Raw genomic sequence first — 143,221 nt, 5'->3', positions numbered from 1 at the left:
TGCAGGATGAGCACTGTGCTGGAGGCTTTCAATATTTCTTTTTGGTTCTGAGTTGCAGCCACCAGAAGATGCTGCATTTGGGGCTGCTGGCTGAGGTTGCAGCATGACAGTGGTGGGGACAGTGGGCTCTGAGACCTTGGCTGTGCTGCTCACTCCTGGGGACACCACACTGGCCCAACCTCTTGTCCAGGAGCATGGAACATAGACTTACAAACTCCAGCCAGCTCAAGGAGGGGATCAAGGCAGGGAATAGAAGCACTTTTCTGCATTTATTTGGTATTTGAAATTCTCCCTGGCAGCTCACACTTGGCAGGTTAAATCCCTTTCCCTCTGTCTCTTGGCACTAAGCCCACTGGAGGCCGAGCTGCAGCCCCAGCCCTGTCCCAGCCATGGTCTCAGAGGACACGCACATGGATTTTTCCGAGTCCTTCCCTCCAGCAAAGGCAAATGATGGGTGAAGCTCAGGCTGGGGACAGGCACGGGGTCTGCACTGTGTGTTCCTGCCTCCAGGGATAACCTGAACAGCTTCCAAGCCCCAGGGCAGGATCGTGGCTCCATCTGCCCCTGCTCCCACCTTATTGCCCTCCTTGGACCCTGCCACTCTCTGCAGGGCAAGGGGCTGTTGCCCATCACGCTGCTGCTGCTGCTCTTGAGCCTCCTCGACTGCAGCTTTGCTGTAGAAATGCTGGATTTTTTTTCCCTAGAAAAAAGATTTGTATTTTCTTAGATCTGCAAGGCTAATTGAGCAGAGGAATCGATTACCATTGCCATGGAAAATGTCTTATCTCTTTAAGTCTATAAAGCACTCACGCTGATGTAGTTATGAAATACCTGTGAAGCCCCTGAGGTGTGTTCTGCCAGAGAGCAGAGCTGCTGGTGGGGTCCCTTCCCTTGAGAAACACAGAATCCAGGGAGCTCTGCCCATTGCCTGCTGCCTCTCCAGCAGGGAGCTGTGGTTGCTGTCTCAAGGGGCTCCATGTTACTCCAGTCAGCAGGACTTGTCCTTGTCCTTAGTGGTGGAGAACACAGAGGCAGCTTTGAAATTGCTGGGATGATGCTCAGCTGTGGATGATGTTGCTGGTGTGTCTCAGCTCAGCAGTGCTGGTTATCCTTGCTTCACCTCTACTCCTTGGCTTGAAAATGTGGGATTGGCCAATCCTAAACATGCTGGAAGCACTGAGACACTCAGATTCACAGAATCACAGAATGGTTTGGGGTGGGAGGGATCTCTTAAAGCTCATCCCATCCCACCCCTGCCACAGCAGGGACACCTTCCACTATCCCAGGGTGCTCCAAGCCCTGTCCAACCTGGCCTTGGGCACTGCCAGGGATCCAGGGACAGCCACAGCTGCTCTGGGCACCCTGTGCCAGGGCCTCACCACCCTCAGAATGAAGAATTTTTTCCTAATATCCCACCTGGACCTGCCCTCCTTGAGCTTAAAGCCACTGCCCATCGTCCTGTCCCTCCATCCCTTGTCCCCAGTCCCTCTCCAGCTCTCCTGGAGCCCCTTTAGGCCCTGCAAGGGGCTCTGAAGCCACTCTGGAACCTTCTCCAGGCTGAACAGCCCCAGCTCTTCCAGCCTGTGGTCACCTTCATGGGCTCCTCGTGGTTTCTGAGCTCCAGGAGGAAATTCAGTGAGAGGCACCAACCCCTGGTGTATTCAGGGAGTTCTGATGTTTTAACCCTGCCTTCTGCTGGGAACCTCAGCATCCCTTTCTGACACACACACCTGTGCAGAGCCACGTGGAGAATTACAGGCACCAAGTATTACAAAGCCAGACTTTGGGATATTCTGTGTGTTCAGGATGAATCCTGGGCCATTAGCAATATCTCCTTTTATTTTTTTTCTTTTTCTTTTTTTTTACACCAGGATAGTATCAGCAGCCTAAGCGGATGCTTTCTATTTAGTTTTTTTGTTTGTTTGTTTGTTTGTTTGTTTTGTGTTTTTTTTGTGGGTTTTTTTGTGTTGTTTTTTTTTTTTTTTTTTTTGTGTGTGTGTGTGTATTCTTTGTGGTAAGAACCACGTAGCAATCTGTGTGCTCCAAACGTGATAATGCAGAGATCCAGCAGACCCCCTGCTTGGCTGGAGATTGCTGGATAATATATGGCATTCTGGTGAGATAATAACTCCAAATGGAGTGAGGTTTTCTCCCTGCAGCATTTACATCAAATACTTAGGGTAGCCAGCCTTTTGTGGACAGAGGAGTCAGAGGTGGCATCATCTGACTGGAGAACAGAAAAGACTTGAAATAGGGGGATAAAAAGAGCCAGTCATTGAAATTATTTCATTTTTTTTGTGCTTGCAAGGCTTGGGAGGCCGTGGGATGAAAGGGGATGGAGGGAATAATTGGAGTTATGAAGTGTGGGCAGCCAGCTTGCTGCTGGGGAAGTTAATGAGCTCTATGAAAATCAAATCCCCAGCACGAGAACTCACTATGAGGATGCTCCCCCTTGGTGTTTTTTTTTTCCCCTGCTGGCTGCCAGCAGGTACTGGAAAATGGGATTTTGCCATAGATGATGCCAGCAGCCAACCTGCTGTCGCCAGATTGGTTTCTTGGAAAGGGAGCAGAGTTTCTAGGCAAGGCAAATGCAGAGTCTGGAGTGTGCCTGCCTTCCCCAAAGCACTGCCCTGTGCTGGCAGGAGGGTGCAGAGTCTGAGGGTCAGTGCTGCTATTGACTGTGAAAGGTTAGGGCTGCTGTAAAACAGGGCAAATGCCATATTGCAAAGGGTGAGCTCAAGAATCTGGGAGAAAATCTGCTAAACTGAGGGCTGGTGAGTGGAAATCAAAAGGAGAACAAAGAGCATTCCCTATGTGCCATTGATATGGGATGCTGCTGGGAGAAAAGGAAAATGGGACCCTAAAGTGTAGAAAAGCAAAATAAAGATGAGGAAATATTTAGGAGAACAAAGACCCTGGTGCATTCCCTATGTGCCATTGATATGGGGTGCTGCTGGGAGAAAAGGGACTCTAAAGTGTAGAAAAGCAAAATAAAGATGAGGAAATATTTAGGAGAACAAAGACCCTGGTGCATTCCATATGTGCCATTGATACGGGGTGCTGCTGGGAGAAAAGGAAAATGGGACCCTAAAGTGTAGAAAAGCAAAATAAAGATGAGGAAATATTTAAGAGAACAAAGACCTTGGTGCATTCTCTATGTGCCATTGATACGGGGTGCTGCTGGGAGAAAAGGAAAATGGGACCCTAAAATGTAAAAAAGCAAAATAAAGATGAGGAAATAGTTAAGGACTCTGCTAAATGCTGGGGAAGCCTCTTTGGGAATGTGCCACAGGGTTCTGGTGGTTACCCTCAAAAAGGGTGAGCTGAAATCACAACAGGTGCAGCAGGGCAGGGGAAAAGGGCCTATTTTAGGCAAGGAGCTGAAAAATATCATCTGTGTTTGTCCAAAGATGTTGGGAGAGGACACCATAGGGGCTGCCTATAAATACAGAGGGAATGTAAACACCAGGGAGGGAAGCAAACTGATTTAACTGGAAGGGCTGTGTCAGCAGAAAGCCAAATGGCTCTGAAGCAGGCAGGAATGAATCTGAGAGGGGATCAGAACACAGCTCTGGGATCCTGGGGTGCCTGGGGCTAATGGGATTGCTGAGGGTGAGAGACCTCAGAACCAATTTTGAGGCAGAGCTTGTTAAACTGATGAAAGATCTGACAGGGCAGCAGAGTGGGGGCTGAGCTGGGAAATCCCTTTGGGGGTGAATTACTCTGACTTGCATCCACAGCACCCCAGTGAGCCCATGGTAACAGGAGTAGGGACTATTCATAGCACTACAGGGTTCTTTGTTTGTATTTTCCATGCCTATCTCATGCTATTTGTAAGGAAAAAAACACCAGGAATATTTGAAATTAACACAGGAATATCTGAAAATGCCTCCCTGCCCCAGGCTGGATGGATGTCAGGATTAGCACAGGGGCTTCCAGGAAGGTCCCTGCTGTTGGTACAAAGGAGCTTGTGAGGGCCCTGTGCTGCTGAGCAGAAGATGCTGGTGCTGGGGGATGCTCAGCCCTGCCTGAGACAAGGATGTGTGGGCACAAACCCACTCTGAGCTGCTGCACATTGCTCCTCTCATGGGAGCCACAATATTGCATTAGCACCTTATGGCAGCAGACCACAAGTGGGCAAAAATTTACTTTTTTCTCAGGTAATCTGAACGTTCCCTGCAACCTGAGAATCTCCAGACAGATGGATCATAAAGCTCTTGGTGATTTTTGGGATAGGCCGTCACAGGGAGGTTTGTGGGCTGAGATTTTGGAAAGGGTGGTGTGAGGGGGGTGGGAGAGGCTCCCCTGGGGCAGGAGGGTGTTTGTTCTGCAGCAGGAACAGACCCAGGAATGATTTCCCTGTTTTTTGCCCCAGGCATTTCAGTTTTGTTAATCAGAGGAGCTGTTAATTCCTTGGGCTGGAATGAACCTCGTGAGGAGGGTGTTTGGATAAAGCCTTTGGGAGGCTGTGCTGTTTGGGCACAAAAAGGGTTTGCTGAGGCTTATGTGGGGTCACAGTGGCCTAATTAGGATTTAGGGGAAATTGTGCTTTTTATGTAAATGGGTTTTTAGGTAAAGGAAGGAGGTGGCTGGAATGTGCTGTTAGATGTGGAGTGTAGCATTAAATGAGCATGTAAATGAGATGACTCTCATTAGAAAAGGGCAAGTTTGATGAACAGTTCCTGAGAGCTTTCCCTGGAATGATGCCTTTGACTTCTGCCTCCTGCCTTATTATGGCAGGACAAGGAGGCTGGGAGGGTGGGAGGGATAATGAACTGCTGGGAACACTGGGAGAGCACGGCTTTGATGCTGGTAATAAGGAGCAGCCATTTCACCTCTGAGCCTCATCCCAAAATTAACCTGCTTGGGAATATGGCAAAAGCACCATCAGGCCCAGGGGGCTGAGCTTTGGACGAGAGTTATGGTCAGAGTTGGTTTTTGGCAGGGGCTGCATGGGCTGGTGAATCTCTTCTGAGTGTGCTTATGTTCAAATCCAGGTTTGCATGGGAAGTTCTTCCCAGCATCTCCCAAAATTCTCCCCAGGAGCATCTCAGCACCCAAGCCATGGGGGAGAACAAGGCCAGAGTTTCCTCCTGCACTTGGGATGAAGCAGGGCTGGGTTTTTTCCTGCCTAAAATAATCCTGACTATTAAGCCTCGAGCCCTGGACCTTCCCAGCCTGACAAGAGCACTACAAGATGATTCCCCTTGAGCTCTCTCCTTGCTGAAACAACCTGTGTGTGTGCTGGCTGTGTGCTCCAGCCCAGCTGAGTGCAAAGGCTCCAGGGATGAAAGCAAAATCCCATTTGTCTTTGCTGGCTGCAAACAGTTGGAGGATCAGAGATCTCCATCCCATTTAGAAGCAGGCTGGGGCAATTTTTAGGCAATTTAGGCAATTTTTAGGCAAGGGATGTATTTTGCTGAATGAGGTGGTTTTTTGTTACCTCTCCTTCAACAGAAGATTAAAATCTTGCTTCATATCAGCTGCCTTCCTGAATTTAGTGATCACCTTCTTTGGTTTCATGGAAATAGGCTGACAGACATGGGGAGAGCCTCGGGGATTAATGGAGTGGAGCTGTCCTTATGGAATCTCTGCTGGATCCCCCAAGTGAGGCTGAAAAGGATTTTCTGAGCTCCTCAGCACTCCTGGAGGAGGTTTTAAGCTCTGAGACACATGTCCAGTCAGATATCCCCAGGTGATGGAGATGTTAGTGGTTCTCCTGGATAACTTCCCTTTGAGACAAGGAGACTGATGCACTGAGACCATCAGATCCAAAGTATTTTCCTTCTGGGCCTGTATTTTTCTGGGTTGCAATGAAATCTGTCTCATTCTCCCTCCAGGCTGCTTTTCCTCATCCCTCCTGCATCTTTCCCCTCTAACTGAGGGTTTGTCAGGGCCAGGATTAACCCCACAGCCAGTGCAGGTTTAGGCAGTGAGGTCCTGGTGTTGGTTACACCCCTCAGCAGGAATTGACATTTCCTAGTGCTGGAAACTACAGGAACCAACCCTCAAATTGCAGCAGCTCCCACGCTGCTCCCCTGACTCCGACTGCAGCCACTGGCAGCCCTGTAATTGTCACTGTAATTGCAGGGGACTTGGAAACCCTGAGCCCTGCCAGAAACACAACCTAATCTTTCCTGAGCTGTTGCTTTTGAGGGCTGAGCGCGGGGATTTGCTCTTCTCGTGGTGCCAGGGGATCAGTCCTGATCCCAGGGCTGGCAGGGAGGCTCTGGGCGCTGCTGCTCCCTCCCAGGGCAGGACAAGGAGCCCAGGTAAGCTCGTTACAGGGGCTTATTCAGCAGATGGACGAGCTGTTGCCAGGTAGATCTCGTTGCTCATTAATATGCCATTGGCCTCATTTGTGTGCCCTGCTCACCCCTGGCTGTGTCCTTGTGTGGTGCAGGGATTGTGTTTCCAGCCCAGCCTGTCCCTGGCATCCTGTTCCCATTGTTCCTCGGCTTCCCAGATGGCAATAACTGGTGAGGAACCTGGATATGGCCATCCCCAATCCTGGGGCTTGAGAAATGTCCTGAATGTGGCACTGGGTCACAGTCACAAGGCTATGGAGGAATGATGCCCCATCCCTGGATGAGGGATGGAGTGACAGGACGATGGGCAGTGGCTTTAAGCTCAAGAAGGGCAGGTCTAGGTGGGATATTGAGAAAAAATTCTTCATTCTGAGGGTGGGGAGGCCCTGGCACAGGGTGCCCAGAGCAGCTGTGGCTGTCCCTGGATCCCTGGCAGTGCCCAAGGCCAGGTTGGACAGGGCTTGGAGCACCCTGGGATAGTGGAAGGTGTCTCTGCCATGGCAGGGATTGGAATGAGATGGGATTTAAGGTCCCTTCCAACCCAAACCATTCTGTGAACCTATGACTGACTGCAAGAGATACCAAAGGCTTCTGTATCTTTTCCAGCTGTGTCTCCCAGTGTTACAGAAACCCCTGGGGAGGGTGTTTGTGAGCATGCTGACATGGGGACAGGTGGGTGACACAAAACACCTCGGCCTGCAGCACAACAAGGAGCAATTTGGGGCTGCTGCATTCACCTGTAACATCTATCAAAACTCCCCCCAAAAAACCAAAGCCTGGCAAAATCCCTCCTCCTGTGCCATTCTTTCTTATATGTTTGCCCTCAGTACATTTGGTTCTCCATTTTCCCTGGCACTGAAGTGAGAGATTTCATCATGATTCACACTGTGTTCTGCTGAGCAGCTTCAAGCAGCAACTGGGGAGTCTGTTAAACAGGCATCCAGCCCGGAATATTTTGTACACTATCTAAATGCAGAGCTGTAATTAAAAGACATACTTGAAATAAATGACAGAGGGCTTGGGGTTTGTGGTTTTTTTCCCTCCTTTATTTTTTTCCCCTTCCCCAAGGGAGATAGGAAGGCGGGTGGAAGTTGCACTGAAGTACCAAAAGGCACAACAAGCACAATTGAACAAATAATATCCAACAACACAGGTCGACAGAATTGCTTTCAAATGCTGCATGTTCAGTTATCACCCAGGGAACTTTCTGTCTGATTAAAAATAATTATTGCTGGCATTAAATCTGTTCAGAATTACTCAGCGCAATTCGTCTCCCGCCGCACGCCGCTACCATATGCCTGGTCTGTTGAGTGAAAAATGTCTCTTTTATTCAGAGAAATAATGCTTTGTAAATATTTAGAGATGAATGTTCTGGATCAGTGAGCGGCTATTTTTTTTCCTGATGACAAATATGTGCAAATGAGCTTGGTTTTGGCTGCGGCTCCATTTGAGGCAGGCGCTGTATGGGGCCACATTAATCCCTCAGTGAACTGCAGGGGATGTGCCAGGATGATTTACCACGGGGACAGCAGAGGGGTCACAGAGTCATGGAAGAGTTTGGGTTAAAGGCCATGTCCTTCCAAAATTAATGCAATCAGCAGAGATACCTTCCCCTAGAGCAGGCTGCTCCAAGCCCTGTCCAACCTGGCCTGGAACACTTCCAGGGATGGGGGAGCCACAGCTTCTCTGGGCTGTGGGCCTGAGAAGGGCCTGCTCACTCTCACAGCCAGGAATTCCCAGTTCCCAATCTCCCACCCATCCCTGCCCTCTGGCACTGGCAGCCATTCCCTGGCTCCTGTCCCTCCATCCCTTGTCCCCAGTCCCTCTGCAGCTCTCCTGGAGCCCCTTCAGGCCCTGCCAGGGGCTCTGAGCTCTCTCTGGAGCCTTCTCCTCTCCAGGGGCGCACCCCCAGCTCTCCCAGCCTGCCTCCAGCCCTTGGAGCACCTCTGGGGCCTCCTCTGGACTGGCTCCAGCAGGTCCATGTCCTTCTGCTCGGGGTCCCAGACCCGGATGCAGCACTGCAGGTGGGGTCTCATGAGAATGAAGCAGAGGGGAAGGATCCCCTCCCTCACCTGCTGCCTGAGCTGCTTTGCATGCAGCCCGGGACACGTTTTGCTTTCTGGGCTGCCAGTGCACATTGCAGAGTGATGTCCAGATTTTCCTCCACCAGGACCCCAAATCTTTCTTGGCAGAGCTGCTTTCAATCCTTTCAACCCCCAGCTTGTAACACCAAGGGTTGCCCCAATCCCGGTGCAGAACCTTGCACTTGGTCCTTGCACTTCTGCTGCTGAGCAAAGATTTTTTTTAATCTTTTTTTAAAGATTTTGAAATGAGATCTATTGAGATACCTGCAATGCCTTCCAGCCAACCATAGTTGCAGGCACCTGGATATTGGGCAAATGCCATGGATTTCCCTCGTTCCTGCTGCTAAAGTCCCAGGAGGATCCATGGGATGTGGGCAAAGGTACAAGAGCTGGATCCCACATTGTGTCTGGATCTGACCCTGCTCCCCAGTATGCCTGGAAGGAGGGTTTGTTTAAAAAATGGGACACATGAAACTCTTGGCATGGCCACACTCCTGCCTGATGCTGACAGAGGCTCGTGGGACAGGATGGGATTGTGGGTTAAAGCTCCTGGAGCTGTGTGATGGCAGCGGAGCTGACACTTTGCATCTTTCCCCTTTTACACTTCCAAAGTGCTGCAGGGAAAATGCTCATCTCAGTGCCAAAAAATGTATTTGCTGAGCACATATAACCTCCAGGACAGCTGCTCTGGCTGGGTCCTGGTGATTCATGGAAAGGGAACATGGCTGCTGGAGGGTGCACGGAATATTTAAAGCACTGCAGTTTTCATGTTTTGTCCAGAGGCGTTAATTGAGATGAGATCTCTCCCACAGGTGAGATAACAGCCCTGCGAGGGGTGAGACTTAGCCAGACACATCCCTCCACTCCCAAAATGCCTCCCAGGGAGTGGAGGTGTTGGAGAGCACATCCAAAAGCTGAATTTCTGTCCCTCAGGATACACACAGGAAGAGGGATGCAAATCCCAGGCCTCCAGGTCTGCCACCTCTTCACCTCCATCACCTCCTTCTCCCAGGCAAATTCCAAGTGGCTGGAGATCCTGGCTGGTGCTGCCGGCCTCAATAAACACCCTCTGGATGTATTTGCTCTGTATTCCATTAAAACATGGAGGCAAACAAGGGGCATTAATGAATTCCTTCGTTTATGATGACAATACGTTTCCGAGTCCTCCTATTGATTTGCCGAGCAAGCTGATAAAAAGAGCAAACCTTGCAGTATTTACCGCCCCGAGCCTAAGTGTGATGTCTGAACCAACACAGCCTGTTTGCTTTTCAAAATTCAAATGAGGACAGAAATAATCTCCTTTTCAGGAGGCCAGCAGGCCCCTGCAGGAGGGGTTTTTTGCCAAACTCACTCAAAGAGGTGTCGCAGCCTGGTTGGTGTATTTGGGATTTCCCCAAGATTTGGGGTCTGTCCTGATGCTCACAGGGGCAGACGCTGGGTCAGGCTGTGAAAGCTGGAAACCAGAGCAAAAAAGCTTTTGACAGTCAGCTGAGTCATCAACTCCACGTGGTTAATTAGGCATAGTTCCTAATGAAAGTCATTATTTACCTTGGAAAGCAGGAGACTGGGCTGCTCCAGCATTCACTAAGTGCAGGGCTGGGCTTTGATGTGTTTTCTAGGGAGGACAGTGGGAAACAGAGGCACATGGCTCCTTTGGGTGCATGGAGACAGGAAAAAACCCATGAAATTAAGAAATTGGAGTGACTGGGAGGGTCAGTGTTGCATCTGGTGCTCTGGGTTTCCTCCAAACTGTCCCATGTTCAGTGGGAGCTGCAGGGTAGAGAGGGATGAGCAGTGTGAGCCCAGCTGGCCAGAGGCTGGTTTAAAACCACCCTGCTTAGATTAACTACCAAAGAAAAACAAACCAAAAATCCAAGCAGGATTAAAGAATTTCCTTTCTCTCTCTGGAATATTAGAGACCACAGGCCATGCTTCTGCCTCTGTGCTCACCCTGAGAGCAGATGGAGCAAACCCTTCCTCTGCTTTGCACTCCAAAATGCAGCAGCATGCTCAAGCCTTGACCAAAGGGGCCATTACAAAGGCAAGTCAAAGCCTTGATTTAAACCAGCTTGTTCAAATATTTTCATGCTCCTTGTGGTTGGATTCCAGACTTTTACTCTCTGATTACTTTAGCCTGGAAAAAAAAGGGAGAAAAGAAAGGCCCGATTCAGTGATGAGGGGATGGCACTGCTGAGCACAGGGTGCTACAGTTTCCCCAGGAATTCTTTCGGGTCTCAGAAAGGCCCAATTCAGTGATGAGGGGATGGCACTGCTGAGCACAGGGTGCTACAGTTTCCCCAGGAATTCTTTCGGGTCTCAGAATGCCCTGCAGTAAATAAAAACAACCAAAGATTGCTAAAGATTGAGGGAGATAGTTTTGCCCATCTTAACAAGGTATAGGATGCCTTCTGGGAGAGTGAGGTTTGGGAGATGGTCCATGGAATCTATTAACAGTTGTGGTTATTAATTAATATCCTGGGCTTTTGGCACCATCAAATTGTTTTTGTTCAGGATCCTGAAGAGAGTTTGGGTTTCCTGACACCCCCATGGAGAGTGGGGCTATGAGGACTCTTCCATGTTTTTTGTTTCTCTGGGAGGGCAGGGGAGGCTCTGGGGCTGTGCTGGCTCCATCACTGACTCCAGCTTCTCTCACAAATTATTTATGGTCATTACTGGCTTCTCATTCTTGGTGTCATGGAGATTCTCCATGAGCAAAACCTTCCAGTGAGCTCATCTTAATGTCCAGATTCATACATTTATTTCTTTTTTCCTGCAGCCAGGAATGTGCTTGCAGGATCCCCTTCAGAATCCACGAGCTTTGTCATCCAGGGGGAACACTGGAAGGTTTCCCCATACCCTACATGTGACAGGCACTTGTGTCCTTGTTCCCTTTGTTGGAGATTTTACCCCTGGAAATCCCCTCATGGCCACAATCACCTCTCCAAGGCCACAGAGCAGGCACGGCATCACTGGTTTTTTTTTTTTTTTTGCAGAAGATGATTTTTAGGAGGAAGGAAGCAGCTGATGGTGATGTGTGTGTGCTCCTCCCAAACAAAGATAAAGAAGGGTGCTCCAAATAACTCTGTTCTTGCTGGCAATGGGTATTTTAAACCAGCAACACGACACAAAAATAACGCAGACGGCTGGAAAGAAAAAAGGAACGGCTGCTTTGCTGGGAGAGCAGTTTGCTCTGTTTCATGGGGAAGGCAAGAAATATTTATTGTGCAGCCCTGTCCCAGCTCCCCATCAGCCCTGCCATTCCCAGGAGGTGTTACCCATGGTGTTTGCATGGACATGGGGGTGATTTTAAATGGCTGCTATAAAGTAATAAAGGTTGAAAGGTCAGGCTTGGGTACAAACAGCCCCCAGGAGTCTGTTTTTACACCCTGGCCATGCCCTGAACCAAAGAAAGAATTGGTTGACTTTATTGGCTCCTTTCTCCAGAGACACTTGGGACATCTGAGTGTTCTGGTGAATGCTGTCACAAGGCAGAAAATACAGCTCTGACTCAGTGCCAAACCAAGGAATGACCTTTTTCCACCCCTCCTGCCTGCAGCTTTCCTTCCCCACTGCTGGACCGTGCTGGGAGCGGGGCTGAGCCTGCCCCTGGCAGGGAGAGAGCTCGGGCACAGCCCTTGGGGTGTCTGGGCTCTGATCAGAGCCTCCATGGCTCTGGGGCAATTTCTGTACATGCCTGACAGCTGGTTTTTCCCTTAGTAAAGAGCAGGAAATGAGCTGGGGTAAGCATGGGATGTGCAGCGTGTGGGGGAAGTTTTGGAAAGAGGCTCAGACCCCAGGGCTACACGAGGCATGTGGAGACTGTCAACATGCCTGTTGATATTCAGGGGAAAAGTGGGAATATCCCCTTGCAGGTACATGCCTGTGGAGTTTTTGTTGGTTTTTTTTTGGTTTTTTGTTTTTGGTTGTTTTTTGGTCAAGGTTGGGATTAAATGTGTGAGACAGTATTTTTTGTTTATGTTACTTAGGTGTTTTGTTATATGACTTAAATGTTTGTTAGTTTTTATCTATATTATATGACTTAGATGTTTATTAGTTTTTATCTATATTATGTGACTTAGATGTTTATTAGTTTTTATCTATATTACAGTTTCACAAATTGTGAGTTCTACAGTACTTTATTTTAACAAATCAAAAATGGAGCTGTATTTTTTTTTCTATAATGTTTTTAAAGGATAAGCTGTCTAATTAAGAAATTATACTTACATTATTTTAATTTTAACTTGATAACTAACTACTTGTGGTCTGCAATGTCGACTTTTAAATTTAATTACACAATATTACTTAAACTCATGTAGAAGAAGGTGAAGAAGGACTAGTCTGCTCTAAAACTTTAATCTTTATATATATATATATATTTATATATGTTTCTATATTCTAAAACTTTAAGGTTTTTACTATGTGATATTATACACTTCTATTTAAACTACATACTTACAATTTTAGTTCTACCATTCACTTTTGGAAGCCTTCTTTATGGCCTCAGGTTAAATGTAGTGTTTTCTTTGGGGTTAGCGTCTGTCAGCGCAGAAAGTTTAAAAATTCTCAGTAACCAGGGCTCTAACACACGCCCACACACGCAGAGGGGAAATGAAGGTTCTCTGGTGCTTGTCAGAGCATCCTTTGGGGAGAGCAGTCAGGAAAAGGAGCAGCCGTGGAGGAAAATCCCTGTTTGTGCTCATGGAGCAGCCGCAGGGCTCCGGTGCCTCCAGCCCCTCCCTCTGTGGTGCCTTGATGTGAGTCAGGTCCTTCCCTTTGGGATGAGTAATGGAGCTGGGATCACCTCTAATGTGTCCTGGGGACTCTCCCAGCTCCTTATTTGAAGTGTTTTATTAACAGGGATCGGGATGGAGTTAAAGTGTGGGGTGTGAAATGTGGAGGTTCCAAGGGAACCTCCTCCCCAGAAAATGCACCCAGTTCCTACAGCAGCACCCGCATTCCGTGGGGAGGGAGCCCCATAACTCAGCTTTCCTCAAGCTGCAGCAACCCCCAGTAAATCTTATTTGTGTTTTAAGGTTTAAAAGCTCCAGTGACTCTTTGCTGCAGCGTTGCAGCACCTGGAGGGAGCCTCAGCCCAGCTGATCCTTGTGGTGCTGGGGCTGTGCCTGGAAAATGGGGTGGCTGCCTCCAGCCTGGCCCTGGAGCAACCCAAAGGCAGCAGGAATTCAGTCAGAGTGAGGACCAAAAGGCACCTTTCTGGCTCAAAACTGGCCCCTCACTTTTCTCAGTGCTTCACAGAGCAGGCTGATGGCACAGAACCACAGAATCATTTAGATTGGAAAAGACCCTTAAGGTCATCCAGCCAATTGTTCACCCAGCAGTGCCACCCCACCACTCAGCCACGATCCCAAGTGCCACGATTCTGGCTCCATTTGTTTGTACAATGGCTTGAAGAGGTGAGTCTTGGCCTGTGAGTGGGGCATTTTTACCTTCTGGGGTGCAAATAATGACCTCAAGCATGATGGGCTGAGTCTGGTGGGTGCTGAAATCTCCATAAATAAGTCCTTTACTGTGGGAGAGGCACTCATACCAAGCCCTCTCCCTTTCAGGATTACAAATAAATTGCATGGTGTGATTTTTAGGGTTGTCCTGTGCCAGGAGCTGGACTTGATGATCCTTGTGGGTCCCTTAGAACTGAGGATATTCTGGGATTCTGTGATAAAGAATCTCCTCCCCATAACCAGAGCGCCAGAATTGCACTCGGGTCGGTGAATCAGAGGCAAGCAATTTATGTCAAGATTTCCCCTCTCTTGCAAATTATAATGTACTCTATTATCATTATAGGATTATGATTATGTCTAATAAGCAGGAATTTTGGGTGCTGGCAGCTCTTTAAACTCCCCTGTTGGGATTTCTTTGCCTGTCCCGAGGCAAAGGCAGGCGGCAAAGTCACGCGGACAGAGAGGGCTCTGTGGTGGCCCAAAATGAGGTGGAATTTGGAGGTCAGGATGAAAGGGACCATTGTGGGGGCTTGTCTGCTGCTCAGCACGTGAAGGGCATGGTGTTCTGCAGGGCTCATCATGTGTCAGCTCTGAGCACAACTGCTGACCTTTGATTTTGGGGCCAAGGGGTTTGTTTGATGCTCAGCCCATCAAACAGCCCAGGGAGGCTTCAGGGTTTGGAGATGTGGGGTTTGGCAGAAGTTTGTGATCACTCAAGGCAGCACAAGGCTGGGTCAGGGGAGGGTTAGGTTGGAAATTAGGAAGAGATTCTTCATCCAGAGCGTGGTTAGGAACTGGAACAGGCTCCCCAGGACAGAGGTTGTGGCATGAAGCCTGCCAGAGCTCTGCAAGTGTTTGGCCAGTTCTCTCAGACACATGGTGTGACTTTTGGGGTCATCCTGTGCAGGGCCAGGAGTTGGACTTGGTGATCCTTGTGGGTCCTTTCCAACTCAGGATGTTCCATGATTCTGTGATTCTGTATGTTGGAGAAGCCTTTTGGGCTAATTAAATTCCTCCACTACCTGCAAAAGAGTCCTCCATGGGGTATTTAATTGTATTATTAATTTCTCATAGGTACTGAGCAGTTTCAAAAGATGAAATCTCAAAACACCAATGTCAAATAAAAAAAAAAACCAAAAACCAACCAAAGGTGAATGCTTTCTGTGATTTGCTGATCTTTCCAGTGTCGGTCTTTAAGATTTTGGGGGCCTTGGTGTAGACTTTAATAATTGCAGTTGGTAAGACTGGATTTAAAGGGCTATTATTGGTATATTAAATGCCTGGCATTTAGTTATGTGTCATTTGTATGAAAATTGAAGCCACCTTCTCCCTCAGATCTCCTGCTAATAGTGTTGTTTTAATTTAGGCTTGTTAATGGGCCGTGTAATTTAAGGACAAACCCCTGTGTTTGAAGCATTCCCAATCACTTCAAGTCCCTCATCAGCACTCAGGACTTCCCTGCCTTTGCAGAAGGAGGCAGATGGAAAACACAGGGAGGCAAACTGCAGGTGGATTTCTCCACTCCAAGAAAGGATAATGTACATGTGCCTGTGAGTGCCCAGGATATCAGGGATCTGTTCTTGCCCCATCCCTGGAAGTATCCAAGGTTGGATGGGCTTGAAGCACCCTGGGATAGTGGAAGGGGGTTGGAATGAGACGAGCTTTAAATTCCCTTCCACACCAAACCATTCTGTGATTCTGTGAAGACATGGAATGTCTTTGGGAAGGTCTGTCTCCTTGTTGGAACAGCCCTCAATCCCCTCATTTCTGGGATAAATTGTTGGGACAGGGGATCCAGGCAGTCATGCCCAGCTCAGCAGCTGATGCTCCAGCTAGGAATTCTTCTCCAAGATTTCATCCCCTGGGCTTTTCCTTCCACTGCCTCCCTGCTGGTCTGCTGGGCTCCTTCAGCGCCAGGAGGAGGAGGTGGAGGAAGGCTGTCACACAGCACTTGCTCTTCTGAGGATTTTACAGCACCCATATCTGCTCCTGAGCTTCTCACCACATCCTTCTCCCCTGCAGAAGGGTCTCATGTTCTGTGCTGCTCTCTGGTCCCATTTCCCCACCACAGCTCCCTCTTGGAAGGGAGGTTCTGCTTCTCCTGTGGCTTTAATTCATGCACCTCTCACCGTGTGAGACACCAGAGCACCATTAAGCACATGAACACATCTCTGGTAATTTATGGTCCAGCTTGGGAACTCCGTGGCTTCTGGATGCTGCTAAGTGGTTCTGCAAATGAAATAAATATCACCCCTTCAGGATTCCAGCTGATAGCTTTATTATAGGTGTTTTTCCCGAGGGGAAAGCGTAGAATCTACACTTTAATTCTTCCCTGGTACCTGTTCCTCCTGAAAAATGTTGCTGAACTGAGTCAGGAGGCTAAGGAAAGCATCTAGGTGCAGAGTCAGTTGCCAGCACCTGGGATTTATGCCATGGAAAACACCATTCCATCAGGACGTGGCTGCCCTGGGCACCTCATCAGCATGATGGGAAGTGGCATTATTTTTCCTGTTGTGTGGATGCAGGATGGGCACCTCCACGATAAATCCAGTGCCAGTGCCTCACTGGAGGATTTTGTGCCTGTGGTGGTGGGAGGAATCTCATTAACAGAAACTTCAGAGGGATCCAGCCCTGCCAGCCACAAGACAAATGCAGCAGCACTATCATCATCTATCAAATGGAGAATGACCTTTGCTATCCATCAGGATGAAATGAAAAGCTTTGGGCTTTAACTTGGTTAAAATGCACATGGCTGTCTTTTTAGATCCTGGAGCTGGCACATTGCTGAGATTAATCAAATTGTGCATTTTGCAAGTGCTTAAGCAGTATTGTTATGTAACTCCATCTCTGCGTGGCTTCAAGAGAGAAAGCAGAATAATTACACTGAGCCTGCCTGTGGAATCATCCTGCTGTGGTCAACAGCTGAGGAGGCAGGAGGGGTTTGGATCCAAGTGCCAACTCCATGTTCTTAAATCTTGAATTCAGTTTTCTTCTGGTCAGAATTAAATATGTGAGTCTCTAAGGCTGTGTGTGTGTGCCCAGCAGGGCTCAGCTGAAGGACATGGGTGCATCTCATTGTGGCCTGTCCTACATCTCCCCATAGAAAGGGGTGTAGGAGTGGGTTTTTCTGGTATTTCACTTTGAAAAATGCTGATATGGCAAGGAAACCTAGCCATGCTGGAAAGAGGGAGAGGAGAGCATTGCTGTGCTGGCATTGGCCATCAGAGAGGGGCCCACAGAGGGAAGCAGGGCCTGGTGGGGGTCTGGGGAATGGGCTGGATGGCAGTGGAGAACATGCCTGGAAAACTCTCTTTCCACCAGCTATTTAAGCAAGAGAGCTCATGGGTCCCTCCTCCTTGATCACACCTTGCCTCTGAGACGAGCACAAATTCAGCCCTTCCCTAAGAGAAGGAATTACCCAGATCATCATGTCCAAAGTGTTGTAGTCAGTGCCTCAGTAGACATAATCCAGTGCTGTCTTTCAAGGGATGGTGTTGGGACTGGTTGGAGCTGGATGATCTTTAAAGGTCTCTCCCAGCCCAGCCAACTCCATGGTTGTAAATCCTCACAATCCTCCTGAGCTCCTTGGCCTCCATCGTGTGTATCCTGCACCCAACAGCTCCTTGTGTGTGTCTTCCCCTCCCTTTCTCCTCTCAAGCTCTTCCCTGCTTTTCTCCTGGTCATAATGGAGCCCCTCTCCATCCTGGTGCTCCGTGGGATGATAATTTGGAACCATCTGTGGCATGAGCAACGCTTGGTGCTCCCATACCAAAGATGAATCTATTTTTTTCTGCATAACCTCTCTAGTATTTCTATTTTCTTGGCAATTCTTGGCATAAGGTGCAGACAATTCTGCCAAGCCATGCAGGCAAGGCAGTCAGATGGTGCCTGATGCCTTCTTGTCTTCACCTGAGGGCTGCACCCAGCTCTGCATCCCTGGATTTTCAACCATTGCTGCTCCATGGGAAGTTGGATCCTGCTGCACAGCCAAGTCCCATTCCCAGCTGACTTCAGCAAAACCAGGAAACACTTGGAGCAAACAAAACAAACCCTAAAAGTCTGTGCAGCTGTGTGAATTAGGTTGGATGGAATCAGTCTGGGGTCTCACCTTACAGTCCCTGGTTAGAAAAACTGCTGTGTTTATAGGTTGTAACCCCACCTGCATTTATTTCAGTGTCACTCTAAGCAGATGCTTTACTTAAGCCTATAAATACCTTTTTTTCCCCCCCTGCTTAAAGTATCTGCTTATTTACAAACAGAAATTAAATCCACTTTAGAGGATATGATGTAACAGGGTCTTATACTGAAATAACGACAAGCTTTGGGTTCCAGCTGGTGTAGCTCAGCTGGCAGATAAGACCATAATACTACTGCACATAGACAAGCCTTGAAGCACACATATATTCTTGTAGCTTCAGTGCAAAAGGCAAGAAAAAGTGATGAGAAGAGTTTGAGCCTTGTAAATCAACAGAGCACCATTGGCTGATCTGACAGGAGCTGAACAAAGAGGAGCTGATACCTCAGTGGAAATCAATCCCTTAATGGACAGTTCCCCTTGTCAGTTCCTGGAGTTGATGCAAGTCTCTGGGAGGATCTGAAATGATGAGCTGGAAATACATCCTTGTTTGAGCAGGGTCTTTGGGAAGTGCCTCTTTAGCTCAAGTTGTGTGAACTTGCAGTCTGATGGTGACATCAGATAAATCACCTCTAAAGTGGGCTCGATCCTGGATTGCTGTTATACCTAATCTGGAGGAATTTTGGGTTGTTAAGCATTGGAATGGAGTGCCCGGGGAGGTGGTGGAGTCCCCATCCCTGGAGTTGCCCAAAGAACCACTGGATGTGGCATTCAGTGCTCTGGTCTGGGTGACAAGGCGGTGACAGTCTCAGGTTGGACTGGATGACTTCAGAGATCTTTTCCAATCTAAATGATTCTGTGATATAGGATGTGCTATTTATGTGTGAGCGCTGGTAGTAAACAAGTTTGCATCACTCAGTTATGAATCCATATGTAAAAGCCATTTCCAGTGTGGTCCTGGAGGAGCTGCGTGGCACCGGATCCACGTCCTGCTCGGACCCTGCTCACCCTGGGAATGCCTCTGCTCTGAGAAGCTGAGCCTTGAATGGGAACCAGTGACTAAATATTAACTCAGAAAAAACAAAGACCCTATTTAGATGTAAATGGAACTGGGGGGGGGGGGGGGGGAGATGGGGAAGTGGGGGGAGAAGAAGGAAGGAAACAGAAACACATAAAATAGGAGACTACAAGCAGAATTATTTCTTTGCAGATTCCGTTTTCCAGACTTCCCTCGGTGAGTTATCAGCAACACTCCACATATTTGTGCAGCCCAATAGCTGCAAGGCACAAGCACATTCTCCAGGAATGGGGGGTGCAACTGGATGATCTTTAAGGTCCTTTCCAACCCAAACCATTCCATAATCCTGTGATTTCAGATCGGAGCATGGACATCAGCACTGGGCTGCTCCGGAGTTAGAGAGATGCCTTGTGAAGGATGACCTGGAACAGAGACTGGAGAGAGTTAAAGAATAAAGGAGGGATTTATCAAAAGGCCTCAATGGAAATACCTTGGGCAGCACAAGAGCCCAGCCAGGGCTATACCCAAGATGAATCAAAATGGTCACAAAATGGACAGCCAGTCACGGAGTCTCATATTTTTATCAGTTCTGCTCCATTTGCACCTTGCAGTTCATTGTCCCATTCCAGCTTTAGCCCTGCAGTCCCACCCTGCTTGTTTTCCTCTCTCCAGCCCATGGTGTTTGTGCTCTTGGGCTGAGATTTGGGTCATTTGTCCTTGGTGCCCAGCTGGAGCAGGAATTGTTTTGTCTCCCTGCTCTGTGCACAGAGCTCACCATGCCCTGATATGAATCCCAGACCCACACACTAAAGCAGCACAGAATCTGAAAAACATAAAAGGTAAAACCTGAGGCATCAAGAGCAACAGGAAGATGCAGCAGGAAAACCCTGCAAACTTAACAGAGCAGTTTCCTCTTTGCCAGTAACACAAGATGCACCTTGCTGGGAAGTGTCAACACTTCAGCATTTGCAGAGCAGGGTCTGTCAGACCTCTCTGCAAGAACTAATTGCTTTTAGTGGTGAGGCTGCTCAGCTCAGTGGACAGACCCAGGTGCCTCTGGACCTGTCTCAGCTCCTCTGTGATCAGCCTGTCCTTGAAAAGCAGGTTGTCCATGGGTGCCCACCTTTGGGTGGGGAACTGTCACCCCTGGGCCTGAGAGTCTGCAGCTCCAGGAAAGGCTGCAGCGAGCTGGAGATTAGATCTGAAAAGGCAGAGCTCATTTGTCTCCCTGATCAGCAGAATGAGTGCTCAGGATGTGCAAAATGAGGTTAAAACAATGTCATATATATCGTTCCAGCTTTTTTCCCCCCTTTTCTCTTGGTGTCACTGGCAGAAACTGACCAAGACAGAGAGGAGATCTGGGAGAGAAGGAAAACTGTGTGCTCAAGGTCAGTGTCTTCACTAAGCTCCAGTGGGAAAATAGAAAGCAAAAAATCAAACCTCTGCCCCAAAACCCCAAGGCCACGTGGCAAATTAACACCTCTAAAAGGGGTTTCTCCGCTGCTGCTCACATCAGTCCAAGTGTTGGCATCACACCTGTGCTTGCCCAGCTGGCTTGGCTGCAGGTGTGAGGAGTTACCTGTGTCCTACCCTTCACAAGCAGAAACGCCCTCTTTTTCTATCCTATTTTTTCCACTTGCTGGGAAAATGGGGGCAATTCCAATGGGGGCAAATCCAGGTGCCTGGGATTCAGCAGCTGCTCCACACTGGAGGCACCAACACAAGCAGAACGTGCTCAGGAGCTCTGCCAAGAGACCCTGCTCTGTCAGGGCTCCCAGCAAACCTTGTTTATTCCCACCTTGAATCTTTCCTGTGGACGAAGAGCATGTTATCCTTGGAGACACAACCCAGAGCTGTGCTTGCAAATTGAAATCCTGGGCCTTGCATGTTTCCTGGGAAGCATCAGATCAGTGGTGAACACCCACAGCACGCTGCCCTTCACAGGGGCACGTCTGCAGGGGCTTTGCTGCTTGCAAGGGTCTCCTGCTCTACAGCAGGGGAAAATGTGGTTTTCCTCTGATGGTTTGTTTTTGGTTTGTTTTTTTTTTTTGGTTTTTTTTTTTTTTTTTTTTGTGAAAGGCTTTACAGGCTGGGATTTGGAAGCATTCCCAGTTTTTGCAAATAAAACTGTGAGTCTGTCTGAGAGCGTTGGAAGAGGAATCTCAGGAACGTGGGAGCGTTCTCCCCGGAGCCGCTCTTGAGTTTCTCCTCTTGTTGCTTCAAAATATTCCTAAGGCGGTGGTTGTTCTGCACATCTCCAGGTGCTGGAAACAAAGGAGGCATGAGGCCTTACAGCAAGTTTGTTTGGCAAAAAATACAGGCCAAAATTAAAAGCAGGATTTGCCCCTGCAGTTACAGAACCAGAAGAAGGAAATATCAAACTGTGATTCTGCACGACGAGTGAGGACAATGATGGAACAAATTCCCCTGGGAAATCGTGAATTTTCCAACCCTGGAAGTGCTCCAGGCCAGGCTGGATGGGGCTTGGAGCCACCTGGGCTAGTGGAAGGTGTCCCTGCCCATGGCATGGGGTGGAATGAGTTGATCTTTAATGTCCTTTCCAGCCCAAACCATTCTGTGACTCTGTGACAAAATATGAGCAGTGGTCCCTGTGTCGGTGACTGCAGTTTGTGAGAGACCCTCAGCACATCATTTTGCCCCACTTTTCATGTCCCCATACCATGCCAGGACAGCTTAACAGCTTCCAGACTCAGATGGGACTTGGGGAAGCCAGGGGACATCCAAGGAGCTGAGATAACAGGCTGCAGTTGTCTCCCAGGCTGTCTGCATTAAAATGAGAGACGTTCCTTGCTTGTTGCTCCCCATCCACGTGAAGGATATGATGAGTTCCATAAAATTTAATGGAACAAAAGCTCATGGGCATTTTATTCGCTTTTTTTGTGACTTAGGAGTCACAGACAGTTCAGGAATGTGATGAACCCTGAGAAGAAGTTTTATCTTCTTAACCAAGGACTGGAGCCGCGCAGTACCACCGGCAGGATAATCTATTTCCTCCAGGCTGCTGCCTTAAAAATGTCAAAAAGTTAAAGGGATTTGAGTAAAAATAGAAAACGACATCCTGGATGATGGGGGAAGGCTTTGTGTCCGGTGGGAAGCCAGGGAAGGCAGGAAGTCACCAGGCAAAGCCCAGCGCTAACAGTGAACCCAGCGTGCATGGGGACCTGTGGGCTGGGATGGGAGGAGGGAAAATCAAAAATCAAAAATCCCACCTGGACATTATTCTGGGGGGGAACTGGGGTGGTTTCTGCTTGTTCTTGCTACTCTGCCATGTGCATGGGGCCAAAATGAGATGGGTGCCAGGGTTGGGTTGGCTCTTGTGGGGGCAAAACACTTTCTGCTTCCCATGGCAGCATCGGCATGATCAGAAACCCCTGGGATTTATTGCTCCAAGGCCATCCCAGCAAGCAGGAGCTCCTGGAATTTCCATTAGAGCAGCAGTGGATGGGCAATGCCAGTGATCCTGGGATGGAGATGTGGAGCCACGCAGAGCTGAGGGGTGGCCTGATTCCAGGGCTTGGTGCTGAAATGTTGTCTTGGTATAATTGAGTGAAGAAGACTCAGCCTGTCCTCTAGCAGCAAATTAAACACAACTTTGTGGGTTTGGTGGTTTGCTGCCAAGTGCCAATACAGCTCCATATTAATGGCTTATGACAGGATTATTCTCCCTGTTTTTGGCAGGAAGCAGGTCTTTGGCCTCAATCCTGCTTGTGGCTGAGGGAAGAAACCCAGCACATCCCATGTATTTACCAATGGTGGAACTCCCAAATACTGCCTAAATCCCAAATTTTCAGAGAGGAGCTGAGCAGAATGACTCTGCATCAATCCAAAAATGCTGCCAGGAGGCAGAAAGGGGTGAGGACCCTTCATGCACATCCCAGGGTGAAGCTCAGTCTACCCCAAGAACAGGAATTCCCTTGTGTAACTGTGGGCATCCATCCTCTCAGTATAATATATAAACATCACAATAAAAATAAAAATCTATGATATTTTATTTAGATACAAAAATATGATAAGGAAAAATATATGTGTGAAGTTGTTAAATCAACAACTACTAAAAATTTTTTATACCAGTAGAGAGCTCAATATTTAACTGCCTAAAAGGGGTAAATCCTCCAAACAATGGGGTTGGAAATGGGAAGGCAAAAGGGATTTGAAGCGGTGGGTTTAGGAGAGCAAAGTACTCAGCACACAACCAGGTCAAAACCTCTTTGGGGGGCATCTGGATGAAGGCTCTCACAGCATTAATCCTTTTTAAAATTCACAGATTCCAGCCAGGGACCTCAGTGGTCACAGAGAATCAATTTAAGTGAAAATCTCCAAATTACACACGCAGCATCCCACCCTTCCCTGTGCTTGCAGTGATGAGAGACCGGCCAGAGAGGCTTCAAGGGTTTGATTTTGGGAAAAGCTGAGCTGCCAGCATTGGCAGCAGAGCTTCACTGAACTGAACTGGCAGCATCACTGGAAATAAAAGCTGGGTTGGTTTTTTTTTTTTTTTTATTTCTCCCTGATTGTTGAAGTTTTGGCTGTGTCTGTGAGGATTTGCTGGTGTGGGCAGCAGGGCTGGGCTGCACTGGAGGCCGTGGGACTGGTCAGTGCTGGGGGTGGGGGGAGGACAAAGATACGTGTGTGCAAACCACCAAAAACCTCCAGGAAAAACGAGGACAGGCCTGAATTTTTATAAGGAGGTCAGCACAGCCATGGCTTTGTGCTTCCCACGACCTGCGGACAATGTCCCTTCTCACTGTTACACATTTGCGAAGGGGAGGAGGGGAAAGAATAAAAGTCAAACTTTGTCTCCTTCGCCTTGCCGTGCCAGCCGTGCCCTGTGGGCACAGAGGAGGTGACAGGGTGGCTGGGGTGGAGGTGGCAACCTGCAGCACCAAGCTGCCATCGCTGCATCCATCACTGCATCCATCAGCAAGGCACAGAGACGATGCAAATTTTGGGAGGTAGAAATGTTTATCTTGACTTCACGGAGTAACCAGGAGTCAAAGCATGAATAGCTAACTACAGGGAGAGAAGAAAAGAAAAAAAAAAATAAAAAAGATCCCCAAAGCCCTCAGGACGCTTCAGTCTGCTTTAAAGTTCTCGTGTGGCACGAAACAGAGACATCTGCACTTTTTCTGTGTTTCCTTATCTTCCCAAAAACAGAGGAGCATTTGCCCACATGAACACAACATTTGTGAGAGGATCCAGGCACAGACACGCTGAAATATTTAAATGTAGCACCATGCTCAGTCAATGACCTTTGCATAATTAGCAGCTCTTTCTCTTTCTGATCATGGAGATGGCCTGTGGCTTCTGCCTTTGTGCTGCCTGCTATAGTCTCCATATGCTCCATTTGCATCCTGGAATTATCGATTGCCCTGTGTCTCAAATGTAAAGATTTATAAGCAGCCCTGGCAGGGTTGGGGATCCCAGGTGGGGAGGTTGAGGTCACCGAGGCCTTGGCTGCTGCAGATGGGACGAGCAGAGGGTTTGGCTGTGCAGGGCCTCACTAATGAGCTGCAGGTTGGGTCAGCTCTCGGATCAGGAGGCTTCCTATGGCTCTGCTCCCATCTCTTCCCCAAAATCAGGCGAACAAAACATGAAATAAATAAGATAATACATGAAATGAATCTTGTGAAATGAGAACTTTCGTGGCAAGGCCAGGTTGTATGGGGCTTGGAGCAACCTGGTCTAGTGGAAGGTGTCCCTGCTGTGGTAGAAGGTTGGAACAAGATGGGCTCTAAGGTCCCTTCCAACTCAAGCCATTCCACAATGTGATTTTCCACCACCAGATTTGGATTTATAAGGTTGTTTTTTTGCTTTCCCCAGGTTGGAAGGGGCTTGGAGCAACCTGGTATAGTGGAAGGTGTCCCTGCCCATGGCAGAGGGTTGGAACAAGGTGGGCTTTAAGGTCCCTTCCAACTCAAGGCATTCCACAATGTGATTTTCCACAATGTGATTTTCCACCAGCAGACTGGGATTCATAAGGTTGCTTTTGCTTTCCTGGATGCTTGGATTTGACTAAAACATCTGACCCAGGGACTCCTTCACTCCAGAAGGCAGATGGTGATTTTTATTAGCGAGTGGTTTCCTGTTCTTTTGATTCCTTCAATAATGTATTTTCTGTTGCTGGGGTTGGATGTACTCTCTGTATATGATTGCTAACCCTCAGCAATGAATTCATGTTGATTTTCTTTCAGCTCAAAGGCTTCCCTCATTCATCTTCTCCCTCTTAATGGCAACAGCAGGTATGTCTGTACCAAAAAAAAAAAATGTATCACACACTTTTCACAGATTCTTCTGGCGTTTCCATACAAAATCTTCCCCTCTATCAGAGCTGGTAAATCTCAGCCACGAGAGGAAAGGCAGGAGCTCCCAGCCTCTTCCACGATAACTCGGCTCCTTTGTTAAGGAAAGGCATTATCTGATGAGGTACAAGGCATCTCCATCTCCCAACCATTCCAGGAGCAATCAGGGCTCACCAGGATCGTGTTTCTCAGCCATTACCCGATTGCTGTGAAGCACCGTTCCAGCCCGTCCATCTCCTAAAGAGCCCATAACAGAGACAACCCGACCGGAATCCCGACAATAGCGAGCCTTTCCGCTTGTAAAGATAATGACTGACTAATTACCCGCACGGAGGATGAGTGACCATCCATAACCACCCCTGCGAGCTCCCGCGGCCGGCAGGAAGGCAGCGCTCCGCATTTTGGGAGCTGCACGTTGATGTCACAGGATGCTGCAGGATGTCGCTCCCTCCGCCACATCCTCCCGACATCTGCGCGCCCATGGTGGTCGCTGCCTTTTGGTGGTGTGTTTGTTGTGGGTTTTTTATTCTTCCGATTTTTTTCCCCCTCTTGCTCGGATTTCAAGGGGTTTGGGGGCTGTAGCAGCCTTTTTTCCCTTCTCTTTTCCTCTGAGATTATGCACTGGCTGGCTGAAGGCAGCCTGGAAGCCTGCCAGGGGCACCTGGCAATGCACTCAGTAAATTACAGCAGGGAAAAGAATGTCAGATGCTGGGAGGGAGTTATAAGGCTTTACTGGTGTATACATTTTGGAGGCCAAATGCTGCTTTTATTACATATTCGGGTATGACCTGGCATCTCTTTACCCTAACAAGATGTAGAGGAGGAAATGATGAATTGCCAGGTCTTGCTGCCCATGAAGACAGAACTCCCAAGTTGTTGGGAACCACAGAATGGGCTCACGGAGTAGTTTGGGCTGGGAGGGACCCTTTAAGGTCATCTTGTCACCTTCAGCTAGAGCAGGTTGTTCAGAGCCCTGTCCAACCCCTGCCTTGAATGTTTTCAGTGCTGGTCACCCACCAGCACTTTGCTCTTTGATCAACCTGCTCAGTGCTCCACCACCCCCACACAAAACTTCCTCAAAGAACACGAGGTCCCACAAAATCCCACAGCCCTTTCTGTCCCACTCCACCAAGTCTCAGAGTGTTTTCCTTTTCCAAAATCAGCGCTGCAAAGATTGCCAAAGGCAGCAATGAGGAATTTGGGGAGACAAAGGGATGGGCTCCCATGGACTCAGTGCTTTTGCTGTGGAGCTGAATCCTGCTGGGGAACAGCCCGGGCTGGATCCTACTGGAGATGAGGAGGAGGTTTCTCTAGCCTGCTGATTATCTGCTGGCTGAATGGGAGCTGGGGGAATGTCTCTTGTTTCTAGTATTCAATGCAATAATTTCTAAAATGCATTTCATTCTCTCTAGCAGAAATATGTGGAAGTGATGTTTGATTTAAAAGTGTCTTTGTGGGTGTTCATACTTTGCTGGTGGGTGAAATATTTTGGCATCTGCAGACTGGGGAAGTTTTGGGTCTGAGATTCATAGTGCTGGTACTGATGGCTCCCATCATCCTGAGACTCCTTGAGCATCTTCTAAAAAGGGGATTTCTTGGCTGATAAAAATTAGTTGGGTGATACCAGCAGCTAGAGAAGGTTTTCAGGGATTGCAATTGGATGACAAACCCTCACCAAGGGAGCCTTTCACACCAGAGCCAGGCTGAGACCACAGATCTGTGCTGTGCCAGAGCTCCAGTGCTTGGAAAGCAGAGCTCCCCTCCTACCCCATATCCTGCAATGATTGGGGTGCTCTCATTATGTCTGACTGGGGGAAGTCTGGCTGATTTATGGGATGGCTGAATTCCTCTTTGTGCATGGGGAGCCAGCCATCTGCTCTGGAAGCTGCTCTCCTGGGGGATGGGGACCATCAGTGCCAGGGATGGCTCCTGCAGGAGGATGATGGGATCCAGGGATCCACATCCACCAGCTTTGTCTGCAGGGATAAAGGTCAGAGCAGCAGAATTTCCCCTAAATTAGGTACAAGTAAATTATAGGGAAACTCTGTCCATCTTTTGCATCCCACCACTGTATTTGTGTTAACTTTGCAATGGAGGCAAAATTAAAAAAGGGGGTGAAATCTTGAAGAGCAAAAGTCCGTTCCCAAACCAGCAGCTGGGATAGGATAGAGGGATGTGGTGACCTGAGAGGGGACTTGGCTCTGGGCTGCAAGGTCCTCAGCAGCAGCTGCAGCTGTGGCTGGACCTGAATCCTCCTGGGAAAAGTGCAATAAAGGCAACACCGAGATTTGGGATGCCAGTGTTCTGGTTTTGGCAGGCACACACAAAATGAGTTTATTTTCACTGCCCCTTAGCTAACACAGGTCCTTCAGGAACTGGCTGCAAAGTGAGTGCACAGTGCTGGTGTTCCAGGAAAGGGGGGAGCTGTGGGGCACAGGAAAAGGCACTCAGAACATCCCTCTGGAATAACCCAGGTTGCTGTAAAGGACCTACAGAACCATCTGGGCACATTTTGTGTTTTAGATCATTCTGTTTCAAGAGAAGGACCCGTGGTGCCTGTCACACCTGGGGATGCCTTTCTGGAATGACAATGGCTCAATTAGAGCCAGCCATTAGATGGATATGGCTAGGGTCATTTTCTCTCTACTTGGACATTTTCTTGCTGGGTCCTTCTAGAACTCCTTGCAGTCAGCTTAAATGTTTTTTGGCTTGTCAGCAAACTTTCCCATTAGGAGTCAGGAATCTCCTCAGGAAAGGGGGAAGCTGTGGGCCACAAGAAAAGGCACTCAGAACATCCCTCTGGAATAACCCAGGTTGCTGTAAAAGACCTACAGAACCATCTGGGCATGTTTTATGTTTTAAACTTAGATCATTCTCTTTCAAGAGAAGGACCTGTAGTCCTGGGGATGCCTTTCTGGAATGACAATGGCTCAATTAGAGCCAGCCATTAGAAGATGACCTTAGCCATATCTGTCCATCCACTGTACTTGGACATTTTCTTGCTGGGTCCTTCTAGAACTCCTTGCAGTCAGCTTAAAATTTTTTTGGCTTGTCAGCAAACTTTCCCATTAGAAGTCAGCAGCCTGGCCAGGGCCCCACAATACCAAAAAAATCCCAGCAATAACCTCTCCTCGCTGTGAAAATGAAAACTGATTTCCAGTCTTTGGTTTCTCTTGTCTCAGCTGCTAATCAATGCATCCCTTTCTTTATCTCATGTAACTTTTATCTCTTTGACAGCTCTTGTGGTGCCAAAGCTTTGCTGAACCCCAGGTATGTGATACACATGCAATCACTTCCTCCAACATATTCATTGACTGCTTTAAGGGGTGTGAATGCCTTATAAACTTTGATTTCTTTCTGCAAAAACTGCCTATTGCCCTTTCCCTGGTGTATGAGATCTTCCCAGTGCATCCCAGGTATCCATATTTACCTGGACTCCATTGGATTTTCATTTGTGTAATGAAAAATGATGTGGTCTCTGACTCTTTTAGGTTTTTTATTGCTTCTTCAGTAAAGTTTAGTTTTTTAAGCTTGCTTCTTCAGTAGCAAGTTTGTTATTTCTCATCCTGCAGACAGAATTCTACAAATGCAAATATATAAAATAATTTATTAAATGTTTTATGGAATTATACAATTATTCATATTGTATTTGAATCTCTTTCTAATTATTGGGCCAGTGATGTCTCACTCTGCAAATTTGCTCCTCTGCCAATTTACCTTTATATTCCAAAACTTTTTTGGTGATACTTACATTTGAGAAGCTCATCAGAGGAGCTGCAGAAAAGGAGTTTTTCTGTGGGAGTCTCAAGCCCAGACACATGGGGAGCTCATTTACTCAGTCCACCAGTGTTTTATTTCACCCCAATCTTCTCACTTTCCCTGCTTGCTGCTCCCAGTGAGTGCCTGGTTGAATTTCTGCCTCTGCTTTTTTTATGAGCCTTTTTATGCCTCTGGTAAACTGCTTTGAAATATCTTCTCCTCTTGCCTTGCTGTGCTTTTAGGTTTGCCAGTGTTTGTGCTATATTTCGTTTCCCTCATTTTTGACAGCTGTCTTTTTTGTTCCTAATAGCCTTCCCCACTCTGCTACTTAACTTCTTTGCTTTTAAAAATTCCTTTAGGCTCTTTATTAAGGAGTGTTACATATTAAGCTGGAGCCTGTACTATATCTTTAAGCTGCTGCCAGGGTATTTGAAAGCATTTTATCCTTTTAGCTTTTTCACTTATTTTTTAATGCAATTCTCCCCTGTAAATTTTAGGTGGTACTATGAGTCAAGACCATTACATGCTGTGGTAGAAAATTAAGACAACAGAAGAGGTTCTCAAATGGAGTAAGGAAAAGGAAATCTGTTTTAGCCTGACCTAAGCTGGGCACGGAACCCCTGAGACATGGACTGAGAGGCTCCCCTAAACATGCTAATCCTGGTGTTGCATCAATATGAGCAATCACATCTTATTTTTCCTGTAATTTATTTGTCAAATCTACTTTTAAAACACCCGCTGCTCTTTCTTCTGCTTTTTCCAGTGGCTGCTTGAGAGCCTCACTGGAGACTTCCCAGCCAGAAAGGTATCACCCACCAGGTGATATCTGCTTGATCCTAACCTTAGAGCTGAGAGAGTTTTTCTCCTTTCCTGGGGTTTATTCCCCTCTCTGGAGCACCAAATCCAGGCTTTTGCCATCCCAAAGTTTAATTTTCCCAGCCCCAAACCATCCCCACTGGTGGCTGAACATAAACCTGATCCCAGACCTGGAAACCTCTCTATGAACCAGGAATGGGAACCTTTATCCCTATTGATGCTCTGATCCCATGAGCCACGAGTTCCACGTGCAGTGAGAGCTGCAGGTGTCATTCAGGGGCTGTTTAGAGGATCTCAGGATGGTTTGGGTTGGAAGGGACCTGAAATCCCATCCCATCCCACCCCTGCCATGGCAGGGACACCTTCCACCATCCCAGGATGCTCCAACCTGGCCTTGGGCACTTCCAGGCACCCAGGGGCAGCCACAGCTTCTCTGTGCCAGGGCCTCACCACCCTCACAGTCCAGAATTTCATCCCAACATCCCATCTAAATCTCCCCTCTTGTACTTTAAAAACCTCTTTCAGTACTTTTGAAGCCCATTCCCTAAGCCCTGATTCATAAAAGCACCGAAGTACACTCAGAGTCCAGCACATCTGGAAGTACTTTGCTAAATTAGAGACTTATTAATCGTCCTGCATTTAAAATAACTTTTTATTAGATTTTAAAAATAAATGGGTATGTACTATTTCTTCATGTTTGGGATTTTTATTTTTTTTTTCCTCCAAACATTGATTTTTTTAATGCTTGGCTGGATATTCCTCCACCCAGCCAAGCAGCTGCTCGTGCTAAACCTGGGAGCAAAATCCTTTTTTCAGTGTTGATGCAGCCTAGAAGGAGCTCCAAATTATCTGTGACTCCCACTTTCAGGTTTTGTTTGGTTGGAAAACAACCAAACCTCCCTTCACTGCCCTGAAAAGCCACCCTGAGACACCCCAAATCCAAAAAGGAAGGATGTTGTGAGCTGAAAAGTAGCAGAGTGCAGCTGTGGGCTTATTTCCCAATTATTTCAATGGGTTTGGGGAAAAATGCCAGCCAAGTGTTGCTTGTATCAGTTGCAAAAAGAATTTTTTGGAGCTGGTGGAAATAGAGGGGCTGGGATTTGGGGTTGGGATCTGTGTGACACAGGGGGCTGTGTAATGTGAGGCAGAGCTGCTGCATGCTCCTGGCTTTTCTTCATTAGCCAAAACGTAAAAATTTTAAGTATTAAACATTTCTAAGCAGGTTTCCAGTGCTGGCAGCTATTGGTCTTTGGGAATTGAAATGAGAAAACCTAAAATTTGGCAAGAAAAGACTCAACAGCCCTCAGAACACTTTGTGGGGCTGGGGCTGATTTTCCCTCAGCCTAAAACACCCTGTGGGCAGAATGAAGAGATTGGACATGGACAGATGAAGCAAAATTCCAAGGGAAAAAATAATGGATGAGCCCAAGCCCAGGGTTTATGTCACAGTGTCCCACAACAGGTCCATGGCAGGTGAGTGCTCCTCACCCCAGCACAGCTCATCCACCACAGATGTAAATATTCCTAATATTCCTCTGTGAATCCCACTGGGATCTTTTTTCCCCCTGCACATTCATTTTTCAGCCATGTCAAGAAAAGCATTTTCTGTATTTAATAATTTTTTTCAGCAGTGCAAACCAGTGCATTTTCTGTAGTCATGGAGTGGGAGTCACTTCTGTGTTTAATGACAGAAAATGCACTGGTTTGTGTGCTAGGAAAGAAAAACCTGCAGGTTCAGGAAAAAGGTGCAAAGCTGCCCAACTTCCCCTCTGTTTTCCAAAAGAACAATGTTAAAAAATGTGGAAGTGGAAAAGAGGGGCAAAATCAGATTTACAAGCTCCTTCTTCATCCCTCCATCCCCAGGTGGGAGCAGTAGGAGATGCTCCAAGTGCAGACCCATCACTTACTTGTGGAAGGAGCATTTTTTTGAAGATTATTGGAGTTTGTTAATGCCATGTGAAAGCCAGGCTGCTGGGAAGGTCTTGCTTTCAGGGGAGAAATGCAGAAATTGAAGAGGATGCAGCCAAGAGCTTTGTTTTCCACGCTGTTTTTGGGAATTTATTTGTTGCCTTTGACAGTGACTTACGGCCCGGCTTTCTTTTCTATTTTGTTAGAGCAATAAAGAAGATAAATCTATAATAATTCAGCTCCCTGTCTTCAATAAAATCTTGTCTTCTTCACAGAGCCCCTGGGAAGATCTCCATTTTGCCAGCCCTTTGAGATTGGTTGTGTTTTTCCATTTCACCTCTTCACCGGAACGACAGAAAAATAATATTACCAGTAAAATTAATAGCTAAATACAATTTCTGGCAGAGGGAAAGCTTTCAGCAGGAGCAGCTGGGACTGTGGTGGCCCCAAGGATGCTCTTCAGCAAAGGTGGATGCTCCCATTGTTTTTGTATTTCATAATGGGTTGGAAACCTCAAATGTCAGCTAATGAGAGTTTCTATCTTTAGCAAGGATTAATGTCAAGCCAATCTTTGCTGGTTTTGGGTTTTAGTCAGGTGCAGAGGACAAAGGGGGAGAGAAGGATGGTGGGGCAGACACCGAGGCAGAAAAATATCCTTGGAAGTCATGGAATGGGTTGTGTTGGGAAGGACCTGAAAGACCCGTAAGGAACAAAGGGGGTGAGGGCAATTCTGTCCCCTCAGACAGAAATTTCTGTCCCCTCAGGAGGAGGCAGAAGAAGCTGGAATTGGACTCCAGGGATGGGGGACAGGGGAGCCCGGTAGGGGCAGGGTGTGACAGTGGGAGCCCAGGGAAGGGGAAGGGGCTGGGCAATGGCGGCGCCGCTCCCTCAGGGGCAGGAGCGGCCCCGGGAGCTCCCTCAGAACCCCAACCCAGACAGGCGGCGACGCGGCCCCGCAGTGACCCAAAGCTGCGGTGTAGAGACACGCTGTGGATCCCGGGGGCAGGAGGGCATCCAGAGCCCCCGACGTGCTGTGGAACCCGGGCTGCGGTGACCCAGAGCCACCGCTCGGGACCCCTCGGTGACCCCGAGCCGCGGCCGCCGGTGCGCGGCCCCTTTAAGAGCGGCCGGGTCCCCTTTACTCTATGTTTACATAACACGGCCGGGCCGTACCACTGCCGCCTGTGCGGGGGGAGCGCGCCGCGCGGGAGGGGGCGGTGCGCACCCGCGCCCAGCCCCGCCCCGTCCGCCGGCCGTTAATGGGCGCGGGGAGGGCGGGGCCACTCGCAGCCTCGCGGGGGGGGGGGGGGGGACGGCGCCGGTTCGCTCCCGCCCCCCCGCGGCGGCGGGTTGGTCCGTCCCCCCGGAGGCCCCGCCCCCCGCGCCCCCCGCGGTGTAGTGGCCGTTGTCGCTGGCCGGCGGTGCAGAGCGGAGCGGAGCCCGCTCGGGACGCGCGCCCGCACCGGCGGCCGGGACGGGGCGGCCCGGTGCTCCTACAGCGGCGGCCCCATGTTTTCCTCCAGCCAGGAGGAGCTGTGCGCGCTGAACAAGGAGTCCGTCAAGTATGGGGAGCTGGTGGTGCTGGGGTGAGTGCTGGGCAGGGGGGAGAAGCGCCTTGGTCCCGGAGCGGCGGGAGCGGCGGGAGCTGCCCCCTGCCAGCCTCCGGCTCAGCGCCGGCCGCGTCTCGGCGCTGCGAGGGAGCACTCGGAGCTGGAGGGGGGCGCGAGGGGGCGCGTGGCGCTTCCCGCCTTCTCCCCGGCCGAGTGCGCGGCGCGGCCGCTGGAGGCGGGGGGGTGATCCCGGTGCCCGAGGGGAGCGGGGAGGGATGGATGGACGGGGGGGGGTCCCGTTGCCTGAGCGGAGTAGGGAGGGAGGGATGGATGAGGGGACGTCGCGGTGCCGGAGAGGAGCGGGGAGGGACGGGGGAGTGAGACGGGGGAGGTCCCGGTGCGTGACGGGGCGCGCGGTGCGGCCGTTGCGGGCTGCCGGTGCCAGAGGGAGGGTTGGGACGGGGACCCGGTGCCGGAGGGGAGCGCGGAGGGTTGGAACGGGGTGCCGGGGCCGGAGGGCAGCGGGGAGGGATGGAGCAGGGATGGATGGGGGTGGTCCCGGTGCCAGAGGGGCCCGCACGGTGTGGCCCTTGCGGGGTCCCGGTGCCGGACGAGGTCCGGCTGCTCTCGGGCACCGAGGTCACGGCGGGGCTGGGGGAAGAAACTTCTTGCGGGGCCTGGGGGTGCGGGGTTATGGCCACAACCCCCCCGCTCCCCGCTGCGGGCCCCGTCCCTCCCTCGGCCGGTGCCGCCGTGCCTCGGCCGCTGGCTGCGGGAGAACGGCGTCTTCCGTGCAGATGGCAGGGAGATGACTTTGGAGCGAGCAGGGTGAAGCGCTTATATTCGGATCCGTCGTGGAAATGTTTATTTTCTCGGCTTGATATGGATCTTAAAGTAATCCGCTTGGCATTACGCTGTTGCCCTGCTGTTAAAGCTCGCAGCCGCTCTGCTGAGCGCAGCGGCGGCGGCGGAGGAGGGAGAAGCGTCTAAAGCCGCGCTTGCTGAGAGCCCTCGCCAGCCTCAGGAGAGACGCTGAATTTTGGGAGTTCAATACGCGGTAACGTGTGGGTAATAGAGCAGTTTTTCAGCGCTAAACACAGCGGAAAGGTTCGGAGCCAGCCGCGAAGCAGCGCGGTCACAGCCTCGCTGCGTTACTCAGCCTCCCCCAGAACCTGGTCCAGATTTGCTGCAAGGTCGTAAAAAAACCCTGTTCTGGTTTCTTGGGGGTTTTTGTTCTGTTTCGGTGCTTTCCTAAAGAGCCGCGTTCACCATTGCAGAAGAAGCGTTTGAAAAAGAGCAGCACGCAGGCTGGGTACTCTATCCTATCCAGCAGTGCACCTTTTTTCCTTAAGGGATGCTGAATGTTTCCTGTCACGAGACTGGGTCAAGATGCTGTGTGGAATAAGGCACAGCTGCTGTCATGAACGTGGCGTAGCTGGCGCTTGAAATCCTTGAATTTGAGTGCCTTGGTTTGTGAGGAATACCCATATCACGCTGAATTTAATAAAGAAACGTTCTTACTGTTTCACTTGTGGCGATGGAGGGTGAGCTCAGCTGCGCAACACTGTCTTTGACAATAAAGTCATAGTACAATGCAGAATCTTTAATTAAATTAGAGTGCATAAATTGATGTTGTGCTGCAGAGGCTCTTTGTGCACAGCTGGAAGCATTTTCCTTTCTGTTGCTTTCCTATTTTTAGCAGCAGTTGAAAGTGCAGAAGTATGAAATGTTTTGGCTCTGATCTTAACCTGGCAAAGTCTGGTGAGCTTTGCCTTTAATATGGGGACTCATTGATCTCGCCTTATCGGTTCTGCTGGGCTCTTGATCTTCACTGTGTGCGTTGAAACACGCCAATAAAATCAAAATAAAACGTAAAGAGCTGAGTTTGGGTCCTGTTTGAGTTTCAGCCGTTCTCTGAAACCACTGAGGCTGCATCTTGTAGGTGTAAGGTGTACTGAAAATGCAAACAGATGCTGTTGTCCTTGCAGTGCAGCCAGGGACAAGAAGTCTGTGCAGGGGAGCTGAGTGTCCCTGTGGCTGCACTCAAACAATGGGGCTGTCACTGCTCACACAATGGGATGCAGGGCTAGGTAAACGTGATGGAAGCAATCCAGGAAATCTCGTGACTTCAGTAAATGTATTTTTAATCTTTAGACGGAAGATTGTTGTTTTAAGAGCCCTCTGCCACTTCAGGAGTTCATTACTGCGTGTCCTATCAGAGGTGTCTTAAATGTTTGTAGTGCCATAAATAATGCAAACACCCCTCTCTTTGGTGACTCAACATTTGTGACTAGGAACTCTTGGAACAGCTTAAGCTGTTCAGTATGCTAAAAAAACCACTTAATACCTGTTTTGTATTAAAATCTTGTAATCTGGAGTTTCATTTAAATAAGACAATGTAAATCTGCTCTCCTCCCTGCAGTGAAACTGAGACCTGGGGACCAGCAGAAGCCTTTCTGTTGCAGCTCCTGTTACAACTGCCTGATTAAAATTGATAGAGCAGCCTCGCAGCTAGGTTAAAAAAAAAAAAAAAAAAAAAAGCTGTTTTGAGACACTGTGTGGGTTGTTTTTTTTAAAAAAACCTTGATTGTGATGTTGATGAATAACTTGTGTCTTGAACTGTGAGACTTTTAAATTAGGTGGTGAAAAGGATGATGAACAAAGGAATTGGCATACCTGGCAAACTGCTGAGCTCCTGCTTTTGAGATGACAAAACTTTCCCTTTATCTTTTGCTCTCACTCTGCCTTAGCAGTATTAAAGTGGGGTTGCTGTACCTTGACCTTTAAATGGAGGGAAAGGTGTTTTTTTGGCACGTTCTTATTGTTTCAGTAGTTGGGATTGCTCAGTGTGCACCCCAGCGGGAGCCCCAGCAAAGCCCGAGGCGTTTGGTGTGTGCAGCAAACACATTTCTGATATCTCCCAGCTCTGGGCTGGCAGTGATGTGGCAGCGTGTGTTTGGTGAAGGTTTTGCCGAGGTTTACATAATCAATGTTGTAGTGAATAGAAACAGTTTATGTAAATCGAGCCAGACAGGTCAAGATGGCTGGTAAAGAAGAGATCATCTGCTTTATTGTGAATCTGCTTGTGTGCATCTGCTCGTAGCATCATCTGCTCACAAAAGGCTCTGGATTTCTTGGTGAAGCAGAAACATTCATATTCTAATTCTTTTTGAAGAAAAAAAAGAAAGCAGCTTTGTTTGAAGTCCTGTCAAAGTAATGGCTCATTATATATTTCTTGGAACGTGGGGCTGGAGGGAGTTCAGGAGATGCTGAATGCAGTTCCAAGTACCTGAATAGTGTCAGGGTGTTTGTTTCTGCCTTTGTCAGGAGCTTTTGTGTGACTTCTCTGGTGCCTTAATGTTGTGAGGTGCATGTCCTGGCCCCTTTGTCCCCTAACTCTGAATTGTGCCCTGAAGCTTTTATTCCAGCAGTGTCACTTGTGCTAAACGTGTGAGGAGCCTGTCCCTGGCTGCAGGGGGTGGCTGTCACTAAGGCAGGTGTCAGTGGCCTGGTGCCCTTAAATCCTTTGGGGCTGCACGCTGGGGATGGGCAGCTGTGACCTCTCAGCAAAGTCACTTGATTAAAATGATGTAAATTGAAGGGGGAACAGCAAACAGACATGAACTACAGACATGTAGTCAGTGGCTGAGTTCTGTGGCAGTGAAAGACTTGTACCTGACATTGAATGCTTTTTTTGGATGGGGTTTCTGGTAGCTGTGTGCATGTAAATGGAATATTTCTTATTAACCAAAGGCTTTCTTGGTGTTTGCTACTCCTTAGCAAGGAGGTACAGCCTGGTGCATCGTCGACTTTGTTGTACAGATTTACTGGATTTTGCAATATCCAATGCATTTTTAAAATTTAACCAGACAAAACTCTAAGGTCTGTCCCTCAGTGTTGTTACAGTAGTAATTTTGAAATTGCTGCCAACTTTTTGCATGTAAATTTTCCATTGACTGCCATTAAAATAAATGAATTGGTTAATTGGGAGGCTTCAGTGCTGAAAGAAGCCACTGTGAGTTATTATATGAGCATTGTTTAGTGTGGATTCTTGGACATCCTTGAATAAACAGGTTGTAGTTCTGCTTAAATTTAACCTTTTGAGAAAGCAGAATTAAAGGATAGGTCCTGGAGAGCCTGGTCTGGTGGAAGATGTCCCTGCCCATAGCAGGGGGTTGGAACTGAATGGTCTTTAAGGTCTCTTCCAACCCAGCCATTCTGGGATTCTACAAAAATTCTCACTTGTGTTCACAGTCATACATTTTGTGGTAATTTTTGGGCAGCGCTTCTCATTGATGGACCACTTTATACTTGAAGCAACTTTAGATCTGAAACAGTCTTTTTGTGTTAATCTGAAGGTACATGCATTTTTAAATTTCCTGTTTTTCATATTGGCTTTTTCTGACTGTTCAGAGTTCCCACTACCACTAACCACTTGCAGGGTAAATAAAGTTTCTGAAGTGTCTTCTGCTTATAAACATATTTCTATATTTTTAGCTTACCTGTCTGGCTTTTCACATCACTCTTGCTGTGCAGTTCAGGAAGAAGCCAGGGCAGGTTTCCAGTGGTGTTGACGAATGCAGAAGCAGAGTGGGATCTGTGCTTGTCCTTGAGTGCTGTTTGCTGCTGTGCATGGACTGAAGGAGGAGGGAGAGCCATCCTGGTGTGGAATTAAACTGGGACTTGCTTTGCACAGAGATGGATTTGCTGCTGCCAGACTGGGGCTTGGTTTAATGACTTGGTGATTTCCTGCACTATATTCTATAGATATATTGGGAAACTGCTTAGGTGACTCGAGTTCTGCTTTTAAGCCTTATTTGAAAATGTACTTTAGGTTTCATTTAAAGGAATGAGTGTAGCACATAATGGGAACTACCAGTTAAATGTGTTCAAGGTCATGATTCTCTGAGAATCATTGGCTTCAGCAGTCATTGCTGGAAGGTTGCTGTTCTGGAGAAATAGATTTGGGGTTTTTTTGGTGTTTTTTTTTTTTTTCTTTGATATTGACAGTGGCTTCTTGGTGACCTTTATGTCTTGTGCTGCGTTTATGGTGTATTTTATATGTGCATATTGCAAATGTGTGATCAGGGTCAGTTCAGAACTCACAAGGAGATTAATCAAACACCAGAAGAATTGTGTCTGAATAGAACATTAACTGCAGAGTAGGAAAACAGTGGAAAGGATTATATCTGAGGAAAGGTCTGTGGATTTTTTGGAAAGCTTGTGTATGGCTGGATAGAGCAAACGTTTTGCTTCATTTAAGCTAAGAAAGAAAACATACTTGAGTTGTTTTTTTACAGCTATCCTATTCCTTGGAGTACTGTTGACTTTCTCAGAGTGCAGATTTGTATCCAGCTGTAGGCTTTATTCACAACATCTCCGTACCCATGTAAAATCAGAGAGCACAAACATCAGACTCTAAATTCTATGTTTATTGAAGCAAATCACAGCATCAAACGTCTGCATCTTTAATGTTTGTTATAAAAAGGAAACTGAGTGCATTCTGGAAGTTAAATTAATCCCCTTGGTGTGTACAGGCAGGAGGTCACACATGTGGAAGTGAAAGACTCAGGGTTTTTCCCTTAAAATATGGAAAACAGTTTACTCTGAATAAACAAGTCTGGGAAATGTAGGATTTGCCTTTAATGCACTTCTTGTGTAGAACCAAGTAGCTGTTCCTCTTCAGCCCTGGCAGAATCAGGGATTAATAGTTTTCCATTTTCAGCTGAAATTTGTACATGGGTAAATACTCTAACAGTCCACTTGGTTACTTTAAAATATGCATATAAACCAAGAAATTACTTTCTAGGCTGTTAAGGTTTGTTTTTTGTTGCTGAAAGCAGTATCTTACTTAAGCTATTTCATGTTCCTTCTTAACAGCAGGCTGTTCTTTGACTGTGATTATTACAAGGTTGCTTGAGAACAGATTTTTCCTAAGAAGTCAGGAACTTATTATCCAGTTCAAACTGAAATTATGGCTGGTTTATACTTACAGAACTAATGCTGCTCTTAACTTGCTCAGTAGTGACAGAAGGTATAAACTTGATACTTTAAGATAACAAACTCCTCCTTCTGTACCCTAATGAGAAGGTGTGTGAGTGTAGTGCTGAGCCTGTGCCTTGCTCTAGGTGGGGTTTGTTAGTTCAGGGTGCCGGCAGGGGAGTTTTACAACTGTTTACAAAGTCCTACAGAGGTGTCTTGTTTCCTGTTGGTTGTCAGCACATTCCCAGTTTGTCCTGAGCATGTGTGGCTGTGAAACCTTGCAAAGATGACTCTGGTGGGTTAGCTGCAGTCTTGTTTAGTGCTTCTTGTGGTGTCACCTCAGTCTGGTTATTCTGCACTGTCATACTCGTGGCTTATTGTCCTGTGGTCAGCAAGGCAAGTGAAGTAGAGGAGGATTTGGTCTAAGCTCCCCGCTGGAAGCAGATCTCGAGCTGGTTTCCAGTGTACTTTGTGTTATCAAATCCTTTTTTGCTTCTGCTGTTTGATACCCTAAATCTCATTTGTGTTGGAGATGCTTTTTCTTTTATCAACAGAAATCCTTATGTTTATTGTTGCTCCGTCCCAAGGTCACCACTGGAAGCTTGCATGTGACTTGTCACGAGTTCAGACCTTGAGGGACAGCAGTGAGGATGCTGGCATAGGGACTGTGCCTGCTTCCAGAGACTTCTGAGGCAAAGCTGCTCATTCTCTCTGTTTTATAAAGACATCACTGAATGGTGCACTTGCATTTTTCACTACATCTGCATAGTAGACCAATATGTTGAGGGGCTCCTGCCTTTCCTTCAGAGGGCTTGTTTCCCTCTTGATAAGATGTAGTTTAGAATTTTATGCCTCTCTTATTTTTGCATCATATTTGTTTTTATCCTGGTGTAGCTTTATACAGGTTAGTCCTGAGTCTTGAGTTCATAGTGATATCCCCATACTTCGGGGGACCAATTTGTGCCTTGTCTGACAAACTGTAAGTAACATCTGGGATTAGACTGCTTTAATCCTATTACTTGCTAGGCTGGAATAGTCCTGGTGCTCATGTTAAGCAAAGAGTACAGCTGGGAGCAGTGGGGGTTCCACAGCAGAGATTAGTGAGCTCTGGGGCAGAGCAGGAGCAGGAGCAGTGCTGTCCCACCAGCTGTGCCCCCTCTGTGCTGACTCCTCTGTTTGACCTTGTAATGTCACCTCCTGTGCAAACACTCTCCCTGGGTCTCTGCAGTGTCCATGGCTGAATAATGATTTAAAACCAAAGAGCAAGGGGGGACAGTGGGCAGCAAACTGTTCGTAGGGTTTTCTTAAAGTCTGAGTAGGCATTGTGGTGCTGGGAGTTCAGCACTAAGAGCAACCTGTCTTTGGGTTTGCCTAGGAATAAACATCTCTCCTGCCCTCCCCACAAACAGCACTTGTTGGCTCGAGTTAAAAGATCCTAGGATTCAGGAAGACAGTCCTTGTAGGAAATCCCTCTATGGTGAAACTTCAGCAGTTTTAAATATTTGGTATTTGAAGATTTGTCACTGAGGGGCTGTGTGGTGGGAGGATGCAGCATTTTAGTGTGATGGGGTTATGAGTGATGTGTGAACAAGGTGACACTGGACTTGCATTGTCTTCAGCTAGACAATGCTTCTACTCCTGATTAGTGCAACCTCTGTTCCTAAAAATAGCAACTATCAGCTGTTTTGCAATGAAATTTCACTGAGTTCTTCATATTCCAGCCTGGAAGTGCTCGTGTGAGGTCACTGGGAAGCATGCCCACAGCTGGGTAGTACAGCAGTTATTGGCTCATGGAGGAGAGAGAGTAATTCAGCTAAAAGCTTTCCTCTGTTTCACAACAGAAATGTCATCTGGAGGGAGCACATTATAAACAGCAGTTGTGAAAATGGATACAGACAACGTCTGCAAAGCTGAAGTTTGTTGTGTTAAAAGCAAAGTGGTTTGGAGATGAGCTCTGTTTGATGAGGAATGATGTGAAGGTGCTGATAGCTGAAGGACCTGTTTAGGCATCCTGCTTTCAATAGCAGCTTGTTTATGCTGGAGAGAGGGAAAGCAAGCAGGCTCTGGTTTGTGTTTCTGGAAGTGATTTATCTTCAGGCCATTTAACAGTATAATTTTCAGTATTTCATGCTGACCTCACTGTAGATACAACTGTGTTTCAAGGAGGATGGAGTAGATGTGGGCTGCACCGAATCTGGGCAGCACAAGGCTTCCTGTTCTCAGGAATTGGTACAAAGGCCACACTGAATGTATGTCAATAAAGACCTGATGTTCTTCTGTCATATTTACTGCTTGTATTAACTGTGATGCAGCTACATTGCTGTGGAGCAACTGATTGTGTTTACCAGAGGTGCCAGCAGGCAGCAGTGAGTCAAATACTGTGTAAAATGTGTTGTACTGCCTCCCCAAAGGAGTGGGGACAGGCAAGGAAAGTTATGAGGCAGCTGGCACATAGTAGGTTAAAAGGAGAAGGCCAAGAAGCATTGTGGTCACCTCCTTGAGCACTGTAATGTTAACTGAGCCCTGTTGCAAAATTTTTTTTTTCTCTTTACATTCAAGGAATTGAGAATGAAAAGTTCTCAGTGTTTCTTTCTGAGGAACACTTTTTAACTTCTTGAGGCACTTACTGAACTGTACTGATGTGTTTAGTGGGCTTTCAAATTACTCTTCACTCAGAAATGTGTGTGCTGTCTTTAATTTAGAATTCAGTTCATAAGCTGTCATGAAAGATTTTTATTCTTCAAACTGGCTGGCTTTAACAATGCCTCAACAAACAGGTAGGCTTCAAACTTCTGAGGTGTATCCTCTTAAGGCATGGAAATGTCCTGGATGAGGACAGGGTGGGACTGACAGTGAAGACAATTAGTCCCTGTATGAAAGTAAACAAATTGAAGTGAATAAAAGCTTAAATCTCTCCTGCCTGTTACAAATAAACTGGAGCCCAAAGGTGCAAACCCTGGAGCATGTGCCCCTAGGAAAAGTGAAAGAACTGTTTAGTCTGGACACAAAAGTTAATGGGCTGAAACTTTGATATAAGCACAGCTGTATTTCTTCATGTGCAACAGCATGAATTCATTTTGATTGTTGGTGTCTGGTTTAGTGCTGGTGGAGGCAGAGCCTTTGAAACAGGAGCAGAGTTTGTGTGTATCCTCCTTTCAGAGGAGATGCTGTGCTGGTGAAAGATAGCGAGGGCTGTGAGGTTCCTGCTTCCCAGCACATGCTGTGCCAGGGTTCAGCACCTCTCAGGCTGACTGTGTTTTTTATGGAGCATTGTCTAATACACCAAAATGTTGCTGTACTTTCAAGCTGCCTTCCTCCTAGAGTATGTTTGACCTCTGAGAGCAAATAGCTGTGCAGCTCAATGCTTGGATTCAAAATAATTTTGGTGTTAAAGATGAACCTTTCAGACTTGATAGGATTCGTTACCTTGTGCTTGCCCTAACCTTCCTGCTAACATACATGCAATAGTTACTTTGGATTGCATTCTGAATCTTAAAATTTGCCGGACTAGTTTCTCAGTGCATCAGGGAGTGAGTTTTGATTTGTGAGTTTGGTGTGTGGCTTTCTGTGCTGGGCAGTGGGCACAAGTCCCATTCCAGTGTGATGGGAGAGGTGGCAGTGCCCTGCTGCAGGTCTGGAGAATTCAGAGGAATTCTTCCTAAGTGTTCACTCATCTGACTGCCAGAAGATTTAATTAAATGGGCTGTCAGTGCCTTGGTGGCTTTTCCAAAAAAATACTGGCAAGTTAAGCAAATTGAATGATTTTGTGTTGGGGCAGATCTGTGAGGAGGCAGGTGTTGGTTCATGTGAACAGCTGAGTAACTTCTTCCATCAGAGCAAAAACTGGAGAAGGAAGTTTGGCAACAGCCAAACGGACAAAGCCTTGCATGGTTTTTTTACTCCACTTTTGTTTTAGGCTGGCTTTGCTGGAAGAACGAAAATGAAAGCTGAGAGATGCCTCAGAGCAGCCCTGGTGGTGCAGCTGCCCTTGGATGGTGCTGGCAGTCTGGGAATTGCAGGATCTGCCTCCATGGGAGCTGCAGTGCTTTGGTCTCACTGGCTGTGCTGGGATTTGTTCCCTAGCTGGGATGCCTTGCTCAGGGTGCCAGGGTAGAGACTGCAAGCTGCTTGTTTGCTTTTAGGGATGTGCACTGCAAGTTTTTCCTGTAATTTCCATAAATATTTTCTTAATACCCAAATGGTTTTTTCTACCCTTTTTGGTAATGAGTCCCTGTGCCCGTTTAAAAGACTTTGATGGAGATTTCCCAAAATCTCTGGGTATGTTCCTGCTTTTGCCTATGAAAGATAACTAAGCTGGGTTTTTTCCAGTAGTTTCAGTCTGCTTGCTGTCAGAGCAGAAGAGCTTTAACTTTTGACTTGGGTTTGGTTCCTTTTTCCATGTTTGAGCACAAATGCTGGAGGTCCATTGCTCACTTAGCTGTGCCTTATCTCTGGTTGTGCAATTCCACTTCCAGCTGCAGAACTGAGTGCCATATATCCAGCTTTATGGCAAGTTCAGAGTTTCCAGCATGCAGAGACTGGTGTTATCCAGCAAATAAATAGCTCTCCATGTAAGGATGCAGGGACACTACAGAAAGTACATTTCCCTCTGTAAGCAAAGCCTGGGTTTAAGTGATTAACAGGGTTTAAGTCAAGCTCTGTGTACCCTCCTAGTTTATTATGTGCAGTGTGACTTCAAATTCAACTCTGATCACGTATTGCTGGTTTGCACCTTGAGCTCTTTGGAGGAGACTGGTTTATGTTTTGGCTTTACCTACTGGCAATCTCTTGGTGTAAAGAGACAGTGGTAAAATGACACTTTGTGAAAGGGCAAGCAGAGTGAGGAAAAAGTGATTTGCTCTTTCACCTCTGGGCATTCTGTGGCCAGTGCAGACGGGAGGGAAGGAACTGGATTTGGGGCTGGCTGGGGTCCAGTTGCAGACCATATTCAGACCCAAGCCAGAAGGAGTATGGGCTTATTTTTAAGTTTTGGGTAGAGATGACAGTTGAAAAAAACCAGCTGTCTCACTTTTGTGAGCTGAGGAAATTAGTTCTGAATATGTCAGGTGGTAAAATTGGGATCCTTTGTGCTGTGCAGAGACTGAGAAATGCATTAAAGATCAGTTTGTCATGCCTAAGTCAGGAGACCAAAACATTTTGCCGAGTTAAACTAAGATAAGAATGTATGATGCTCTTTAATATCCAGAAAATAAGTGTATTCATTTGCAAAAACAACTCATTTATTGTAGCCATGAGTCCAAAGGAATGTTCTCCCACCTCCTGCACCATTCTTACTTGTGCCTGAACTGAGTGGAGCTTGTGTGAGTGATTGTGAGCAGCCTTTGTTTATTTAGTCATTATTAAATCTAAAGGCTGCTCTGGTTAGGGATAACACACATTTCATTTTTCTTCCTAGACTTTAGTCTGTATTTGGAGAAATACTGAGTTTATTTGATATACAGACCTATGCAGTGTGACAGCTATTGTCAAAAATGTGAAAAAAATGTGGTATAGCAAGCAGAATTTGACAGGACCTTTTAGTTTCCTGTTATTTGTTGTTTGTTTTGGAAGAACAAAAATCCACATAATGACTGTTCAAATGGACAGTTTGTCTTGGCATAAATGAATCCTGGTTAAAATCTGGAGAAGTTCTCAACCGGTGCTTGTTTCCCTGATGGTCATAACTGCTTGAGTGATGCCTCAGGTTTTAGCTTTTATGTTTTTCAGATTCTGTGCTGCTTTAGTGTGTGGGTCTGGGCTTCTTGTTTGGGTATGGTGAGCTCTGCACAGAGCAGGGAGACAAAATAATTCCTTCTCTAGCTGGGGACCATGGACAGTCCATCCAAATCTCAGGCCCAAGAACATAAACAATGTGGACTGAAGAGAGAAAAACAAGAAGGATGGGACTGCATGGGCTAAAGCTGCAGTTAGACAATGAACTCCAATGTGCAAATGGAGCAGAACTGATCAAAGTGAGAGCCCCTGTGACCAGTGACATTTTGTGACCATTTTGGGTTCACCTGGGGTGTAGCCCTGGCTGGGCTCTTGTGCTGCCCAAGGTGGATCCATTGAGGTCTCCTAATAAATCCTTCCTTTATTCTTTAATGTCCAGCCTCTGTTCTAGGTCAGCCTTCCCAAGGCGTCAGTAGCCTCTGGAACTGCAGCTGTTTGTGCTGTGGGATAAGCTGTGAAGGATCTGCTGTTGGGACAGAACAAGGGGTCAGTTTGGGCTGGTGATGCCACAGCTGCAGAGAAGCACTCACTCACTGCTCCTGGCTGCCCTGGCAGTTTCCTTGCAGGAGGACACTGAAGCCTCAGCTCTGCTGGCACCACAGGCTCCCTCTCCCAGTCATTTTCCATCTGCCTCTGGTGAATATGCTGTGATTTGCTGAGAGGTGTAGTGACAGGTGAGGTTGTAGTCTGTAACTGGAAATGAAGGATGTCACTGAACTGATTTTATTCCACAGCCTCCCGATGCTATTTAAACTCTGGTGAGGAGAGGCTGTAAAGATGAATGAGATTCCTACCCCCCTCCTTGTTAGACATCAGGGAATCCATGTGACTGATTCTCACCTCTGAGAAAAAGCTTCAATTGGAGCTGTCACCTCAGTAGACAAAGAAGGAATCCAACTGCAAGACATGTACCCAGAGGAAATCATGCTTTGCTGGTTCCCTGGCTTATGAAACTCCTTGTTTTTTCATTGTTCTCCTTGTCACTACCAGTGCTTCACCTCTGCTGCCTGCAGTAGTAATAACAGTGTTGGGATGTTGAGTTTGAGTGAGTGGGAATGGACACAAATGTTCTGCTACCCCAGGTGACTGAGGGATGGATGTAGGAGAGGTTTGGGTATAGAAGAGAATAACTCTGAGTGTTGTCTTTTCTTGGAAAATCAGCTTTTTTGAACACAACCTGAAACTGCTTTGAGAATTGTCAGCAATGTCTCATGTAGTTTAGCAGCCTCATATTTTGCCTCATGGATGAGCTCAGTTCAGAGCTAAGAATAGTATTGTGTGTTACTCAAACATTTAAATTTTCTGGATGTGGAAAGTCTCTTCCTAGTGGTTGTAAAATAACCTAGTGGAAGATTTTTGTCCTTGGCTGAAACTCTAAAAGGAAAAAATTGGGATTTGTCCAGACATGAATGCTTCTCTAGTAGATTTCAGGCTTGTTCCTTTCTAATAGGCAGTTCCTAGAGAATTGCTTCTGAATTCTACAAAGATACTGAAACAAACTGATGGGCTGTGAGTATTTCTGGATGTCATTCTTATCTTCTGCTCCCCCTCAAGGTGGTGCAGCCTGGGAGATTTCTACAAATGCTTATTTTTGATACTGCTGTAGGAGGATAGGAAAACAGTTGTGAGACACCCTTAGAGATATTCCTATGGGTATAATGCCAAAGAATTGACAGGGTAGGAAAGGTTTATGTTCTGAAATGCACATGCAGCACCTGGGCAAAGGAGGACAGGAAAGAATTTGGTATCTGCAAAACCCACATAAAAACAAGATAATACAGACATAATCTGAGTCTTGCACATCCTCATGCACTGCTGTAGCTGCAGAGCTCTTCAGCATTGTACCACTCCCCTCTTCAGCTGGAAACAGTGCAGCATGGCCAAGGTGTCCTTATGGAGAGTGATGTCAGGTAGAAAAACTCAAGGGCAACAGGGAATCTCTGGAGCCAGGCAGCTGTAATCAATTACTTGATTTCTGTGTCTCTGAACTAGCTCCTGCAGTCATGCTTTGCTGGGCAATGCACTTCCAATTTCAGTCTTGGGCTCATGAGCTTTATTTCCACAGCTGAATTTCCATTTGGCTTGCAAAAGCTGCTTCTGAGTCCTGTAATGCTGTTTGATATTATGGCCTGTACTTGGGGAAACATTGCTTTAAGCAGATCCTCTGTTTTCTTGGTCTGGTTTGCCCCATAGGGCGGCCTTGCCTTAAGAATCAAAGGAGTCTAAAGAAATAGAGAGAAACATATGGGGTGGCTTGTTTTCTTGGAAGTTGGTGAACAAAAATAGTAATAGTATGCTGTCTGTCTTTGTGGGTGTTGGCAGAGAAAAAGAACTGGATTTCCAAAGGAAATAATTTGAGGGAGAACTATCTGTGGTTTTAAACTTATTTTCTTTTCTACAAGCCATTGTGCCACTTGTGCACATTACTTAATATCTGTTGGAATGAAACTTCAGCTTGCAGAGTTTAACCAGAAGTAACCAGGCTGGAATAGCCCTGCAGAGGAGCTGAGTGAGAGTTTTGCTCTAGGGAACTTCTCTGCTTTAGAGAGTTCAGTGTGGCTTCAGCGTTTCAGAGCTTGCTCTGTGTGTGAACACAGTCTTGTGTGGTTGTTTTGCACAAAAGTCTCTTGCTGTTTCAGTGAGGAGGAGATGCCTTCCCATCTGCAGAGCACAGCAAGATCTCCTGTTCAGGCACTGCTGCACCAAGCTCTGTAGTGAGATTCTTCAGAGATCAGAATCTCTGAGCATTTAGATATGAAAAAACATTAGGAATTCATCACTTGTGTTACTTTGATTCATTCTTAGTAAGTGGTGTTCTCTGAGGCCTGTGAAAGGTCAATGTTTATTTTATGTAGCATTTTGGGAAACCCTCTCAAGGGAGGCAAATCTCAATGTTCTGTTGGTGAAAGTGTGAAACTGAAAGGCTTTTCTGTCATGAAGGTACATAGATGAGAATTCATTCTGCTGATCAGCAGTAAACACCTAATGGCTTTGCAGAAATCTTTTCCTGGCTAGAGATGTCTGATTAACTTTGTTATAAATGATGATAAAAGCAAACACCCAAGGTTGCTCTGAATTAGTAAGCTGTCAGCGTGTTTTAAGTCTGAAGAAGATATATTGAAGTGTAGCTCTCTGCACTGCTGCACTGTTAATTTCTGGTTTATTAAGACTTTTTTAAAAAGCCCCCACAGTTACAGCAGGGCTGTGACGCCTCTGTAGGTTTCAGGTAGTTCTTTCAGACATGATATGAAGAATTATTTATTCTGTGTGGATTTTAGGGCACATACCACACTTGCTAACCAAGAACAGGCAGGAAGGTAATTCTTTGCTTTTTCTCTTTACTTACCCACTCTAAACATGCTAGGAACAGGCAGAGCAGTGGATTATCTTCCTTTGACAGCTTGTGCCATGGAGCAGTTGATGTAGTGCAGAATCAGTGATATTAAGGAAGCTGCTGTGTTCAGAGGCAGCAATGCTTGCAAGTGCCACAAAGAAGGAAACCCAATTCTTTCTTTTCTGTTTCTGAGGCAAATGTTTGGGATTCTATTCGGCAATTGAGGTTGAACTGGGAGCTGTGCATTTGTAAGGGTGTCTTTTTCCCTGGGAAACTAAAAGGAATGTTCAGATTGATGGAATTACACTCAGATGTTGCAGCTCAGGATGCAATAGCTGAGTGCCTCACTTTCTATTCAGTGCACTGCTGGTGAGATCATCTATATTCACAAAATGGATGCAAATTTTCTCTTTCTCTGTGCTAAATGGTACTGAAACCATCCTAAGACTATTCTTGTTATGCTTGAGTGTTTGAAAAAGCTGTAATAGACATCCTGGAACTTCTTCCACTGTCTGTGAAATAACAAAAATGAATTGCCATGCTTGTATTTGGAGGTGAACTGAAGTTATGAGAAAGCTATCACCTTTTCTTATGAAAATGTGAATTATCAAATAGTCCTTGATAGGGTTTTAGGGAAAGCATTTGATTTCTTAGGAAATGACTGTTAGGACTGTGCTTTTATTTTCAAAAGGCTCAAATGTTCCTTTGAGTGAAATGTAGTTTCTCCATAATGTTTAATGTAGTGCAGTTTCAGCTGTAACGTGGTGTTATTACTGCTCATTCCTCAGGCTAAAATGTGAGCACTTTGGTTTTGCACCTAGGAGCATGTGGGAAGTACAAATAGAATGTTCAGAATGTCAGGGCAGGTGGGTTTTGAGGTTTCTCGTCCCCTTGCATGCTGTGAAGTCTGATTTGTCTCAGTTTTGAAACTTGCAGCCTTTTCTTGATGTGATGTTTAGGAGCAGATTGTAAATAGTTTCCAAACAAAGCTGTGTGGTTCCTAAGCCTCTGGTGGTGTGGATCAACAGGATTCCTCCTTGCCTTCTTTCCTCCTGTGCACTGAAACCCAGGTGGGTGTAGTACTTTGCTCTGAAAGGGATTTTGTGTTTTACTGACTTGTATTGAGCGCACTGAAAGTCAGATCTCACTTTCTGCTGTGTCTGTGTGTGTTTAACCAAACACCATGTCCACAATTCCAGTGCCATTTGGTGGATTATGGATCCTTCTCAGACGAGCAGCATTTCCTCTGTGCTGTGAGATGTTTAGGGTTGGAAAGAGGATTCTCTAAACATGGTGCTTTGCCCATCTCTTGTGCTCTTTTAGCTGGAATAAAAAGCATGCTTTGAAATGAACCTGATTAGTTTATACCCTGTATTTTGCTGTGCATTTTTGCTGGTTTTCTGCAGTGGGGAATGGTTTTAGCTGCAGCTTTGGAGATGGGCTTAAAGCACTCAATAAAATTGCCTCCTTGTTAAGTGAATGCTGGGGGGAGCAGTAAAATGTTGGAAATAAGGATTGTTAAGGAAATCATTATGTGAAAGAAGAGGTTTCCTTACCCTTTACCCTTTGCTTTCTGAAAGGGAACTCTCTTGCATTCTGATGCTCTGCTGGCGTATTACTTCTGTTGGAAATGTATAATAGTATCTTAAATGTGGAGTTTTTTTCTTTTAAAGTTGCTGCCTTTCTTTTTCCTTGATCTGTGTTTTATGTTGCGAGACTCAGGTCATCCCTGCCTAGAGAGTTTTTAGCTGTTAAGTTGTTTGGAATTTGAGGTTATTTGACTGCTTTAATTGAAGCTTATCCTGATGCTCTAGCAGGCTGCATCAGCATGTTCCTTGGGTTCTTCCAGAGTGTCAGCTTTTAATCAAACTCTTGTGCTACTTACACAGCTGTCTTTGATTTCACAAAAACAAAAGTAACAAATTATTTTCCAGAAAAATAATCTAGGACAAGTAACACACTTGCTAAGAAAAATCAAGGAATGTAGGAAGAAGTTTCTGCAAAAGTTTCTCCCAACCTAGGAGAAACATCAGCTCTTCTGTATTCCTGACTGCATCCCCCTGGTTTTCTGTGCTGCAGTAATAAAGCCCTGACTCCTGTACCCCTCACTTGGGGCTAGTTACTTCTGTATTATTTTACTCCAGAATTTCTTCTCTGCCCCTCAGTGAGGAGAAGAGTATCAAAACAGCCAAGAGTTTTGGGAATCTTGGAGGAAGCTGGATGTGTGGTGTAAATAAAGCTGTTTCAAAGCAGTTCTTACACAATCCATTTGGTATTTGCAAGCCAAGAGCATCCTTTAATTTTCTGTATAGAGTGAAATTAACACAGATCAGGTGGGTTTTCTTCAAGTGCCTGTATTATGTAAGCTAAACATGCATGAGGATTAGTCAGCTGTATTTTCTATAAATATTCTGAATCAAACTTGATTTTTTATTACTCTTATGTTACAGCTGTTATAATAGCAGGGTACTCCTGCTGGTGCTGGAGGGGGATGTGTGGAGTGGAATAATTACAAATATGAGTATGTAGGGTACCAGATCCTTTAATCTCTTGGTGGGTGGAACAGGGGGAGGCCACAGCAGCCAGGAATAGCCTTTCCTCCCCAAACCACAAGAGTGACCAGTTCTGCTCCAGAACACCGGGCAATAATTAAGGTCACCCTGGAGAACCTCAGCGACTGCACATGTGACTTCTTGTGGTGTTTCCAGCAGATAAGGTTCTACTTAATTTGTATACCCTGGCAAGGAGGAAAGTAGGTTCTGGCCTATCTGATCTGCAGTAGTTGCCTCTGAAAGCTTTTTTTTTTTTTGGTTGTTTTGGTTTTTTTTGTTTTTTTTTTTTTTTTTTTAATTGGTGGTGTACATAACCTGTTACTGTGTGCTCAGCTAATCCATGGGGCTGGCTGGGTGGATGTGAACATCAAAGTTCTGTGAGTGTAACATGAGGCTTTGGGGTGGCTCGCTGCTGGGTTCCTGATGCTAGGAGCAACTTTAGAAAGGTAGCTAAAAAAAGTAATTAAAAGTAGCTCCTAATCATGAGCCAGTGATGCAAATCAGCCTTTTCTCTGAAAAATCTGGGGTCATGGCACAGATCAGGCCAGGCTGCATTGCACAGAATCACTGCAGCCCCTTTGAAGGCTGGAGGACAGTACAGGGAGCAGGTAACAAAGCAAGGAATACTAAAATTTAGTGCTGAAGAGGAGAAGGCTTGTGGTGAACACACAGGGCTGATCACTGTGCCAAGGAGTGTTCCAAAAGTGCTGGAGAAGGGAATGCTCCCTGAAGTGTTTTATGATGTAAAATGACTTTGCAAATGCAAGTTGTAAGAACAAACATTTGTCTCAGAAGCAAAGAAAAAAACACCCCCAAACTGCTTATAGCCACAATTAATAACTCCAGCATACCTTCTTATGGATAATCAAATTCACAGATGCAAAAACATTGCTTTTAATTGGGTGCAGAGATGAGATTATTTGGGACTTTGGAACTTGCTGGTTTGGATTTTCTTGCTCTGCAAGAAGACTGGCTTTGTTAAGCTGTACAACTGGTAGTGATTAGGAAGCATTTGTGCCTATGGAGATGTCTTAGCCAGCAGAGTCTGAGGTGGGACTGTGTCTTTCCCTCAGAACTTCCTCCCAGGTTGCATAAACCAAAGATCTTGGATCAGTATTTTTTGTTAATCAAAGGATAGAAGCCCTTTGGTTATCCATGAGTTGCTTATTGCTGTAGCCTTTCTACTTAATTCTACTTTAGTTTTGTGTTTGTAGCTACTTAAAACATTTTCCTTCAGAAAGAAAGCAAAATCTGGTGGGAATCTTCTGGCACATGAGCCTGCTGTGAGAAGGAAGAGAGAAAAGATTGTTTAAGCTTTTTGGTGGATTTGGCAGGAAGTGCAGGAGATTTGCTTGACCTGGATCTCCATTGCTTCACCTGGATCTCCATTGCTGTGTGCATTGCTGTGTGCATGGGGAAAGTTTTAATTCTAAAGATACTGAAACACAGTGGGGAGGCCTGGATTTTCCAGACTAACTCAGAGGTGTCATGGATTGACTGGATCAAGCCTTTGGGTTGGGGATGGAGCAGGTGGCTCTGCCAGCTCTGTGTTCTGTCCCTCAGAATGCAGCTGTACATTTTTCCAAAGGTGCAGTGGGGAAAGGGAACCTTCTGGGTCATTCAGGGCTTGTGGAGCTCCTGGGAATGAGGGCAACAAGGATAAAACAGTATAAATAAAACAGTATCCTCCTTCCAGCCTCCAAGAAACCTCAGCATTAAAGGTGTTCCTTGCAATCTGCTGTAGGGATCTGTGAAGCTGTTGAAGGAGCAGCCAAGTGTTCACTGCCAGAACTCCCAACAGGAGCAGGATTAGCAAAGCTCTGGGGGTGGAGGTGCTTCTGGGACACACAATCTGCTGAAGACAAGCTGAGACCTAAATTCATATTGAGTTAATATCTGTGACACTGATAGAGCACCAGAGCACACAGTTCAAAGGAGGAAATGAACCAGGAGTATCCTGTTAGTACAGAAGTACTCTGAGCTTTGCTGTTGCTGTTTGGCAACTCTTCCCCATGAGGCTGAGTTTGAGAATAACTTCACTGTTCTGTTTCACTGAAATTCTCAGATAAATTGCCAGTTGCAGACAGCAACTGCTTGTTTTCTGAAGCTGTGATGCAGAAAAATGTGCTTGAAATAATTCTTGCCTTTTTTTTAAAAGGAAATCCTTAGCCATTCATTTGCTGAACTATTATCGGCACAAAATGAATTGTTGAGGTTGATACAAGGGAAGAGGGTGTAAAGACTATGAAGAACTGGCAGTGATATTATATAAAGGGAGACACAAATACACTTATTTTGTTGTCAGCTTTGTGTATGTTGAAGCTCTCTGTTTATGTTTTGCTATAAACATGTGACTTTTTCTCTTTCCCTGTGTGTTCAAGGGAGGGAGTGTTGGATGCTTCAGCAGCAGAGGTTTTCCAGTTAGTCAGGACTGGAGTGTGGAGCTGTGAAAAGCTCTGGGACTGGTGTTATAAAGGTGAATAATGACTCTTTAGCCTTCATATGTGGTGGATGTCATGAAAGCTGTGGACTTGTAGCACTTCCAGGGGAATCCTGTCCTTTCCATGTTGCTGGTACAAGAGTTTCTGTGGCTTTGCTGAGGGCTGGAGAGTGAGGAATGTGGTTTTAAAACTGAACTTATAAATCTAGTTTTGTTTCCCCTTCATGTGAACCAAGGAGAGAAGTAGTGGGAACAAATTAATAAATGAAAGGTGAGACTGCTGCTTTTGGCAACAGTGTGGGACCACACTGGCTCAGGGAAGGTGAAAATACAGTGTAAGCACAAACTGAATTTTGCTATGTGTAGTGTATGTTCTACAGGATTCTACCAAATATGGGATCAGAATGTACTTACAAGGGAGGATTTACTCAAGTTTGATTTTGCTTGTGCAGCTTTATTGTTTAGTGAGCAGAGATGTGCTGTTTGACTCACTAAAACTATGGAAACAACTGAACTGCAGCATCTCATCTGTGTATAGCAAAGTCTGGCATTTGGGATAGTTTTCATCCAAAAATGATGAGGGGTGCTGTAGAGCTGTTAGTAATAGACAAGGAAAGCAAAGTGAAATTATTCTTTTATGTCGGGGGGAAATATTACCAGTGAAAATCAGGAGCTGTTCAGTTTTAGTCTTTTGAGAGATAGTTTGCATAGGTATGAAGAAGTATTTAACCTTATGATGGCTTGTATTTTGATAGCATTGTAAAAAAATCAGCTACATGCAGCACCTTCAATGTCAGCTAGTAGATACCATAATTCTAAGGATGACTTCCTTGAGTTGAAGTCAAACTTTCCAAGGTGCAGGTCATGATTTGGAGCTGTTGTACCAAGTAACAGAACTATCATTTACTCTTTACCATTGTCTAGGCTGGATTTTTTTTTTTAAAGCCAAAATAAACATAAACCAAAAAAGCTTGTGTAACAAGCCTTCTGACAAACAGTTCAAAGCTTGTTGCTAATCTCTGAAGTAGACAAGTCCTTGTAGTAGTACAAGTAGTACAAGACTTGTAGAAAGTAGGAGCTTGCCACAGTGGACTGTGGGAGAGAGCAAGTGTGGTCTTGCTCTCCAGACAGCCCTGAATCCAGGAGGAGGAGAGGCTTTCATTACACATCCCAGCCATGGGAAAAGCTTAATTGGAGTTTGCAGCTCATTGTATACCAAACTCTTCAGTGTTTGATGTAAATCTGTAGGAAACTGGCTTTGGTAATTATGGTGCCCATAGCCCATGCCAGCACCACTCCCTTATTTGCAAGGAATAGTGCTATCAACTGAGATAATTATCCCAGGAGCTTTCATGCAGCAGCTTGTCCCAGTGCTGCTGTCACTGAGAAGCATCTGGAGAAGCACAGGACTGCTCCTTCTGTGACAGCGTTCACAGGGTCCCAGGATGAGGGAAGAGATGAGGATCTACTCCATGTTTCAGAAAGCTTGATTTATTATTTTATTATATATATTACATTAAAATTATACTAAAAGAATAGAAGAAAGGATTTCATCAGAAGGCTGGCTAAGAATAGCAAAAGAAAGAATCATAACAAAAGCCTCTGTCCTAGACAGAGTCTGAGCCAGCTGACTGTGATTGGCCATTAATTCGAAACAACCCCATGAGACCAATCCCAGATGCACCTGTTGCATTCCACAGCAGTAGATAATCAATGTTTACATTTTGTTCCTGAGGCCTCTCAGCTTCTCAGGAGGAAAAATCCTAAGGAAAGGATTTTTCATAAAAGATGTCGGTGACACCTTCCATGTGTGTAGGTCTGATGAACATCTGGAGAACTTCCAAAGTGCCCCACACATCTGTGTATGAGCAGAGTGCTCTCAGGAATGATTGCTCTGTCCTGTAAAATGGATTTTTTCCTAGTTTATTAGTTGGAAACAATATTTGTTCCTGTTTTTTTGGCGGGTGAAGGAGAGTTCCAGTTGCAGTTCTTTTGGCCTTCTTGTGAAGCAGAAAGTTGTGTGCTCATGTGCTGTTCCCTAAGCTGATCCTGGAGCTATTGGAAAAGTGTAGAAGAGCTGGGAAATGGCTCCTGCTTGTGGAGTGGCTTTGTGAGAGGAAACGTTTGGTGATGGGGAATTTGTCTCCTCAATCCTCGTCCCTTCTCCATAGGTGAAATTGTTTTTTTCCTAGTTTGTTTATTAGTTGGAAACAACATTTGTTCCAGGTTTTTTGATGGGTGAAGGAGAGTTCCAGCTGCCGTTCTTTTGGTAGTACTGGTTGTCTTGTGAAGCCAAAAGTTGTGTGCTCATGTGCTGTTCCCTAAGCTGATCCTGGAGCTGTTGGAAGCGTGCAGAGGAGATGAGAAATGGCTCCTGCTTGTGGAGTGGCTTTATGATGAGACAGAGTGAAAACTTTTTCAGAGTAGAAATCCATTTTGATTTTGGTGAAATGTACATCTTTGAGTTAAGTGTGTAGTTTGAAAACATAGCTGTTTAGCCACCAAACCCTTTAGAGGAACTGTTTGGTGATGGGGATTTTGTGTCCTCAATCCTTGTCCCTTCTCCACAGGTGATTCCATCCTGTTGCTGCTCAGAGGGAGGCACTCGGTGCTCGCCCAGGCTCTGCTCAGTGGAAGGAGAGCAGAGAGGGATGGAGAGGAGAGGGCAGGGCAGGTGTTGTTGTAGCTCTTAGTGCCTGTGCTTAGAAAAGCTGACTGAGCAAGGTGTGGGCAGCGATTCCTCCTCCAGGGTGCTGAATCCAGCTGTGTCCCGTGGGGAAAGGAGGCAGGGACAGGCAGGGCTGTGGAGCTGCCCAGGAGCAGGGCATGGGAGGTGGGAGGGAGCTGCCATGGCTGGCAGGATCCCAGGGGGAAGCAAAGCTGTGGCTGCAGTGCCATGGAAAGGGTTAATTTGTGGGGAACAGCTTGAGAGGCCAAGCCTAGGAAAAACGAAGGTGTTTGCTGGTTGTGGGAAGAGGCAACTTCTCACACCCTCCTTTTTTTCCCCCTTTTAAAACATGTCTGTCCCTAGGAATTGTCCTAGCTCTTTCTACCACTGTTGGGTCAAAATCACACTTGAAGGTCTGTACTTGAAGCATAACAATTCATAAAACTACCACTCAATTCCTCCTGCCCTTTGTGGAAAGGAAATGTAGAAATGGGCACAAGGGAAACCTTAATGAGAATTTATCAGTGCTAAGCAGGGTGAATGAGTTCAGCATTCACTTTGCTTGTATTTCCTTCATATTTGAAGACTCCAAGAGGTCTTTTAACCTTGAACTTCTTTATTTATGTATTTTAAAAGTAATTAAACCCCACGAAGACCTGAATTGAAATAGAGTGGACTTTCCCAGCTCAAATTGTGTTCTGAAAATGAGGGAAACACCCCCAAGACAATAAAACCCCACCTGCCTGGTTTTAACTTCCAGTGGAACTGCTTTAATCCAGTACTGTTTAGCAGTTACACAAGTATAAGAAAAATCAATAATTACAGGATATAAAGCTAGCAATGGTAATCTGTAGTAGTTATATATTATTTCTGAGGGAATTGTTACTTTTTTTAGGTTTCCAGATAAAAATACTTGTAGAAAGAATGTTGTCTTCAACAAGTTAGAACTTGCTGGCATATTCCTGATAATGTCTTTGAAAGAAGGCATGTGCATATACCCAGGGAGATTCACGTGCAGAACCAATAATTATAATAATTATATAAATAATTATAAATAAATATGTATATAATGATACATTTATATAAATAAAAATAAATAATACATGTAATAATAAGAATGCAAATAACTCCTATTTGAAGTGCTGGTATTTAAGTTGCCTGTGAAACATTTTGATGTATCTTTCTAGAGATTGGTCTCTTGTGATGAGGATCCACAGACTGCACTTCTCTGGAGTAGAGTTAATAACAAATTTCAGGGTGCAAGCAGGCCTGGCATGAAATAGTAGTGATTTACTCCTGTTGTTGGTTTTTTGCTGTGTTAGGGAATCTCCTTTAATATTCCAGAAAGACCCAGTGGTCTTCCCTATGAAAATGGGAGTGAGAGGACAAGTTCAGCTGGAAGTCTCTCAGTTCTCTCTGTGGCTTTAGCATCATGTATTAAACGTGCATTTTTAAAATGTCTGGGTTTTAAGTTCTAGAGTAGTGAAATTTGAGATAATTTTTATCTTAAATCTGTTCTTGCTTGTGCTCAGTCATTCAGCAGTCCTGCCCTTGGGATTCCTAGAAGGGTAGGAGGCTCTCCAAGTGCATTCTCCTGTTACACAAACATACAGGATGTAATATTTGTATCATTATCATTACATACACAGGATGTAATGATAAAAAAAAATATTCTGGGTTACTGCATTGCTGCCTCTTTCCTTTTTATATTCTTTCTCTGCCTGCAGTGTTAACCTGTAATAATAAAGATTATAGGAGAGGGATCCATGAGATCAGTGTAGAACAGACCTCACCAGTAAGACAGAAGAGATTTATCAGTGGAATAACATCTGTAGTTTCTTGGGCAAAAGTCTGAAATCTCTGAGGATCAGGAATAGAAGATTGAGTAAAGCCCTGAAAGCTCTTCCAGCTGAGAGTTGGCAGGAATGGTGGTGAAAACCTGACCTGAATCTTGGGGGTGAGGTGATGGTGAATCCCATGCTTGTGCACTGCAAAGAAATTTCCAGTTGATCCCTTCCCTGGGGAAGGAGCTCTGTCCCCTTGAGGCTTCAGACTCCTCTGAATAATTAATCCATTGGGTCTGTGTCCTCAGGGAGAGATGGAAGAACTGTCAAGGGCTCCTGTGTTACACCTGATAAAGAAAGTCATTAGTGAGGCTGAGATAGTCACATAAATTAAAAACACTTGCATCCTCTTTCCTTAATAATTAATAGATGAAGCCTTTAGGATTAAAGTTTTGTAAAAAATAGGGGAAACGTAACTAGAAAAGCATTCTGTGTGAGTAAAATTCCTTTCTCATAGTTTTACTTGCCCATAAATTACTCTGGTTTTTCATGTTGCCCCTTTTTTTTTCCTCCAATCCTGCATGAGATGTGGGCAGATGGGTACTAGGGTAAAAACATTTTAGAACTTTTCATATTCTGACATTGAAGTAAAAATGTAGAGTTTGTTCTTCTGCATTCCTTTGATTCTAGTGGTGAAGAAATGTCTCTGTGGCTGACAAACTGAGTATTTCATTTGTAGTTAATTACCTTTTAAATGAGAATAAGATTCCAACCACTGGTAGTTAAGGAATGTTTGAATGCTCAATTCAGGAAGCAAGAATTAGCCTGATTGTTAGTTTTTTTTGTTTTGCCCCATGCATTTGATAATACCAGAATATTGTGGCCAAATCACCTCTCTCTCTCCTTTGCTGCTTTCCAGACTTGGTGGTGTTTTATGCTGAACTCTTTTCCTTTATTTCCAGGTACAATGGATCCCTCCCTAATGGTGACAGGGGCCGCAGGAAAAGCAGATTTGCCCTTTATAAACGATCAAGAGCAAGTGGAGTTAAACCCAGCTCTGTCCATGTCGTCTCTACTCCTCAAACTTCAAAGGTATGTGACACTGGCAGTTCCTGGTTTTTGATGATCCTGAGTGGAGAGAAACTCAGGGATTGCTGCTGATTTACCTTGCTGCCAGTTTATTCTGTGCTTGGAGGATGCTTTTGTTTAATGAAGAGGTTGCAGTGGATTTGCTTTCTGGGGTATATAGTTTAATCCAGTTACCAGTTTAAAATAGTCTGGAAGCTCAGGTGTGAGATAATCTGACCTTCCTGCCCCTGTTTAGAAATCTGGCTGTCAGTGCTGGCTGTTTTATCTGAGCCGTAGAGTACATGGGTTAAAAACACAAGTATTTTAGTTTCTTTCTCACTGGAGTGATATTTCTTTCCTCTTCAGGAAGATAACTGATGTGCTATAAAAAATGTTCTAATCCCTTTGGACCTTTCATTTTTCTTGCTAATAATGATGCTGTACAAATTTTTACCTGAAGTTGAATGTGGGTGAAGGAGGAAAAGCAGCAAAGTTAATGTATTAACAGAGTAACATTAATGTAAAGAACTGTCCAGGTCAGAGTTCTGGTGGTGGAATGTATTTCAGGCTGCAAAAGCTCTTCCTATCTCCATTCTCAAAGCCTTTTTCTTAAAGCAAGAAGTGAGTAGAGTTTATGCTAAACTGGAGGAGGAGTTAAGTAGTGGCACTCGCACAAGAGGATGGTTTGTATGAAATTTACCTCACTAAAATATCTCTTGGAACAGAGAGAAAGAACCTACACTGTGCTCAGAAATGTACCAAGAGAAGAATGTTGTTTAATACATAGTATGGGATTGTTTTATTTTCTAATACACAGTATATGCCTGAACTTACCAAAATACACAATATCAGAGCTTGTTTCTTTAAACAGTATAGGGCTTGCCTGCTGCAGATAAATGTGGAGTCTTTTGGCTTAAAAGTTACAGGAAATATTTTACAGTGTTTTTGTTATCAAAATGGAGGCTTTTGTGAGTTAACTCTTCCTGATGAAATCAACCTTCACAATAGAGCTGTAGTATATGTTGGTAATTCTGGTTTGTTGCTTAAAATGTAAAAATAGGGAAAATGTGTTTTACAAAGTGGATGAAAATATACACATGTTCTCACTGGATGATCTTAAGCATTTGGACTGCAGATTGTATTTCAGCATTTGAGTTGCAAAATATTTAAACACCTGGCAGACACCACAAGGAATCTGGTTAATGTTCATCTGTGGTATTATTGTAGTGCAGATAAAATATGTGTGCTGTACAAATTAGTGCCCTTATAAAGATAGCAGAGGATCTGGGACATTAAAGCCTTTCCTCTGAGCATTTGGATTCGGGTGGATGTGTCAAGTTGAATGTATTTTGCACTTTCTCTGAACCCTTAGAAAGGAGCTTTTGTGTATTTGTGCTGCTGTCTGGGGCAGGGCTGGTGGATGTGTGCCAGAACAGTGGTGCAGTGGCTCTCATTGAGTGCTCTTCCCATGCACTGAAAGGACACTTAGATTTTAAAGATGCTGTCATCAGCTTTTCTCACATCTTAGGCACCAGAGCCTGAATTGTTTTACTGAGAATTGTTTCTGCATGTAACTTGTGTAAATGCCTGAAGAAACATGGGCTAATAAAGAGTGAGCTGCTTAGTTCTTGGAAAATAATGGCAACTTGACCTCAAAAGTTTAGTTGTGCTCTCAGTCTTTCAGTTTTGTATTTAAGAAAGATAAACCAGCAGAAACTTCTACTTCATAGGATGTTAACAAGTTTCCTCCCTTTACATCCTTCATTTTACCTTTCCAGCTGCCAATTTTCTGTTTTGTTCTGCTTTTCTGTCGCTGTAGGCTGAACCTGTGGGTAAAAACAAGTGTAGGGCACTGATGCTTTTTGGGGGGTGGATTCAGCAGAGGGGGAGAAGCCCTGACTGCCTCCATTGGTGTTTTCTGACAAACAGAGGCTGGAACGAGGTGCATGGCTGTTTTGTGCTGATTGCATTAATGCAGCAGCTCAAGAACTGTGGCTGTCACCAATTTTAAGTTTGTGTGTCAGCCTGAACACTGCAATAGATGGAAGGAGGATGCTTGTCATGTTCCATTGTCCCTGCTGTGCAGGTGTCAAGGACAGCTGGGGTAGCAATGGCTTCAGTAGTAAATTTAGCTGAGCTAATTGCATATGAATCACTGCCTTTTGTTGTTTTCCACTGAGTGCTTTTTTTTTGCCACTCTGCCTTCTGAGGTACTGAAGAAAATTCAGAAATATTTGGCCTTCTGAGGGTATATGGGTATATTTAGGGGAAAAGCAGTGCATAGGGTAGTAAGTGTCAAGTTTTTTCAGAGTTGTTATTGTTAAAATACAGAGGTATCTCTTCAACATTATGCACTGGACTTGAAAACCTATTTTATTTACTCTGTGCTTAGGCACCATGCAGTAAATTTTGTGGTTTCCCCTATTTGATTTTTTCCAGCATTGTCAAAATCGGTTTTACTGTAAGAAAGAGCTTAAAATTCTTCTGCTGTCCTAAGCTTGTCTGTGTGGACATGTCTGGGATAGGGCTTTGGGGAATGGAGTGTGAGTCTTCATTAACTGAGTATGGATCTTTCTCAAGATTTTAATAATCTCCTTTGCTGAATTAGAGTTTCTTTCAAAATCATCCCATCACAGAGGCCATTCCTTGCCTCTTGACCTGGGTCTGATGATGGAGAGGAAGGTTTATCAGTCACTGTAACAGAATTTGTGAAAACCTTCCTCTGACTACCAAACTCATAGGTGTAAGTTTGCTGTTGGCTCATCATAACATAGTTAGGGTTGGTGATTTTTATTTTCAAGCTATTGGAGCTGTTTAACAAAGTCAGAAGTCAGTTGTAATGTTTATTTCATTTAGTTGAGTTGTGTTAACTGTTGTTTTCATGTCCAATAATGCTGTAAAACTCCAGTCAGTGTCTGCTGATGTCTGAAATGATTTCAGGATTTACTTGGGCAGAAATTTTCCAGTAAATGCTGAACTTCAGGGGAGAGTGGGATAAAAGGTTGTCTTTAGAATAATCACCTGTGGGAATGATGGGTTGCTGAACTGGACTTCACTGTGTTTTGGGAAGAATAAAGGAGACTTTTATAAGGGTTTTTGTGTTTTGAGAGTTTGTGACTTTTTTTGTGGTTGGAGATATTTGAGTCTAACAGGGAAAGAGGTATCTGAAAATGAAACTGGTTTAATACCACTGTGGAACAATATTTGAGGGCATTGTTTTTCCTGCAGATCTTAAGCAGGTCAGTAATGTGCTATGGAAATAAAACTGTATGATCTCAGTTCCTGCCAAGTGTGGATGTTCCTGTTCCAGTCCACCTCCAATCTCTCTTGTTAACCTAGTGCATCACTAGGTTAACACTTTGCCCTGTACAAGCACAGGTGAATCTTCACTCCTCATTGCTCCTCTTCATGACCAGCCCTGGCTTCTTGCTGGACGATTTTAGTTGGGATTCTTTTGGTGGAACAGTGGGAGAGAACTGCCTCAGTCCCATATGAGAGGGGTGCTGAGCACTGAGCTCACTGGGAACTCTGATCTTGGAATCCCACATGACTTTGGCTCTGCGAGCATTTGGATTTCTCTATTGGCTTCTGATGCTTCAGAATTATTTCCATGGGCCTGAAGTTTAGAGAAATGAAGAAGAGGCTTCATGTACATTTGAATTACCTGAAGTATGGCATTAGGAAGCAGGAATTGTTGACAGTAGTTTTACTCTGGAAATGTGACTGAATTTCCTTGTTACAGCATGGATGGTAATTGAGAATATGGGCAAAAGATTATAACTACTGAGCACTGGAAGTATTCCTTTTTAACAAGGGAATGTTGGGCTTTCTTAAGTGATTGCATGTGTATAGTGACTCCAGAAAAGATTCCAAATACCTTTTGAATTGCTGAAGACTTGAAAAACCCCACCTTTAATACCTTTTTATGGCCGTGTGTCTTGGTATTTATTATGTCTGTCTTTCTTAGGATCAAAGTTTCCTTGGGTAACCTGTGGTAGATAAAGGCAACCTATTTTCTCCCCTATGAAATTACTATTTCAAGCTGACTGAGGAAGATCTCTCTTGACTTCCAAGTCCAATTACCTGCCAAGTTGGCTTCTGCTTTGTGCTATCACAACAGCAGCTTGGATAGTCACTGCCTGGGTTCCTGCAGCTCTAATCAAGTTTCCTGCTGCTGCTGGAGAAGAACAAAACACAGCCATACGAATAATTATTAGGTTGGGGAGAGAGCTGCAATTTGTGCTTTGAGTGAGGAGAGAAAATGAAAGTATAGGATTCTTGTGATTAGAGATCTACTGTAGATATTGCATCTGCTTTGACGTCCTTTGAATTGGGAGTAAAAAGGCCACAAATCCTCTTGGCACTGACAGCTTTTTGGTGTTCGTGCTGAATGAGAGCTGTAGAGCTCAGCTGCTGTCAGGAGGATGCTGTGTCTGTCAGTGGCTTCTCTCTTTCCTGTTGGGCTTATTTATGGTCTGATCAGTTCATGGAGCACTAATTTGTTCTGAAGGAATTTAATGGCATAGGTGTCTCAAGAGCCCTGGCTTGTGCAGAAGCAGCTTTTTCTTGGCTCATCAGACTGAGTCTGCTTGAATAATAGTTTCCTTGGTGTAATGTCCTTTTCTTCTATTAAATGAGCATCATCTGAACGTGTTAACTCCCCACCCCTGTGCCCTTGCAAATAGCAGGGAATGGTTAGGCAGGAGAAGGTGGTTACACCAATTTCACTGGTAGGGCTGAATAAATAACAGCCCTTACTTGGTTTGAAACCCTCCCTCCTGAGCCTTTGGGTCCGTGTCAAAGGTTTTGGAAAATCATTTTATAGTGTTTTCTAACAAAACCCAGATGTTTAGTGAAGGAAGGGGAATTAAAAATTGCTGAGGCCTACAACGATTATTTTTTTATGACTTAATGTTGCTTTTTGTTTTCATGCTCCCCCTTCAGAGGATAAAAAAAAAAAAATCAAAAAAATGCTTTCCTTGTAAACTCTCTTTAAACTACATCTGCTCTAAATCAATATTTTAGAGCAGATTCTACTTGAATGTGGTGCCCTTTGAAAGCAGAGGAGGATGCAGTGATCACCAGGCTGGTGTCAAGAAATGGGGGAACATTTCATTTCCCCATAAGCTTCCCTTGGCTCCCTGCAGGGAGCCAGGCTGTGGGAGCACTGCTGTGCAGGATCTGTCACTTTGCAGCTTCCTTGACCATGTCAGAAATAACCTGGGCGCTTTGGGCTTGTGACAATGCAGAACCAGAGAAAGGAGAGGCTGCATCTCAGCTGAGGTTTAAATGTTGTAGTGTAAGGTCAGACACTGCAAATCCTGCTGCCCATCATGGAATGTCCTGGATTTCTTTGTGCCACAGGAAAAGTGACGAGTAGGATTTGTACTGGAGATGGCAGAGCCACTTGTTTCACTGGAAGATGAAAATTTCACAGCTTGAGCTTAATGTAGCATGACTTGTTTAAAACTGTCTTGTTCCAGTTTGACTGGTTCCTGCATGCTTCCCCAGAATTTAGAGTGGAAATTTTGGACCCCCTGCTGTAGTGGTGAAGCTCTGTCCTGTTTCATATTTATTCTGCTTGGACTCTCAGTTGCCTGGAATAGGATCTGGTTTTGAAATCCTGAAATGGATCTGGTTTTAGAATTGCAAGTCTCCCGACAGTTGGGCTGCTCTGAGCTTCCTAAAGGTCAGGAAAAATCCCCAATCTGGTGTGGATCAAATGGAACTGGATGGCCTGAGCACAGTATTGCTGCCTTTGGAACTTGTTGGGGATAACTCACCCTGCAAGCTGGCAGTACTGAGGGAGATTCTCTTTGGAGTATTAGGGTGGTGGGGATCTGCTGTGGTGTTCAGGGGTTGGGTGGGCTGTGCTGGAGCACAGCTGGGAGCAGCCTGATGGCTGCAGAGCCTGGGATACAACTGTGAGAGCTGGGACTGTCAGCAGCTCTCATACAGGAATTCCTCCTCTCTCTAAAGGTTGTTTCATGCTCAAAAGAAAGAGCCATGACAAGGGGAATGTGGCAGCTGATAATGGATATGCTGTTTCTGTTATCTTAAACTAAATTGTCTTAAATGGATGGAACATTGTGTTTTGGAAAAGTCAGGTAGTGTGTACTCAGAGTATGGAATTGCTCTCCTGGAACAGGGGAGTTGGAACTGCATCAAAGAGGAGATGAGGCTTCTCTGCTTCAAGGCTTTGTTGAGAGGGGCAATTATTTTGAAAACACAGAAAGCAATTGAAGCATCATGGGCCAACAGCAACTTTCCAAAGAAACAAACAGCTGCTACTCCTGTTTTACAAATTAGAAAATACTTGTTTTCGAGAGTGCTTAGAGATTTTGTTGATGGAAAGAACAAAATCTAAATATTTCGCTTTCTGGGAGTCTCTTATGACTCCATCTGTAAAATGAGTAATGTTATCTGTTTGCCAAGAGAACAACTAAGAGGGGTGACTCTTGTGACATTCAAAGATTCCTCTTTCTACTCTGTAGGTCTCTTGTCTGAGACATGTTTATGCTTTCTTTTGGGTGTAGATTTACTTTGTTTTGAGATCCTGCTGGTTTGTTCCTATTCAACACCAAAGACCTCACAAATATTTTAGGAGAAAGCAGGGAGTGCTTTATCCTGATAATCTCTTTAGAAGGGATGTATCCCCAGCAAAGTGCTTATTGGCTGCATGTTCCAAGCCCTTCAGCTCTGCTTGCAGAAATTCTCTGGCAGTCATAAAGCAATCCAGAATTCTTCAGCAATGTGGCTTTGCTTCTACAAGATCATTATCTTTTTTTTTTTGATCATCCCTGAGGTGTCCTTCCATGAAAACAAATGAGTCCAGCCACTGGACCTACATCAGAGCTTGTACTGAGGTGACCTCTGTGTCAGACCCTGTGTGTTCTGTACAGACTTGCCTTGAAATTCTGCATGTCTCTTGTCCACAGTGATTCTGCCAGTTCTTCAAGAAGTTCTGGACTCTGCAGATGCCTGCTGTGAGATAATGCTTGTGGTAATCTATACTTTGGGCTTCCAATTTCAGTAGCAGCAGATCCCTATCGCTTTGACTTGAGGAAGCTCATTAAAGGCCCAGCACTCTGAGCTTGCTCTGTTCAGCCTCCCCCAGCTCTGAGGGATCTCCCTTCCCCTGAGTTCCCCACAGCCAGGGAATGCTGGATGCTTTCTTCTCTGCTTTTTGGTACCAGGGAGGGGTATCACTCCCTGGCCACCTGAAAAACTCTGGGCTTGGTGCCCCAAGCTGAGGATTGCACATTTCCTGAGAACTGTGGCCTGAGAACAAGGCCAGTGTCTGAGCAGGGATCTGTCTCAAGCTGGGGTCATCCTGAATTGTTGCCCTCTCAGCCTTGGATGTTGACAACAACTCACAACTTATCGCTTTTGTGGTCCCAGAAATTTTCCTCTGGGAAATATCTTAAGGATAATTCCCTTAAGGAAGTTCCCTTAAGGGACCTCTCCTTGTAAGTTTAAGATATTGAGAGACGTGTTCCTTTCTCTTTTGCCCTAACCCCAGGATAAGAAAAGGGGAACAAGTACAAGTTTGATTTCTATGTATTTAGTTTTCTTTCATGAAGCTCATGTGGCCAAAGAAGCTCTGTTTCTTGTGGCTGTAGCTGAACAAATCTGTTTCTCCTCCCAGACTTCACAACTGATTTAGGGCTTAGTTGACAAAACACTCCCAGTTTGCAGCTTGGAAAACTCTTGTGTCTAAAACAATTCATTTCAGCATTGGTCAGGGGTGTTCTTGAGCAGAAGAATCTGAAAGAATATGAAACTTCCCTGGTGAGATAAACCACATTTTATACTTGCACTACAGCAATGCAGATTTGTAGGTTTTATTGCTAACCTCAAGTCCTAGAGAAGTTTAACAGAGGAGATGCTTTCTTTTGAAGTATCAGATGACGTCTGAAAGTCAGGCTTTTGTGGGACCAGAGCACTCAAATTTACACCCTGCTGGTGACCAGGGAGTTTCTGAACCTGTAGCAGCTTGCTTGTTCTCCAGTTCTTTGGGAAATTCAGTGGAAGCTGTTCTTTGGGTGGTGAGTTAGAGCCTCTGAGGATCAGAGTTTGTTCTTTTCCCCAGACAGTGCTCTTCCTGACAGTGCTGCTGCTGTTTTTCAGCTTTATTTCAGCTGCATGAGTCCAGAATTCCAGAAGAGGCGATTAAATCATATTCAGGGAAGGTGAGGGAGAGGTGCTTTTTTGTGCTTGAGGTTTTTAAAGAGTGTGTGACTATTACTAAAGCAGAACTTCTGTACTTCATAAATACAAATAAAATTGTGTCAATGATCAAGAAACCCCTTCAGTGGTTATGGGCTGATTTCTGTAATTTGTAACTTTGAGGCAATGGACTTTAAATTAACAGGCCTAACTAGTTTTGAATTTTCTACAAAGGTTTGGAGGGAATGTTGAATAGAACAGTGAGAGCAAGTGCACAAAAGCTGGAAGGGGGCCTGAAAGAAGTTTTGAGGAGGCTTTGTGGATTACATTTGACTTTTAGCCTTCCTGTAATGGCATTTAGCATTATAAACTTTGGACAAGAGGCTACAGTGTGAAAGATGCAGAAGTTTTTCCTCCTCTCTGTTATCTCTACATCAGCATTTGGTTTTCCACACCTCTGTCTCTTCTCCAGCCCACCAAAGAATCTTCCAGTGCCGAAGGTCAGGATTGAGGCAGTGCCTTGGTGGTCCAGGTGGGAGGCAGGGAGGACAAAGCTGACCTTGCTTCAGCTGCTCCCAGATTGTTCCCAAGGAAAAGCTGGCCTTGGAAAGCTGGATTGTGAAACTTGCAAAAAAGCACATCAAGTGTTCTCCCTAACTCACCCCCTCCTCCTCCTCCAAGCTTTCTCAAATCTTTGCCTGGTGTTTTGTCACAAAAATTGATTCTGTTGCTACTTGAGTATAATAAATAAACTGCAGAAGTCAAAACAAAATGTTTGCAATTTTGTTAGCGAGACAGCCCATGCTGAATGTCTTAAAATATCCCTGTGTTATGATCTTGCCTGCTACTGGAAACACTCTCTCTAACTCTCCTTTTCTTTGGTTAAAAATACCTTGGTTATTTAATGTTGTCTCTTGGTATCTTTGCACTGTAGTAGCTAATACTGCTGGGGTTGAAAGTGTCACTGTGCCATTATGGGATGCATATAAAAACAAGGCTCTTTCTGAGGAACCTTTTTTTCATCTCCAGATGAAGATGCACTTGCTAAATTTAGAGGTAGGGCTCTGATTTTTCTCTGACTGCTGAGAAATTCTGTGTAGTAGGAATCCTCTGATTAAAATCGAGCCATAATGCTCAATAAAAATCTATATGTGCATTCCAAACACAGCATGCCAAGGGACAACACTATCACCCAGTGTGGCTCTGTGAATGCACTGAGGTTTTCCCAGGCTGAAGAAGTAATTGGTTTTTACTTGGTGGCAGTGAGTTACCTCATTTAGCCTTAAAAACACTAAATCACTTTGAAACAGAAGTGTGGGGGCACCTTCCTCAGTCAAAGGCTTTGGTGGTTTCAGACACATCTGGGAAAAGGAGATTTTGAAATGTAACAACTGATGCTTCTGCTTCAGGTTGGATTTGGGCTATGCAAAGGCTGAGAGATGATGGTTGTCACCACAAGTGGATGCTGGAGTTTTCCTGGAGCTGTAATCCGTTCTGTTCGTGTTTACCAGGCAATGTTTGGCTGCAGCACTGGTGGTGGAGCAATAATGTGACTTGGATGATTTCTGATACCCAAAGAGTCTTGCTCCCTGCTCAAGAGTAACAGTCCTGCCTAGATTTATTCTGAAAAATGCACTTTGCATTAGGCAAAATCCCACAGCAGTGGAGACCATCCTTCTCTGTGGCAGCCCAGTGGAGAAAGCAGTGTCAGGGTGATGGAGGCTGAGGCTGGAGCCTGTGTTGGAACATTTTGAAGATGCTGAAGGTTTGGCTGAGCAGGTTTGGGCTCTGCAGGCTCAGGGGGGTTCAGCTGAGCAGCATGTGCTGCTTTGGAGCCCATGGGTTTGGTCAAGGCTGCCCTGACTCAGCTGTGTCCAGAAGGCCACACCAATTTTGGTATCTCAGCTGCTGATACAAGCCTGGCTGAACGTCACTCCAGAAGGAACTGTAGCCAGTTTGTGTACATGGGATGTTTGACAGCATGTAATCCTTTGTCCTTCAGTCATTTTTCTGCCAAAACCTTGAGTGTCTGCAGAGTCATTTTCTGAACTCCTGCCAGGATTCTGGGACTCTTTGTTTTGAAGTCAAGGAAGTTGTCTTCAACGAAATGTCATACCCAGAATCAGTTGTTAATTTTGCATAAATGGTGCACAGGCTGTCTTTTAGCAGTACTTCCCAGTTTTCATTTGCCAATTTGTGAGATGTGTTGCTAGCACCAGTAGAAATTCATAAATCACAGATAGAATCTGTGTATCTCATCAGCCTGTCCAGTGTTCCAGGATTATCTCAGTCTGGTGTTCCTCAGGCTTGATACACAGGAAGGAGAGAGCCCTTAGGACACGATGTCTCTTCTTTATCATTTATATAACTTTCTTTCCTGTTGTGTATCAATGTGTATTTGAAGAACAGTGAAGATAAAAAGTAGATTTTTTTTTTTGAAACAAATCCTCCTCACTCAAATATTATGTCCTCACTGTCTCCAGACTGGTAAAAGCTTGCACATTTATTTGCCATGATTTTTCTGTTTATATGCTTTCTTTATTTTTTCTTTTTTTGTTTGTTTATGCTTGGATCTAGACACAGTGTTCCTCTTATTACTGAAATAGATTAGCAGTGTTAAAGAAGACATACAAACTATTGGGAGGGAGAATGTAATTTACAATTATAATTCTTTCTCATGAAGCATTCACTACTTTTAAATCTATTTATTTAGTGCCTGCTAACTATAGGCAGTATGATGATGATTGAATGCTTTTTCATGCAGGCTCATGGAGACTTGAAGTGGAATAAGATTCACCTTTGGAATTCACTGAGATAACTTTGTCAACAGCAAGAAATTGCATGCGAAGTGGAAAGGCCAAGAATGTGCTGAATGTTTTGGCATCATCAGTACTGTATTAATCTAATTTCTGATTGTGCCTTGCTGTACTAGTTCTCTATTAATAGTTTCTTATACCAAAAGTATGTTTTGCTCTACACTGGGGGAAAACACCTTGCCTTGAAAATACGGTTTGTGGTTCTATTCAAGTGCTTTTGGCAGAAACTAAGATTAATACCTGTCTGAGGCAGGTTGTGTCTCCCTGTCAAGTGGCAGATGGGTTGGTTGTCTGTGTAAACAGTGAGACTTGCTCTCTGATGTGGTGTTCTTCCTGCAAAATTGTTGGGCTGGGACTTAATTCCAACTTTACCAGGATTTTAAAGCATCAAAAATTGAGGCTGAAGGGGTTGAATTGAACTCTGATTATTGACAGAATAATCTGGCTCTGATGGAGTTGTGGAAGGATGTATAGTATGAACTTTTTATGAGAGGATGATGTTTAATGTGGAAATAAACTGACACAGAAGCTTGAGCTTTGTCTTTTTCCCTTATGCATCACCTCCTGTGCATCTTAGAAATGCAGACATAATACAGAGTGTAAAGAAGAAATAGATTTAATGAATTGGTCTGTAAGCCTGGGTTAAAGTCCTGCAGTTATTTTCCTTCCCATCAAACCTCCCCTCTCCTGTCTCCTGCCACTGACCTGCCCTGTGCTGCTCCTCTGCTCCTTTGTCCCTGGGAAATGAGGGACACCAGGAGTCTAGACATTGGTTTTTGCTTTTTCTGGTTGGCCTATCAGTGAGATGCCTTTGCGCTTTTTAGGAAAACATTGCTGAACATTTTCTTTTTGGAAAGAAAAATGTTAAAACTGTACTCCTGGGGCTTTAAAAGAGAATTTTCCTTCTCACTTTGCATTTAATATATAAAACATGTATACGCTGTGCTTAGCACTCACTACTGGTGTAGAGCCTTGCTCCTACTGGAATACACATCAAGTAAAAATAGGCTGGTGTGCTCAGGAATGGTGAGATTTGATGTGTCCCAGTTTTCATTTGTTACAACACTTACACTGTGTTGGTCTATGACTCCATGTTGGTAATATTTTGATTTTTATTTCTTTTCTCTTGAGCTGGCAAAAGGAGAACCTTGTTTTTGCCATAGAGAGTTTCTGTACTGGTCTCTGAACACAAATTGCACCAACAGAATGGTGGGGATGTATTGACAGGATATTCCATATAATATTATGATAAATTCCATATAATATTAGATCCAGAAGAGATTTTTAATAATCTAAAGATACAAGACTACAAATCCATCTCTTCATAATTTGTTTTGAATGCCTGTGTTCATGAAAGTAGTTCAGAGCCTTGATGGTTCTGGCTTAAATCCTAAAATCTTCACTGAGTCCTAGGATTGAATTTTCATGAATGAAGAGATCTGAACTTTGGAAAGCAGGAAATTATAGGATTTTGTTGCATTGCTGTTTGTTCACATTTCTGTGAAGGGGAATCCTGGCCTGAGAGACATGATTCTGTAATTAGAATATTAGTTACACTAGATCACCTCTTTCAGCTTTACTGAAAATCAGTGCTTTTCACGCTTTGCTAAGTGAGATGCAGAGAGACAAGCTCTAAAAATTACATGTTACACTTCTAACTCTTCCTCTGTCTTGATATTTTCCTTGGTACTGAGGCCTTTTGCTGCTGAAGGGAAAAATGTAGGATACATGCTGTTCTTTCATAGCTCTCATTTCCTCAAACTATTATTATTTTCCTTGGAAGCCTGTCTGAGCAGAAAGTGTCAGTCATGGTTCTGTGTGTCTGGTGGCACAACACTGATGTGTCATCTCCTGGTGTCACAAATAAAATGAATCTTTCCAGGTCAGGACAGAATTTCAGCTCATTCCTCCCACAGTGTTTGCACTGGAGAAGCCTCATAGTAACAACTCAGCTTTTTTTTTTCCTCCAGGAGGAATGTCTGCCTTTTGTTCTTACAACTCATTGTTCTTTTCTGAATGCCTTCCCCATAAGTGCCTGTGTGGGTTTTTTTTTGTTTGTTTTTGTCTAAAACGGAAAATCTTGAATTAATTTGTGAAATGGTGTTTGAACTTCCTAACAGAAGTTAGTCAGGTTGATGTGCAGTGAGACAAAGCTGCAATTATCTCTATTTTTGTACTCCCAAGGGGCTTCATTACAGCAGCTCCTCTCTCCCTGCTGCCGTGTCCTGGCAAGGTGAGGTTCAGGATTCAGCAGACACAACAAATTATTATTTTCTGTGTGTGTGTAGTGTTTCATCCCTGCTGATGGAACATTTAACTGGGGGTTTGTTTTTTGTTTTTTTTCCTTGCTGTTGTTGTAGTAACAGGAGAATCTGTGCGACTTCAGACAGACTTTGTATTATTGAATACTTGTTTGGTAGTTGTCTTGGTCTGAAAAGACAGGTGTGTGCTGAAGAAGGCAGGAGCCTCCCCAGAAATGGAAAATGTAAACCCCCTCCCTCTGAATTGTTATAAATTTGAAATTAAGGGGCTCTCAGGGAAAGATATGGGAGCAGGAATAATAGTTATTAGGGAAGAAAATAAAAAAAAAAAAGAAAAAACAATGCAGTGATACAAAACAACACTGCCAGAGTCAGAATACACCTGACAGACCCCCTGTGTGCCAGGGGGTGTCCCAGCCCCATGCCATGGGGGCTCAGCCCTCCTGCAGTGCCAGCTGTGGCTCTGCTGCAGCAGGGATCCTGCACAAGGGGGGAGTTTTCCTCTGCAGCTCCAGGGCTGCTGCAGATGGGCCTGGGCTCCCTCTGGCCATGCAGTGGAAAGGCTGTCCTGGTGTCCCAAACCTCAGATTGGATCCAGGTAGGAATGCTTGGCTCCTCCCCTGGGTGGAGCATCTCCCCATGGGATGCTGGGATTGGATCAGCCCTGCAGGGACACTCAGTGGCCATGGACAGCAGAGATCTCCTGCAGGGAGGGTTGGCTGTGGGAGAGATAAAGAAACAACTGCCCCATGAACAGAGATAACTGCTCCACAGAATAGAATACACACCCCCATTTCCAGCCCAAGACTCTCTCTCCCACAGTTGTGATATGGCAAAAGTATCAACAGTTGTGCTGCATCAGCTCCTCCCCTGCTGTCAGCCAAAGGCAGGGACCCTTCAGCCCCAAAATGGCTTTAAACTGCTCTGCTTCTAATATTGCTTAATGCAGTTTGACAGGCACATAATGCTCTAACTCTTAAAGCTTCTAACAACAATTTCATGATGGACTCTACTGTAGGTTTAAGAAGGCTTTCCTGAAGTTTTAGATTTGCTGATCCAGCCCTGAGGGGCAAGTACTTAAAACTTGAGACCCTCCAGACTGTTAGTTACACTTCATAGTTAACATTTCCTTTTTCAGGTAGTGCTTTGTCTTTTCATAACACTTAAACCTCCTTTAATTTGACAATTTTAGCTATCAAAGCTGAGGCTTGAGTGGCAGCACAAAAATGTAATAAGGATACATTTCATTACAGACACAAAAACTCTCTTACATTCATACTTTCCTCTGCAGAAAATTGTCTCTGTTGTTCATTTGTTGTTTCAAGGCCCTTTAAATATTTTTTTAAACAAATAAATGCTTTTTTGGCTCATATATTTCAGTAGGACATAGTTCTTTTTTCATAGTGATATCTTTCCCAGCATTTAAGTATTGAGTGCACGTCAGGGGAACTGAATAGTTTAGTCATGCATTTATAACTCCTTGTTAAGGGAATGTCTATAATATTTTGAAAAGAATGTGCTTAAGTAGCTACCTGCAATTCACAGAGCTCTCTGCCTGGAAAGTGAGCTTTAGGTATTGTTCAATATTTATTTTTAGAAACTGTGGTAATGTGGAGAGGTCTATTCAAAATGTTTTACTTAAAAGAGTATGTCAATATATAGATTTGGCAGGATGCAAATCCTGGCTTTCTCAGATGCTCTCAGCAAGGAGAGGGGAGAGAAAATGTACCAAAGTCAGTGAAAATTAAATGCTCTGTTGTTGTGCATTATTTTGTTGCATTTCAATGGAAGATGGATTATATGAGGGATAACCCCAGCAGGTCAGGGGTGGGATTTGTCACTGGAGTTGAAGACAAGGTAGAGTACCCAGGGGAACAGTCTGTGGTAAGCAGCAAATGGGAGAAACTCATTTAGCAGGCTCTAGTCCCAAAAATTCCCTGCTTACCTACATAATTATGTGAGGAATCTGACATTTCTGTGACTTGCTGAGTGTAAATGAGATGTTGGTATAATAAAGGACATGTTCAAGAAGTATGAGGATGCAGCGAAGAGGAATTCTAAACTATTTATCCTCATGTTCATGAGAGAGGGATCAGTTCCTCATCCATTTGGGTTGGATTGGATCCCTTTTCTGAAATGAGGTTGCTGGGAGCAGGAGAGAACCTGGCTGTGCCTTTCCCAAAGCTTGCACAGCACCTCCCTGCTGCCTTTTTTCATCCCTCTGCACACATTTTCTGTGTATTTGGGGAAAACAGCAGAACAGCAGGTGCCTGTTCACTGCAGGGTTATGAGGTGACTCCTGCTTTATTGAGGACTTCCTAGAAATACCATTTTCTAAATGAGTGTGTTCCCAAGGATCCTAAGTGGCTAAAGAGAGAGGGAGAGAGCACCTGCTGGCTTGGTAATTGATTGCTGGAGAGAGAACAGTGGGGAATTCCTGAAGAGCTCTAATGGTCCTCGAAGAGCTGGAAAAGGATAACGAGAGACCAGGTCCCTGTGCAGGATGGGAATGTGGCACCACTGAACACAGGCATGAAAAGTCAAAAAAAGAGAAATGGAAAGGAGCTTTAGGTGATACTATCATCACTGTTATCAGCTGGCTATTAATTAATTTAAATGCCAGTAAATTATTTGTGAAATTGGAATTCCTGAGGTGGTTACTAATGGGATTCCATAGTAGTAAGCAACTTTCTAGCATTAAATGCATCACATGAAACAAAACCTTTGAAAAACAACAAAGAAAACACCAAATAACAAACCCCATAAATTTCATTTGATAAAACTGGTAGCAGTTCAAGTGTTAGAAGGGTAAATAAAATGAAACAGCTGCGTTGAGTGGCTTGCCCATTTAAAAATGGGCTTTTTAAAAAAACCACATTAGTTAGAATTAACTATAACCAAAATACTAGCAAAGTGAAATCTATGGAGGATTTCAGTATGGCCTATGGGTATTGCAACAGGGACTGTGCCTTGGAAATAAGAGTTGTCTCCAATTGGTAAAAAATGGAATTCTGTAAAAATGTAATTCTGTAAAAATGCATTTCTGGACTGGGAGGAGCAGGGAATTGTGGAATTGAAGAGTCTGTGTTACCCAGTACAGACCTGCTGTCAGGTGTTCAGGAGGATTCTGAAATGCTGGAGAGGATTCAAACAGGAGCAGCAAAACTGGTTTGAAGGAGGGAATGGAGAGACTGTGCCTGGTATAGCAGCAAATGAAAACTGGCAGCTGAAATGAGCTGCTGCACAAGTTACTCACCACAAGTGCCCAGGAAACCTGGCACAAAGGGCCTCCACTTGATTCTGAACTCCAGCAGCTGCCTAGAAATTTCCACATGCTGCTGTATGAAAATGATTTCTTTGAAGAAATCTGGTTTGCTTTTAATTTAATGTATTTTACACTTCATTGATGAAATCAAATTAGCATGAAGCAGATTGACATTTTTTAGTCAGATGTAATGCACTTAAATGAATGTGGGGGACAACGGGATGACTTTGGAAAATAGCTGATATTGGGAAAACTTAACCTGATGAGGTAATTCTGTTTAAAAATACAAATTATATTTTCTTTGTGCTCTTTTGGAGAAAATATTAAGTGTGCAAAAGTATTTGGTTATTCTGAAGCAGATGTTCAGTGTTGTCTTTAGGGTCTGGGTGGAGTGAGTTGCATCCCAGTAACTGCAGGGTTTTGAAAATGATGGAAAATGTTCCTGTGTGTTGTAGTAGGCAGTGTGTGGAATGGGAGGGTAATGGCTGTTGTAAAAATAAATTAGGGCTGTTTGTGAGTAAGTGCTAAAATGGAACCTTTTTTTTTTTTTTAAGGTGTAGAAAATGATGATGCTTGTAGTGAGAGTAAAGTCTCTGCGTACATAATGTGGGGAAAAAAAACAAACCTGGGAAGCATTAGTGTGGGAAGATTAAAGGAAGATCCCATCTTTAGAGCCCATATGTAATTTGTAGCTCCAGCTCTGTCTGCAGAGACATCAGGGAAGGGGCTGAGAGCCCTGAGCCTTGATGGATGCAGGGAAACCCTCTCAGCTCTGGGGGCCTTTTGTTCCTGGTGCTTCATTAGGCAAAGCAGATGTGAGATTTAAGGGATTATTTGCTACTCCTACAGAGGCTCAGCAACAAAATCCAATACCAAAAGACCTCAAACTCAAGTTTCTGTTTTGTCTGGGGAATTGTAAATTTGGAATGATGCTGTATAAAGTGTAAAATGTAGTTTCTAATCAACCACAAATTTTGGTTTATGGCTTCTGTGCCATCATTTAAAATCCCTGTTATCCACACTCCCTGACCTGACTTAACAGTCAGAGGGCAAATCTCCGGAGTGGAAATAATTTTATATCAGTTGCCACATACAGAAATGAAAAGGTCAGAATGAGATACTGTAATAAAAGGTGTTCTGAATTACCTATTACTTGTAATAGCTGTATTAATAATAATAGTAGAGGTTGAGGGAGCAGGATGGGTTAATGTAGCTGAATAAAACACCTTTTAGGTGTGAAATATTTTCTACACATTACCTTGCTTGTTAGAGAATACATGCCATTATCCCAGAGACTTAATAAAACATTGGAAGGTCAGTGCAAAAATGAATGTTTTGATAGGAGAAGATACACTGGGACAGAGGTGGTTGGAAGTCAGGGAGCTGCAAATGGGGAGTGCATTCAGTTATTGAGACACTCCAACCTTTCCTTCAATGTTTATGGAAGCCAGTAGAGGTTCTGCTGCAGTTTTCTGAAAGGAATTCTTTAATTAAAGCCAACTATTGGTGTATGATTTGTAGGTTAAAAGAATTTTTGTGTTGGCACTGCACTCTGTGGTCTGCATTTCTGCAGCATTGCTGTGCTATTAAGTTCTTGGTTTTAAGGATCAGTGAATCTGTACCAGCTTGCTGGGTGGTTGTTAGAAAAATGGATAATTTTTTTTTCAGTTTTAATTATATTAAATGTGAATTTAAATACACTCTTCATTTATATTGACTTTGAAGAGATTATCTTTTTGGATTTCCATTTATTATATTTGCTCTAAAAATATGTAAGCTCTTAATTATTTTTTTTATCTGGCATTTGATCTGGATTGCCATTTTCATCTGTTGTCTTTAATTAGGCTTCCTGCTGGGTTTTGTAGCTTTACCGTTCATACCTTGTGAAAGAATCAATTGATTTCAGTGCAGATTCCCACGGTTACTATTCTTAAATTGCTTTCTTAGCTCAGCAGAGTGGTGGCAGAGTTCTTGCAATTTGATCTTCACGGCCACTGCTGTTTATTTAAACTAAAACAGATTACTCATGATTTTTCTACAGCCTGCATGAGATGATTTGATAATTTATTTGTAGGCAGTGTTTGCTCCAAGGAGTCACCAGTGCTGCTTCTTAATTCACTCACCCACAGTGTCTTGGGGCTGCCTCTGGATACCATCCAGGTATTCCAGAAGTGCACAGGAATGTGACTAAAATTGCACCCAAAGCATGTGATTGCAGTGTTTTTAATTTTCTATATATGAATATATATGTTTTCCAAGTCATGTAACAACTGTCAGTAGGTGTTTAGTCAAGAGACTGTAAAGGGCAGGTGAGTCTGGAGATGGAGGTTGGTGCAGAGGAAAGGGGCAGGGGAAGTGATTTAAATGATTCTGGGATTTATGGGGCAGCTCTCTGCAAAGTCAAAATGGGTTTTTTGGCAGAGGGATTTGCAAAAAGGAAATTTTTTTCTTCTTATCTCCAGCATAAAAATGATGAGTGAATAAGCAATGATCTCTTGAGCTGAGTGTGAAATGTGTAATTGCTGTTCCAAGTCCTCAGTAAACCCATAAAATAGTGATAGTGAAGTGCTTTGAAACATGTCAAATACTGCTCTTAAAGCTCTCAGAAACATATGTATACATTCATGATTTTTTCTTAAATTAAGCATTAATATTGAACACATTTATTATCTTTATTATGGGCAGCTGATAGTGCTGTGTGTAAATACCCTTACGTGGCATGAAATTGGGATTCAGAGCTCTGCCAGGAGAAGAATCAACACAGCAAAGATTTTCCTTCCTCCTTGCTAAAACCTAGCTTCAACAACTGATTTAAGAAATAAAGTCATTTAAGACACCAAATTAAAACCATACCTTTAAATCAGTTAATACTGGAAAACACAATTAATTTTTATGTCAAAAACTTCTACCCAGGCATGCTGAGGGGGGAAGACAAGGTTCTTGAAGTGCTTTGTGCTGTATGTAATTTCATAAACCTGTTCTCCACATAAATGTGGGCTGCTTTATCCTAGAAAGCACTGAATATTCTATAAACCTAATTAAAACTGTGCCTTATTAACACTGTAGGCCTGCTAAGTGCATTGTGGCATTATTTAAGACTGTTACTCAGTGTTTGTTTCATTCAATATAAAGCCCCAAATCCCACCTGCCACTGGGAAAATTGTATTTTTCATAGAAATAAGTGACATATCCCATAATTTTGCTCTTGCAATACTAGATTTGTGTTCTACTTCTTTATTTTTAAAATAAAAAAATATTTTAAAAGTATAATTTTAAATATTACAATCTTTCTGTCTGTGTGTATGTGTTCATATAATTTGGGGCTTATTACTAAAGATACATCTGGGGAAAAAAGTGCTATTATGGGATGGAGTTGTGTTTCACTTCTGTCTGAGCCAGGCTGTTTTGGAGAGGGGCAAAGCAGGTCATATCAGTGGTGAAATCATGTTGTGTGAAGTGCAGAGCTTCTGATGAGCTGTTCTCTTATCTGACATTACATAGGAATAGAAAGCAAGTTGCCTGTAAAGCTTGCTTTAAATTTTAATAAACTGTAGAAAAGATAAGTGGTAATTTCCTGATGTGGATGCATCTGGTAGAGCCTGCTAAACCCAAATTCCAGGATCATAAATTTTAAAATGGATCTTTGTGGCTTGAATTTTTAAGCTGGCATGATAGATTTAAATTTTAGGGAAATAAATTTCCCTTCTTCTCCTCTGTCTGTATCAGTCTTACTGAAAAACGACAGAAGATTCAAATTTGAGAACACAATGAAAATAACAGGAAGGGAGAGCAATAGAGGCCACTAATCCTCTAATTACTTTCTCTGAACACTGGGAATTGGGCTGCAGAATATCCTTCAGTACAATCTAGAGTAAGCTAAATTTATTCCATTCCAAAGCTGTAAAGGGAAGGGTTTTGCTACCAACTCAGAATAGTAATGGGCTGTGGTGGTCTTTATCTGATGGGAGGGAAGCAGATGTGGCTGCTCTGTGAATGTCTGTCTGCAGATTTGAATTTTCCTGCCTCTTAATTGCCCTGTGCTGGCCCTTTCACACCCTGGGGTTTGAAATGGAGCTAAACAATCCCATGATTTTATAAACCACGGGGCAGAGCCCTCTGCTCTGGGCATGGGGGCTGAGGATGTGGCACATTTACAGCAGAATTCACAGAATCACTGGGTTGGAAGAGCCCTTCAAGATCATTGAGTCCAACCCAGCCCCAACACCTGAACTCACCCCTGGCCCCCAGTGCCACATCCAGGCTTTGTTAAACACACCCAGGGATGGGGACTGCACCACCTCCCTGGGCAGCCATTCCAGAACTTTCTCACCCTTTCTGTAAAAAAGTTCTTAATATCCAACCTACATTAGGAAGTGGCTGTGTTGGATTCCCCTATAAATTCCTTTTGGCTGCACACTGCTATCAAATCTGTTCAGTGGCAGACATGACCTGTATTTTGGCTCAAGTGCTCTCAGCCAGTTCTTTTGTGCTTGCTTTGCTCACTAATGTGCTGTTCGTATTGATATTTTCCCCAATCCCTCATTCCACACTGAAGTTCAGTAAACTCACAAAGATGCTGAAGTTAAATGTGTGGCTTTCAGCTGAACCTCCCTCTGCTGGTGTTGCTTGTGTTTTGTGAACCTGGCTAAAATTCTGGAGTAACAATCAGGCACAAAACATTCTGGGATAAATGAATCCTAAATTTGGTTGTAAGCACTTTGTTGTATTTCTGGTGAGTGACTGAGGATGGGATTTGCTTTCTCACAGTGTTTCTCAGTTTGCAGGGTGGGCAGGCAGTGCTGGTCCCACATCCCCCAGAGCCCTGACACCTCCTGGCTGCAGAGATGGTCTTTTTTTCTCCTCCTTTGTATAATTTAAAAAAGATTTGGGACTCAGGACCAGCCTTTTTTGTGCAGATTCAGAGGCAGCACCAGAGGGGTTTACAGTCACTTATGTTTTGGAATGAGCCTGGCAGCTGCACATGTGGAGAGGAAAGCTCCTTGCTTCCCACTTGTTAGCAACTTGATTTTTCAACTCCAGTGCAGCACATAAATCAGGATTTAATTCTGACTGCTGTTTAATGTATTATCTTGTTGACTTAAATCACTTAAGTAGCTCAGTTAAACACAGTTCAGAGTGTGTGTGTGTTTTTAAATACACTAAGTTGTGTGTGAGGAATGTGAGTAAGCTCTGAACTTTGCCCAGGAAGATGCTTGGTAATGTGTATAAATGAGAACTGGAAAGGTTACAAATAAATACTGTGTTCACTGTGCACTTGTAGGGCTAAAGAAACCCAAAGGGATTTTTTTTTCCCCACATGCAAGATGTGAGCTGTTAACTTGTTAGTGAACTGAGGGGTCAAATAATCCCTTTTATCCCTGTAGGAGCCAGATCCTACAGATTTACCTGTTTTGTGTATTCTGCCCCCAGAATTCCCTTGCAATAAGGAAGCTCTGTTTGAAAAGTGGGCTTAACATACTTTTGCCCAGAGCTAGTGTCAAGTTTGCCCAACTTGGTTCAAGTACCAAGTTGGGCAAACTTGACACCAGTTGAACTATTTTACAGGATTTTTTTTATTGTTGAAAGTCTCCACAGAGGAAATTGCCACGAAGTCCAGTTTGCAATGACTTGTTGCAATTCCTGCAGCAATCCAGACCAGTAAAAAATAATCTGATTGCTTTGGGGTTTGTTCTGGCAGGACAATATTCCATAGTGTGATTTCTAGAAAGCAGTTTCTGTCCCTTGATGGGCTCTATAAAATCTTAACTGCTTTCTAGAAGCACTGAATGGCTTTTTGGCAAGAAGAATTTGCTTTTTTTCCCCCCTCTCTTGAGAGGGTTTTGTGCAGCTGCTTAACAGGTCTGTTAAGGTAACTGTCTGGAGAGTCTTTGGCTGTCTTAATGTAAAAGTGACTCGTGTCAGATGCAGTTCATGGATTCTGGGAGCTGTGGAATGATCTGCAGCCTCTCCTGGTGTTATTGTGTGCTCTCCTTGGCAGGCAGGCACAGCTTGGTGCTCAGGGGTGCTTTGATTCACAGAAGCATTCACTGCTGATGAGCTGAGTGTACAAATCTTTCAGGCTGTGGATTGATAGAAGCCCTTGAGGGGACTTTATCACTATATTTTTTCTTTTTTTTTTCTTTTTTTTTTGTCTGGCTTTTAGTTAAGGATTCTAATTTGTGGCTATTTTGTGTGCTTGGCATACCCAAATACATGAGTGTAGCCAGGCATCTGCTGCTTTTGTTCTGATGTGTATAAATGAATTGTAGCCTGTTGGCACCAGAGTGCTCACTTACAAACACTGTTGCATCCTTCTCTAATTATTGATATTTTTGTGGGTGTGTCAAGAGATTTGGGGATGTGATCCAGCTGCAGTGACAAAATCATGTTTATGCCTTCATGTTTAAATCTATAGTCTTATAGTCTTCCTAGAGAAATCCTACTCTTAGGAAATTAATGCCGGGAGTTTTGGGGTCAGAAGTTTTGCTTTCCAAAAAGTCACACATGAGGGAAAGTCTCACTGGTGTCCAAAAGATTATTTAATAATTTGAGTGTAATCTGTACTGAGAGGAATATGGAGATCTAACCTGTAATACAGTGGAAGATCCCCATATAGTCTGTAGTGATCAGTTAAGACAATGAAAAGAGAATCCCTGCTGGAATAAATAAGAAATAGTGGGACTTTTTTTAAAAGTGTGGATAAGTTATTGTTGAGTACAAATACAAAAAAATGCAAGACTTGTAAAAATCTGCGTGTGACAGTTTGATACAACACCACTGAAGGTCTCCTATGAAACAGATTAAACTGCATAGGACAGTGATAAGCAAAAATGTCTCCTGAGGCTCCAAAGCAGCTGAAATTGTCCTCAACACAGGGTTCCCAGCAGGCAGCTCTAGAGCAGCTGTGCTAGAAAGTGTCACAGCAATGTGCAGGCACAAATGTGTCCAGAGCAGCATTCTGGATCTTGGGAAGGATGATTTATGCTTTGGGTAATTGATGTATTTGACACTGGTGCAGTTTTGTGTGATGCCTCTGGGCTGTCTCTGGCTCTGGTCTGTTTGGGGGAGGAAATTCAGCAAACTGACTAAAAGAGGAAAAACACAGATAATTCCAAAGATGGATGAAAGATCACTTGTAATATATTGCTACTGAACATGGCAGAAGAAAATGGAAGCAGAGAAGAAAGATCTTAAGGGCTGGAAAAGCGAAAAGGTGCAATTAGGCAGAAGAAAATGATTCATAGGTTGGTTCTGTAAAGTGTTGGTTCACAACCACCAAAAGTTGGTGATTTACAAAGCAGCTACAGTGTCATAAAGCTGGTGTGTGTTGGTGTAAACTGGTGTCTGCTTTGAGCTGCTTTTATTTATTAGGGGGAACAACTGGGCTTGCAGAGCTGGTCAGGAGTCCTAGGAATGAGGAGGGACTCTGGTCTGGTCATTGGCTGCAAAAATGATGGTTTGGACCCCTAACTTCAGTCTGTGCAGTTTCACCAACACCCCCTGTGCATTTTGAAGGTGTTTTGAATACTCCCTTTTGTTTGAGGAGTAGCCTACTCTACATTCTTCTGTATAACCAAGTGTCTTTATCAGCCCTGATTTAGCTTTACAGTAGCTTATCTAGGAAAAACTAGAAAGTTTCCTATCTAAGAAACTTCTCCCTTTTTGCCTCCTTCCTTGCTGTAGGACCCAACCAGAGAATTAGGGGATGGCATGTTTTATTGCTGCCTCTCTGGAGAGGCTGCTGTGTGTGGTATTGGCTGCTTGTCTAAAACAACACAGATTCAGCAAATGGATAAAAAAATGGTTTTAACATCTGCCTGTTGAGTTGATTAATGGCGAAGTGCTCCAGTGGCAACACACAACCCCACATGTGCACTTGGAGCAGATGGCTTTGATGTGTGCTCCAGACAAATGTGTTGTCCCTTCTGTCCCCTCCAGCCTCAGAGGGAAAGGGTGCACAGAACAAACCTGGGAGTGCTTCAGAAGCCATAAAAATGTGAAGTGTAAATAAACCACACTGTGCTGACTTTGTTTCTGTGTAGTCACTGAGCTTTGAGTTTTGGGGGTGATCTACATTCAGGAAAGGGAAGTTGGGTGGGTGACCTGATATTTTCATGCTTCAGCCTGTTCATTGTGACAGGGATTGCAGACAGTGCCTCACATAGATTGTTTCAAAGTGACAAAATTTGATTTCTTTGGGGTGGCACATTTCCTTCCATACATGCAGTTACTGGTTCTTGGTTGTTTTTTTTGGTCATTTCCTAACACTCATTTAGTTGTCAAGAGAAAATTGACAGCTGAAGTATTAGAGACAGACAAGGTGTTAACATTGATATTTCAAAAATGACTGCATGGATGTTGTTGCAGTTGCAGTGTTTATAAAGAAAGGGAAAATCTTGGAAGAATGGGATTGTATGGAGCTGTGCAGGAAGCAGATGCAGAGTTAAAAGAACTGAGCCAGTGGTTCTGGTTGATTCAGATATTTTAGTCTCTCCTACAGGCACATTAAACCCTTAAGTTTTCCATAATAATGTGTCTTTCTTTGCAGAAGGCTGTAGGAAAATTACAGTATATATATAATAGCTGTATCAGTAGGCAGAGGTCAGTGTAAATTTATTGAAATACTGTGTTACAGAAGCAGCAATTCTGGGCAATTACTGTTAGGTTTGAGACAGAGTAAAATTGCAAACAGCCTTTCTTTAGCTAATGTTCTATTGGCATTTGTCTTAATTTGCTGGGAAACTTCCCAAGTGGTGGACATGCTTTTCTGATGTGGGTAAAATATCAGTGGCTCATGCTCAGGAGCTTTTGTTATGTTTTCTTATGATAGCTCAGAGTCTGCTGGCTCTGGCAGCCAGTCTGCCCAAAAATCCATTGGAAATGGGATGTGTTCTTCCCTTTTGAAGGCTTCCTTCCTTGCTGGCTAAAGCTTCCTTTTAAGTTGCAAGATCTTTTGTCTGACATCCCTGAGTGTTTCTTGTGTTCTCTTTTTATAAAAGCAATGGAAGGCCGGCAGCCAAGTCTGAAAGCATTTAACTCATGAAGGCTCTGCTGTCATTAATTTTAAACACATCACTGTGGTGTCGGTCAGCTCAGCTACCAACAAAGAAAACTAAAGTGTTCCCATAAATCATTTTATTGTCCTAATCTAACCTAATTAACTAAACCAAAAATCCTATTCTGATGAAGCAGCCCTTCCTGTGAGACATCTGCCTCTTTCTTAATGGATTTTAGCTTTTATTTCTGCTATACTGCACAGGAGTTGGTGACCATAATAATGTTAAGTCCCTCTTGCCCTCCTTGGGGAGCTCACCTGCCACAAGGGAATTAATTTCAAATTTCCAAATGCTGAGATGTTTTATTTTTTTTTTTTCATTCCTTGGAAACATGGTTTGCAAGCCAGGAGGAAGCAATAAAATCTCTATTTCTAGAAGTGGATTAGACTTGCTCCCTGCAAGCTTTGCAAGTAAAGGCTCTGAGAATTTTGGGATGTGCTTCTGCAGTTCACTGACAGGCTCCTGACACGGAAGGTTGGACTTACCAGTGTTCAGTTGATGTAATCGTGCAGTGAGCTCCTGACCTGTTCCTGAACTCTGGGCTGGAGGTGACTCAGGGGAATGAGCAGCACTGTCAGTGTGCAGGGCTTTGCTGTGGCACACCAGGACATGATCCCAGGCAGGGAACATCTGCCTGAGCACAGACAGAAATCAGTGTGGGAGAAAAAGGTGGAAATTCTGAATAAAGAGCTGTTTCTGCTCCTGGGGATAATCTGTTGAAGATTTGTTAAGTTCTAGTTTTATTCCCTCCTTTTCCCCGTATCTTGGCTGAAAAAGCAGAACACTAAGAAACACTGGTTTTAAATATAACCTTTATATATTCTTATTCCCTTTATCTATGAGGTGCCTTTACATGGGGTGAGGCAATTTGATTTTCTCCCTTCTTGAAATGCTGATGAAACGGATAGCATCCCCTTTCCAGGGGAGTGAGTGGAGAGCAAAGAATTGAGATGGACTGAGATATTCCAGGGGCTGCCAGAGTTGCAGTGTTGCTGCTGGGAAAGCAGACTCTGTTTGATCTCTGTTTGATCTTGGCTCCTCTGAGACCTGACAGATTTGTAAGTCATAGCCTTTAGCTGCTGCTTTGATTGTGAGGGCAAAGTGCTGCAACGAGGTTTTGTTCTCAAAACGGAGAGAAAGGAGCTAGAATGAAAACGTGTGTGTAAGGAGGCAGGGGAAAAACCAAAGCCAAGTGTAATTCCAGCCAGCAGGAAGGATATCACTGGAAACTTGAGCTACTAGCAAAGCTGAAAAATTAAAAATAAAAAAAAAAAGGAACATTTGCTTGGGCCATGTTGTTGTGAGGTCATGGGCCTTCTCCTTTCAGTCTCTGTTAAAATTGGGCAGTTTTGGTCCAAAATCACCAGAACACAAATCTTGAAGTGTAGTGGGGAGCTGTGGGGTTTGCCTGGAGCAATAGGGAGGAATTTTCCTGCTCACCTTAAGAGCAGGTTCAGCATCCAGTGAGGCTTGGAGCCTCCATCTGGGAAGCCCCATGGGGATGGATGGATTGCTGTGCAAACACGAGCCCTGTCTTGGAAAAGTGCGGGCCAAATCTGTCCCTTCATGCCATGTAGAATATGGCACTCAGGGTTCCCTTCCTGCTTTTCTTTGGCATTTGGACTTGTAAAAATCCTTCAGCCCCACTATGGACATAGTTACTAGCAGTGGAATCAGTCTGGAAAAATCTCTTAGTGCTGTTTGTTCCCCCTTTTCCTCCAGAGGGTTTTTGTCAGTTCGCCTTCACTTTGCTGTTTCTTCCAAAGGGAATTGCTTGAACTCAGCACCTTGAGGCAGTTAAATGTAGAAAATGAAGTGTTGTGTAGCAGCTGGATTCACCCAGGCTGTGTTTCCCCAACATTTCTGCTGGACAAGGGGTGGAATTTTCTGTGTCCAGCCTGGATTGGCTTGGTAAGCTCAGGCTATGGATGTTAGTGAGATTTTTCCAGCATTTGTATCTGTTGGGAACAAATTCAGGATGTTTTGGTTTTGTTTTTTTTCCTGTTCAATTTATAATTTTCATTAAACTTTTAAGAACCTGAAAAATAGGAACAAACTGCTCGAGTAAAGGAGCCCAAAATGCTGGAAGTGCCTGAAGGAAGATTTCCCTCACTACTCAGGTGAAACCTGAGATTTATGGTTGGATTTGATGATCTTAAAGGTGTTTTAAAACTAAAATGATTCTACAGTTCCACTCACTCAAAAGCTTAGTGGATTCTAAGAAAAAGCTTTGAAAATACCCAGTGTTGCTCTGGTGGATCTTGGTAGCCTTGGAGTGATGGTGAAGAGGCAGAGGTAGAGTTTAGTGCCAAGTTCTTGTTGTTCCTTGTCTTTTTTCCTGCCTGGAAGGTGGGCATGGTGTTGTCCAGCCCAAAACTCTGAATTTATCAGTTAAAACTTGTGAAGCTGCTGTAATTCTTGTGGGAATCAGGGCTTTTGTCACAACTTCAGCTGCTACACCAGGGCAGTTATGTGACAGCATTGAGGGGTTTGAGGAGGGAATCCTGCTGACAGGGAAAGCAGTCTGAAAATTTGAATGCTAAAAAGGCAAACTCACTATTTTGGTTGCAAAAAACCCAGATTTGTACAATCAATCTCCAGACTCTTTTGGGACTTGTAGTAGTGTGGTTCTGTATTTCCTCAAGCAGTCAAAATCTTTTCATCATGATTTTGCCTGTGTCTGCATTCCACTTGCAGTAGTGTTTTATTAGGAGTCTTAACTTCCACTGTTTTGTGTAGCTCCTAAAATACTTTTGCTTGTCACTTTTTTTTATTATTTTTTGACTTGGAAGTGACCAATTGCTTTGAGACTAGCACTTAAAATATCTGTAAAGTGTCTGAATTTGAGAGTAACTGTTGGTGCTGAGCAAACTGTGAAAGCACACAAGTTGAAACATTTCTCATAACGTTCTTTGCTTTTTCCAAAAATGATTACACAATTCCAGGAAATTAAATGTAGCTTTTCTTCACTGAAAATAACTGAGTATAAATAATGGAAAACAAAGGAGGGGGGGAGTAGATGGGAAAGAAAAGTTGGGAGGGGAAAGGAGCACGCAGAGAAAAGATCATTATGTCCTACCCTGGAATTTCAGAGGACACACTGACCCTGGTCAGTATTATTAATATATCTGAGCTCTGTAGGCGTGGGGCACGACCTGACTCAGTAATTCAGGAAGTCTTTGTGTGTTTCCCTCTGTGCTTTTTCCATCAGACCTTAAAACTTTCAGCTTGGGTTCTCAGCAAAGCTTCCCAGTGGTGCGGGAGCTTGTGTGACGCAGGATGAGCTCGGGGCACACATCCCTGCCTGGGAGCTTTACCTGGGGGCTGGCGGCTGGAGCTGCAGGCAGGACCGCCACATTTACACTCTGTCCTCTGCTGCAACACACATTTGTGGAAATGAGTGAAATCTTGTGTAGGAAAGCTGTTGCTTTCTCATCTTTGAAATGCTGATAGCTGATAATGAGTATGAACTGATTATTGAGATATTAAGCGTAAAACTTGAGGTGTAAGGATCTCCTGTTTATTTCTTTATTTCACTTCATTCTTTTTTTTTTCTTTTATATCCTGAGAACACCTTTATTTCTTTTATATCCTAGGAGCACCTGAGACCTGCCCTAGGGTTTGAGATCCCTTTCTTAGTTGTCAAAAAGGCACAGAGGAAAAATTGAGAGCACAGCTCAGTGTCCTGGCAAGTCACAGAGTGTAGTGACATAGTCCAAACTGCATTTGTGTGTCATTTGTTCTTGCAACTGTGTGCCACTGTAGTGGTTATTACAAAATACTATAAATAATCTGGGAAGTTCAGAATTTGGCTTTTACTGATTACCAAGTGTGTTTACATCACTTCTCAGCTGTTACAATGCCTAGACTTTGTTTTCAAGTTTTAAAAGAAGTACTGAGAAAGGTTTTATTGCCTAATCCTAGAATGGTTTGGTGGGAAGGGACCTTAAAGATGACCCAGTTCCACCCCTCTGCCATTGGCAAGGAAATTTTCCACTAGAACAGGTGCTAGAGCTTCCAGCAAGAGGCACATTGTAAAAGCATTGTCTGGTTGTAAATGCGTGAGGTTTGCAAGAAACAATTCTTCAATTACGTGTTTTCAATAATTCTTTGTCAAATACTCTTGCTAACCCTTAGCAGGCTTTTAGTATGCACATAGATGTTTTTAATACCTCCAGCATTCAGAAGGATTTTTAATGATTTGTTCAATAATTGATGGAGCTTTGGCATAATTTAGGCTTTTGTGAGGGATGGCAGGCAGATGAGTAGAATATATTTAGTTGTTTAGTTTAACCATCCCTCTCTGTGAATTCTTAAGGTGAAAAGCAGAACAAAGGAAAGGAGCAAGTGAGAGAACTTCTTGGAGGAAATTATCCCCTTAACTGAAAACTGGTGAAAGCCTTAATTAACTTATTAATTCATTGCTTAAGTGTCTGCAAAGTGTTTTCTGAGCAGTAACAGTCATTACCTTCCAGAATTGTGTGTGGTTAGATGGACCTTTATATTTACATCTATTTCCCTGGTAGCCAATAAATTCAGTTTCTCAGCTCGTTTCCCTCAGTCTGGGTGAGATAAAGCAGAAAACAGGAGCTGTCCTCTTGCTGTCTTCTTTTAAATACTGAAATCCTTTTTAATCTTTGATGCCAAATCCATATCTGTAGACACCAGTCTACTTTGACAGGTAGTAAGAAGTACCCTTTAATGAGGAAAACCACACTGAAAGTCTGGATTTTGTCACCAGTTATATAAAATTGCTGGGCTCTTTCTGATATAACCAGAAATTTACTTAACCTGAAGTCCTGGCTTTTAACTGCAAATCAGTTCTATTGTTCACTTCCTTCAAAAATAAACAAGCCAAAACTCCCTCAGTTCCATGTCTTTGCTAGGGTACAAGTTGCTGCAAGGGTTAGGAATTGAATATAATTTCAGAGAAAAAAGGTGTTTAGAAAAAATACAATATTTTTTACGTACAGAATACCATATAAAAATGATATGTATGTAAAAATACATATAAAAATGTATTGGGTGCTTCTGAACTAGAAACAAACAAGTGCAGCTTGGGGTTTTCCATTAAAAAAAAACAAAAGGAATCCTATTGTATGTGCTTAGCCAGCCTTGTAATAACATGTTACCCTACACCGCTTTTCCTGATCACAGCAAAGGTGTTTATGTAGAAAAATGATTTGATTACAATATTTTTGTGTGTAATAGACATCTTTTTTTTTTTTATCCACAGGCAGTCAGCTCAAAAGGCCACCACAGCATCTCTTACACATTATCCAGAACCCAGACAGTTGTTGTGGAATATATTCATGACAGAGATACAGACATGTTTCAGGTAAGGCTCTAAAATACTTGGATTATTTTTTAAAAACATCATAAGAAACCCCAGTTCTGCCTTATCCTCTGGGTATTCTCTGTGACCTGTGGGATTTCCACAGCCTCACCCAGCTGCATTCATATGGGAGCACTTGGAAATTTTGCATTATTCTGCTCTTTGCAAACCCACTGTTAATATCTTACTGAGTTACTCCTTTAATTGTGCTCTGCCTTTTCTCCCAAGACAAACAGTACTGGAGAGAAAAGTGTGCTCTGTTTGGATTCATGAATTAGCACAGAATTACACCCACCCCCTCCAGACAATCATGGAATAAAAAGGAAGAGGAAGGAGTAGGACATGGGATGGGGAAGGAGGAAGGTAAAAGAGCTGGGAGTAGGGGGGACAGACCAGTGATAAATTATATTTATCATTTCACTCATTATGCTGAGTTCTGAGGGGTGTGCAGATCCCTCAGGTGGCGTGGGCTGAGTTTCTCTAAGCTCCCATCATTGTCCAGCATGTGCTCAGTGTCCCCTGTCTGCATTTGTGTTTTTCTGCATCATTTACCAATCTGATAACCTAAGTGCTATTCTTGTGCCATGGTTATTTTTATGTGTAATAAGAGAGCAGAAATTATAAGTGTGTACTTGGACTTCAAATTTGGGGAACCCAAACATGCCATCCAACCCTTTTCATTCTAGACTGCCAGGTCTGTGTTATCTAGAGCATCTCACCACGAATTGTTATCCCTCCTCATTCAGCATTTCATATTTAGAAGGGCCAGCAGCTGAGTGCTGTTGACAGAGAGGAAATAACTCTTTGGAGGTGTTGTTGCTTCTCTTGACTTCTGTGTTTTGCTCTATATTAAATTTTCTACTGTGTCTGAAACTATTAGGTCCAAATAGAAATTGATTAAGACCCAGTCTTACTCATTTGCTGCAGAATGAAGGATTGAACAGCCAGGATGAACTGAAATAGGTTTTTCTGTGTTGACTAGTGAAAAAAAAAATGTAACCTATCCATTGGGGTTACTGTGTGATGCTTGTTTAGCTCTTGAGTAGCTACAGCACATATTTTTTCCTGTATATAAATTTTGAAAAGCCATTTTTGAAAGCTGGATTTTTCCTCTTCTTGAGTACAATGAAAAATGAATAAAGAGTTGCAGAACAGCTGCTTTTTCAGGGCATAAAAATCTATTGCATAGTGTCCTAGTGGTGGGTATACAGCTTTTTTGGGGGGGAATAAGGCACCACTTCAGTCTTGGGGTGTGTGTGGGGGTCCTGCTGGGACTTGATCTCAGTGTGACCTCGAGTGCTGTGTCCTGGGTCAGGTTTCTGCTCTCTGGCTCTTTCCTGAGGGTTGCATTCCATGCATTGGCCTGCAGGAGTTGTGTGCTGGGCTGTGGCAATAATTCCCCCTGAAGCAGGGCCAGAGCAGCTGAAGAGGTTTCCATTATTTATATGAGCCACTAGATTGTAACTGTTCTCATGAATCTGTTGGACAAAAGTTCCTTGAGGATGTTCAGTGCAGCCCTGTGGTACATGATGACAAAATTCATGTTTGTTGATCAACAGAGCAGAGTTTCATTGTTGGTCAGGCATCACTTGGACAGACAGTGCTTGGAGTTTGATGTGCTCTTTGTAAATGTGTGTTCTTGGCTTGTGTAGGATGTGGAAGTTGAAAAGCGAAGGATAATTCCTGGACCACAGGATTATCCTGAACCTTGAGGCCCCACTTTGACTGCAGTTAACATGTATTATCCTGGGCAAATCTTGGCTTTTTGTTCTTTATTCCCACTGTGCTTCTTGAGCTGTTCTGCTGTGTTGTTTGTAGTTTTGGGTTTTTTAAATGTAACTATATTATGAAATCTGTGTGCGAATGCTGCTGTGCACCTTTGTCTGAGTGGCACCCAGGTCAGATTTCTTCATTTAATTACAAAAAAGAATGCACAAATGTGTTCTTCTAGCATCCCCCAGGCTCTGTATGCTCCAGCACCCATGTGCTGCTATAAATGAAGATTTTCTTCAGAGTTTAACCATTCTGTTGATGATGCATTAGGTGAAGTTGAACCTGTTCCTTCATGGTGAAAATGGATTGATTATATCTGCTCATGCTACTACAAAACCCAAAATGTGCAGCTCCTACCCTAAATAACCACAAGTTTATACAAGAAGCAGGTACATTCAATACAAAGCATTGATTTTTTTTTCTGAAAAATGACCCTTCAGAAGATGCAGAGTCCAATTCTCACTCTCACCAGAGTGAAATTCTGTTGAAGCCCTGAACCTGCAGCTGTTAAATTCTGTGCTGGCAGAGTTTTCTCGTCAGGAGCAGTGTTTCACTGACAGCAGCAAAGCCTGCCTTTCACACAGTTTAACAATCACCTGCAGAGGACACAACTCTGCTGCCTCTGCAGCACCTGGCACATTTATGGGTTCTTGTTGGAAGTAACTTGGGGAAATCAGATGGCACAGGTAACAAGAAAGGTCCCAAAGTGCAGCCTGAAGTTGCTAAAAGAAGGAAGTCTTCTGTGCTGTGGTGGAAAATGGGAGAAAAATGAGTAATGAAGGGTGTAAAGAGCAGCTCTGAATAATGGACTGGGTCTGTAGTGACTGTGGTCTGGCTGCAGCTGCAGATGAGTAAAAGTTCTGCAGGGTGGATGTTGATAGCATCAAGTTTTCCATTTATTCCTTAGGCACTTGCTTTTCAGGTGATCTCAAACCCAAATCCATGATTTAATACAGAGCTTGAGAAAATTGCCAGATTTTGAAGGCCACTTTTTCAAATAAATTCAAATGCTGAAAAGTAGCACAATACATGAGACTGATGCTCTAGAAGGTTTTCTCAACCGGAAAAGGGAAGAAAACCAAATATTTAAAAGATTTGATTTTGTACAGACATACTTGTGACACAAATGAGATAAGTACTAAAGTGTTTATATAAAATACTACTTAATATCATTCTAGAGATTATAAACAATGCATCTATGTGCTTTTTTAAGATCTTAATGGTTATATCTAAAGAAATTGGAATTTCATGGTGAATGATTACTGTGATGTAAGGCTGGGAGCACACACTTGTGTGCTTTGTCATCCTTTAAGGAAAAATGAGGCAGATTTTTCTCTAATTGCATCTAAAAGCTTTGAGAGAATGATCTATTTCAGAGACTGCAAGAGGCAGAAACTTGTTATGAACAAATTAATTTCATATTTGTTATTGATTATCCTTTAAGAGACTCCATGTACAGATGGAGAACAGTCAAAAGTTATTCATGAGGTTCCGGCTGCTGCTCAGTTCTGATTCTTAGCAGGAATTGCTTTGTATTGGAAATAGAAACCTGGTAGAAATAATGCTGTAAAAGGAAGAAGAATATTGCTTTGTAAGATTTAGCTTCAAGTTGTCAAGTTCTATAAATCAGGAATATCCCATCTTAAATAGTTTCTAAACTCTCTCTCCTGGGTATTCTAGTAGACACTTTGTGTGGGAAATTGAAATGTAGACTTTTGATTAGGCCTTGTTGAGTATTTGCTGTGCAGGGAGCTGATGCCATTTTCTGCCTGTGCTGAGCCCTGTGATGTGGAGGCAGTAACCGGAGGTGTCAGGAATTCTGACATGTGTTACACTGCAGCCTGCACACAGAGCTTGAAGCAGAAGCACAGCAGAGATCCCTGCACTGTTCTTATCAATCCAGTTGTGACAAGGCTTAGGTGTGGATAGTATTCATTTCCTTAACTCTGTAACAGTGTTTCTTTAAAGCAGATTTAGTTTGCAGAGATGTTTGTTAATGATAGAGCCATATGTGGCTCCCCATCAAGATCTGAACTTCTGGGGGGACAGTGAGATCATGTTTAGTGAGGAGGTTATTTAATATCAATGGAGATACCTGATAACTGAAGGTAGTTCCATATGAAGAGTATTCCTAATTCTGTTTGATCACAAGGTGTCTGTAAAATTAATATTCTGTTCCCCTCCTTGTTCCTCAGCTCCACTCTCCCAGTTAAGCTCAAAGTTGGTGTAACACTAATTTGCCTGTAGAAATATTGATAAAGCCTCACTGTCTGGCAGTCAGATCCTTCCATCCATGTAGTCATGAAGTTTTCTGTCCCAGATGTTTCCAGATTTGGAATTAAAATTTTTAGCTGAGAAGAAAGAAAATTTTTCCTGTCTATTACTGAGTCTTACTGTCCACACACTACTGGGTGTGTTTAATTTCTGATCAACTCAAGAAAATGTTTTAACTATCTCAGTCATGCATGTGCATGATTAGGAATAAATTTCAACATAGGGTGGGTTTTGCCTGACAGCTCTTCTTTCAGGGACTACAAATCCTGAAAACCTGAAGGTTGGTAGCTCTTTCTTATGACATATCAAAATAACCAAGTTCTGGTCTAAAAGAAGTGCTTTATTTTTGTGGCAAATGTATTTGGAACTAGAAAATGTGAATAAAATTTGTCAATCCAAGCTAGTGCTTTCTCAACTGACAGAATGTAGTGGTAGAGTAATTTGCTGTGGTTGGATGAGGAAATAGCAAGGTGATAATACATTTTTTGGTGACAATACTCTTATCAAACAGATCAGCTGTGTTGATCTGTTTCAAGCAAGCATGAACATCACTTGTGGTAAGTGAAAATTTGTCATTCCATGCCTGTGACATATTTCTGCCTAGGACAAATGTGGAAATACAGGTTAGTCTCTGGTTGGATCTTGCCATCCAGAAATTCAGTACATAGAAGTTTGCTGATATCATCAGTATTAACCTGGCAAAACTATGTCCTCAATGCTTCATATTTCTGTAGGTATTTCTATTTATACCATTATCTTAATTTTTTTTGCAGGTTGGGAGGTCCACAGAAAGCCCCATAGACTTTGTAGTAACAGACACTATTTCAGGAAATCAAAACAGTGATGAAACCCAGATCACCCAGAGCACCATCTCCCGATTTGCCTGCAGGATTGTTTGTGACAGGAACCCACCATACACAGCAAGGATCTTTGCAGCTGGCTTTGACTCATCTAAAAATATATTTCTTGGTGTAAGTACTGCTAATAATGATGTTACAAGCAAGCTCTGGTTTCTATTCTGTTACTTTCCAGCCCCCAAATCTCCTTGTACTTGTTGATAACTTGTACTGTCATTAGGCTTTTATTACTCCAATGCACCAGCTGCAGTGTTAAATAGAAACTGCATTTTTATGTGCCTGAGTTATCACCAGCAGAGACTCGTGGTCATAATTGTCTTTAACAATGAAGCTGCACTTGAGGAGCTGTTAGAGGATTTTCTTTAGGTTGCTTTGATGTGTTTCTGTCACACCTAGGAAAAAGCAGCCAAGTGGAAAAACCCTGATGGCCACATGGATGGATTGACAACCAACGGGGTGCTGGTGATGCACCCCAAGGGAGGCTTCACCGAGGAGTCCAAGCCCGGGGTGTGGAGGGAGATCTCTGTCTGTGGGGACGTCTACACGCTCCGGGAGACCAGGTCTGCTCAGCACAGGGGCAAACTGGTGAGTGGGAACTTGTTGGTTTTGGTTTTTTTTAATTTTTATCTTTGTTGAGGTTGGGATGAGATGATAGTTTGCGTTTGACTCAGGTGTTTATTATTTTTTATCAGTGTCACAGTCTTACAGCAGCGAGTTCTGTAGTTTTTCATTAACAAGGCACAAAAAATGGTTAACTGTCTCTTGTTACAAGGTCTTTTAAGGCTAAATTAAGAAATGACACTAAATTATTTTCACTTTTAACCCAATAATTAATCACTCAAAGTCCCCACTGTGAACTTTTCTGTCCAACTACAAAATAACACCCAAACCCATGAAGGGGAAAGAAGATAAAGAAGAACAACCTGCTTCTGCCCTAAAACTTCTATCTTGCTTCCTATTTATTACTATATTCTAAAACCCCAAACTCTGAGTTTTCCACCCTGTGATATTACACACTTCTAACCAACTACACACCCGTAATCTCAGTGCTATCAATCAGTTTTGGAAGCCTGTTCCACAGCTTCAGGTCAAATGTAGTGTTCTCCAGGAAGTCAGAGTCTGTTTGTACAGAAAGTCTGAATTTCCAACATCCAGAACTCCATCAGGAAGTGACTGAAATTAATGGAGGAGTACTGTGGATGTGACAGTCTGGTCAGAGAGACAGAAAGCTAGATCAGCTTTCCCATGAATCAGTCTGGGAAGTTTCAGGGAGCTGGAGAGAAAGGATATTAATCAAATGGAAACAATCCACAGGTGGTGTTTTGTAACAAGCTGTTTTCTGTTTTGTTTACAAATGAGTGTCCTCATAATTAGCCAGTGGTGATGGTGTTTTGATTAAAGGACCAATCAGGTCCACCTGTAGAGAATTAGAGTATAGAAAGGAGTGGGTTCCTAATAAAATTGTTATTAGCCTTCTGAAAATGCATGGAGTGTGTCACTCTTTATCGGTGTCACTTCTGACTCAGCAGTAACAGGATGCTTGTTTTCCTGGCTGTGAATGCAGGCAGGTACAGGGTGGCTGTCCCTGAGCAGTGGCACTGTGAGTGTGTAAATCTGTGTGTTACAGCAGATTTTGCACTGTTCTTCTGTTCCTGAGTGTGTGGGAGAACACTCAGAACTTTCTGCTAATGCCACTTTTCCAACTGAAATAGCACAGAGTGTAAAAGCAAAATAAACTCTGCTCTGGAGTCTCCATCTCTGGAATGTTCTCCTGGGACACGGCGATGTCTGAAGTTGCTGCATGGGGAGCTGTCTTTTGCAGTACTGCCAGAAGAGTCCACTTTTGTGCAAAAGCAGTTTGGGTAAGGCAGCTTCTGTTTGATTTACCTGCCGCTGGGAAGATAAGAGGAGCCCTGGAAGTATATTCCTGTTTTCTCCTGTGAGGCAGGAGGAGCTTTGCCTTTGCCAGAAGTGAGGGATTTCAGCTGCCAGGGACTTGTGACACATAAAACCAGGAGAGAAGTTCAATTAAGTGACTTGGCAACTCTGCCATTGGCTTTGCAGAAAGCTGACTGCAGAAGGAGTTGAGGGAGTAGAGCTGGGCTGCTCTGCTTTCAGCAGACACCCTTCAGGACATAAATTGCTTTGTCACACTGATGGTGGCAGGCAGATGTTGCCTGGGGACCTGGACAGATGATGTGGCAATTGCAGCCTTTGTGGTTAGCAAAACACCTTTTTAGTGCTGCTAAAGAGAGGCACAGCAAAACAAATGAATCCCCCTCCCTGCATCCAAAACGAGTTGAATTCTCATTTAAATAAAATTGCATGGCACACTGGTATTGATGTGATCAGTATTCCTTGATTGGGTTCATAAAACCAAATGCAGGCTGTATAATGAATTGAACATGTTGCATATGAGGGGAGCTTTTTGTTTTGCTGTTTGTGAAGGAATTATCTGAAAAGAGCATCAGATCAAGGCTTCTCTCATCTCTACTTCAACCACTACATTTTTCTGCTGAAATTACTTGGCACTGGTGACCTTTATCTGTATTCTGGATTGTACACTGAGGTGTATTGTGCAAGGATGATCCACAGTTAATCTGTGAATTTAAACGGGATTAAAATGTAAATGCTAAATTGGTTGTCATTCATAGTATTCTTAGGCAGATGTGATGATTTCATGTGACCTACTTAATGCATTTGTTTGTATTTGGCTGTTTGTTCTGCATTAGTGGTGTTTTCTGCATACTTTCTGTGCATAAAGCCAGGCAGTAGGTCTGCTTTTCTCTTTAATTTTATAAAAAGCCTTTTTAATATATATTCATTGCTAATGAACTGATAGTAAAAGCATGGATTGCTTGTATGTTTGTGACATTAAAATAAAGAATATTTCAGTCAAGTACAATGTGTGTTTGGCATAATCCCTTGAAAATGTTGTAAGTACCTGCATTTAATCAGAGAGAAGCCTTTAGGCAGTGCACGATGGGGCTGTGTTTGCTTGGCATACCTCATTAAATAAGAGGGCTAATGAGTGGGGTGGGTAATTGTTCATAAACCGAGCCTGTGTGACTTCAGATTTGTCACCTGAGAAGTTCAGCTGGTGATTGTGTCTGCTGCAGTGCTGAGGCATGCAGGTACCTGTGCTGCTGCTGAGGGACACTCTGGGAGTTCATGCTTCTGCAGAATGCTTGACCCTTGCCACAACCCCTGAAAAAATGGTTTCTGAGAGGCAGGACAGCTGAGCTGGCCTGTCCTGGGTAGCAGTTTTTAGTCCAAAAATGACTTTATAATTTTACTGTGTGAGCAGTTTCTGTCAGTGTAATGTGGGCAGAGAATTCCAGGAGAGAGTCTGCTAATGCAGCCCTCAGGGAATGGCATGTCTTTTCTTCAGTCTATCAGGACTTACTGAAATATGACAAAGGAACAGAGAATCAATATTGGAGGAAAAAAATGCGTGCTCAGGGGCTCAAAGACTGTATAATAATTTATATCGCAGCTGCAAATGCAAATCCCCTGTACAAGCACAGAATAAGAGAGCAGTGCTCATTATAATCCTACATATAGGTTAGGAGGTGAGGTGGATTCAGGACAACAGTAAGACAAAATTAAGCAGGTTAAATGCTGAGAAAGGAACTGTGGTGTCTGTGTGGTGTTTGTGAGGTCCCAGGACGAGGGAAGAGATGAGAATCTGATTTCATGTCTCAGAAGGCTGATTTATTATTTTATGATATTTCATTGTATTATGTTAAAAGAAGGCTATACTAAAACTATACTAAAGAAGTTGGGAAAGGACACATCAGAAGGCTGATTATTTGATGATATTATATTGTATTTGATGATATTATATTGTATTAAAAGAATGCTATACTAAAACTATACTAAACTATAGGGAAAGGATACATGAGAAGGCTGATTGATTATTTGATGATATTATATTGCATTAAAAGAATGCTATACTGAAACTATACAGAAAGGATATATGAGAAGGCTGATTATTATATTATAGGAATATTGATTATTATAATATAGGAATATTGATTATTATATTATATTATAGGAATGCTATACTAAAACTATACTAAACTATAGAGAAAGGATACATGAGAAGGCTTAACAAGAATGAAATCATAAAAACCTGTGACTCCTCAGAGCCTTGACACAGCTGAACTGTGATTGTTCATTAAATTAAAACAATTCACTATCAAGCAATCACCTAGCACAAAAGCAGCAAAACACAAGGAGAAGCAATCAGATCATTGTTTACATTTCTCTTGGAGGCTTCACAGCTTTCCAGGAGAATAAATCCCGGCGAAGGGATTTTTTTCAAAAACTACCATGGTGACGATGGGATTTTTCAAAAGATATCACGGTGACGAAGGGATTTTTCAAAAATACCGTGATGACAGTGTGTGTAACAGCACTTTGTGTCCTGCCACCAGGTGGAAAACGAGACCAACGTGCTGCAGGACGGCTCCCTGATCGACCTGTGCGGGGCCACGCTGCTGTGGCGGACGGCGGACGGGCTGCTGCACTCGCCGACGCAGAAACACATCGAGGCTCTGCGGCAGGAGATCAACGCCGCGCGGCCCCAGTGCCCCGTGGGCTTCAACACCTTGGCCTTCCCCAGCATGACCCGCAAGGACGTGGTGAAGAAGAAGGACGTGGAGGAGAAGCAGCCTTGGGCCTACCTCAGCTGCGGCCACGTGCACGGCTACCACAACTGGGGCCACCGCAGCGACGCGGAGGTGAACGAGCGCGAGTGCCCCATGTGCAGAACCGTGGGCCGCTACGTGCCCCTGTGGCTGGGCTGCGAGGCCGGCTTCTACGTGGACGCCGGGCCCCCCACGCACGCCTTCACCCCCTGTGGACACGTGTGCTCCGAGAAAACTGCCAAATACTGGGCCCAGATCCCGCTGCCTCACGGCACCCACGCCTTCCACGCCGCCTGCCCCTTCTGCGCCACGCAGCTCACCGGGGACAACTGCGTCAAGCTCATCTTTCAGGGCCCCATCGACTGAGGAACCGCACGGAAATGACCACAATAAAAAGTTTTTTCGAACGGTTTACTGTGAAGATTTTTTGCCACTAATTCTAGATTTTACCTTTTTTTATAATGTTGTTGATACAGGGGGGCGGTAGGGCGGGGATGGAGGGGCTGTGGTGGGGTTGGGATACATTGATACCTGGAACTCGACAGATATCAGTGGTGTTGCATGCTCGAAAGCAGCATATTCATGGAGTCCTTTGGTCAAATTGTAGTATATTTGTAATCTTTTTATTAGTACCCTGGATCAGAAAAAGGTGTCTTAAATGATTTTTTTAAGCTAAGATTTTTTAATGGAAAGGTTTTTTCTTCTAAACTTTGACAAGCCTTTAAAACCTATTTTTCAAATCTAGAAGGAACATACAGAATGTAACTGTCTTTAATTTGCAATATAATTTAACTTGAATAGTTTTCTCAAGGAGCAAATACAGAATGTGTGGACAACCATAGGTGAATGTTCACTAGAGATAATTGGATATGTAAGAGAAAAATTAGCTGCCTAAAATGTAGAGGATAAAAGCTATTAAAATATCTATTATGGTATAACACAGCTGGCCAAAAAGGCATCAAAGATTACTTGAAACTGAGGAAATCCTCTCTGCATTGATTTCCTTTCAGTGTAGTAGATATCCACTGGCTATTAGGTATGGGAGATGGCTCATTTTTTTCTGGTTTGTTTGGTTTTTTTTCCACTTAACCTGCATCTGGTGAAACTTTGCTCTTTTCCATACTTATCTCTGGGGTTTAAGCTGATGTTCTGTGTATGTGTGGTCTGGCCTTTTTTATTTCTGCTTTGCTTGCCCTCAGTGCTCCTTCCCCAGGACCTTTGGGTGAGTGGAGGCCACAGAGTTTCCCAAAAATGGTTTGGGTTGGAAGGGACCTTAAAGCTCATCAGTTCCACCCCCTGCCATGGGCAGGGACACCTTCCACCGTCCCAGGGTGTTCCCAGCCCTGTCCAGCCTGGCCTTGGGCACTGCCAGGGATCCAGGGGCAGCCACAGCTGCTCTGGGCACCCTGATGGAGCCAGAGCCGTGCCCAGGCTTGGCTGCAGTGATGAGGGGTGGTGCCACAGCAGGAGGTTTAGGTACAGCTGGTACAGAAATTGTTTCCATAAACCTGAATTTAGGAAAGCACTTAGTCTGTCTTTAAATCTGAGCCCATGGCTGGGACTGTTTAGAGTCTCAAGAGCTTCAGTGCATTGTGGTTATGTGCTGTTATGTTTTGAAATTTAAAAGAAAACAATTTAAAATAAGTTATTTTTTAAGCTCACTTTAAAGCATTTTCACTAGAAGGGAGAGCATCATTTCCAGTTCAGCTGAGCGTTTTTGTTCACTTTTCAACTTGCTGCCATCTGTCACCTTTTCTTTTGCAGATTGAGTTGTGTTTGTATCTCTTTTTTTCCCCCAAATGTTTGCAAATCAAACAACATTCAAATATAATCAAATATATGCACTGGGGTGGTACATCTGAAGTGGATCACTTGAAATTCGTGACTTTTTAAGAGAGCTGATAAATGTTTACTATGGAAATAATTAAATCAGAATTTCATATGAGGTGTACCCTGCCCACTGTTAGGCTCATTTCATGCAGAATAATAACTCTTTGATTTGTGGTTGATTTTTTTTTTTCCTTTATGCTTTCTGTACTCTTGGTATCTGAGGTATCAATCTATCCAGGTTTAAAAAAAAAATAATTGGGAGAAATCTATAACATCTCTAGATGAAATTGATCATTCAAGCTCAGTTCTGTTTAATCAACTATAGCTTTTTGCTATATTTGTGCCCTTTGTATAAATATATAATTTATATGATTTTAATATATTCTGTATATATATATACTTGAATTGGCCTGTTCATATTTTGGTTGTAAAATTGTTTTATAGTTAACCTTATAAACATTTTACATGTCCCTTGCCAGTGGTGATGGGATGGATTTTGTCTGCTGCTGTTTTTAGTATAACTTTGCTGTCTACATGTTCAGCATTTTAATAATTTGAAAATAGCTTTACTTTACTTTTTGCTGTTAAAAATTAACTCTGCAGCATTTTTTTGTCCTAAAAGCCCCGAAATGTACAGTTTTTGTCCCACTCAGTGATTGGAAACAGGACAAACCTTGTTAACCTACAACACTATGCTTCTTCCTAGTGCCTTTTCAAAGAGATCCTCTTGTTGATTCCATATTCCAAGTCCTTTCTCCCAGCCTCGTGGCTCACCTCCACAGAGGAGCAGCCCAGCCAGGTGGGGGAGAAACCAGAGACAGAGGTGCCTCTTCCTCACCCCTGAGCCCCTGCAGGTTCCTCAGGTGCCACAGTCATTCCTGGTTAGCAGATACCTCATCTGGGAGAGGCAGCCTCACTCCTCCCTCCCTGCTGGACTCGCACCCAAGGATGCTCCTGGTGAGATGCTCCTGGCTGGCTTCAGCCCTGCAGCTCCCTCCACGTGAGCTCAGCAGGGGCTGCACATCTCCTCTGAGCCCCCACAGGCTGGAAACACCCAGGCACCCCCTCCCTCCCCCAGCTGCTTCACTGCTCCCCTGCACCGTGCAGTTTAATTGCTGCTTCAGGGCTTCATCTCCCTTCTGCTCCCCGTGGAAGGTGTTGGGAGAATCCTCACTGGAAGCACAGCTCACCACCAGGCTTGCTGTGTTTGGCTTGTGTGAAGCAGAACACTGGATGATGGTTTGTGTCCAAGGAAAGTGTGTTTGAAACTGTATAAACAAGATTTTTTTTTTTGTTTTTGCTGTTGGCAGTTCTGTATAACACAAGGAAAACTCTGAGAATCCCAGAACAGGCAAGGCTGGAAGTGACCACAGGGCTCATCTGGCCCCACCTCCCTGCTCAGGAAGGGCCATCCTGGAGCACAGGGCATGGAATTGTGTCCACGTGGCTCTGGAATATCCCCATTGGGGGAGACTCCAAACCCTCTCTGGTCTCTGTTCAGGGAAGTTTTTCCTCATGTTTGGGTGGAACTTGTGGGCATCAGTTCCTGCTCGATCCTCTTGTCCACAGAGCAGGGCCTGCTCCATCCTCTTGGCACCTCCTTTAGACATTTATACACATATATGGGATCTCCTCTGTTGTCTCTTCTTGGGGCTGAACATTCCCAGCTCCTTCAGCCTTTCCTCCTCAGAGAGGCTCCATTTCCTTCATCCTCATGGGAGGAGGATTTGCCTCTGCTGTTCCTGCTCCAGCATCTCCGTGTCCCTCCTGTCTTGAGGGGCCCAGAACTGGGCACAGCACTCTGGCTGAGCAGAGGGGCAGGAGTCTTCTCTGGGAAGCAATTCCCCAAGGTTTGTGTGGAATTCAGGGACTTTGCTGGTCAAAGCCAGGGTCAGTCCCCTCTGCTGGCACGGCAGAAGAGTTTGTAACATGATTTTCCTCAAACCCTGGTGAAATGATGGAGCATTCAGCTCTTAGCCCTCACCTTCCCCCAGCTCCATAAACGCCTCCTCTGCTCTGGTACCTCTATAGTAAAAGGAGTTTGTGGATAAATTAAATTAGAGTCAGTATACTTGAGAAGCACCCTCAGGTTTATTCATTATTTCAGTGTTATGATGTTCCCTGCATCCCATTTCCAATGCTGGCAGTGTATTCCATCAGGATTTTTTTATCACCTGTTACTGTTGATTCTGTCTGAATGCCTCAGAAGCAGCTTTGACTGCATAACTTAGAACTAAAAGTATTTTTCTAGTCTGATTTTTTTTTAAAGATGATATCTGTCAAATCCATGCACACTGGAGCTGGAACCCTTCCCTTTCTCCTGGCAGCTTTCTGGGAGAGTGCTGAAGTCTAAATAAAATGAGTGGTGAATGCTGTTCTTACTGGAATTGTTGTCTATTGTACAGGACAGTTCACATGAAACTGTTTTACTCATTAAATTTTTTCAGATTTGGTCATTTGTGTGCATCAAGCTACAGTCACAGTATTGTACAGGTCAAGTAATTAAAGAGGAAATTTTTTTTCCGTTGTGAGGGTGGGAATGGGGATCAGAAGAGAAGAAAGCCAAGGCTGAACTGGTTCCAGTAGGGACAGAAGCAAAGGAACTGCTTGGAAATGTGACTGGAGCTGTTCCTGCTTTCAGGGCTCATCCATGCCCTGCAGAGGATTCTCCTGAGTTTGTTGGGAAGTTCTGGCATGCTCTGGGTGCCCTTCCAGAGAGACACTCCTTGGTGTTTTAGTGGCAGTTCCTGCAATTTGAGGATTTGGCTTTAGAGCCTGAGTGAGGAGCCAGAGATGCTGAGTGTGTCATAGTGAGAAACTGCAGTGGAACTGTGAACAGAACTTAATTATGTTTTAGTGCTTAATTATATTTTAGGGCTATGGTCATTCTCTGTTTAGTGCTCTTGCAGTAACTGGTGGATTCCTCACCATTTTTCATTCTTCTGGAAGTGAAAGGAAGTTTCTCCAAGAGCATCACGTTTCTGTTCCTCCATCCCACAGTCTTGACACTTCCCTGTGCTTGGAGAACCATTGGCAGGGATGTGGCTGTGGTGAGGACTGACCTGATGGCTTTTAAATCCATTTTTAGCCTGGTAGGAAAGCTGACCGGACACTTCCTCCTCGTTTCCTCAGTTCTTCACCATCCTGTGAGTCCTTGGCCTCCTCATTTTTGATTTATCCACACAGTTGCAGGTATGCAAATAAATACAGATTGGAAGGAAAACACAAGCCAGGTGTTTTTGCAGTGTCTTTTGACAGATTTTTCTCATTATTCTGGGTTTTCTGAGCACTGGTCACACTCAGTGTTGTGAGGTGAAAAGACAAATGTAGAAGGTAAGGCTGGGGTGGGGGGTGGAGAGGGGGAAGTTTCTAGGATGGAGTCACAGTGGCTCTGCAATCTGTGTCCCACTGGAGTGGATCTTGGAACAGCAGTGGAGTGACCCTGGACAGGCAGCAGAGACAGATCTTCACTGTCTGTGCTGCTCAGTGTTCATTTATTGGCAGCAGAAGAAAAATTGGAGCTGCTTGGATACCCAAACACCAGATAAACCCCAATGTCTGTCCAGATTCCCTCACTGGGGACATATTTATGTTTTCCTGGTGGGCAAACCAGCCTCCAGATCACCTGGAGTCCCTCCTGCTGCTGTGCTGGGGATTGGGGATGGGAATGGCTCTGGGATCCACCACGGAGAGCCCTTGGAAGGCAGCACAGCTGTAGGAAAAGCCTCTCCCACAGCCAGCCCTGTGTGATGGAGGGGGATGTTTACCTTAAAAACAGTGTGAGCAGCTGTTCAACTTCTGAGTATATTTGTAAAATTGGTCTTTTTATACACCGTGTGAAATGGACTGGAATAATTTCTTTTGCTGTTGTACCTGTGGAAGTACAAGCCATTTTACAGGAAAAAAAAAATTATAAAACAAATTAAACTATTATCTCAGTATTGTCACTGACTCCTTCAGTTTATTTTCCCTGCTGGTTGGTTGTCAGAGCTTGACTTCGATTTGCAAAAAAACATATAAACAACTTCAAAAATAAATGGTTTCTTTTACTCTTTTATCCCCTTTCTACTCAGCAAACAAAACCTGAAGCCTTTGATTGAGGATTCTTAAATATTGGAGGTAGTGGAGCGTATTCAGGTGTGAGTGCCCTGGAATTTCAGTTAATTCCCTTCCCTGATTTTTAAATTGAACTGTTTGTTTTCAGTGTCAGCTGCCTCCTTGCAGTGTTAACATAATTGCTAAATAAAAGCAATTTCCAGGAATAATATGCTTTGTGACTCTTAAAATTAATTTCCATAATGGGAATTCAGTGGTTTGTTTTCCATCTGTGTATTCTGCATCCCTTTTTTTGCAGGTGGTCCCTGTAGGAACAGGAGCTTCATTTTTTTTAAAGGAGCTAAAATGAATAATCTGCTTTTTTTGGGATTTGGAAGGGAAGCACAGGGAAGTGAGCACAGGGAAGGGAAACAAGGATATCTGCAGTGTTTTCTAGATGTGGGCACCTGCCAGCTGGCTCTTGTGCTTCCAGGGAAGTCAGGAATGCTGGATCCTTTCCAGGGAAGTGCTCCTGGGTGAGTTTGGGATGTTTGGGTGTAGCTGTGCTCCCCTCCCAGCAGAGCAGTGACCCCTTTCCTGTGGGATTGCTCTGTGCAGCTGCACCCCAGCACACTGAAAATTACTCCTGAGGGCAGGGGTGTGCTCCTGGTGGATTCCTGGGCAGGAATTCTGTGCTGGGAGAGGGGCAGTGCCCAGGGGAGCAGAGACAGGCAGGGCCCTGCTGGTTTAAAGCAGTTGGGGGTTTGGGGTTGGAGTGGGATGATCCTTGAGGTCCTCTCCAACCCAAACCATGCCAGGTTCCAGGGCAGCCTTGGGGCAGCTCTGCTGGCAATCCTGCGTGAGGGAGAATTTTCTGCTGCTCCTCAGGGGAAGGGAAGAGCCTCAAGGCAGGAGCGAAGGCTGAGAGGGAGGGACAAGGAGAGTTCAGAGCCCCAGCCTGGGGAGGGGGCTGAGGGAATCCTCATCTTATCCCACCCGTGCCATGTCTGGCACACCTTCCACTGTCCCAGGATGATCCAAACCCCATCCAGCCTGGCCTTGGACACTGCCAGGGATCCAGGGGCAGCCACAGCTGCTCTGGCAACCTGTGCCAGGGCCTGCCCACCTTCAAAATTCTTCCCAATCTCCCACCCATCCCTGCCCTCTGGCACTGGGAGCCATTCCCTGGCTCCTGTCCCTCCATCCCTTGTCCCCAGTCCCTCTGCAGCTCTCCTGGAGCCCCTTCAGGCCCTGCCAGGGGCTCTGAGCTCTCCCTGGAGCCTTCTCCTCTCCAGGGCAGCACTCCCAGCTCTCCCAGCCTGGCTCAGAGCAGCAGAATTGTCCCAGCTCATCCTGAAGCAATCCTCAGTACCCCTCAGGACTGACCCTGTGTTTTACGCAGACTGTGTGGATTTTGTATCAATTCTGTCACAGGTTTGTTGTTTAATTGAAACCTTCAGCTTTCAGCCCATTCTCCATTCAATTTATGCAAGACAACAGGACCACACATCATCCTAATGATCCCATTCCCTTGCTGCTTTTCTCTCCCCATCCCTCCAGCTCCCTGATTAAAGATGTTGTGGTCTCTTTTTTCACTCCGCTCTGAAGGGAGCATCGATTCCTATCTGTGTTACCTGGCTGTAAAATTTCACTGCTCACTCACTGCAGCTCGAGCTGCTGGGAAATCATCTCTGTGAGAGCTTTCCAGGGCATCTGTGGCTCCTGCTTTTCTCTGCCTTTCAAGGCATGGATGCATATTTTTAGGAGGAACTTAAGAAATCTCTTTCATGTAAAACTAAGGCAGACAGAAGTTTGACAGAGGAGTCTGAGCCTGATAGTTCTTTTCTTTTCCACTCACTGAAAACTCCTGTCTGAAGACAGGAGATGAGAAAAGACTTCACAGCAGAAAGGAATTGAGTAGAACCCCAGTTACATCAAGGCTTGGAATCCTAGATGTGCCTGTAAATAATTAAATTTTTATATCATTAATATAATACAATACAATGCAATACAAATTGTATTATATTATACTACATTACATTATAATGTATATACATTATAATGTAAAATAATATATATTGTATTATACTACATTACATTATAATGTATATACATTGTAATGTAATGTAGTATAATATAATACAATTTATATTATATTATATTATATTATATTATATTATATTATATTATATTATATTATATTTTTATATACATTTATATTTTTATATACATTTGTTTATATATGCAAAGAAATCCTCTTGGGGGAGCATTGCCCTTAAATGCTGTATTTTTAAAGGAGCCTGACCTTTGAACTGAGCCCAAATCTGCTAATTCTGGTAGGAATTGTCCTCTGCAAGGACAGAAGGGGACAGAAAGGGAGCCAGGGAGCGGAAATGGGATGTGTGGGTTTCTGGGTTTCCTCAGGATTTGGTCCTGTCCCCTTTTGGTGCCTGTTGAGCCAAGGCTACAAATCCAGCTCAGCTGGGCAGGGAGAGCAGGGAGCAACATCTGGCACATCTGTGGAGCATCCCCTGCCCTCTTTATTTCTCCCTGATTAAATGGAGTGAGGAGCCAGGGAAGGGCTGGAGGAAAGGAGAATTCAGAGTAATTCCCCTGATGAGAGGGTCCAGAGGAGGATTAAGCTGAGCTTTGTCCAAGCTGTGTCTGTACACAGGGAGTGGTTTGGCTTTCGATGTGGTTCAGCAAACCTTACTGGGCCTGGAGGAATCATGGAATGGTTTGGGTTGGGAGGGACCTCAAGGATAATCCCATCCCAAACCCCTGCCATGGCAGGGACACCTTCCACCATCCCAGGCTGCTCCAAGCCCTGTCCAGCCTGGCCTGGGGCACTGCCAGGGGTCCAGGGGCAGCCACAGCTGCTCTGGCAACCTGTGCCAGGGCCTGCCCACCCTCCCAGCCAGGAATTCCTTCCCAATATGCCCCCTATCCCTGCCCTCTGTCTGTTTGCATTCATTCCCCCTTGTCCTGTCCCTCCATCCCTCATCCAGAGTCCTTTTCCAGCTCCCAGTGGCAGAAAGGCACCAGCGGGTGCTGCCACAGCCATCCCATGCCAGGGGAGCTGCACAGGCACCCAAAGCCAAAGAAATTCCCCTTTCCCAGGGGAAGGCACGAGCTGACAGGAGGGCAGGTTTGGCTTCTGCCTTTTCCCTGCTCAGCCCTTGGGTTGGTTTTCATTTCCCCTTTCCTATCCAGAGAACAGGAACTACAGAGCTACCTGGCACTGCCTGACACTGTCTGAGATTTTTCTTTTAAAAATCTGGCTTTTCCCTCAATGGTTTTATCCCCTCCCTGCAAGCAGATAATAAACATGTCCCTTTTTGTCCGTGGGAATGTTCTGTGCAGAGCCCAATGTCTTCCTTCAGGTGTTTGTTCTTCCTTCGCCCTCTGATGCTCCCAGGAGTGTTGTCCTTTTCTCAGGATCTGTTTTCTCCCTTCCCTCCCTGCCCATCAGGATACACCACCCTGTTGGATTAGGCCCTTTACTGACCCAGAGATGGGGCAGCTCTGCCCTTAAGGCCATTTCTGTGCTTTTTTTGTGCCTTTTCAGTTCCTTTGCTGGATCTGGGCACGTGGTGATCTCTGCTGCTCAGTGGGACTCTGGGGTGTGGGGTGACATCCCAGCCTTGCAATCCCCCTGTTCCCACCACGAGGCACCTGGCAGCTCTTGGGAATTGCTGCTTTAGCTGGGCTGAGCTGAACCTGGTGGGATTGGGTCTCCCCTGGCTGCAGGTGGGGCTGGAATCCTTCCCCACCTGCCAGACTCCCCCTCCTGGGAATTTGGGACTGATGCCTCCATTCCCTCATGGAATGGCCAAGGTTGGGAAACACCTGTAGGATCATGGAGGGTAAGGATTTTGGAGCTCTGCTTTCCAAAGTCAGGGCTTTTTCTACTCAAAATCCTCCTGGAATTCCTCTCTGGAATTCCCTGCTGTTGGCAGAGCTCATGAGGAAGCAGAACACTTTTGTTTGGTGCTTATTCCTGCTCATCCTCCCAGTGGAACCAGCTGGTTTTTGCATTTCTTTATCCTTTGAGCTGAGTCCTGCACTAACACCTGTGCTTTTCCTGGGACAGACGCCTGGTGGGAAAAAAACCTGGCTGATTCCTTTTGGTTTATTCAATCCTGGACCCACACTAAACCATCTTTCTACTCTTCCAGAACTTGCCTGCTATCCACAATCAATAATTAATTAATTAGAAGTCATTAACAGCACTGTGATGGCTCTGGGAGGTTTCTCACTCTGCACCCAACATTTGCTTTTCACTTTTCTGCCTTTTTCTTTTTTAACTCAATTCCAGGATTTACAAGGTAAAGCCCCTCCATGGAGAATCCACCAGTATCCATCAAAGTCCTGGAGGTTTTTATTCCTGGTGATTAACTGGGTGCTCCCCTGCCCTGCCAGGCAGCTCACCCATCCCATTTAATCGGATTATGCAAAGTGTTTTGCAGGGAGGACGAGGCAGAGACCTGGGATGAGCTCAGATTTGGGGATGGAGACGAGGATGTGCTGGGAGGGGGGCACGGCTGCGTTCCCTGGGATGCCTGGGGATTTCCTTTAATTCCCTCAGCAAAGGGAGCAGGAACCAGAGCAGGAATTCAGAGCAGGAATCAGAGCAGGAACCAGAGCAGGATCCAGAGCAGGAATCAGAGCAGTTTTGTTTTTTCTCATCCTGGCTGGAAGAAGCTGCTGGGGAAAATGGGGTGTCTTGGCTTGAAAAGCCAGGTGTGTGCTAAGGAAGGCAGGAGCCTCACCTGAAATGGAAAATGTAAATCCCCTCCCTCTGAATTGTTGTAATTTTGAAATTAAGGGGCTCTAGGGCAAAGATATGGGAGTAAGAATAACAGTTCTTTATTAGGAAGAAAATGAAAATAAAATAAAAATGCAGGGATACAAAACAGCACTGCCATAGTCAGTCCATGCCCTGCCCCCTGTGTGTCAGGGGGTGTCCCAGCCCCATGCCATGGGGGCTCAGCCCTCCTGCAGTGCCAGCTGTGGCTCTGCTGCAGCAGGGATCCTGCACAAGGGGGGAGTTTTCCTCTGCAGCTCCAGGGCTGCTGCAGATGGGCCTGGGCTCCCTCTGGCCATGCAGTGGAAAGGCTGTCCTGGTGTCCCAAACCTCAGATTGGATCCAGGTAGGAATGCTTGGCTCCTCCCCTGGGCGGAGCATCTCCCCATGGGATGCTGGGATTGGATCAGCCCTGCAGGGACACTCAGTGGCCATGGACAGCAGAGATCTCCTGGAGGGAGGGTTGGCTGTGGGAGAGATAAAGAAACAACTGCCCCATGAACAGAGATAACTGCTCCACCTCTGACAGATGGGAATTGAACTCATATTGCTTTGCCTTCCAGGACATGGGGGTTCTCCCTGTCCCTGTTTTCCACTTCCTGGGATGCTCCTTCATTCCTGGCTCATTCCACACACATCCCTGTCACCACAAAGAAGAATTTTTTCCTAGGATTTTACCTGCAGGTTTATGGCCAGCTCCTGATTTTCCAGCAAATCCAAATCTGACAGAACAAAAGGAACCTGGCAGAGGCCTCACCTTGGTCCCTGTCCCAGCCCTTAGCCCAGAACATGGATCCCCAAAACCACCCTGGATTCCAGGCAGGATGTTGGACGTGGATTCCTGGAGCTCCCCACCAGCTATTATGGCATCATCCTGACCTTTTCCCCCCTCTCCTGCCCTGCTTTGTTTCAAGGATTAACTCCCAGAGCTGTGTGGATGTTTCAGACTTGCAGCTATCTTTTATTTTCCATTTTTTAAAGCCCACTTGGTTGTAGGGGGAAACACAACCCCAAAGAGAACACACATCAAAAGAAAGCCAAATATAGAACATGTTTTTTAAAAAATTAAGACAATTTTGAATAATAGCAATGTGTGAGTGAGATTTTGTAAAAAATTTGCCAACTTTGAAGGCAGTCTCAGGACTTATGGATATTTAGAGCTGACAGTCCTAGATAGAGGCTTTTCCTTGAGCTTATTTGGGAAAGTGGTGCTAAACTCCAGTGATGATGGGCTCAGAGCAACTCAAGGAGTCAGAGTTGTGTGAACTCAGCTCCTTTGGTTTTGGGGGGTTTACAGGGAAGGTGGTGTTTGACCATTCCATGGAATCATGGAATGCTTTGGGTTGGAAGGGACCTTAGAGATCATCCAGTTCCACTGTCCCAGGTTGCTCCAAACCCCATCCAACCTGGCCTTGGGCACCTCCAAGGATGAGACATCCACAGCCTCTCTGGGCATCCTGTGCCTCCCCACACAGAGGCATTGAGGTTTGGGAAGCAGCCCAGCCTAGGAAATCTGCTCCTCTGAGCATTTTGGGTTATGGTGCTGAGCTTGGAAAGGGGACTGGCAGCTGGTTTAGCCTGCTGCATCCTCACCAGACCCATCTGGTCTTCCTAAAATGCTGTGAGATGTGAGGATGTAGCAATTTGGGGTTCATTTCACCTCCAGAGCACCAGAATTCCAGAATGGTTTGGGTTGGAGGGGTCCTTAAAGCTCACCTCCTTCCAAACCCTCTGCCGTGGGCAGGGACACCTCCACTGTCCCAGGCTGCTCAAGCCCCCTCCCCAAAATAATCTGAGGGGTTTTTTCCTGGTGGCTTTGGCAGGAGGAAAAGTGGAGCTGAGCAAATAATGAGCCAGAGGTGCAGCTTGAGGCCTTGCTGTTGGTTTTGTGATAAAGGTGCTGGGGTGCTCAATTCCCAAGGAAATACTGCTGCAATAAAGTGATCATAGGTCTTTCCAGATGTGTTTAGGGTTAGGAGGCTAAGAGGAAATTCCTAGCTGAATTCCTGTCTGTGGGATAATGCTCTTTCCATGATCCTCCCTGCCAAGAATCACTTAATTATGAGTAATTAAAAAAAAATAACCCAACCTATAGCAGGGCTTTGGTTTGGCTCGAAAATGCTGAGGGGTCTGGGGACAGGAAAATGGAATAAGGGAATAAACCACAAAAAATGTATGAACTGAGTGACCTTCTGTGCAGATGGGACTTGGCAAAGAGGGGGGAAAAGGGATGTGGGGGAGAGAGGGGATCTCCTTATCAGGGCAGGGATTTTGGGATTTTGTCCCATGCCCATGCTGGAGCCAGGGATGCTGTTGGGTTCCCTAAAAAAAAAAAACACACTTCTTCTTCTCACCAGAAGAACTTCTAATTCTGTAATTTCCCTCTTTTTCCTCCCTGCCAGACCAAAAAAAAAAAAAAAAAAAGTGTTTTCTGCAGGGATTTGGGATTGCTGTGATGGACCCAGGCTGTTGGATCAGTGGTGGGTGTAAAAATGCAGCTTTCCCAGGAAAACCTGATGTGTTTGGGCAGGGGCTGGCTCTGAGATGAGGTGAAAAATCTGAGCCCTGGAGCAAAATCTGAGGGGATTCATTTAATTTTTCCCCTTCCCTGCTAGGGATTTGGTTATGGACCCTCCAAAATGCAACACTTAAAGCAGCAAAATTATTCCAACATGAAACTTTATCCCTGAGAAATCAAAAGTTTTGCTCGAGCCTCATCTTATAGAAAACAACAGAAGGAAATGTTGAGATTTTTTTTTGAGATTCTCCCTCAACTGTGCCCCACCAAGGAAATCTTGAGTAGTTTGAAAAGTGGAGTTGAAAATGCCCTTTGTTAATTGTTTGCCCTGGAGATGAGCATCAGATGTTTTGGGTTGGTTTTATTTTTGGGGGATTTTTGGGGGGGGGGGGGTTTGTTTTGTTTTTTGGGGGGTCTTTTGTTTTTTTTTTTTTTTTTTTTTTTTAGTTTAGTTTTTTTTTTTTTTTTTTTATGGTTGTTTTGTTTTGTTTTGTTTTTGGCTTCGGTTTTGGTTTTGGTTCCTTGTTTTTGAAAGTGCTCCCAAACCACACCAAGATCTGGAGATGTTGTACACCTGTGCTGGGTTTTGGGCATGGATTCCCTCATCCATAAGTGAAGCATAAACCAAAGTGGGATCTTCCTCTCGTCCATCCTGTGACTCAGGGCACCAAGGGGACAGGGAGGGTTGGCACAGGGACATTTAACCCTGCAGGGCTGTGGGTTGAAGCTCCTGGCAGGAATTTCTCCTGTTCTCTGCTGGGGCGGGTGCCCAGAGCCCTGGGGTTTGTACCTGGAGGGGTTGGATGTGTTACAGTGGATGTTGTGCACATCAAACCCATCGAAGGCAAACTCCTGGGCTCAGGGATTTGGAAACATTCCTGGCTTTGTGGCAGAAGGGCAGGGAGCTGGAAGTGATGGAGGGAAAATGTGATGTAGAGGGAAAAGGGTGGGGGAGGATGGAAAAGGAGGGATGTTGAGGTTATGATAACCATGGGGGCAATAAAACAAGTGTGAGGCTGGGAGGGAGCCTGGGGCTCTGAGCTCCTTCCCCAGGTGCTGCTGCCTCCATCTGGCTCTGTGGCCTGGATTCTGGCCAGGGGACAGGAGGGGAAAGGTGGGGAGGGGGCAATAAAAAAATGCGGAGGAATGTGGGCAAATTGCATCTCTACAAACTCAGAGCTGGGTTTGGGTTTGAAGGGACCTTGAAGTTCATCAAATTCCACCCCCTGCCATGGCAGGGACACCTTCCACTGTCCCAGGCTGCTCCAAGGCCTGTCCAGGCTGGCCTTGGGCACTTCCAGGATCCAGGGGCAGCCACAGCTGCTCTGGGCACCCTCAGGGCTTGCCCACCCTCACAGGGAGGAATTTCTGTGGTCCATGCAAGGCCCTTCCTGTTCCCATTCAGTTTAGATCTGGGCAGAGCTGGGATTGCAGCAGCCAGGCTGGGATGGACTGGGATTCCTGGGTGGGCACTGAGGGGACAGGACCCCCCTGCACCCCCAAATGTGTTTGGTCAAAGGCTGAGCTCGATGATCTTGGAGGTGTTTTCCAAGCTCAGTGAGCCTGGGATTCTATGAAATGTGGATGGGACCAGGGAGGTCATTGTTCCCCTGGACTCAGCACTGCTGAGGCTGCACTGTGGGGTTCACATTCTCTGAACCTGAGAGAAGCAGAGAAAAGAACAATCAAAACAATTCTTATCTCATTTGCTGCTGCTGTGTTGTGCCAAAGTAGAATGCAATGTGGAGATTGTTTACCCAAAGTGGTGTTTTGTTTACCCAGAGTGGTGGTGTTTTGTTTCCTTGGCCTATCAGGGCCAGGCCTGTGTCCAGACAGTCGGTCAGCAGACACTCACGAGATTTTGTTGAGTTCATGTGCAATTTCAATTTAGATGCAGTGTAATACAGTCTAGAGTAATACAGTATAATAAATAATATAGTATAATAAAGTAGTTAATTAGCTTTCTGATATCATGGAGTCCTCCTCATCATTCCTCCCTGCCACAGGGGTCTCCTTGAATCCAATCCTGCACCTCGAGTGCTGTGCCCAGCTCTGTGCCCTCACTTTGGGAAGGACATTGGGACAATGGAACATGTCCAGAGGGGACAACAAGGCTGGAGAGGGGCTGGGAACACAAACCCTGTGAGGAAGCCCTGAGGGAGCTGGGGGTGCTCAGCCTGGAGAAAAGGAGACTCAGGGCTGCCCCCATCACTCTGCACAGCCCCTGAAAGGTGCCTGTGCTCAGCTGGGGCTGGGCTCTGTCTGCAGCAGCACTGACACAGCCAGAGCACACAGCCTCCAGCTGCACCAAGGGAAATACAGGTTGGATAGCAGGGAAAAGTGTTTTACAGACAGGGTGAGAAAGTTCTGGAATGGCTGCCCAGGGAGGTGGTGGAGTCCCCACCCCTGAGTGTGTTTAACAAAGCCTGGATGTGGCACTGGGTGCCACGGCTGAGTTGAGGTGCCAAGGCAGCCAAATGCGGGCAAAGCCAAGTGTTTGGTGGCCTGAAGGCATCTACTGGTTGCAGTTTGTCCCAAGAGCCAGGAGCATCCTCCTGGAGGCTTCATCCATCCTGACTGTTGTATTTGCATTCCCTCCAGATGAAGGAAGGAATGATGGATGTGCCTCCATGTTCTCAGAAGGTTAATTTATTATTTTAAGATACTATATTATATTAAAGAATGTTATACTATACTATACTATACTATAGAATACAGAAAGGATACTTACAAAAGGCTAATGAGATAATAATGAAAACTCCTGACTCTTTCCAGAGTCTTGACACAGCTTGGCCCTGATTGGCCAAAGAATCAAAATAATTCACAGCAGAATCCACTGAAACAATCACCTGTGGGTAAACAATCTCCAAACACATTCCACATGAGCACAACACAGGAGAAGCAAATGAGATAAAAATTGTTTTCCTTTTTCTCTGAGGCTTCTCAGCTTCCCAGGAGAAAACTCCTGGGTGAAGGGATTTTTCCAGAAAATGTGAGTGTGACACCTGACTCATTGCTCACCCATCACCTCTCTGAGACCACTGCGAACAGCAAATTGTATCTTCACTGCCTTTAAAAACCCTTTTAAACCTTTCTGTAGGTTTTGACAAGGTTCTCCTGGTGCAAAAAGCCCAAGGAACTTTGTGGAGCAGCCCTGGCTGAGATCCTGAGCTGCCTAGGAGAGCCAGGGGCTCACGGATGCAGGTGGAATAATAAGGATGCAGGGGGAAGGAAAATTTATGTTTGCAGGGCAGTAAAACCTGCTGAGTCCCAGGCTCTAATTTTCTCCTTCCTCACCTCCAGGTACAGTTTTCCATGGATTCAGCCCTGCACATTCCTGCCATTCCCTCCTCAAGGTAGTGCTGGGCAGGTTTTGGGGAGCTGTGGAAAGAGGATCCTCCACAGGGAGCTCAATTTGTGTTTAACCCCTAAATCTGTGTTTAATTTAAATTTGTGTCAAACCTCCACCTAAATCATGCAGGAAGGGTTTATGTGAGGCTGTTGCAGACAGGGATGAGGGAATTTATCATGCTGTGCTGCTGCCAGGGAATATTCAGGCAGGTGAAGGATTCCTGGATTTATGGCAGAGGGAGTACAAAAGCAAGGGGATATTCCTGGATCAAGCAGTTTAACCTGCAGAATTGAAGGTTTTTAGGGATGGAGCAGGGGCACAGGGAGGGCACATCCAGGGGTAAAGCAAAAGCAAAATTTTCTGATGCCAGGCAGCTGCACTGGGGAGGAGGGGAGGGATGATCAGAGGTTTGGGGTGGGATTTGATACTCAGCACCCCAGGAGCTGCACCCCAACCCTGGAGGTGCAGGACAGGAGCAGAGGGTGCCCATTTTCCTTCTGGCCATCCCAGGCTGTCCCCCATCCCCTCAAGCCACAGCTGCAGCCCATTTCTGAGCCCAGCTGGGTTTGGGGGGGAGGCTGAGCCTACCTTGAGCTCAATAAAAGCTGTTCTCTCCCAGGCCTCACCTTTTGCCTGAGCACACTGAAACCCTGGTGAGCCGCCCTGCAGCAACCCCAGCTCTGCACCTTGTCCCCAGCTCCTGCAAGCAGGTCCTGCCATCCTGGCTGATTTTCCATTTTAATCTCCTGTACTTTCAGTATCTTTCAGTATCTTTGAGTCTTCACTGCCTTGGAAATGTCTTTTTCTTTTTATTATTCTCTCTCTCTCTCTCGCCCTTGGTGCTACCATCAGCTTTCTGACACGAGGGTTTTATTGGGATAAAAGCAGATTTTTATCTCCCAAGCCTGTTTATTAAACTCTCTCCCTTCTTCCACAGCGAGCTGCCACCCACCCTCCCGGACGTTTGTCGATTCAAATCAGGTTTAATCAACTCACAATATTGGACACAGTAAAATTGGATTTTTGAAAGCCCAATAAAGTTGTGCCACTGCTCTGGAGGAGCTCAGATTTCATCACATCGTGTCAGCCGCCACCAGGAACAGCCCATGAGGAGCTCATCTGCAGGGAGCAGCAAGCTGCTGAAAATGGATGGAGCCTCTCCCGAAGAAATATTGACTATTAGTATTCTTATTAACATTCTGCTGTCAGAAATGACCAGTGGTAATAAATACAGCTGTAGCTTTTCATCCCCCTGCTCATTCATCACTGTCTGCCTGAGCTTCCCTGGGTGCCCAACTGCTCCCCACTGTGCACATGAACCCTCACTGGACACCATCTCTGCCCAAAAGGAGCTCTTTGCCCTCATGTTGTGTCCTTTATTATTAATAATTATATAATCTTTATTAATAATTATATAGTTATTAATAACTTTATTATAACAATAAAATTAGTAATAGTTATATTATTAAAATGTAATTGTTATATTCATATTAATTTATATAATTAATAAATTTATCAATAATTACATTATAATGATAAAATAATTAATAGTTATATTAGTATTAATTTATATAATTATAGAAAAATTATAAATTAATACATAATATAAAATATTGATAATAGTAATAATAATAATGATTAATGTAAAAATAAATATAGGCTATATTATAATAAAATATAAAAAATAGAATTTCTATTATACTATATTAATAAAATTTCTGTTAATATTATAAAATTCTTATTCTTATTCTTATTCTTATTCTTATTCTTATTCTTATTATTATTATTATGTTTGGGTAATATAATTATTATTATCTTATTCTTATTATTATTATTATGTTTGGCTAAAGCCCATCCCATTCAAACCCCAGCCATGGCAGGGACACCTTCCACCATCCCAGGTTGCTCCAAGCCCTGTCCAGCCTGGCCTTGTGTGGTATTTTTGGGGTCCCCCATTGTGGGGAGGAATGATGAACTTGACTCCATGTTCTGAGAAGGCTAATTTATTATTTTATGATCTATATTATATTAAAGAATACTATACTAAAATGTGAAAAGAATAGAGAAAGGTTATAGGCAGAAGGCTAAAAGATAATGATGAATCTCCTGACTCTCTCTCGAGTCCCGACACAGCTGATGGTGATTGGTCATTAAGTCAAAACAATGCACATGAAACCAGTCAAACATGCACCTGTTGGATAAACAACCTCCAAACCACATTCTAAAGCAGCAAAACACAGGAGAAGCAAATGAGATAATTATTGTTTTCATTTCTATCTGAGGCTTCTCAGCTTCCCAGGAGAAAAATCAAATCCTGGTGAAGAGATTCTTTTTCAGAAAATATGATGGACAAATGGACAATTGTCCATCCTTGGACAATTCCAGGGATGCAGGGGCAGCTCAGCTGCTCTGAGCACCCTGTGCCAGGGCCTCCCCACCCTCACAGCCAGGAATTCCTTCCCAATCTCCCATCCATCCCTGCCCTCTGGCACTGGGAGTGTCCAAAATCCCTCTCCAGCTCTCCTGGAGCCCCTGGCAACTGAGGCTGCAGATCCTGATATTCACCTGTGCATCCCAAAATCTCCACAGGAGCTTTTGTGACTCTGTGCTTTTGTGGAACCAAACCTTTGGGGGTTTAGGGCTGGAGATTCAGATCACTTGTGCATTCAGCTGTGGAGTGATGCTACCCCTATCCCAACATCCCAAAGTGGCCAGCAGGACCAGCCTGGAAAGGATTTTGCTGCTCTGAAGGAGTTAAATACTCACTGAGCACCGAATGGGTGTTTCTGCTGCTGCAAAGTGGCATTTTCATGGCTGGGAACCACTGGTGCCTGCCCACTTTGGGGTAAAAAATGCCATAAAGGTAAACCAGGTTGTTTTGGTGGGCCTTTTGTGATGGGATGGGCTTTGCTGGGCAGAGCACAGCAGCACTTGGCCCTCCTGTGGTCCCAACCCAGCAGGAACAATTTAATTTTTAATTATGAAGAAGCACTAAAGCCCATTTTAAAAACATGTTTTGAATGGCTGCATCATAAGGTCAAAATACAATTTCTAAATTCTCCAGCTCTGATGCAGAATTCACTTTATTGATTTTCTGTGTGATTTGTAGGAGCTCCCATCATTGTTTTGACAGTTTTATCCTGGAGTAATAGACTTCCTTTTGGATAATTACAGTTCCTACATTAAATTTCAATCTTCTGTTGGACTCAGGTAATCCCACTTAGATTGTGTTCCTTTCTTTAGGTGTACATACCAAATAAACTTCATATTACAGCACTAATTGTTTTAACACTGGAATTTCAACAAGGAATTTCAACCTTTAATTTACAGAGACAAGTTTAAGGGTTAATCATGCAAAAAAAAGTCAAAATCTTCAACATTGATGGCAACGCTCATTTTTAAATCAGTGAACACCTATTTTAGGGAAAGAAACAGCCAAACAGGTGCTGTTGATCCATCACAGAGGATATTTAAAGCTGATTAATTGCACGTGCCCACTTTGAGTGTGTCTCATCCTGGGTCACAGAGGGTCCCCAGTGAAAGTGCCACCACTTCCCTCTGCCAGCCCAGCACCGTGGGTGTTTGGGGCTGTTCCTTAGCCTTTCCCAGAGTGAGGAAGCAGATTCTCCCTCCAGAGCAAGCCGAGGAAGGTGTTTCACAGCTGATGCCAGGGCTATCTCTGCATCTCCAGCCTGCAGCGATCTCTCCCTCCGGTGCCCGGTCATTAAAAGGAAATTAATTTCAGCAGGCCCTGACGTAAGTAAACTCTCAGATTCCTGCTCTGTTGTGACTGTGAACCAGCTAGATCTCTCTTTAATAGCTTATTTAAAGCACTGGGCTCCTGACAGGCCGGGTGATGGATGGAGCTGTCAGCCCCGCTCCGTTTGGAGAGGAGAGGAACATCTCTTCAACCATGGGCTCCATAAATCAAAAGGATGAAAAGCAGCCAGTGCATTTTCCTGGACAGGAGAGTCCTTCTCCCTGCAGAGTGCAACAGGCACGAAATTGAGGCTGGATTGATCAGGTCTGGAACCCCTTTGGACAGGCTGGAATGGGAGGGAATGGGCACAGAGCAGCAAAGCCACCTTGGGAACCCTGACACTCACCCTTCATGGCAATTCCAGTGTCACTGCTCATGGAAACAGGGAATTGGTGCTGTTCCCTGTGCTCAGTGTGCTCTGGAGATGTGATCCCTGGAGGTTTGGCACTGCTGGAAGCATCACTCTTGTGCCAGCTTTGCCTGGGGAGGTGGTTCTGCCCCTTGTGCAGAAAATGAGCTCTTGGGTTTTTCCTGCCACAAAACCACCATCATATGGCACCAGGCTGAGCAAAATTGAATCCCCATCCCTGGAGGGATTTAAAAGCCATGTGGATGTGGCACTTGGGGACAGGGGTTAGGAGGGGGCCTGGCAGTGCTGGCAGAATGGTTGGGCTCGATCTAAGAGATATTTTCCGACCATAATGAATTTAAAACACCAAATATTCACAGGGCAGAGCTGTGGATTCTGCCAGGTGTGAGACCCTGCTAGCACTGCAACCTTTTCTCCATATTTTTTTTCCAGGCTGCCTTTCCCAGAGAGCTGATGGATGGGAGCAGGAGCCACCCCCACCCCCCTGCGGATGAGTGATTCGCAGAGCCTGAGTTTTGTTTAATATTGAAAGATGTGCAAAGCGTGGCTCTGACCTAGATTGGAGCTCTTGGGGGGAAGGCTGGGGAGCAGCCAGAGGAGGCAGGGCCTGTGCCTTGCCATGGAATGCTGCTGCTGCTGCTGCTGTGATAAAATAATCATTTAGGGATGGGAATTAACCCACTTAATCAGCGCTGCTCTGGGCTTGCTCCTTGCTGAGTGCTCAGAGGTGACTTGAGGTGCACAGACCCTGCTGGGCCCCAGTGGTCCCTGTGGCTGCTCCCAGCCTTGCCTTGCTTCCAGGATTGCAAAATGTTTCAGCCTTCCTTTTCCCCCCTTTTCCTTTTCTTTTTCTCCTTCCCATTCTTCTTTCCCTTCCCCTTCTCCTTTTCTCCTTCTCATCTTTTCTCCTTTTCATCTTTTCTCCTTTTCATCTTTTCTCCTCCTTTCCCCTTCCCCTTCTCTTCCTCCTCCTTTTTTCCTGCTTCTTTCTCCTTCATCTTCTTTCTCCTCCTCCCTCTCCTTACCTTTACCCTCCTCCTTCTTATTTTCCCCTTTTCTCATTTTTCTCTCCCATTTTCCCCTTTCTGTTGCTTTGCTGGGGCTCCCCTCTGGCAGCCCCCAGCTCCTTTGGGATCACCTGCCCTGCCATGCCAGGAAAGCAGAGGGGTCCTTCAGATTCCAAGGATGGACATTTTTTAGAAAGCACACCCAAAGAGTTCTTTTTAGGTCAGAATATGCATTTTAAACACTTCCCATCACATCCCAGTCATCACAGAGAGGTTTGCGTTTGACATAGAAACCCTGGAATGCTCCCACAACTCCTCCAGGCTTGTCCTAAATCCCTTGGTCTGTTTTTTTTCTGGGAGGAGGAGGCATTTTGTGTCACAGCCACAGATTGTGGCTCCCTGTTTGTCAAGTCCAAGGGTTTCACAGTGGAGCTGTCGAAGGAGAAAGGAAAACTGGTGAACCACATAATTAGTTTTTGATTCAGTGATTAATATCACTTGCAAACAGGTAATCACAGCCTGAGCAGGCTCTTCCACGATGTTCCCCCTAATGAACCAGCGTGCTTGGCTGGTGCTTTGCCTTTCAGTGGGAACACAAATGTCACATTCACATTTTATGAAAAATCCCTTTGCGCAGGATTTTTCTCCTGGGAAGCTGAGAAGCCTCAGAGAAAAAGGAAAACAATAATTATCTCATTTGCTTCTCCTGTGTTTTGTTCTTGTGGAATGTGTTTGGAGATTGTTCACCCACAGGTGATTGTTTCATTGGGTTCTGCTGGGAGTTGTTTTGACTCAATGGCCAGTTGGGGCCAAGCTGTGTCAGGACTCTGGAAAGAGTCAGGAGTTTTCATTATCATCTTTTTAGCATTCTGTAAGTATCCTCTCTGTATTCATTAGTATAAGAATAGAATAGAATAGAATAGACTAGACTAGAATAGAATAGAATAGAATAGAATAGAATAGAATAGAATAGAATAGAATAGAATAGAATATCCTTCTGAGAACATGGGGTCAGATTCACCATTCCTGCCTTCATCAGGGCACCCAGTGAATGCAATACACAAACACTGGGAATAAAAAGAGGATGTAACAGGGAAAGCAAAGCTCTTCCTTCAGGATCAGACTCCTTATATCCCCCAGCAGCTCCTGGCCCCTGCCTCATCTGACACCATCCCCTTGTTGGTCCCCAGCCCAGCACCCTCCTGTCACCATCTGGCAGTGGCAGTGGCCCTGCCAGCCTTCCCTGCCCACGGAGAATTCCCAGTGCTTTTCCCTGGCACAGACCAGGGAATCTGGGACCAGGGCTGCAGTTCAGATTTTGTTTTAAACCCCGGGCTGGTGGTGGGGTGTGGGATGGTTGTGGCTCCATAATCTGGTCCTGCAATAATCCCGGAGATGCAGGGCCTGCCCTCATTTCAATGTGATTTAGCCAGGCTCTGGCTGCTCTGGGGTTTGCAGGCAGGCAGTGTGGCCATAACAATAATTTGGGGGGATGTTGTTTTGGGGCTGAGCATCAGGATGAGCCCAGGGTCAGCTCCAGAGTGTTCCCAGCTGGGATGGATGCCTGAATCCCCATCCCAGCAGCTGGAGCTTCCATTTTTTCCCTTCCTCTCTTTTCCCTTCCAGACGATTTCTCCAGCGTCACGAAGAGCCCCTTCCTGGGGATATTTTGGGTGCTGGGTTTCCATGGGCAGGCTGTGCCTCTCCTTCCCCCCCAAGCACAGCTCAGGGATGCGGGGATTGCAGACTGACCCCATTGCTGCGATATCCCGGCACTTCCCGGGCATTTAAAAATAGCAGCAGCAGATAACGATCTGTGTCTCCATCCAGCCCGCAGGGAAGGAGCTGGATGAGCTCATGGATCTCCTCGTTTGCCCGGGAGTGACCAGGGAAGGGGCTGCAGGAGGTGGGGATGTGCAGGGGGAGCAGCCAGGAGGGGAGACCCCCATGACACATCCATGGGGTGTGGGGTGTCCGGTGACCTCGTGTTTTTGTCCCCAAAATCTCGGGATTTTGCTGGTCAGGATGATCCTGAGATGTGTTAGAAAGTCTCTTTTCCCAGCCCAGCAGTCAAAGAAGGTGTCAGAATTCTTCTATTCTTGCTCATAACATTGTTTATTGTTTCTTATCTATAAAATTCTTTCTCCAACCCGCCGCGGTCTGTCCAGCAGAGTCGGGTTGAGCCACATTGCCCATCCTTGGGGTAGTGTTATCTTTTTATACTAAAAACTACGAGTACACTATTTACAATAACTTTCCTATACCTATCACCTGTGTTAGACAGTGAGCTTCTACTCTAAACCAATCTAAAAGTGCCAACATCATCCAGAAGATGGAGGCCAGGAAGAAGAAGAAAAAAGGACAAAGCACGCCCAAATTCCTCCATCTTGGAACCCCGAGCCCCTGTTCTAAAAACCTCAAAAATCTGTTTGTCACCCTGTGACAAACTATTATTCTACTTAAACTCTTTTGACTTGTAATTCTTCATATAAGGTTGGTCATTTTTTCCAAGGGCTAAATCAAAGGCACGGGGGTTTTGGGCTCTCTGCCAAGGTCTCTGAGCCCCTCAGTCAGGGGCTGGAGCCCTCCAGGGCAGCCAGAGGAATTTCCTGGGTTCCGACACCAAAAGAGAGGGTGGTTTTTGTGGGGTATCCGGTGACCCCGTGTTTTTTTCCCCAAAACCACCTGGGAGGGTGGTTTTTGGCTGGTTTTGGAGCTGATGGATGAGCGGGAGCCGCACTGGCTGCGTGCACACCATGATGGATGGCAGCAAGACATGGGGAGAAGGATGGGAAATGCAGGAATTTGGGAGCTGTGGCTGCTCAGTGCCAGCCTGCCAGGTGTGCTGAGTGCTGTGGATGCCCTGGGTGCCACCCCCGTGTCCCTGCTCCCAGCCCCAAGGTCCCCAGGGACACCCTGTGGGGTAGGGCTGCGGCTGCTCCCTTCAAGGAAAAGCTGCTTTGTCTTCCTCCCCAAAATCCACTGAGCATGTGGAATCTGAGTATTTTCCCCTCAACGAAATCCCCAGGGCATTGGAAAGACTTACCATAGAGTTTTTCCCTCCTAGGCAGGCAGAAAGGACTTCCCATGGAGTCTTGCACAATTCCATTCCCCGAATATCCCAAATTCTACAGGAGCAGGTCATTTTGCTCTCTGGTCCAAATAAACCCCCCAAGGGATGTGTGAAAAATGTGTATTTTATGATTGGCTTTTTGTAAATATTAAAATGAATATGATACGTGTTATGTTAGAAAGTTATGCTGTATTTTCTTAAGTAGTGTGTTAAATATAGTTTTAGGTTATAACATAATGTTAAAATAGAAACTATGCTATGTAAGATACTTTTTTTAAAGAGAGGAATGAGGTACTCGCACTGAGATAGTAGCTACAGGACACCTGAATCTTTCAGAGAAAGAGAATTTATTGCTCTTTTCGAGTAATTCCCACCTTGCTCAGCCCTGAAGATGCTGTTAGGAATCAGAGGAAGAAGCTGACACTGACCAGACAGAATCCTGTGTTTGAATGGAATTTATGCATCATGTGTGAGGAGTATGAATATGCAACAGGCTGTTGTTTTTAAGGGTTGATTCTCTGTTAATGTGGGTCCTTTTTCAGGCTTATTTTGCTCAGAAAGAGGTTCCTGGACTGTCTGTAACTGTTTTTATTGTCTCGTATTGTCCTAAATCCTAATTGTCCAAATTTTTATTCCTCTAATTATATTACTGTTTTTACAACCATTTTATTACTATTAAACTTTTAAAATTCTAAAAACAAGTGATTGGTGTTTTTCACAGGATGTGAGTGGGGAAGAAGAGGGGATCCCCCACCCAGGCAGTGTGGAGAGCTCAGGGATTCCCTGGCTGGGGATGGGATGGATGGATGAAGGTGGATGGGATGGATGGATGGATGGATGGATGGATGGATGGATGGATGGATGGATGGATGGATGGATGGATGGGTGGATGGATGGATGGATGGATGAAGGTGGATGGGAATGGACAGATGGATGCATGGATGGATGGATGCAGGTGGATGGAATGGATGGATGAAGGTAGATGGAATGCATGGATGCAAGTGGATGAAATTGATGGATGAAGGTGGATGGGATGGATGGATGGATGGATGGATGGATGGATGGATGGATGGATGGATGGATGGATGAAGGTGGATGGGAATGAACAGATGGATGGATGGATGGATGGATGGATGGATGCAGGTGGATGGAATGGATGGATGAAGGTGGATGGGAATGGATGGATGGATGGATGGATGGATGGATGGATGGATGGATGGATGGATGCAGGTGGATGGAATGGATGGATGAAGGTGGATGGGAATGGACGGATGGATGGATGGATGGATGGATGGATGGATGGATGGATGGATGGATGCAGGTGGATGGAATGGATGGATGAAGGTGGATGGGAATGGATGGATGGATGGATGGATGGATGGATGGATGGATGGATGGATGCAGGTGGATGGAATGGATGGATGAAGGTGGATGGGAATGGATGGATGGATGGATGGATGGATGGATGGATGGATGGATGGATGATGGATGGATGGATGGATGGATGGATGGATGGATGGATGGATGGATGGGAATGGATGGATGGATGGATGCAGGTGGATGGAATGGATGGATGAAGGTGGCTCTGTGCCCGTGGCAGGTTGGAACCAGCCCCGCCGGCACCGGGAGCGGCACTGCCTGGAAGCTCCTGGGATTCAGCGAATGTTGTCTCCGCATGGCCAGGGAGGGCCTGGCCATGTTTTAGAGGAAGTGATTTATGCTCTAATCGCTCCTGAAGGTTCATTATTCCCGGCATTAGCGTGTCTGAGCCCCTGGCCTTGTTTGTTAATGCACCGGGAGCGCGGCAGATGCGCCGGTTTGCATCTGTGACCCCATCAGCTCCCTGATTCATCCACTTCCATTTTCATTTCCCTGCCATTGATTTATTAATGATGTCTTACTTATCTGGGGCTCCTCTGGAGGGCTCCTACAGCCCAGCCCCCAGAGATGCTGGAGGAGTTCTCTCTTTTTCAAACCATTTTCACCATCACCGTTCCAGAGATCAGATGTTTTAATCATTTACTAACTGTGGCTTGTACAGTTTGTGGGTGATTTGCCTGCTGAGACAAGAGCATCCCTTTTTTCCGTGGCAGACACGGTACCCTATCCTCCAGGGATGCATTTGGGAATGAGAATCCATCCTGGACTCCAGCCAGGAGCGCCACAGGATGCACAGGGCAGATGCCCAGGCTGAGAAAACTGACAGCGTTTCTTGCTTTTCTCTGCTCTCTGGGCTGGTCCAGCCTAGAATTATCCCAGGGGCAGATTTTGTGCACGAAGCTCAATTCCCTCTGCACTCGGAAAATGTGGTGAGGAGTAGGATCAAACTGTGGTGAGATTCTATGGCTTTCCTTGGCCAGGCACGTCCTTTCTACACTGACTATTTGACCTGGGCCATGATGAAAAATATTTATTTTCTGAATTAATTGAGAATTTTCTTAATTCATTTCAGAAATTATTTATTTTCTGCACCCTATTCTGACAAAATACCTTTATTCCCACACCTGTTTTAAGAGTGAGCCTTGAGCAGGTTATTGGTTTGCCTTTGCCTTGCAAGGGGATTTTCCTCCTCCTCTGATCCAGTGATGGATCTCCTGGATAAGCCACAAAGCAGAGGGAGTTGCAGGGACCTGGGATAAAGCTGTGGCAGGCTCTGTCCCACGGGATGTCTGTCCCAGGCTTTTGGCAGCTCTCAACCTTTTGGCTCCTGACCCCTTTTTTTTTTTTTCCTCTTGGCATCCCACTTTGATCTACCCGGAGCAAATTGTGCTTCTCCTCACTAAAAAGCATCTTCTCACTGAGCAGCTCTGACCTAACACCCTCAGGGCTCTCCAGAAACCAAATTCTGCCACAAAACACACACACAGACCCTCTGGATCTAGGGAAGAGCATTCCAAGTTTATTCACAGACCCTCTGTGCTTTTCCTTTCCAGCCCTAAAGCATCATCCCCTGTCCCTACAATTTGCTCCTTGCTCCCACCTTTCCTGCTGGGAAATTCTGCCTGTTTCCAGCTGCTCACCTGGATCCCTGGGGAAAATTTCTTTTCCTCTGGGGATGTTTGAGGGGTTTATGGTGTTGGTGTTGATCCCTGAGCCTCAGATGTGCCCGAGACCTTGCTGCTCCCTCTGATCCCTGCTCTGATTCCAGCCTGGTTCTCTCCTTGGCTCTTTGCAGGGTGGTTGGCTCATGACATCCCAGTTTTGCTGGAGGGTTTAACCTGGTTTTTTTTTTTTTTTTTTTTTTTTTTTTTTCAGAAAAAATAAATTTTTCTGGGGTTTTTTTTCCCCTTTGTATCCTTCCCTCCTGATGAATTCAGGTGCTGATAAGGGACTTGCCAGCCTGGAGCCATCAGGTGTGTGTTACATTATTGGCACTGCAGACAGGCCCTTGCTGTTTTATAAATGTAAGTACCTCTCCTAATCAATAAATCAACATTCATGCTACTTTAAGTAGCCACAACGAGGAGAAGGAATTTTCTGATAATTTCCTTTTCTTTCTGGTTAATTTATTTGTCCGTGTAAAGCTCCGATTTGCTGGGGGACAGATCCTCAGCTCAGTGCCCTGGATTTTCACCAGGGCCATTTCCAAACATTTGCTTGGATGCAGAGTCATAGAATCTTGGAGTGGTTTGGGTTGGAAGAGACCTAAAGGAAAATCCAGTTCCAACCCCCCTTGAATATCCTCTGTGTCCAGACTGGGTTGGGAAATGCAAGAAGGGAAAACAAATAAACTTGACAAGAAGGGAAATGGAATCTTGTGAACCCAAAAAGAAAGGCTTACAAACACTCTGCAAAGGAGATAGGATCAAATGAAATGCAATTGAAAAAAAAAACAAAAAAAATCCAGAAAATTGGGAGATTTATTGTCTTCAAAAAATGGTCTGTGAGGAAATGAGCCGCAGTGCAAAGGACCAAAACATGCCAAAACTAAAGTCACAGATGTTGCAAAAGCAGGGGAAAAAGTCAAGGAGGAAGACACAACTTGGAGGGGAAGATATGAGGGGACATGGCATGGATACTTAAAAAAAAGGAAAAAAAAAAGAAAAAAATCTTTCCCAAAGTGAAAGCCATTAAAAGGCATGGCATGCCATCAAGGGCAGGGACAAGCACCAAAGATTCCTCTATTGGTCCTCATTGAAATCACAAGATTCCGTTTCCCTTCCCGAAAGGAAATTTCATTTTCTCTTTCAGAAAGGAAAATATCCAGTGCCGTGGTTATTAGGAATTCTGGAAATATGCCTCTTTCCCCAAGGAAGGGACGTGAGGCAGACCAATACCCCAAAGGCCTGCATGGAAACCTGTGGGATCTCAGCACCTCAGGATGGAGGTGCAGAGAGGCTGAGACCACCCCTGGGGGGCTCGGGAGTCCTGGAATGTTGCCAGAAGTGTCTGGTGGCTGGACTTTGATCCTACACAGGAGATGAGACCTGTATGAGGATGGGAGGAATTCACTGGGTGTATGGTGAAGGGATAAGTTAGTTAAAGTGTAAAACACAGGGTTTAGGATTTTGGTACAGGGGGGTCTAAAGAAGTAAGATGGAGGAATTGGGGCATGTCCTGTCCTTCTTCTTCTTCTTCTTGGCCTCCATCTTCTGTGGTGGTGGTGGCACTTTGGGATTGGTTATTACTAAAAGTGCACCGGTTAATAAGGGTAGAAGGTATTGGGGAAAAATGATAAATATTGTACACGTAACTTCGGGTATAAAGATAAGTGACCGCCCGGGGGCTCGCAGTGTGCCCATGGCTGACTTGCTGTGCAGACCTCTGTCGGGCTGAAAGAAAATCTTTTAGATAAACAATTAATAAACACCGAGACGGAGACAAGATCAGAAGTCTCTCCTCGTCCTTTGAAGCACCGGGCTCTTCAAGGCCATCCCTGGGCCTTTCCAGGCCACCTAAACAGCACAGAAAACCTTACAGAAACCCCTGGGAGCCAAGACCTGTTCCTGTGAGCACAAAAACCACATTTATTTATGGCCTGGGTGGGAAACTCCTCCAGCTTCTGTTGTCCCTGTAACACCTGAGAACAAAGCACTGAGCACCTGGGGCTCACCTTCCCTCCCAGGGGTGAGGGGCAGATGCTGCACCCCAACTTCCCCTCATGGCCCCTTAGCATTGGGCTATGGATTAATTAACCTCACACCTTCTACAATTTTCTTGCCCAAAGGCAGTTTGCAATTTTACAGTGTCAGCCTCTCCATCCCTCCAAAACTGGAGTCCCCTTTTGGTTTGTCCTCTGTATTTTTTCTCCCACTATTCTGACTGCCTTTTCCCCCTCTTTTTTCCCCCACTCTTTCCCTGCCCCTTTTTAAAAATAATTTTTCTTTTTTTAAATTTTTCTTTTTAATTTTCTTTTTAATTATTTATTATTTATTATAATAAATATAGATATATAAATAGATAAATATATAAAATATTTTTATATTTAATTTTAATTGTATTTTTATTTTATTTTTAGTTTTAGTTATATTTTCATTTTCTGTTTTCTATTTTCTATTTTATAGTCTATATTTTATATATATTTTATATTTTATATATATTTTATATTTTATATATATTTTATATTTTATTTCTATTTTCTATATTCTATTTTATTTTTATTTTTTATTTTTATTTGTATTTTTTTTATTTTTTATTTTTTATATCATTATGTTAAATTTTATCTTTATTTTATGTTTGTTTATTTTATTTTTAATTCTTTATGTCTATTTTCTATTTTCTATTTTCTATTTTCTATTGTCTATTTTTAATTATTATTTTAAATTTTATTGTTATTTTTATTTAAAATTTATTTTTATGTTTATTTTTATGTCTATTTTTATTTTTAATTCTTTATTTTAATTTTATTTTATTTTAATTTTTTTTTTTTTTTTTTAAATCTGCTTGCTCCCAGCATCCTAACCTCAGTAAACATCCTAGGAAAAAGCCAGGCAGTGATGTGGTGGCTTGGGCTGCCCTCTCTTGGCACTACTGAATGTTGCACAGAGCAAAATCCTCAGCTGGGGGAAAAAAAAAAATAAATCCACGTTTCTTGACAGCATCTTCCTCCCTGCAGCTCCCTCCTGCTGGAGAAGGGCAGGTTTGAAGCTCTTGCACCCCCTCCTTTCACTCCATGGTGCTGCTCAGCGTCTCTGTTCTAAGGTCAGGGACCATATTGTGACTGTGATTCGGGCACATCTGTCTGCCAACTTCCTTAATGAACCTTTCCAACCTCGCTTGTGGCCCGGCAGCAGCTCTGAAACGGCCCTTGGGGGACTAATTAAGGATTTATTTTTTATTTTTCCCCAGCACATTTGTGGATGTGACCTCGTGCTCCCCCCGCTGCCGGTGGAAGGGGCTGCGGTGCCCTTGTGACAAATCCCGAAATTCCCCCCAGGGCTGGCTGGAGCCTGGCACATCCTGGCACCCCTCCTTGCCAGGGTGGCTGCACAATCTCATCAGCCAGATGGAGAAAGGGCACGGGCCAAGGTTACAACCAAGCTCTTCTCTTTCTCTCTCTCTCTCTCTTTATTTATTTATTTTTTTTAAATATAAATTTGGTTAGTGTTGATCTGGCTGCCTTCTCTCAGCCTGCTGGCTTTTCCAAATTCTGCAGGGATGCCAGCCCCAGCTTTTGGGCAGAGCTGCTTCCCAGTTTTTGAGGCTGGGTCAGCTCATCCGTGGTTTCCTCTGCCATGTCTCCATTTTTTTGTGGGTTTTTTTTCCTCTATCAGGGGTTTGCATTTTCAGAGAAGGGGTTTGGAAAGAGTCTCTGCCCTTGGCAGTGGGTTTGGAACCAGATTTTGGTCCCAAACCGTTCTGGGATTCTCTGCTGCTAACACAGCAGACATTGAGGATCAAATCAGCATCTTTCCTTGGGCTCTGGGAGCAAAACCAGCTCAAAAAAAAAAAAAAAAAAAAAAAAAAAGAAAAAAAAAAGTGATTTTTCTTCTCTAGATTCACCTCATGGCCAAGCACCCTCTGGGCTTGAACCTGCTGTTCCCTGCAGGAGCTTGGGTGAGGCTGGGTGTTGGCAGAGGTGGGACCAGGAAAAATAAAACTGAAAGTCACGTCATGTCTGTGACCTCTTTGGGAAAACAGCCCCGTGGTTTCCAGGCACCCCTATCACTGAGGGGCCAAAGGACACACTGCTCCCTGTGCCTGTGTTTGTCACACAGACCTGATAAAGCAGCCTGTGATTGCTAATTTCTCTGCTGGCTTTTTCTCTGGGGCCCTTATCGGGATGGCAGATAAGATAATGTGAGGCTGAGAGAGTGGCTGTGTCAGATAAAAAATATAAATATTGTGCTCTGCACGTCCCCTCCCACATCCATGAGTCTGCTGCAGCAACAGCCCAGACACCTTTTTCCAATTTATTTTACAAAGTCATGATCTGTTCCTGATGGGCACAAACCCAGAGAGCTGGAGGTGAAAACATGGTTATTTGTGAAAATCCCCATCCATGAGCTGCTCTCTGGCTCCTGCCAAAAAGCAGAGGGAGCTGCAGGGACCTGGGATAGAGCTGTGGCCAGCTCTGTCCCATGGGACATCTGCCAAAAACCTGGCAGCTCCCAAGACTTTTGATTTCTGACCCTTTTTATTTTTTTTTTTTCCACTTGGCATCCCACTATGAGCTGACCGAAGCAAACTCTGCTTCTTCTCACTGAAAAGCATCTTCTCACTGAGCAGCTCTGACCTAACACCCTCAGGGCTGTCCAGAACCCAAACTCTGCCATGAAACCCACACACAAAGCCCTGGGATGGGTTTGAGGGCACTCCTGCAGCTCCCAGCACTGGGATCTGTCACAGACATCTTTTATGGAAAATTCTTTCCTTAGGATTTTTTTCTTCCTGAGAAGCTGAGAGGCCTCAAGAACAAAATGTAACAATGGTTATCTGCTGCTGTGGAATGCAACAGGTGGATCTGCGATTGGTCTCATGCGGATGTTTGTAATTAATGGCCAATCACAGTCAGCTGGCTCAGACTCTCTGTCTGAGACACAAACCTTTGTTTATCATTCTTTCTATTCTTAGCTTAGCTAGCCTTCTGAGATGAAACCTTTTCTTCTATTCTTTTAGTATAGTTTTAATGTAATATATATCATAAAATAATAAATCAAGCCTTCTGAAACATGGAGTCAGATCCTCATCTCTTCCCTCAACCTGAGACCCCTGTGAACACCGTCACAGGATCACCCTCAGGGATCCTCATGAAGCAGGGCCTGCACGTCCTGCTGCCACCCTGAGCTGGTGCACATGTCACCTCTGTGTCACCTCTGCCACCCTGGGCCTGGGGAAAGCACCCCCAGCACCTCCTGAAGCTGAGGAGCTGAGGGGATTCCTTAGCTCAGGCCTGAGACTTCTCTGCACTTTCTTTTCTGGGTGGTTGCTCATGGGAATGTCCTGTTTTACTCCACCATTGTCCTGGACACCCTGTGCCAACTCTTGACCTTTCAGTGAAGAAATTTTCTCTCATAGCCAACCTAAACTCGTCCTGGTGCAGCTTGAGGCCTGTTTCCTCTGCTCCTGTCCCTGTTCCCTGGGAGCAGAGCCTGACCCCCTGTCTGTCCCCTCCTGTCAGGAGCTGTGCAGAGCCACAAGGGCCCCTGAGCCTCCTTTGCTCCAGGAGGAGCCTGTTACCAGCTCCCTCAGCCTCTCCTGGTGCTCCAGACCCTTCCCCAGCTCCTTTCCCTTCTCTGGACACGCTGCAGCCCCTCAATGTCCTTCTGTGATGTCCCAAAACTGCCCCCAGGGCTGGAGGTGTCCCAGCAGTGCCAGCACAGGGGACAATCCCTGCCCTGCTCCCTCTGGCCGCGCTGTTCCTGACAGCAGAGATTCTCTGGAGGCCATGGCCAGCAACACATCCACATCCAGGACAACTCTGCCAGCCCACAGCTCTTCCCAAAACACATTCCTCTCCTTTCCCAAAGTGCTGCAGGGCTGGAGTGAAGCCCTCTGCTTGGCAGACATGGCCCAAAGCCATTCCCAAGCCTTGGTGCTGACCCAAAGCCATTCCCATTCCTCAGTGCTGACCCAAAGCCATTACATCAGGTGCAGTGCAAAGGACCAAAACATGCCAAAAGTAATCTCATAGATGTTGCAAAAGCAGGGGAAAAAGTCAAGGAGAAAGACACAACTTGGAGGGGAAGATATGAGGGACATGGCATGGATATTAAAAAAAAAAAAAAAAAAAAAGTGAAAAATCTTTCCCAAAGTGAAAGCCGTCAAAAGGCATGGCATGCCATCAAGGGCAGGGACATGCACCAAAACTTGCCCAAATTGATCCCCGCCGAAGGCCAAAACAGATAAGAAGGACTTACAAACACTCTGGAATGGAGATGCCAGCAAAGGAATTGCAATTGGAGGAGAAAAAAAAAGGAATTTGGGAAATGTAGTGACTACAAGAGAATGGACCAGGATTCCCAGCTCCCAGTGCTGACCCAAAGCCATTCCTGTCCCTCAGCGCTGACCCAAAGCCATTCCCAATCCCCGGGATGCAGGAAGGGGCTGCGGCTGCTCCATCCCTGGGCGCTGCTGCCATCTAATGCCCACGGCCGGCTCCCCGCAGCAGCATTCGGGAGCTGAGAGACGGAGAATGACCCTGCTCCTTTCAGAGGTGCTGTTGGTGCGGGAAAATGATGCTCCTTTCCCAGGTACCAGCCTGATGGACAACTGCGAGCCGTGGGAGCATCGAGCAGGGATGCAGGGTAGGCTGGAGTGGTTTTAGTTGGTTCTTTTGGCTGAGGACAGCTGAAAATTGCAGGGTAAACACCCTCCAGCTTACCACAGCTGGGATTTCATCCTGATGGGGCTGCCCCTTTTCTGCCAGGGAGGGAGGGATGATTTCTTGGATAAAAAAATATAATAAAATCCTAGAATTATTTGGGTAGGAAGGGATGTTAAGGAACACCTTGTTCCAACCCCCTGCCACAGGCTGGTGGCTGGATAGGAGATCTGTGTATGGAGAAGGAAGTTTTTTCAAGTCAGATCTTCATTAATCTCTATATCTGAGAAGTGTTGATATTTGTAATCACTTTTTATTTATTTAGTACTCATTGAAGCACTCGGGGCAAGTTCCTTCCATTGTGTAATTTCTGCAGAAAATTTATTTTTTTGCCATTTTTTGTTTTATTCACAACCACCACTCCCCAAAATAAGCATGTAAGCATGGGTGGATATGAAATGGATTAAAAACCTGCTATTGTCCTTCCCAAAGACACCCTCAGAGCAGGTTCTATCCTCCTGAGAACCTCCCAAGGGATTTTGGTGATTTCACATTTCTGTGAAGGATGCAGAGGGCATGGGGTCTGTGTGGCTGGACACAAATAAACACAGAATTTTTCACAAATTCTGTAGGTTTTTTTTTCACAAATTAACACAGAATTTGGAGGTCAAAACATTCAGGGTGTCCTCTGTCTTTTGGAAAGTGATTTTTTGCTGCTCACCTGGGGGGTTGAGGAGGGCAGGGATGAAGGCTGCTGGTACCTCTTGAGTTCATGGGAGTTCCCATTGAGTTCCTAATGACCATGCCCAAAATCAAGGCTCGATTTCCTTCAGTGGCCTTAAAGAATTTTACCTGTGTAAGGTAATTCTTTACCTTAAAGAATTTTACCTGTGTAAGGTAATTCTTTACCTTAAAGAATTTTACATGGTGCTCCTGGTGGGAGCTCCTGGGCATTGAGCCAGCCAGCTGACCCCAAAATCACACAAAAATCATGGAAATGGGCATTGAAACAGTTTGTGGCCTCCAGGCTTACTTCCAAAGTAGGAGAAAAGATTTTTTCCTTTATTTTCTCCTTCATCACTATAAAGCCTTCAGTTTCACACACACCTCTGGTGGTCACAGGACATCCATCCACTGTTTCTGAAACTTCCCTTGTACCTCCTGCCAGGAAACCAATTTTTTAAAATCTATTGGGTGAGCCCAACACAAAAAGATGTTTTCTCTAAAACTTAACAAGAAAATATTTATATTTTGTGTTTGGATGGGGCTGTGGGGATCAAACTGTGCCACTCTGTGCCCTGTCCCCTCCCAGCAGTGCGTGCACTGGGATTAGGTAACACCAGCTCTGTGTTTGGGGCCTGAGTGCTCCTTTCAATTTAGCTTAACTGGGTGAGGAATTGACTTAAACTAGATTGATATAAGCCACTCTTAAAAGATTTAAGCCCCACCGTAAGAGGATGTGCTCATGGGTTTACACTGTATTAACCCAGGCTTTTAAATAACAGCTCCAGGCTGGGTCTATACTTGGTTTCTACACCAAATTATTGCAGCTCAGGCCTGCCTGGTGTTTTCATTGAATCAGTGAGGAATGTTCATGTGGATTCACTCACACTGGTGGGGAATTGTCTTACAGTGGGAGAGCTCTGGGAGTCATCCAGCTCTCCCAAGAGTGGGAATGAGGAGGGCTGCATGCTCAGAGGAGAGAGGGTCTGGCAGCCCAGGGAGTGCTTAAAGTATTTCAAACAGCAGGGGGAAGAAAGGAACTAATATTTCAATTAAAAAAAAAAAAATAGCCTTCTTCAGTACGTTTTCCTGTGGTCAGCAGCCCCTGAAAAGGAGGACAGAGATATCCCAATTTATCTGGGGCACTTGGCAGGGATGGGGCAGCAATTCCTGTTGGGGGGTGATTTCCCCACAGTTTTGAGTTCTAAACCCAGCGATTTTGGCCAACACTTGGTTTTTAACACCCTGCCCATGGCTGTGCCAGCATCACCCTGCTCTCAGCCCTGTCTGAGGGTGATTCTGGTCCCACACTGGGGCAAAGCCACGCTCAGCTGCAAAACCAGCAAGTTTTGGCTAATCCCTCTCCTAGCACAGCACACCCCTCGCACCAACACGCTGCTGCTCTCTAATAGTATTAATAATTCTCCCTTTATTTCTCACTCAAACACTCTTGGAAGGATCATCCAATTTAAATCACAGCTTCTCTAGTTAGCGTGTGTCACCACGAGAGGGCAATAAATCATCTAATTACAGTGATGGAGCCGCTGTCCCTCCACAAAGCCACCCATGATGAACTTAAATGGATTTTAAACATTAATATAATAGGCATTTAGTAAAGAATGGGAAGGGAAAAGAACATTTTAAACAAGCCAGCAGGTTCCCCTGAATGTATTCGGGATGCAGGGCTCGGATTGGCCACCAAAACCATCCTGATGTGCTGGAATTAAAACCGGGGAAGGGAGCCCTGCCTCTTTGAGATGCTAATTCAGGTAAAAGCTCATTTTGAGGAGTGCAGACGTACTGACCCTAATGATTCGGAGCTATCTGGGGAGCTAATGGAGGGTTACTAATTTCAAAGCATATCAATCTCATAAGAAGTGAAAGGAGATGGTTCCTCACTCGGCCGTCCTGGGGGGTGTTTGGGGGCTCCCTGGCCCCTTCCACTGGATCCACAGGCCAAAATGCTCTGCCACATCCACTGCTAAGGCTTGGCCCTATGGATACCAAGGAAAAACCATTTCATCCCCCAGGCTGATGCTGTCAGGAACAGCTACTCTAATCCTGGCACTCTGACCCCAGCCAGGGGAATATTTTTGCTATAAAATGGTCCCAGTCTCTGCTTTATCCCCCAGGGTGAGGTGGCAGGGTCTTGGTGGATGTTTTGTGCCCCAAATGTGGTAGGAGCAGATGGTTCCCACCTCTCCTGGGATGTGTTTTTGTGGTGACCTTGGCTGGTTTCTTGAGGGGCAAGGGTGGGAGTTGTCATTGAGTCAGCCAAATCTTATCTTGGCATTCATCATTGTCCTCAATGTCCTCATGATCCCAGTCTTCCCAGTTTCCACATCTGCCCATGAGGCAGGAGCAGAAATCCATCAGAAACAGCCATTCAAGAAGTGTGGGAGGTTTAAGGGCAGCAATACAAGATGTTGCTGGCATTTTGGGGCTATTTAATCCCTTTTATTTGATTTCTCACGCTTGGATGGATGAGACACCGAGCTGGTGCACCTGTGACTTTTGGAGATGGGGAGAGAGCAGAGCTTTTCTGCAGGAATCCAACACAGACCTGGATGAACCAAAGTCAGAAATGAGCAATTACAAGTTCTCAAATCCCAGGAGAGCAAAATTAGTACATTTAGGAGGGCAAAATTAGGCACACAAGTATGAGAAGAGAAGAGGAAGAGAAAAGAAGAGGAAGAGAAGAGAAGAGAAGAGAAGAGAAGAGAAGAGAAGAGAAGAGAAGAGAAGAGAAGAGAAGAGAAGAGAAGAGAAGAGAAGGGAAGAGAAAGCAGCAGTGTTGGGGGCTGGCTGTGAAAGCAGAACAAATCACAGCCTAGGGCTGATGGGACAGCAAAGAAAAACTCATTTGGGGTGTTTATTATAAAGAGAGTCACACGTGAGACCTGGCAGGGACTGGTCCTGCCTCGTGTGCTTCTGCCAGGCATGAGGGAAGCTCAGGGCTTCAAGACCTTGTGAGCAACTTGTAGGGAGCCCAGAGGGAAGGAACAGAGGTGAGGTGAGGGAAGATGGGCTACGAGCCTCCTGGAGTAGTGTGAGAAATGGATTTGCAAGGGATTCTCAAAATCTGACAGAAATCTCACACAGCCTTGCACATCTGTATGCAAACTCTGAGATAGGGTGTGCTGGCTTAGGAAGGCCATGGAGTAGAGATGACATTGCTGAGAGAGAGACTGTACTAGAAACAAGTTTCAACAAGTTTCGAAATACGGCCTTGAAAAAAGACCAGATATTTTAGAGAATTAGAACTGTGAAAGATGCATTGTAGAAAGACTACATGGGGCAAAAATAGAAGTTATTGGTGTTATAAGTATGAACAGCACGGTGTGGTAAAAGCCAATAGGCTGAAAAACATTTATAAGGTATTGTGACCAGGAAATGGGTTGGCTTCTGATGGAATGGGGTTGAGTTTTACATCTCTTACATCTCACTCTTCATCGAGACTGATAATGGAATAAAATCTTTTAAAATGCCTCTCAAGTTGCCCTGTCTCTAAAAAGCTGGGAATAATCCAATAGAGCAGGATTTGGCTCTCCTGTTCCTTGGGGAAAGGTCAAAGCTGCACTCAAGGAAAAACTCAACTGGTTTGAGTCGGAAGAGCAATGACATGGTGAGGGGAGCATGTGCAGCCTCTGCCTTGGAGCTTTCCAGAACAGGGAGCTCCTGGGGAGGGCCTGGGCCATTCAGACCTTCTCCACTTCATGGCCAAATGGGGCCAGAGCTGGGGAGGGTTGGGAAAGGCTCCCTGTGATCCCCTCTGGAGCTCTCGTGCAGCTCTGGATGTGCCTGAGCCCCGTGGCTCTGCACAAGGCTGGTGCTGGCCATAAACCATGAGGAACAGCAGTGAAACCAAGGTTAATCTGGAACAAGACCCACAGCACAGCCAGTGCTGCAGGAGAAAGGAAAAGCTGCCAGCAGGAGAAGGAATTGGGACAGGATATTCCTGCTCCGAGGAGTTACCAGGGAACATTACCAGGGAACATAGGAAATCCATGTTAAAGTTCTCTTGAAAAATAAGGGGATGACAAGAGCTGAGGGCCACCACAGCAAGTCCTGATGTAAAGGTTTAAGGAGCTGAAGGTTATGGGTTCACACGCAGATTTATCCTCTGTGCTGATATCCATCCTCTGTGGAAGTCATGGTCACCACGGGGGTCTCCTGGCTCCTCCTGGCAGCATTTTCCAGCCTTTTCCACTGGGATGGAGGAGAAAAAGGCAGCTCAGGTGTGGTGTGGTTGATGGACACCCTGGCAGGTTGTTTGCAGCAGTCTTGGGTGGATATTTCCCTGGATTTCCCCTGGACCAGCATTGGCACGTTCAGTCCTGAGCAGAGCATGAAACAGAGGAGGAGAACATGGAGCCACAGAGCCCGGCCAAGTTCTGCACTGATTTTCATAACTAATAAAGATCCGCTATGAATATGAGATTGAAAGGCCTCAAAGCTGATTAAATCTGTTTGATATTTGTGGGTTTCCTCCCCCTCCCTCCCCTTTGTTAAAGGACAGTCTCCTCCTTCAAAGTGAGTGATGGTCTAAAGTCGTAATGCCGATTATTGCTGAGATTCTCACACAAATGCGGTGGGGAGAAGGGGGGGGAAGAATAAAAATCCCTGTAGGGTAGTTTAAAGTCGGCGTGAGTAGTGTGTAATCTACCCAACAGGATTGATCCAGGTCAGGCATTAAAGGCTAAAATGGATTAAACAAAAGACATTCCCCTTGTAACAAGAAGGAAAAACTTCAAAGGTGGGATTTGTTCTTGTTATGACAAAGGAAGTGGATTTACCAAGTGCCTGGGGGCACACACCCCTCCGCGGCTTTCAATTTGCTCGAGTTGCTCTGAAGGAACAGGACAAAATGCGTGGGGGTTTTTGCCGTGTGCCGGGGCCCTCCCCGGGCTAGCAACGCTGGGTTAAGAGGATCGGCTTGGCATCGCTTGTTCTTGTTTTGTTTTGTTCACTCTTTAGGGGGAAAAAAAGGAAAAAAAATAGGAAAAAAAAGAAGAAAGGGCAGGGCGGGAATAACAAAAGGAGGGAGAAAGGGAGGGTTGGTGTGTCAGAGGGATGGGGTGGGTGAGGGTGGTGGGGACAGGTGGGACAAGGGGTGGGATGGGATGAGATGGGATGGGATGGGAAGGGTGAGTTTCAAAGCAAAGAATGACCCAGGTTGTCCCAGACAAGGCTGGAGAAGGGGCTGGTCCTGTTTTGATACCAACCACCCTCTGCACGAAGATGCCTTTTCCCTCCTGCTCCCCATGGCCAAGGTGGTCCCTGAAATCAGCTCTGCATGGACCACAAGGGAAGGGGATGGGACCTTCAGGCCAACAAACCTCACCAGGCCAACCAATCTCCCCAGGTCCCCAGGTGAGCGTTACAGCCACTTGTTTTTACAAGATTTGCACCCTGCGTGGCTGGGGGGAGGATTATTCTTTTCTTTCTTGTTCTTGAACCCACTCCAGGGCGAAGCTAATTCTCCTGCCTGGCTGGAAAAAGGCACCTGGCAGTAGCCATGGTGACAGCAGGGCATGGTGGCAACCAGAAACGTTCCCTCCATCTCCCCCAGGTCCTGCCACCGCTGCAGGGAACACGCTGGGACACCAAACACCTGCAGGATTCAGCCAGGAGAGCCATGGCATTCCAAACCTTTCCAGGACTCAGCCAGGACACCCATGACACTCCAAACCTTTCCAGGAGACCCATGACACCCCAAACCTTTCCAGGAGACCCATGACACTCCAAACCTTTCCAGGACTCTGCCAGGACACCCATGATACTCCAAACCTTTCCAGGAGAGCCATGACACTCCAAACTTTTCCAGGACTCAGACAGGATATCCTGACACTCCAAACCTTTCCAGGAGAGCCATGACATTCCAAAACATTCCAGGAGACCCATGACACTCCAAACCTTTCCAGGACTCAGCCAGGAGACCCTGACACTCCAAACCTTTCCAGGATACCCTGACACTCCAAACCTTTCCAGCAGACCCATGACACTCCAAACCTTTCCAGGACTCAGCCAGGAGACCCTGACACTCCAAACCTTTCCTGGCATGGTGCTTCCACAAAGCCTGAAGTGCTCCTTGGTGCACCCAAATCTGGAGCATCTCAAGCTGGGCTGGGCAGGGATGTTGGTGGCAACATCCACCATCCAGAGGTGCTGGATGGTGGGAGCCTGGTGGCTTCCATGTTGTCTGTCTATAATTGCTTGAATTCAAACTACAGCTTCTTTGGAACAAAACTTGTGTGATTTTGAGTTATTTCTTGAAGGAAAAACACTCTAATCTGTGTGATCACAGCAGGGTTAAGTTGAATGTGCCCATGTATGTGTACAAGTTTTCCACACTAAAGTCAGGTTAATTCTGTGAGGAAGTGGATCCTTGCTCTGGTGCAGCACAGGGTTGTGGTATTTCTATCTAATTACCCAGGTAATGCAATTAGAAAATCAGGTCTAAGCTGACATCAAGAGGGGAGGTCCCCAGGTTTGCACAGCAACAGGACTATGGTGATTAAAGGTGCCACACTCAATTATTGACACGTGAAAGCATCTTTGGGAAACTCCATCCCCACCCACATTCTCTGTGGTGACCAGCAGGTCTGAGCTGCAGCTCACTGCTTTGTGGGCAGAGAAGGATTTTGTGAGGGCCTAGAGGGACAGGACAAGGGGGAATGGATTCAGACTGGCAGAGGGCAGGATTGGATGGGATATTGGGAAGGAATTGTCCCCTGTGAGGAACAGGGAACACAGGGTGCCCAGAGAACCTGTGGATACCACATCCCTGGAATTGCCCAGGATAGGGCTTGGAGCAACCTGGTCAGGTGGAAGGTGTCCCTGCCCATGTCCCTTCTGCAGGGAGGTGGGAATGAGATGAGTTTTAAGGCCCAACACAAACTATTCTGGGATTCTGTGAACATGAGCTCCTTCTCCCAGGGTGTCTGGCAGTGGAGCTGACTCGCCTCTTCAGGGCCTTCTGCTTGGACTCAGTATCTTCCTCAGGAGACCTTCCCAGGCAGAGGATGTGAGGGAGAGGGATCCCCTCTAGCTGGGAAGGACACTGCAGGACAGATGGAGATAAACAACAAATAAAGGTGCTCGCAGTTAGCACAGAGCCCCTTTCCCTTTCCTGCAGCACAGTTATTTCCACAGAGCATGGCCAAGTCCCTTTAAACACAAGTGTAAATGGTTCCTGCTGAGGTGAGGACAAATGATGGAGCTGTGGATCTCCTCAGGAGCCCAGGCAGGTCCAAAGGACCACCCTGGTCTGGAAGCAGTGGCCTGGCAGAGCCATGGAGGTGGAGAAAAGGTGTGAATTCATCACTCCATGCTTAACTTCTGACCTCAGCAGCAGCTGCAGAGGGTGGCTGGTCTTGTCTTTCTCTGACACAGCTTTGGTTTAATGCACTTGTATTTAACCATGTCTGTGACAAGCTTTAGTGACAGAATACTTTATTTCTATTTGAAGGAGCTGTGCACAGATTCCTGCTGTGGTCTGTCCAGCTCCATGGCTCTCACCCCTCTTTATCAGGTTCTGAAAGATCTTTATCATGCCCTTAAATCCCCTGAGCTTTGCTGGGGCCATCAGCTCCCTTTGGTGGTGGAATGGACAGGGAGGGACATGGGGTGGTCTCTGTGCCAGGCCTGTGACTGAGATAGCCCACACAAAGCCTGATTGTCAGAGAGCTGAGCTGGTCCAGGTCACCCCGTGCCTCAGTTTCCCCTCTTTAGAGCAGAGGTGCTGCCACACAGGTGGGACAAGGGGTGAGATGGGATGGGAAGTGGGAGTTTCAAAGCAAAGGAAGACCCACACACTCCTTCCTTCCTTCCTTCCTTCCTTCCTTCCTTCCTTCCTTCCTTCCTTCCTTCCTTCCTTCCTTCCTTCCTTCCTTCCTTCCTTCCTTCCTTCCTTCCTTCCTTCCTTCCTTCCTTCCTTCCTTCCTTCCTTCCTTCCTTCCTTCCTTCCTTCCTTCCTTCCTTCCTTCCTTCCTTCCTTCCTTCCTTCCTTCCTTCCTTCCTTCCTTCCTTCCTTCCTTCCTTCCTTCCTTCCTTCCTTCCTTCCTTCCTTCCTTCCTTCCTTCCTTCCTTCCTTCCTTCCTTCCTTCCTTCCTTCCTTCCTTCCTTCCTTCCTTCCTTCCTTCCTTCCTTCCTTCCTTCCTTCCTTCCTTCCTTCCTTCCTTCCTTCCTTCCTTCCTTCCTTCCTTCCTTCCTTCCTTCCTTCCTTCCTTCCTTCCTTCCTTCCTTCCTTCCTTCCTTCCTTCCTTCCTTCCTTCCTTCCTTCCTTCCTTCCTTCCTTCCTTCCTTCCTTCCTTCCTTCCTTCCTTCCTTCCTTCCTTCCTTCCTTCCTTCCTTCCTTCCTTCCTTCCTTCCTTCCTTCCTTCCTTCCTTCCTTCCTTCCTTCCTTCCTTCCTTCCTTCCTTCCTTCCTTCCTTCCTTCCTTCCTTCCTTCCTTCCTTCCTTCCTTCCTTCCTTCCTTCCTTCCTTCCTTCCTTCCTTCCTTCCTTCCTTCCTTCCTTCCTTCCTTCCTTCCTTCCTTCCTTCCTTCCTTCCTTCCTTCCTTCCTTCCTTCCTTCCTTCCTTCCTTCCTTCCTTCCTTCCTTCCTTCCTTCCTTCCTTCCTTCCTTCCTTCCTTCCTTCCTTCCTTCCTTCCTTCCTTCCTTCCTTCCTTCCTTCCTTCCTTCCTTCCTTCCTTCCTTCCTTCCTTCCTTCCTTCCTTCCTTCCTT

At 45.0% G+C, this 143,221-nt stretch overlaps 1 protein-coding gene across 1 annotated transcript; it reads left to right on the top strand.

Moving 5' to 3' along the window:
* The first annotated feature begins 33,143 nt into the window (after positions 1-33,143).
* Positions 33,144-99,752, top strand: PELI2 (pellino E3 ubiquitin protein ligase family member 2). The gene is made up of 6 exons (XM_059474590.1): positions 33,144-33,333; positions 58,753-58,882; positions 89,662-89,763; positions 94,581-94,778; positions 95,061-95,249; positions 99,104-99,752. The coding sequence occupies exons 1-6, from the start codon at positions 33,257-33,259 to the stop codon at positions 99,680-99,682; spliced, it is 1,275 nt and encodes a 424-aa protein (XP_059330573.1). The 5' UTR covers positions 33,144-33,256; the 3' UTR covers positions 99,683-99,752.
* The last annotated feature ends 43,469 nt before the right edge of the window (positions 99,753-143,221 follow it).

Source organism: Ammospiza nelsoni, chromosome 6 (assembly GCF_027579445.1).
Source record: "Ammospiza nelsoni isolate bAmmNel1 chromosome 6, bAmmNel1.pri, whole genome shotgun sequence".
In the NCBI taxonomy this organism is placed as follows: Eukaryota; Metazoa; Chordata; class Aves; order Passeriformes; family Passerellidae; genus Ammospiza; species Ammospiza nelsoni.
This window is presented reverse-complemented; position numbering and strand designations above follow the sequence as displayed.

What these genes read in the sequence shown, in the direction of transcription:
- PELI2 (XM_059474590.1), top strand. Translation starts at nt 33,257, where the DNA reads ATGTTTTCCTCCAGCCAGGAGGAGCTGTGCGCGCTGAACAAGGAGTCC. An exon ending in CTAAAAATATATTTCTTGGT is followed by an intron (nt 94,779 to 95,060) that starts GTAAGTACTGCT and finishes TGTCACACCTAG; the next exon opens with GAAAAAGCAGCCAAGTGGAA. An exon ending in CTCAGCACAGGGGCAAACTG is followed by an intron (nt 95,250 to 99,103) that starts GTGAGTGGGAAC and finishes TCCTGCCACCAG; the next exon opens with GTGGAAAACGAGACCAACGT.